Source organism: Salvelinus alpinus, chromosome 5, assembly GCF_045679555.1.
Source record: "Salvelinus alpinus chromosome 5, SLU_Salpinus.1, whole genome shotgun sequence".
NCBI classification, from domain to species: Eukaryota; Metazoa; Chordata; class Actinopteri; order Salmoniformes; family Salmonidae; genus Salvelinus; species Salvelinus alpinus.
This window is the reverse complement of record NC_092090.1, coordinates 22,253,619-22,386,118: the sequence shown is the minus strand read 5'-3', so window position 1 is coordinate 22,386,118 and position 132,500 is coordinate 22,253,619. Positions and strand designations below refer to the sequence as shown.

The 132,500-nt window shown below is 45.6% G+C and overlaps 4 protein-coding genes, 1 long non-coding RNA gene and 1 pseudogene across 10 annotated transcripts in view; 3 read left to right on the top strand and 3 right to left on the bottom strand.

The window, feature by feature from the left end:
- Positions 1 to 22,568: 22,568 nt before the first annotated feature.
- On the top strand, positions 22,569 to 67,673 carry tnfaip8l3 (tumor necrosis factor, alpha-induced protein 8-like 3). Of its 2 annotated transcripts, XM_071400991.1 has the most exons (3): positions 22,569 to 23,018; positions 55,904 to 56,014; positions 66,599 to 67,673. In XM_071400991.1, exon 3 carries the CDS (start codon positions 66,661 to 66,663, stop codon positions 67,159 to 67,161), a length of 501 nt encoding a protein of 166 aa, XP_071257092.1. In that variant the 5' UTR covers positions 22,569 to 23,018; positions 55,904 to 56,014; positions 66,599 to 66,660; the 3' UTR covers positions 67,162 to 67,673. The 2 variants fall into 2 exon arrangements, with proteins under 2 accessions (XP_071257092.1, XP_071257091.1); XM_071400990.1 differs by lacking the exon at positions 55,904 to 56,014.
- A 168-nt stretch (positions 67,674 to 67,841) lies between these two features.
- On the top strand, positions 67,842 to 69,619 carry LOC139575743 (uncharacterized). Its single transcript, XR_011674997.1, has 2 exons — positions 67,842 to 69,258; positions 69,300 to 69,619. It is a non-coding gene; the product is annotated as an uncharacterized lncRNA (long non-coding RNA).
- An 8,502-nt stretch (positions 69,620 to 78,121) lies between these two features.
- Positions 78,122 to 78,935, bottom strand: LOC139575269 (pyrin-like; annotated as a pseudogene).
- Positions 78,775 to 81,784, bottom strand: LOC139575741 (butyrophilin subfamily 1 member A1-like). Its single transcript, XM_071400989.1, has 6 exons — positions 81,538 to 81,784; positions 81,171 to 81,452; positions 80,600 to 80,722; positions 79,641 to 80,093; positions 79,076 to 79,171; positions 78,775 to 78,895 (listed from the first exon to the last, which is right to left on the bottom strand). Exons 2-4 carry the CDS (start codon positions 81,400 to 81,402, stop codon positions 80,053 to 80,055), a joined length of 396 nt encoding a protein of 131 aa, XP_071257090.1. The 5' UTR covers positions 81,403 to 81,452; positions 81,538 to 81,784; the 3' UTR covers positions 78,775 to 78,895; positions 79,076 to 79,171; positions 79,641 to 80,052.
- Positions 81,785 to 106,013: 24,229 nt separating this feature from the next.
- Positions 106,014 to 116,991, bottom strand: LOC139575740 (butyrophilin subfamily 2 member A1-like). 4 transcript variants are annotated; one of them, XM_071400985.1, is made up of 12 exons: positions 116,941 to 116,991; positions 114,930 to 114,997; positions 114,373 to 114,441; positions 113,649 to 114,011; positions 113,276 to 113,563; positions 112,826 to 112,936; positions 111,690 to 111,713; positions 111,530 to 111,562; positions 111,216 to 111,236; positions 110,262 to 110,288; positions 109,967 to 109,993; positions 106,014 to 106,955 (listed from the first exon to the last, which is right to left on the bottom strand). In XM_071400985.1, exons 3-12 carry the CDS (start codon positions 114,437 to 114,439, stop codon positions 106,414 to 106,416), a joined length of 1,503 nt encoding a protein of 500 aa, XP_071257086.1. In that variant the 5' UTR covers positions 114,440 to 114,441; positions 114,930 to 114,997; positions 116,941 to 116,991; the 3' UTR covers positions 106,014 to 106,413. The 4 variants fall into 4 exon arrangements, with proteins under 4 accessions (XP_071257086.1, XP_071257089.1, XP_071257087.1 ...); XM_071400988.1 differs by having other exon boundaries at positions 106,014 to 106,291; XM_071400987.1 differs by lacking the exon at positions 106,014 to 106,955 and adding an exon at positions 107,023 to 107,093.
- Positions 116,992 to 119,759: 2,768 nt separating this feature from the next.
- The window catches only part of LOC139575738 (secretogranin-3-like), a 38,105-nt gene continuing 25,364 nt past the window's right edge, over positions 119,760 to 132,500 (top strand). Inside the window, exons 1-5 of one of the 2 annotated variants that reach the window (XM_071400981.1) lie at positions 119,760 to 119,885; positions 119,978 to 120,360; positions 121,169 to 121,224; positions 121,452 to 121,494; positions 125,565 to 125,804. In XM_071400981.1, the coding sequence (XP_071257082.1) occupies positions 120,267 to 120,360; positions 121,169 to 121,224; positions 121,452 to 121,494; positions 125,565 to 125,804 (433 nt within the window). In that variant the 5' untranslated portion in view covers positions 119,760 to 119,885; positions 119,978 to 120,266. Of the gene's footprint in view, positions 120,361 to 121,168; positions 121,225 to 121,451; positions 121,495 to 125,564; positions 125,805 to 132,500 lie in introns of both variants that reach the window. The other variant, XM_071400982.1, reaches the window with a different exon arrangement.

Here is a 132,500-nt window from a genome sequence, read left to right as displayed (position 1 = left end):
TGACTGACCTCAACTAGCTGTGTTTCCCTGTTCCCACCAGAGACAGACTGACTGACCTCAACTAGCTGTGTTTCCCTGTTCCCTCCAGAGACAGACTGACTGACCTCAACTAGCTGTGTTTCCCTGTTCCCACCAGAGACAGACTGACTGACCTCAACTAGCTGTGTTTCCCTGTTCCCTCCAGAGACAGACTGACTGACCTCAACTAGCTGTGTTTCCCTGTTCCCACCAGAGACAGACTGACTGACCTCAACTAGCTGTTTCCCTGTTCCCTCCAGAGACAGACTGACTGACCTCAACTAGCTGTGTTTCCCTGTTCCCTCCAGAGACAGACTGACTGACCTCAACTAGCTGTGTTTCCCTGTTCCCACCAGAGACAGACTGACTGACCTCAACTAGCTGTGTTTCCCTGTTCCCTCCAGAGACAGACTGACTGACCTCAACTAGCTGTGTTTCCCTGTTCCAACCAGAGACAGACTGACTGACCTCAACTAGCTGTGTTTCCCTGTTCCAACCAGAGACAGACTGACTGACCTCAACTAGCTGTGTTTCCCTGTTCCCACCAGAGACAGACTGACTGACCTCAACTAGCTGTGTTTCCCTGTTCCCACCAGAGACAGACTGACTGACCTCAACTAGCTGTGTTTCCCTGTTCCAACCAGAGACAGACTGACTGACCTCAACTAGCTGTTTCCCTGTTCCCACCAGAGACAGACTGACTGACCTCAACTAGCTGTGTTTCCCTGTTCCCACCAGAGACAGACTGACTGACCTCAACTAGCTGTGTTTCCCTGTTCCCACCAGAGGCAGACTGACCTCAACTAGCTGTGTTTCCCTGTTCCCACCAGAGACAGACTGACTGACCTCAACTAGCTGTGTTTCCCTGTTCCCTCCAGAGACAGACTGACTGACCTCAACTAGCTGTGTTTCCCTGTTCCCACCAGAGACAGACAGACTGACCTCAACTAGTTGTTTCCCTGTTCCCACCAGAGACAGACTGACTGACCTCAACTAGCTGTGTTTCCCTGTTCCCACCAGAGACAGACTGACTGACCTCAACTAGCTGTTTCCCTGTTCCCACCAGAGGCAGACTGACCTCAACTAGCTGTTTCCCTGTTCCCACCAGAGACAGACTGACTGACCTCAACTAGCTGTGTTTCCCTGTTCCCTCCAGAGACAGACTGACTGACCTCAACTAGCTGTGTTTCCCTGTTCCCACCAGAGGCAGACTGACCTCAACTAGCTGTGTTTCACTGTTCCCACCATAGACAGACTGACTGACCTCAACTAGCTGTGTTTCCCTGTTCCCACCAGAGACAGACTGACTGACCTCAACTAGCTGTGTTTCCCTGTTCCCACCAGAGACAGACTGACTGACCTCAACTAGCTGTGTTTCCCTGTTCCAACCAGAGACAGACTGACTGACCTCAACTAGCTGTGTTTCCCTGTTCCCACCAGGGACAGACTGACTGACCTCAACTAGCTGTGTTTCCCTGTTCCCACCAGGGACAGACTGACTGACCTCAACTAGCTGTGTTTCCCTGTTCCCACCAGAGACAGACTGACTGACCTCAACTAGCTGTGTTTCTCTGTTCGCACCAGAGACAGACTGACTGACCTCAACTAGCTGTGTTTCCCTGTTCCCACCAGAGGGAGACTGACCTCAACTAGCTGTGTTTCTCTGTTCTCACCAGAGACAGACTGACTGACCTCAACTAGCTGTGTTTCCCTGTTCCCTCCAGAGACAGACAGACTGACCTCAACTAGTTGTTTCCCTGTTCCAACCAGAGACAGACTGACTGACCTCAACTAGCTTTGTTTCCCTGTTCCCTCCAGAGACAGACTGACTGACCTCAACTAGCTGTTTCCCTGTTCCCTCCAGAGACAGACTGACTGACCTCAACTAGCTGTGTTTCCCTTTTCCCTCCAGAGACAGACAGACTGACCTCAACTAGTTGTTTCCCTGTTCCAACCAGAGACAGACTGACTGACCTCAACTAGCTTTGTTTCCCTGTTCCCTCCAGAGACAGACTGACTGACCTCAACTAGCTGTGTTTCCCTGTTCCAACCAGAGACAGACTGACTGACCTTAACTAGCTGTTTCCCTGTTCCAACCAGAGGCAGACTGACTGACCTCAACTAGCTGTGTTTCCCTGTTCCCACCAGAGACAGACTGACTGACCTCAACTAGCTGTTTCCCTGTTCCCTCCAGAGACAGACTGACTGACCTCAACTAGCTGTGTTTCCCTTTTCCCACCAGAGACAGACTGACTGACCTCAACTAGCTGTGTTTCCCTGTTCCCTCCAGAGACAGACTGACTGACCTCAACTAGCTGTTTCCCTGTTCCAACCAGAGACAGACTGACTGACCTCAACTAGCTGTTTCCCTGTTCCCTCCAGAGACAGACTGACTGACCTCAACTAGCTGTTTCCCTGTTCCCTCCAGAGACAGACAGACTGACCTCAACTAGCTGTTTCCCTGTTCCCACCAGAGACAGACTGACTGACCTCAACTAGCTGTTTCCCTGTTCCAACCAGAGACAGACTGACTGACCTCAACTAGCTGTGTTTCCCTGTTCCCACCAGAGACAGACTGACTGACCTCAACTAGCTGTTTCCCTGTTCCCTCCAGAGACAGACTGACTGACCTCAACTAGCTGTGTTTCCCTGTTCCCACCAGAGACAGACTGACTGACCTCAACTAGCTGTTTCCCTGTTCCCTCCAGAGACAGACTGACTGACCTCAACTAGCTGTTTCCCTGTTCCCACCAGGGACAGACTGACTAACCTCAACTAGCTGTGTTTCCCTGTTCCCACCAGAGACAGACTGACTGACCTCAACTAGCTGTGTTTCCCTGTTCCCACCAGACACAGACAGACCTCAACTAGCTGTGTTTCCCTTTTCCCACCAGAGACAGACTGACTGACCTCAACTAGCTGTGTTTCCCTGTTCCCACCAGAGACAGACTGACTGACCTGAAATAGATGTGTTTCCCTGTTCCCACCAGAGACAGACAGACTGACCTCAACTAGCTGTGTTTCCCTGTTCCCACCAGAGACAGACTGACTGACCTCAACTAGCTGTGTTTCCCTGTTCCCACCAGAGACAGACAGACTGACCTCAACTAGCTGTGTTTCCCTGTTCCCTCCAGAGACAGACTGACTGACCTCAACTAGCTGTGTTTCCCTGTTCCCACCAGAGACAGACTGACTGACCTCAACTAGCTGTTTCCCTGTTCCCTCCAGAGACAGACTGACTGACCTCAACTAGCTGTTTCCCTGTTCCCACCAGAGACAGACTGACTGACCTCAACTAGCTGTTTCCCTGTTCCCACCAGAGACAGACTGACTGACCTCAACTAGCTGTGTTTCCCTGTTCCCTCCAGAGACAGACTGACTGACCTCAACTAGCTGTTTCCCTGTTCCCACCAGAGACAGACTGACTGACCTCAACTAGCTGTGTTTCCCTGTTCCCACCAGAGGCAGACTGACCTCAACTAGCTGTGTTTCCCTGTTCCAACCAGAGACAGACTGACTGACCTCAACTAGCTGTTTCCCTGTTCCAACCAGAGACAGACTGACTGACCTCAACTAGCTGTGTTTCCCTGTTCCCTCCAGAGACAGACTGACCTCAACTAGCTGTGTTTTCCCTGTTCCCACCAGGGACAGACTGACCTCAACTAGATGTGTTTCCCTGTTCCCACCAGAGACAGACTGACTGACCTCAACTAGCTGTGTTTCCCTGTTCCCACCAGAGACAGACAGACAGACCTCAACTAGCTGTGTTTCCCTGTTCCCACCAGGGACAGACTGACCTCAACTAGATGTGTTTCCCTGTTCCCACCAGAGACAGACTGACTGACCTCAACTAGCTGTTTCCCTGTTCCCACCAGAGACAGACTGACTGACCTCAACTAGCTGTTTCCCTGTTCCCTCCAGAGACAGACTGACTGACCTCAACTAGCTGTGTTTCCCTGTTCCCACCAGAGGCAGACTGACCTCAACTAGCTGTGTTTCCCTGTTCCCACCAGGGACAGACTGACTGACCTCAACTAGCTGTGTTTCCCTGTTCCCACCAGGGACAGACTGACTGACCTCAACTAGCTGTGTTTCCCTGTTCCCTCCAGAGACAGACTGACTGACCTCAACTAGCTGTGTTTCCCTGTTCCCACCAGGGACAGACTGACTGACCTCAACTAGCTGTTTCCCTGTTCCCTCCAGAGACAGACTGACTGACCTCAACTAGCTGTGTTTCCCTGTTCCCACCAGAGGCAGACTGACCTCAACTAGCTGTGTTTCCCTGTTCCCACCAGAGACAGACTGACTGACCTCAACTAGCTGTTTCCCTGTTCCCACCAGAGGCAGACTGACTGACCTCAACTAGCTGTGTTTCCCTGTTCCCACCAGAGACAGACTGACTGACCTTAACTAGCTGTTTCCCTGTTCCCACCAGAGGCAGACTGACTGACCTCAACTAGATGTGTTTCCCTGTTCCCACCAGAGACAGACTGACTGACCTCAACTAGCTGTGTTTCCCTGTTCCAACCAGAGACAGACTGACTGACCTCAACTAGCTGTGTTTCCCTGTTCCCACCAGAGACAGACAGACTGACCTCAACTAGCTGTGTTTCCCTGTTCCCTCCAGAGACAGACTGACTGACCTCAACTAGCTGTGTTTCCCTGTTCCCACCAGACACAGACAGACCTCAACTAGCTGTGTTTCCCTTTTCCCACCAGAGACAGACTGACTGACCTCAACTAGCTGTGTTTCCCTGTTCCCACCAGAGACAGATTGACTGACCTCAACTAGATGTGTTTCCCTGTTCCCACCAGAGACAGACAGACTGACCTCAACTAGCTGTGTTTCCCTGTTCCCACCAGGGACAGACTGACTGACCTCAACTAGCTGTGTTTCCCTGTTCCCTCCAGAGACAGACTGACTGACCTCAACTAGCTGTGTTTCCCTGTTCCCACCAGGGACAGACTGACTGACCTCAACTAGCTGTTTCCCTGTTCCCTCCAGAGACAGACTGACTGACCTCAACTAGCTGTGTTTCCCTGTTCCCACCAGAGGCAGACTGACCTCAACTAGCTGTGTTTCCCTGTTCCCTCCAGAGACAGACTGACTGACCTCAACTAGCTGTGTTTCCCTGTTCCCACCAGGGACAGACTGACTGACCTCAACTAGCTGTTTCCCTGTTCCCTCCAGAGACAGACTGACTGACCTCAACTAGCTGTGTTTCCCTGTTCCCACCAGAGGCAGACTGACCTCAACTAGCTGTGTTTCCCTGTTCCCACCAGAGACAGACTGACTGACCTCAACTAGCTGTTTCCCTGTTCCCACCAGAGGCAGACTGACTGACCTCAACTAGCTGTGTTTCCCTGTTCCCACCAGAGACAGACTGACTGACCTTAACTAGCTGTTTCCCTGTTCCCACCAGAGGCAGACTGACTGACCTCAACTAGATGTGTTTCCCTGTTCCCACCAGAGACAGACTGACTGACCTCAACTAGCTGTGTTTCCCTGTTCCAACCAGAGACAGACTGACTGACCTCAACTAGCTGTGTTTCCCTGTTCCCACCAGAGACAGACAGACTGACCTCAACTAGCTGTGTTTCCCTGTTCCCTCCAGAGACAGACTGACTGACCTCAACTAGCTGTGTTTCCCTGTTCCCACCAGACACAGACAGACCTCAACTAGCTGTGTTTCCCTTTTCCCACCAGAGACAGACTGACTGACCTCAACTAGCTGTGTTTCCCTGTTCCCACCAGAGACAGATTGACTGACCTCAACTAGATGTGTTTCCCTGTTCCCACCAGAGACAGACAGACTGACCTCAACTAGCTGTGTTTCCCTGTTCCCACCAGAGACAGACTGACTGACCTCAACTAGCTGTGTTTCCCTGTTCCCACCAGAGACAGACAGACTGACCTCAACTAGCTGTGTTTCCCTGTTCCCTCCAGAGACAGACTGACTGACCTCAACTAGCTGTGTTTCCCTGTTCCCACCAGAGACAGACTGACTGACCTCAACTAGCTGTTTCCCTGTTCCCTCCAGAGACAGACTGACTGACCTCAACTAGCTGTTTCCCTGTTCCCACCAGAGACAGACTGACTGACCTCAACTAGCTGTTTCCCTGTTCCCACCAGAGACAGACTGACTGACCTCAACTAGCTGTGTTTCCCTGTTCCCTCCAGAGACAGACTGACTGACCTCAACTAGCTGTTTCCCTGTTCCCACCAGAGACAGACTGACTGACCTCAACTAGCAGTGTTTCCCTGTTCCCACCAGAGACAGACTGACTGACCTCAACTAGCTGTGTTTCCCTGTTCCCTCCAGAGACAGACTGACTGACCTCAACTAGATGTGTTTCCCTGTTCCCACCAGAGACAGACTGACTGACCTCAACTAGCTGTGTTTCCCTGTTCCCACCAGAGGCAGACTGACCTCAACTAGCTGTGTTTCCCTGTTCCAACCAGAGACAGACTGACTGACCTCAACTAGCTGTGTTTCCCTGTTCCCACCAGAGACAGACAGACTGACCTCAACTAGCTGTGTTTCCCTGTTCCCTCCAGAGACAGACTGACTGACCTCAACTAGCTGTGTTTCCCTGTTCCCACCAGACACAGACAGACCTCAACTAGCTGTGTTTCCCTTTTCCCACCAGAGACAGACTGACTGACCTCAACTAGCTGTGTTTCCCTGTTCCCACCAGAGACAGATTGACTGACCTCAACTAGATGTGTTTCCCTGTTCCCACCAGAGACAGACAGACTGACCTCAACTAGCTGTGTTTCCCTGTTCCCACCAGAGACAGACTGACTGACCTCAACTAGCTGTGTTTCCCTGTTCCCACCAGAGACAGACAGACTGACCTCAACTAGCTGTGTTTCCCTGTTCCCTCCAGAGACAGACTGACTGACCTCAACTAGCTGTGTTTCCCTGTTCCCACCAGAGACAGACTGACTGACCTCAACTAGCTGTTTCCCTGTTCCCTCCAGAGACAGACTGACTGACCTCAACTAGCTGTTTCCCTGTTCCCACCAGAGACAGACTGACTGACCTCAACTAGCTGTTTCCCTGTTCCCACCAGAGACAGACTGACTGACCTCAACTAGCTGTGTTTCCCTGTTCCCTCCAGAGACAGACTGACTGACCTCAACTAGCTGTTTCCCTGTTCCCACCAGAGACAGACTGACTGACCTCAACTAGCAGTGTTTCCCTGTTCCCACCAGAGACAGACTGACTGACCTCAACTAGCTGTGTTTCCCTGTTCCCTCCAGAGACAGACTGACTGACCTCAACTAGATGTGTTTCCCTGTTCCCACCAGAGACAGACTGACTGACCTCAACTAGCTGTGTTTCCCTGTTCCCACCAGAGGCAGACTGACCTCAACTAGCTGTGTTTCCCTGTTCCAACCAGAGACAGACTGACTGACCTCAACTAGCTGTTTCCCTGTTCCAACCAGAGACAGACTGACTGACCTCAACTAGCTGTGTTTCCCTGTTCCCTCCAGAGACAGACTGACCTCAACTAGCTGTGTTTCCCTGTTCCCACCAGGGACAGACTGACCTCAACTAGATGTGTTTCCCTGTTCCCACCAGAGACAGACTGACTGACCTCAACTAGCTGTGTTTCCGTTTTCCCACCAGAGACAGACAGACAGACCTCAACTAGCTGTGTTTCCCTGTTCCCACCAGGGACAGACTGACCTCAACTAGATGTGTTTCCCTGTTCCCACCAAAGACAGACTGACTGACCTCAACTAGCTGTTTCCCTGTTCCCACCAGAGACAGACTGACTGACCTCAACTAGCTGTTTCCCTGTTCCCTCCAGAGACAGACTGACTGACCTCAACTAGCTGTGTTTCCCTGTTCCCACCAGAGGCAGACTGACCTCAACTAGCTGTGTTTCCCTGTTCCCACCAGGGACAGACTGACTGACCTCAACTAGCTGTGTTTCCCTGTTCCCACCAGGGACAGACTGACTGACCTCAACTAGCTGTGTTTCCCTGTTCCCTCCAGAGACAGACTGACTGACCTCAACTAGCTGTGTTTCCCTGTTCCCACCAGGGACAGACTGACTGACCTCAACTAGCTGTTTCCCTGTTCCCTCCAGAGACAGACTGACTGACCTCAACTAGCTGTGTTTCCCTGTTCCCACCAGAGGCAGACTGACCTCAACTAGCTGTGTTTCCCTGTTCCCACCAGAGACAGACTGACTGACCTCAACTAGCTGTTTCCCTGTTCCCACCAGAGGCAGACTGACTGACCTCAACTAGCTGTGTTTCCCTGTTCCCACCAGAGACAGACTGACTGACCTTAACTAGCTGTTTCCCTGTTCCCACCAGAGGCAGACTGACTGACCTCAACTATCTGTGTTTCCCTGTTCCCACCAGAGACAGACTGACTGACCTCAACTAGCTGTGTTTCCCTGTTCCCTCCAGAGACAGACTGACTGACCTCAACTAGCTGTGTTTCCCTGTTCCCACCAGAGACAGACTGACTGACCTCAACTAGCTGTGTTTCCGTTTTCCCACCAGAGACAGACAGACAGACCTCAACTAGCTGTGTTTCCCTGTTCCCACCAGGGACAGACTGACCTCAACTAGATGTGTTTCCCTGTTCCCACCAAAGACAGACTGACTGACCTCAACTAGCTGTTTCCCTGTTCCCACCAGAGACAGACTGACTGACCTCAACTAGCTGTTTCCCTGTTCCCTCCAGAGACAGACTGACTGACCTCAACTAGCTGTGTTTCCCTGCTCCCACCAGAGGCAGACTGACCTCAACTAGCTGTGTTTCCCTGTTCCCACCAGGGACAGACTGACTGACCTCAACTAGCTGTGTTTCCCTGTTCCCACCAGGGACAGACTGACTGACCTCAACTAGCTGTGTTTCCCTGTTCCCTCCAGAGACAGACTGACTGACCTCAACTAGCTGTGTTTCCCTGTTCCCACCAGGGACAGACTGACTGACCTCAACTAGCTGTTTCCCTGTTCCCTCCAGAGACAGACTGACTGACCTCAACTAGCTGTGTTTCCCTGTTCCCACCAGAGGCAGACTGACCTCAACTAGCTGTGTTTCCCTGTTCCCACCAGAGACAGACTGACTGACCTCAACTAGCTGTTTCCCTGTTCCCACCAGAGGCAGACTGACTGACCTCAACTAGCTGTGTTTCCCTGTTCCCACCAGAGACAGACTGACTGACCTTAACTAGCTGTTTCCCTGTTCCCACCAGAGGCAGACTGACTGACCTCAACTATCTGTGTTTCCCTGTTCCCACCAGAGACAGACTGACTGACCTCAACTAGCTGTGTTTCCCTGTTCCCACCAGAGACAGACAGACTGACCTCAACTAGCTGTTTCCCTGTTCCCACCAGAGACAGACTGACTGACCTCAACTAGCTGTTTCCCTGTTCCCACCAGAGGCAGACTGACTAACCTCAACTAGCTGTGTTTCCCTGTTCCCACCAGAGGCAGACTGACTGACCTCAACTAGCTGTTTCCCTGTTCCCACCAGAGGCAGACTGACTGACCTCAACTAGCTGTGTTTCCCTGTTCCCACCAGAGACAGACTGACTGACCTCAACTAGCTGTGTTTCCCTGTTCCCACCAGAGACAGACTGACCTCAACTAGCTTTGTTTCCTTGTTCCCACCAGAGACAGACTGACTGACCTCAACTAGCTGTGTTTCCCTGTTCCCACCAGGGACAGACTGACCTCAACTAGATGTGTTTCCCTGTTCCCTCCAGAGACAGACTGACTGACCTCAACTAGCTGTGTTTCCCTGTTCCCTCCAGAGACAGACTGACTGACCTCAACTAGCTGTGTTTCCCTGTTCCCACCAGAGACAGACTGACCTCAACTAGCTGTGTTTCCCTGTTCCCACCAGAGACAGACTGACTGACCTCAACTAGCTGTTTCCCTGTTCCCACCAGAGGCAGACTGACTGACCTCAACTAGCTGTGTTTCCCTGTTCCCACCAGAGACAGACAGACTGACCTCAACTAGCTGTTTCCCTGTTCCCACCAGAGACAGACTGACTGACCTCAACTAGCTGTTTCCCTGTTCCCACCAGAGGCAGACTGACTAACCTCAACTAGCTGTTTCCCTGTTCCAACCAGAGACAGACTGACTGACCTCAACTAGCTGTGTTTCCCTGTTCCCACCAGAGGCAGACTGACTGACCTCAACTAGCTGTGTTTCCCTGTTCCCACCAGAGACAGACTGACTGACCTCAACTAGCTGTGTTTCCCTGTTCCCACCAGAGACAGACTGACTGACCTCAACTAGCTGTGTTTCCCTGTTCCCTCCAGAGACAGACTGACTGACCTCAACTAGCTGTGTTTCCCTGTTCCCTCCAGAGACAGACTGACTGACCTCAACTAGCTGTGTTTCCCTGTTCCCACCAGAGACAGACTGACTGACCTCAACTAGCTGTGTTTCCCTGTTCCCACCAGAGGCAGACTGACTGACCTCAACTAGCTGTGTTTCCCTGTTCCCTCCAGAGACAGACTGACTGACCTCAACTAGATGTGTTTCCCTGTTCCCACCAAAGACAGACTGACTGACCTCAACTAGCTGTTTCCCTGTTCCCACCAGAGACAGACTGACTGACCTCAACTAGCTGTTTCCCTGTTCCCTCCAGAGACAGACTGACTGACCTCAACTAGCTGTGTTTCCCTGCTCCCACCAGAGGCAGACTGACCTCAACTAGCTGTGTTTCCCTGTTCCCACCAGGGACAGACTGACTGACCTCAACTAGCTGTGTTTCCCTGTTCCCACCAGGGACAGACTGACTGACCTCAACTAGCTGTGTTTCCCTGTTCCCTCCAGAGACAGACTGACTGACCTCAACTAGCTGTGTTTCCCTGTTCCCACCAGGGACAGACTGACTGACCTCAACTAGCTGTTTCCCTGTTCCCTCCAGAGACAGACTGACTGACCTCAACTAGCTGTGTTTCCCTGTTCCCACCAGAGGCAGACTGACCTCAACTAGCTGTGTTTCCCTGTTCCCACCAGAGACAGACTGACTGACCTCAACTAGCTGTTTCCCTGTTCCCACCAGAGGCAGACTGACTGACCTCAACTAGCTGTGTTTCCCTGTTCCCACCAGAGACAGACTGACTGACCTTAACTAGCTGTTTCCCTGTTCCCACCAGAGGCAGACTGACTGACCTCAACTATCTGTGTTTCCCTGTTCCCACCAGAGACAGACTGACTGACCTCAACTAGCTGTGTTTCCCTGTTCCCACCAGAGACAGACAGACTGACCTCAACTAGCTGTTTCCCTGTTCCCACCAGAGACAGACTGACTGACCTCAACTAGCTGTTTCCCTGTTCCCACCAGAGGCAGACTGACTAACCTCAACTAGCTGTGTTTCCCTGTTCCCACCAGAGGCAGACTGACTGACCTCAACTAGCTGTTTCCCTGTTCCCACCAGAGGCAGACTGACTGACCTCAACTAGCTGTGTTTCCCTGTTCCCACCAGAGACAGACTGACTGACCTCAACTAGCTGTGTTTCCCTGTTCCCACCAGAGACAGACTGACCTCAACTAGCTTTGTTTCCTTGTTCCCACCAGAGACAGACTGACTGACCTCAACTAGCTGTGTTTCCCTGTTCCCACCAGGGACAGACTGACCTCAACTAGATGTGTTTCCCTGTTCCCTCCAGAGACAGACTGACTGACCTCAACTAGCTGTGTTTCCCTGTTCCCTCCAGAGACAGACTGACTGACCTCAACTAGCTGTGTTTCCCTGTTCCCACCAGAGACAGACTGACCTCAACTAGCTGTGTTTCCCTGTTCCCACCAGAGACAGATTGACTGACCTCAACTAGCTGTTTCCCTGTTCCCACCAGAGGCAGACTGACTGACCTCAACTAGCTGTGTTTCCCTGTTCCCACCAGAGACAGACAGACTGACCTCAACTAGCTGTTTCCCTGTTCCCACCAGAGACAGACTGACTGACCTCAACTAGCTGTTTCCCTGTTCCCACCAGAGGCAGACTGACTAACCTCAACTAGCTGTTTCCCTGTTCCAACCAGAGACAGACTGACTGACCTCAACTAGCTGTGTTTCCCTGTTCCCACCAGAGGCAGACTGACTGACCTCAACTAGCTGTGTTTCCCTGTTCCCACCAGAGACAGACTGACTGACCTCAACTAGCTGTGTTTCCCTGTTCCCACCAGAGACAGACTGACTGACCTCAACTAGCTGTGTTTCCCTGTTCCCTCCAGAGACAGACTGACTGACCTCAACTAGCTGTGTTTCCCTGTTCCCACCAGAGACAGACTGACTGACCTCAACTAGCTGTGTTTCCCTGTTCCCACCAGAGGCAGACTGACTGACCTCAACTAGCTGTGTTTCCCTGTTCCCTCCAGAGACAGACTGACTGACCTCAACTAGATGTGTTTCCCTGTTCCCACCAGAGACAGACTGACTGACCTCAACTAGCTGTTTCCCTGTTCCCTCCAGAGACAGACTGACTGACCTCAACTAGCTGTGTTTCCCTGCTCCCACCAGAGGCAGACTGACCTCAACTAGCTGTGTTTCCCTGTTCCCACCAGGGACAGACTGACTGACCTCAACTAGCTGTGTTTCCCTGTTCCCACCAGGGACAGACTGACTGACCTCAACTAGCTGTGTTTCCCTGTTCCCTCCAGAGACAGACTGACTGACCTCAACTAGCTGTGTTTCCCTGTTCCCACCAGGGACAGACTGACTGACCTCAACTAGCTGTTTCCCTGTTCCCTCCAGAGACAGACTGACTGACCTCAACTAGCTGTGTTTCCCTGTTCCCACCAGAGGCAGACTGACCTCAACTAGCTGTGTTTCCCTGTTCCCACCAGAGACAGACTGACTGACCTCAACTAGCTGTTTCCCTGTTCCCACCAGAGGCAGACTGACTGACCTCAACTAGCTGTGTTTCCCTGTTCCCACCAGAGACAGACTGACTGACCTTAACTAGCTGTTTCCCTGTTCCCACCAGAGGCAGACTGACTGACCTCAACTATCTGTGTTTCCCTGTTCCCACCAGAGACAGACTGACTGACCTCAACTAGCTGTGTTTCCCTGTTCCCACCAGAGGCAGACTGACTAACCTCAACTAGCTGTGTTTCCCTGTTCCCACCAGAGGCAGACTGACTGACCTCAACTAGCTGTTTCCCTGTTCCCACCAGAGGCAGACTGACTGACCTCAACTAGCTGTGTTTCCCTGTTCCCACCAGAGACAGACTGACTGACCTCAACTAGCTGTGTTTCCCTGTTCCCACCAGAGACAGACTGACCTCAACTAGCTTTGTTTCCTTGTTCCCACCAGAGACAGACTGACTGACCTCAACTAGCTGTGTTTCCCTGTTCCCACCAGGGACAGACTGACCTCAACTAGATGTGTTTCCCTGTTCCCTCCAGAGACAGACTGACTGACCTCAACTAGCTGTGTTTCCCTGTTCCCTCCAGAGACAGACTGACTGACCTCAACTAGCTGTGTTTCCCTGTTCCCACCAGAGACAGACTGACCTCAACTAGCTGTGTTTCCCTGTTCCCACCAGAGACAGACTGACTGACCTCAACTAGCTGTTTCCCTGTTCCCACCAGAGGCAGACTGACTGACCTCAACTAGCTGTGTTTCCCTGTTCCCACCAGAGACAGACAGACTGACCTCAACTAGCTGTTTCCCTGTTCCCACCAGAGACAGACTGACTGACCTCAACTAGCTGTTTCCCTGTTCCCACCAGAGGCAGACTGACTAACCTCAACTAGCTGTTTCCCTGTTCCAACCAGAGACAGACTGACTGACCTCAACTAGCTGTGTTTCCCTGTTCCCACCAGAGGCAGACTGACTGACCTCAACTAGCTGTGTTTCCCTGTTCCCACCAGAGACAGACTGACTGACCTCAACTAGCTGTGTTTCCCTGTTCCCACCAGAGACAGACTGACTGACCTCAACTAGCTGTGTTTCCCTGTTCCCTCCAGAGACAGACTGACTGACCTCAACTAGCTGTGTTTCCCTGTTCCCACCAGAGACAGACTGACTGACCTCAACTAGCTGTGTTTCCCTGTTCCCACCAGAGGCAGACTGACTGACCTCAACTAGCTGTGTTTCCCTGTTCCCTCCAGAGACAGACTGACTGACCTCAACTAGATGTGTTTCCCTGTTCCCACCAGAGACAGACTGACTGACCTCAACTAGCTGTTTCCCTGTTCCCTCCAGAGACAGACTGACTGACCTCAACTAGCTGTGTTTCCCTGCTCCCACCAGAGGCAGACTGACCTCAACTAGCTGTGTTTCCCTGTTCCCACCAGGGACAGACTGACTGACCTCAACTAGCTGTGTTTCCCTGTTCCCACCAGGGACAGACTGACTGACCTCAACTAGCTGTGTTTCCCTGTTCCCTCCAGAGACAGACTGACTGACCTCAACTAGCTGTGTTTCCCTGTTCCCACCAGGGACAGACTGACTGACCTCAACTAGCTGTTTCCCTGTTCCCTCCAGAGACAGACTGACTGACCTCAACTAGCTGTGTTTCCCTGTTCCCACCAGAGGCAGACTGACCTCAACTAGCTGTGTTTCCCTGTTCCCACCAGAGACAGACTGACTGACCTCAACTAGCTGTTTCCCTGTTCCCACCAGAGGCAGACTGACTGACCTCAACTAGCTGTGTTTCCCTGTTCCCACCAGAGACAGACTGACTGACCTTAACTAGCTGTTTCCCTGTTCCCACCAGAGGCAGACTGACTGACCTCAACTATCTGTGTTTCCCTGTTCCCACCAGAGACAGACTGACTGACCTCAACTAGCTGTGTTTCCCTGTTCCCACCAGAGACAGACAGACTGACCTCAACTAGCTGTTTCCCTGTTCCCACCAGAGACAGACTGACTGACCTCAACTAGCTGTTTCCCTGTTCCCACCAGAGGCAGACTGACTAACCTCAACTAGCTGTGTTTCCCTGTTCCCACCAGAGGCAGACTGACTGACCTCAACTAGCTGTTTCCCTGTTCCCACCAGAGGCAGACTGACTGACCTCAACTAGCTGTGTTTCCCTGTTCCCACCAGAGACAGACTGACTGACCTCAACTAGCTGTGTTTCCCTGTTCCCACCAGAGACAGACTGACCTCAACTAGCTTTGTTTCCTTGTTCCCACCAGAGACAGACTGACTGACCTCAACTAGCTGTGTTTCCCTGTTCCCACCAGGGACAGACTGACCTCAACTAGATGTGTTTCCCTGTTCCCTCCAGAGACAGACTGACTGACCTCAACTAGCTGTGTTTCCCTGTTCCCTCCAGAGACAGACTGACTGACCTCAACTAGCTGTGTTTCCCTGTTCCCACCAGAGACAGACTGACCTCAACTAGCTGTGTTTCCCTGTTCCCACCAGAGACAGACTGACTGACCTCAACTAGCTGTTTCCCTGTTCCCACCAGAGGCAGACTGACTGACCTCAACTAGCTGTGTTTCCCTGTTCCCACCAGAGACAGACAGACTGACCTCAACTAGCTGTTTCCCTGTTCCCACCAGAGACAGACTGACTGACCTCAACTAGCTGTTTCCCTGTTCCCACCAGAGGCAGACTGACTAACCTCAACTAGCTGTTTCCCTGTTCCAACCAGAGACAGACTGACTGACCTCAACTAGCTGTGTTTCCCTGTTCCCACCAGAGGCAGACTGACTGACCTCAACTAGCTGTGTTTCCCTGTTCCCACCAGAGACAGACTGACTGACCTCAAATAGCTGTGTTTCCCTGTTCCCACCAGAGACAGACTGACTGACCTCAACTAGCTGTGTTTCCCTGTTCCCTCCAGAGACAGACTGACTGACCTCAACTAGCTGTGTTTCCCTGTTCCCTCCAGAGACAGACTGACTGACCTCAACTAGCTGTGTTTCCCTGTTCCCACCAGAGACAGACTGACTGACCTCAACTAGCTGTGTTTCCCTGTTCCCACCAGAGGCAGACTGACTGACCTCAACTAGCTGTGTTTCCCTGTTCCCTCCAGAGACAGACTGACTGACCTCAACTAGCTGTTTCCCTGTTCCCACCAGGGACAGACTGACTGACCTCAACTAGCTGTGTTTCCCTGTTCCCACCAGAGACAGACTGACTGACCTCAACTAGCTGTGTTTCCCTGTTCCCACCAGACACAGACAGACCTCAACTAGCTGTGTTTCCCTGTTCCCTCCAGAGACAGACTGACTGACCTTAACTAGCTGTGTTTCCCTGTTCCCTCCAGAGACAGACTGACTGACCTCAACTAGATGTGTTTCCCTGTTCCCACCAGAGACAGACTGACTGACCTCAACTAGCTGTGTTTCCCTGTTCCCACCAGAGGCAGACTGACCTCAACTAGCTGTGTTTCCCTGTTCCAACCAGAGACAGACTGACTGACCTCAACTAGCTGTTTCCCTGTTCCAACCAGAGACAGACTGACTGACCTCAACTAGCTGTGTTTCCCTGTTCCCTCCAGAGACAGACTGACCTCAACTAGCTGTGTTTCCCTGTTCCCACCAGGGACAGACTGACCTCAACTAGATGTGTTTCCCTGTTCCCACCAGAGACAGACTGACTGACCTCAACTAGCTGTGTTTCCCTGTTCCCACCAGAGACAGACAGACAGACCTCAACTAGCTGTGTTTCCCTGTTCCCACCAGGGACAGACTGACCTCAACTAGATGTGTTTCCCTGTTCCCACCAAAGACAGACTGACTGACCTCAACTAGCTGTTTCCCTGTTCCCACCAGAGACAGACTGACTGACCTCAACTAGCTGTTTCCCTGTTCCCTCCAGAGACAGACTGACTGACCTCAACTAGCTGTGTTTCCCTGTTCCCACCAGAGGCAGACTGACCTCAACTAGCTGTGTTTCCCTGTTCCCACCAGGGACAGACTGACTGACCTCAACTAGCTGTGTTTCCCTGTTCCCACCAGGGACAGACTGACTGACCTCAACTAGCTGTGTTTCCCTGTTCCCTCCAGAGACAGACTGACTGACCTCAACTAGCTGTGTTTCCCTGTTCCCACCAGGGACAGACTGACTGACCTCAACTAGCTGTTTCCCTGTTCCCTCCAGAGACAGACTGACTGACCTCAACTAGCTGTGTTTCCCTGTTCCCACCAGAGGCAGACTGACCTCAACTAGCTGTGTTTCCCTGTTCCCACCAGAGACAGACTGACTGACCTCAACTAGCTGTTTCCCTGTTCCCACCAGAGGCAGACTGACTGACCTCAACTAGCTGTGTTTCCCTGTTCCCACCAGAGACAGACTGACTGACCTCAACTAGCTGTTTCCCTGTTCCCACCAGAGGCAGACTGACTGACCTCAACTAGCTGTGTTTCCCTGTTCCCACCAGAGACAGACTGACTGACCTCAACTAGCTGTGTTTCCCTGTTCCCACCAGAGACAGACAGACTGACCTCAACTAGCTGTTTCCCTGTTCCCACCAGAGACAGACTGACTGACCTCAACTAGCTGTTTCCCTGTTCCCACCAGAGGCAGACTGACTAACCTCAACTAGCTGTGTTTGCCTGTTCCCACCAGAGGCAGACTGACTGACCTCAACTAGCTGTTTCCCTGTTCCCACCAGAGGCAGACTGACTGACCTCAACTAGCTGTGTTTCCCTGTTCCAACCAGAGACAGACTGACTGACCTCAACTAGCTGTGTTTCCCTGTTCCCACCAGAGACAGACTGACCTCAACTAGCTTTGTTTCCTTGTTCCCACCAGAGACAGACTGACTGACCTCAACTAGCTGTGTTTCCCTGTTCCCACCAGGGACAGACTGACCTCAACTAGATGTGTTTCCCTGTTCCCTCCAGAGACAGACTGACTGACCTCAACTAGCTGTGTTTCCCTGTTCCCTCCAGAGACAGACTGACTGACCTCAACTAGCTGTGTTTCCCTGTTCCCACCAGAGACAGACTGACCTCAACTAGCTTTGTTTCCTTGTTCCCACCAGAGACAGACTGACTGACCTCAACTAGCTGTTTCCCTGTTCCCACCAGAGGCAGACTGACTGACCTCAACTAGCTGTGTTTCCCTGTTCCCACCAGAGACAGACTGACTGACCTCAACTAGCTGTTTCCCTGTTCCCACCAGAGACAGACTGACTGACCTCAACTAGCTGTTTCCCTGTTCCCACCAGAGGCAGACTGACTAACCTCAACTAGCTGTTTCCCTGTTCCAACCAGAGACAGACTGACTGACCTCAACTAGCTGTGTTTCCCTGTTCCCACCAGAGGCAGACTGACTGACCTCAACTACCTGTGTTTCCCTGTTCCCACCAGAGACAGACTGACTGACCTCAACTAGCTGTTTCCCTGTTCCCACCAGAGACAGACTGACTGACCTCAACTAGCTGTGTTTCCCTGTTCCCACCAGAGACAGACTGACTGACCTCAACTAGCTGTGTTTCCCTGTTCCCTCCAGAGACAGACTGACTGACCTCAACTAGCTGTGTTTCCCTGTTCCCTCCAGAGACAGACTGACTGACCTCAACTAGCTGTGTTTCCCTGTTCCCACCAGAGACAGACTGACTGACCTCAACTAGCTGTGTTTCCCTGTTCCCCCCAGAGGCAGACTGACTGACCTCAACTAGCTGTGTTTCCCTGTTCCCTCCAGAGACAGACTGACTGACCTCAACTAGCTGTGTTTCCCTGTTCCCACCAGAGACAGACTGACTGACCTCAACTAGCTGTGTTTCCCTGTTCCCCCCAGAGGCAGACTGACTGACCTCAACTAGCTGTGTTTCCCTGTTCCCACCAGAGACAGACTGACTGACCTCAACTAGCAGTGTTTCCCTGTTCCCTCCAGAGACAGACTGACTGACCTCAACTAGCTGTGTTTCCCTGTTCCCACCAGAGACAGACTGACTGACCTCAACTAGCTGTGTTTCCCTGTTCCCACCAGAGACAGACTGACTGACCTCAACTAGCTGTGTGTTGTATGTCATCACTAAGTTGTCATCATAACTCTGCTGTGGACGCAATACACTGCCAAGATCCTATTTAATACAGTACTGCTGACACATTCATTTATGTATTGATGTGTATATTAATGTGTTTGATGCATAGTGATGTGTATATTAATGTGTAGTGTTGTGTATATTGATGTGTAGTGATGTGTATATTGATGTTTAGTGATGTGCATATTGATGTTTAGTCAGAGCTGCAGTTATTATACTGTAATATGCACTCATACATACACAGACATGCACACAGGCACGCACACAGATACACAGACAAGCATTTCGCTACACCCGCAGTATAACATCTGCTAAATACGTGTACGTGACCAATACATTTGATGTGATTATGGAGTGTGATGATGTGTTATAATAACACTGCCTGTGGGGAAAGAGGCCCATCTGCTGCTCAAGGGACCTGCTGAGGTAGCCTAAAAATACGACCATCTGTAGGCACACACACACACACACACACACACACACACACACACACACACACACACACACACACAGGCCTTCCATTTTCTTTGGGACTGATGTAAGGCTCTGGTTGAGTCAAATCAAATCAATTCAAATGTAATTTGTCAATGCACCGAATATAACAGGTGTAATGTGTAACAGGTTACTGTGAAATGCTAACTTACAAGCCCTTAACCAACAATGCTTTAAGAATTTTTTATAAAATAAAATAAACAAATATTAAACAGCAGCAATAAAATAACAATAGTGCACTATATAGGGAATAGGGTACCATTTAGGATGTAGTCTCAGTTTTGGCCACGAGAAGTGCTGAACACCATGATCATGTCACCAACCAGCCAACCAGCCAGCCAGCCAGCCAACCAGCCAACCAGCCAGCCAACCAACCAGCCAGCCAGCCAACCAGCCAACCAACCAGCCAACCAACCAGCCAGCCAGCCAGCCAACCAGCCAGCCAGCCAGCCAACCAGCCAACCAGCCAACCAACCAGCCAGCCAGCCAGCCAACCAGCCAGCCAGCCAGCCAGCCAGCCAGCCAGCCAGCCAACCAACTAGCCAACCAGCCAACCAACCAGCCAACCAGCCAACTAACCAGCCAACCAACCAGCCAGCCAGCCAGCCAACCAACAAACCAGCCAACCAGCCAGCCAACCAGCCAGCCAACCACCCACCCACCAGCCAACCCATCAACCAGCCAGCCAGCCAGCCAGCCAGACAATGAGCCAGCCAACCAACCAACAAACCAGCCAACCAGCCAGCCGGCCAATCAGCCAGCCAATCAGCCAGCCAACCACCCACCCACCAGCCAACCCATCAACCAGCCAGCCAGCCAGCCAGCCAGACAATGAGCCAGCCAACCAACCAACAAACCAGCCAACCAGCCAGCCGGCCAATCAGCCAGCCAATCAGCCAACCAACCAACTAACCAGCCAGCCAGCCAGCCAGCCAATCAGCCAGCCAACCAGCCAACCAGCCAGCCAGCCAGCCAGCCAGCCAACCAGCCAACCAGCCAATCAGCCAACCAGCCAGCCAGCCCCAACCAGCCAGCCAGCCAGCCAGCCAACCACCCACCCACCAGCCAACCCATCAACCAGCCAGCCAACCAACCAGCCAGCCAGCCAACCAGCCAGCCAGCCAACCAACCAGCCAGCCAGCCAGCCAGCCAGCCAACCAGCCAACCTGCCAACCAACCAACCAGCCAGCCAACCAGCCAGCCAGCCAGCCAGACACCAGCCAACCAGCCAGCCAGCCAGCCAACCAGCCAGCCAACCAGCCAGCCTCCAGCCAATCAACTAGCCAACCAGCCTACCAACCAGCCAACCAGCCAACCACCAGCCAGCCAACCAGCCAGCCAGCCAACCAGCCAGCCAGCCAACCAGCCAGCCAGCCAACCAGCCAGCCAACCAGCCAACCAACCAGCCAACAACCAGCCAGCCAGCCAGCCAACCAGCCAACCAGCCATCCAGCCAACCAGCCAGCCAGCCAACCAGCCAACCAACTAGCCAACCAGCCAACCAACCAGCCAGCCAGCCAACCAACAAACCAGCCAACCAACCAACAGACCAGCCAACCAGCCAGCCAGACAATCAGCCAGCCAACCAACCAACAAACCAGCCACCAGCCAGCCAGCCAATCAGCCAGCCAATCAGCCAACCAACCAACCAACTAACCAGCCAACAAGCCAATCAACCAATCAACCAGCCAGCCAATCAGCCAGCCAGCCAACCAGCCAACCAGGCAACCAGCCAATCAGCCAATCAGCCAGCCAGCCAATCAGCCAGCCAACCAGCCAGCCAGCCAACCAGCCAGCCAGCCAGCCAACCAGCCAACCAGGCAACAAGCAAATCAACCAGCCAACCAGCCAGCCAACCAGCCAGCCAGCCAGGCAGGGCAAAGGCCATAGAAAATTAGCATTTCTGTTGAGACTTAGTAGGGTGAAAATGCCCGAGACGCTGATCTTGGGTCAGTTTGGGTCATGCTCCTCACTAATGATTCAGGTTAGGATTAGGGAAGGGGAAGTTTCACCCTCGAGCCGAGCTAGAGACTTCTGGTCATGGTGAGTCAGAGTGGTACAGGGTTCTCTAATGACTGACTATGAGCCAATAACCAGGAGGAAGGGGGGAGGAGGAGGGAAGGGGAAGAAGGGCAGGGGGAGGGGGAGGGAACGGGGAGGAGGAGGGAAGGGGGAGAAAGAGGGAAGGGGAAGGGGGAGAAAGAGGGAAGGCAGGGGATTGAGCTGGTGGTGAAAAAACTAGCTACTGCTGCTACTGGCTTCAGTTTCTCCTCTCCCACAGTGAAACGCACACATAACGTAATGATCAGAGAGAGAGAGAGAGAGAGAGAGAGAGAGAGAGAGAGAGAGAGAGAGAGAGAGAGAGAGAGAGAGAGAGAGAGAGAGAGAGAGAGAGAGAGAGAGAGAGAGAGAGACCGCATGTAGAGAGAGGGGGTTAGCACTTGCAGAGAGGGAGAGAGTGAGCGCAGGAGGAGAGAAAGGGAGAGAGTGAGCACAGGAGGAGAGAAAGGGAGAGAGTGAGCACAGGAGGAGAGAAAGGGAGAGAGTGAGCGCAGGAGGAGAGAAAGGGAGAGAGTGAGCGCAGGAGGAGAGAAAGGGAGAGAGTGAGCGCAGGAGGAGAGAAAGGGAGAGAGAGCGCAGGAGGAGAGAAAGGGAGAGAGTGAGCGCAGGAGGAGAGAGAGTGGGAGAGAGAGAGGGAGAGAGTGAGCGCAGGAGGAGAGAAAGGGAGAGAGTGAGCGCAGGAGGAGAGAAAGGGAGAGAGTGAGCGCAGGAGGAGAGAAAGGGAGAGAGTGAGCGCAGGAGGAGAGAAAGGGAGAGAGTGAGCGCAGGAGGAGAGAAAGGGAGAGAGTGAACGCAGGAGGAGAGAAAGGGAGAGAGTGAGCGCAGGAGGAGAGAAAGGGAGTGTGACAGAAAATAAAGACAGATATTAAGAGCACTGAGTAAGAGTGACAGAGAGTGAAAGCCCAGAGAGAAAGAGAGGGAGGGAAGGAAAGAGAGGGAGAGATAGGGAGGGAGGGAGGGAGGGACTGACCAGAATGACGGAGGGAGGAGGGACAGGAGGAGGAAAGTAGAGGAGAGGAAGAGAGATATTGAAGTAGTCAGCACAGTTAGCGAGTGAGGGAGGGAGGGAGCCAGGGAGAAGAGAGAAAGAAAGAGTGAAAGAGGTACAGCTCAGCAAATCAGGGCTTTCAGCCAGTCACAGCTATTCTCTACTCAGCTGCTGTGTTCTAGCCAGAGAGGAGAGTTTCACAAAAAAACGAGAGAAAGAGAGAGGGGAAAAAGCTAACTCGCTGTGGAAGAGTGGGAGAGAGAGAGCAAGAGAGCAAGGGAGACAGAGAGAGAGAGAGAGGCAGAGAGAGAGAGAGAGAGAGAGAGAGAGAGAGAGAGAGAGAGAGAGAGAGAGAGAGAGAGAGAGAGAGAGAGAGAGAGAGAGAGAGAGAGAGAGAGAGAGAGAGAGAGAGAGAGAGAGAGAGAGAGAATAAGAGGTTCTCTGTCCAGAGTTTAGGAGGAGAAAATGGATTCCGACTCGGGGGAGCAGAGTGAGGGGGATCTCTCTCCAGGTAAGATTGCTTGCTAATGTGTGTGTGTGTGCGTGTGTGTGTTTGTGTGCTTGTGTATGTGGCTGCGTTTATATGTATCTATGTGTGTTTGTTTGTGTGTGTGTTTGTGTCTCTGTGTCTATTCAAACTTGTAGTAGGTAGAGGTTTCCACTAATGGTTAAAAGGTTAGGATTGGACTGTGATCTTTCCTGTGTTTATTTATCTCTGGTCTGTACATGCAGAGCTGCAGCCTGCCTTCCGCTCAGTGTGTGTCTGTAAGCCGGCTCAGTGTGTGAGCCGTGGCCATGATTAGCGGGCCAGGCAAGCTGAGACACGTGTGTGTGTGTGTGTGTGTGTGTGTGTGTGTGTGTGTGTGTGTGTGTGTGTGTGTGTGTGTGTGTGTGTGTGTGTGTGTGTGTGTGTGTGTGTGTGTGTGTGTGTGTGTGTGTGTGTGTGTGTGTGTGTGTGTGTGTGTGTGTGTGTGTGTGTGTGTGTGTGTGTGTGTGTACGTGTGTCTGTGTGCTTGTGTCTGTGTACGTGTGTGTGTGCGTCAGTGAGTGTGTGCGTACGTACATATGTGCCTGTGTGTACATGATTGTGTGTGTGTCAAGCTATTAGATGTTATAATAATCAACACATCTACTAGGGACCTCCTCTGTACTCTCCTCCCCTCAAGTCATCCTCAGAGGATACATCAATATTTAACAGACAGGTTCTGTTTGACTACATGGACAGAGTGTTGCTCTCTTCTTACGTTCCAATACAGAGATCAATATTTACACATGCATCCCAAATGGCACCCTATTCCCTATATAACACACTACTTTAGACCAGGGCCCTATTCCCTATATAGCACACTACTTTAGACCAGGGCCCTATTCCCTATATAACACACTACTTTAGACCAGGGCCCTATTCCCTATATAGCACACTACTTTTGACCAGAGCTCAATAGGCCTTGGTCAAAGTAGTGGACTAAAATGGGAATATGGTGCCATTTGGAACGCAGCCTTACAGATGTAGGATCTTAATTAAATCCATCTAAAGTTTGTCATTTCCACTTTAACATTTCAGATTTTATTTGCCCTAACAAAAAACCTACAAAGAAATTACAGTAATTATAATCCACATAATAATTCTTATTTCCTGTTACTGCAGGATTATTTTCCTGGTGTATCAAACTGGCTCAAATGAAGATCCTACAACTGTATTGTGTGTCTATGAACGTTTTATGGTTGTAAAGTCCAGGGGCAAGACTGTGGCAGTGAAAGGAGAAAGTTAGTGCTCCTGGTTGACGGGTTCTGGTTGTATGTTTTCATTATGGCTGTTTATAAAGTAGCTGTGATCCTACAGAGAATTCTACTCAGGCAATACAACTGTCTTCAAACACACACACACACACACACACACACACACACACACACACACACACACACACACACACACACACACACACACACACACACACACACACACACACACACACACACACACACACACACACACACACACACACACACACACAATCATTAATCCAGCCACGGACGTCCATTCATGTCTGAGGATATCGGGAGATGATGTGGAAACTGGCCACTAGGGGCAACAGTGAGTGTTTTGCTATGGTGGACGGGGATGGCGGATGGGCGTAAGCATCTGCCACTGATTCCATGAGTTCCAATCCAGCGATAGAAAGTCTTCTTTCAATGTATTTTTTTTAAGCCTATCCCAAACCGTAACACTAACCTTAACCATTCAGAGTTAATGCCTAACCTTGAGAAAATGTGGAGTTAATGTCTGAACTTAACCCTAACATTAAACATTCTGAGTTCATGCCTAAACTTAACCTTGAACACTTAGAAATTTGACGTTTGGAACAACTTCCAAATTTGATGTTTGAGAAACGTGGATGGACGTCTAATTGTGACATGAGATTGTGAGAACTGGTAGCATTATGTAACGATCGTCTAATGGAGGAGACCAATTCAAAACTGAACACTAAACAAAATAACAACGAGAGTGAACGAAAACAAAACAGTTCTGTTAGGTGAAGACACACAAAACAGAAAACAACTACCCACAAACACAGGTGGGAAAAGGCTACCTAAGTATGGTTCTCAATCAGAGACAACGATAGACAGCTGCCTCTGATTGAGAACCACACCCGGCCAAACACATAGAAATAGACAACATAGAACACAACATAGAATGCCCACCCCAACTCACGCCCTGACCAACCAAAATAGAGACATAAAAAGGATCTCTAAGGTCAGGGCGTGACACATTAATCATAGGAGTACTTTCAGAAGGCCTGTTTTCATAGTAATGCTGGCACATGCTGTAATATACAACATCAGGTGGTGTCCTCAGTATAGCTCCCTATGTCTGAAAGTCCCCTGTTCTTTACCATATCTCTAATGTCGTGGTTTGTCTTCAGGCACAGGACCCCTAACCTCTCTGAGACCTGTGTGAAGGGCCGTGTTTACGTTTGGTCTGGTTTTTAAAATTGTTTGGGGAGACAGAAGCTTACTGTGCTGGAGGCATTAGGATATCCTTAAAGCCTACAGCATTCTCACTCTCCTGCTCTCTCACTGACTCTCTCTCTCTCTCTCTCTTTAGTCACTCTTTCTCTCACTCTCCCCACATCTCACTGACTCTCTCTCTCCTCTCTCTCTTTAGTCACTCTTTCTCTCACTCTCCCCCCATCTCACTGACTCTCTCTCTCCTATTTCTCTTTAGTCACTCTTTCTCTCACTCTCCCCACATCTCACTGACTCTCTCTCTCCTATTTCTCTTTAGTCACTCTTTCCCTCACTCTCCCCCTCTCTCACTGACTCTCTCCTCTCTCCATTTAGTCACTCTTTCTCTCACTCTCCCCACATCTCACTGACTCTCTCTCTCCTCTCTTCCTTTAGTCACTCTTTCTCTCACTCTCCCCACATTTCACTGACTCTCTCTTTCTTTCTTTTGTGACTCTCTGCCACCCCTATCTCTCTAACTATCTTTCTCCTTTCTCCTGTCGCCTGTCTCTCTCTCTCTCTTTCTCTCTATCTCTCTCTCGCTGGCATTTTAATCTTGCTCAAAGCAGAGGCTAGTGTCTAAAGCTGTGATCTTTCATTCAAACGATTCTCTTTTTAGAGGGAATTATGCCTGAACAAAGTTACAATACAGGACTCCTCAAACAACCATAATACTGTCTGTTAATACAGTAGGTAGGAGATGGGAGGAGAGGGTAGGAGAGGGGAGAAGGGAGGAGAGGAGAGGGTAGGAGAGGGGAGAAGGGAGGAGAGGGGAGGAGAGGAGAGGGGAGAAGGGGAGGACATGTTTGGTTCTGGGTATGGTCATAGCTGTGGTATATTTCTCTTTCTATGGTCTATTGACTCCTATCTACTCCCCTGGGCCCTGTGAACTCACTGGACTACCCTGTCTCTCTCTCTCTCTCTCTCTCTCTCTCTCTCTCTCTCTCTCTCTCTCTCTCTCTCTCTCTCTCTCTCTCTCTCTCTCTCTCTCTCTCAATTCAATTCAATTCAATTCAAGGGGCTTTATTGGCATGGGAAACATGTGTTAACATTGCCAAAGCAAGTGAGGTAGGTAATATACAAAAGTCAAATAAACAATAAAAATGAACAGTAAACATTACACATACAGAAGTTTCAAAACAATAAAGACATTACAAATGTCATATTATATATATGCAGTGTTGTAACAATGTACAAATGGTTAAAGCACACAAGTTAAAATAAATAAACATAAATATGGGTTGTATTTACAGTGGTGTTTGTTCTTCACTGGTTGCCCTTTTCTTGTGGCAACAGGTCACAAATCTTGCTGCTGTGATGGCACACTGTGGAATTTCACCCAGTAGATATGGGAGTTTATCAAAATTGGATTTGTTTTCGAATTCTTTGTGGATCTGTGTAATCTGAGGGAAATATGTCTCTCTAATATGGTCATACATTGGGCAGGAGGTTAGGAAGTGCAGCTCAGTTTCCACCTCATTTTGTGGGCAGTGTGCACATAGCCTGTCTTCTCTTGAGAGCCATGTCTGCCTACGGCGGCCTTTCTCAATAGCAAGGCTATGCTCACTGAGTCTGTACATAGTCAAAGCTTTCCTTAAGTTTGGGTCAGTCACAGTGGTCAGGTATTCTGCCACTGTGTACTCTCTGTTTAGGGCCAAATAGCATTCTAGTTTGCTCTGTTTTTTTGTTAATTCTTTCCAATGTGTCAAGTAATTATCTTTTTGTTTTCTCATGATTTGGTTGGGTCTAATTGTGCTGTTGTCCTGGGGCTCTGTGGGGTGTGTTTGTGTTTGTGAACAGAGCCCTAGGACCAGCTTGCTTAGGGGACTCTTCTCCAGGTTCATCTCTCTGTAGGTGATGGCTTTGTTATGGAAGGTTTGGGAATCGCTTCCTTTTAGGTGGTTGTAGAATTTAACGGCTCTTTTCTGGATTTTGATAATTAGTGGGTATCGGCCTAATTCTGCTCTGCATGCATTATTTGGTGTTCTACGTTGTACACGGAGGATATTTTTGCAGAATTCTGCATGCAGAGTCTCAATTTGGTGTTTGTCCCATTTTGTGAAATCTTGGTTGGTGAGCGGACCCCAGACCTCACAACCATAAAGGGCAATGGGCTCTATGACTGATTCAAGTATTTTTAGCCAGATCCTAATTGGTATGTTGAAATTTATGTTCCTTTTGATGGCATAGAAGGCCCTTCTTGCCTTGTCTCTCAGATCGTTCACAGCTTTGTGGAAGTTACCTGTGGTGCTGATGTTTAGGCCGAGGTATGTATAGTTTTTTGTGTGCTCTAGGGCAACGGTGTCTAGATGGAATTTGTGGTCCTGGTGACTGGACCTTTTTTGGAACACCATTATTTTGGTCTTACTGAGATTTACTGTCAGGGCCCAGGTCTGACAGAATCTGTGCAGAAGATCTAGGTGCTGCTGTAGGCCCTCCTTGGTTGGTGACAGAAGCACCAGATCATCAGCAAACAGTAGACATTTGACTTCGGATTCTAGTAGGGTGAGACCGGGTGCTGCAGACTGTTCTAGTGCCCGCGCCAATTCGTTGATATATATGTTGAAGAGGGTGGGGCTTAAGCTGCATCCCTGTCTCACCCCACGACCCTGTGTGAAGAAATGTGTGTGTTTTTTGCCAATTTTAACCGCACACTTGTTGTTTGTGTACATGGATTTTATAATGTCGTATGTTTTACCCCCAACACCACTTTCCATCAATTTGTATAGCAGACCCTCATGCCAAATTGAGTCGAAGGCTTTTTTGAAATCAACAAAGCATGAGAAGACTTTGCCTTTGTTTTGGTTTGTTTGGTTGTCAATTAGGGTGTGTAGGGTGAATACATGGTCTGTTGTACGGTAATTTGGTAAAAAGCCAATTTGACATTAGCTCAGTACATTGTTTTCATTGAGGAAATGTACGAGTCTGCTGTTAATGATAATGCAGAGTATTTTCCCAAGGTTACTGTTGACGCATATTCCACGGTAGTTATTGGGGTCAAATTTGTCTCCACTTTTGTGGATTGGGGTGATCAGTCCTTGGTTCCAAATATTGGGGAAGATGCCAGAGCTAAGGACGATGTTAAAGAGTTTTAGTATAGCCAATTGGAATTTGTTGTCTGTATATTTGATCATTTCATTAAGGATACCATCAACACCACAGGCCTTTTTGGGTTTGAGGGTTTTTATTTTGTCCTGTAACTCATTCAAGGTAATTGGAGAATCCAATGGGTTCTGGTAGTCTTTAATAGTTGATTCTAGGATTTGTATTTGATCATGTATATGTTTTTGTTCTTTATTCTTTGTTATAGAGCCAAAAAGATTGGAGAAGTGGTTTACCCATACATCTCCATTTTGGATAGATAATTCTTCGTGTTGTTGTTTGTTTAGTGTTTTCCAATTTTCCCAGAATTGGTTAGAGTCTATGGAGTCTTCAATTACATTGAGCTGATTTCTGACGTGCTGTTCCTTCTTTTTCCGTAGTGTATTTCTGTATTGTTTTAGTGATTCGCCATAGTGAAGGCGTAGACTCAGGTTTTCCGGGTCTCTATGTTTTTGGTTGGACAGGTTCCTCAATTTATTTCTTAGATTTTTGCATTCTTTATCAAACCATTTGTCATTGTTGTTCATTTTCTTCGGTTTTCTATTTGAGATTTTTAGATTTGATAGGGAAGCTGAGAGGTCAAATATACTGTTAAGATTTTCTACTGCCAAGTTTACACCTTCACTATTGCAGTGGAACATTTTACCCAGGAAGTTGTCTAAAAGGGATTGAATTTGCTGTTGCCTAATTGTTTTTTGGTAGGTTTCCAAACTGCATTCCTTCCATCTATAGCATTTCTTAATGTTACTCAGTTCCTTTGGCTTTGATGCCTCATGATTGAGTATTGCTCTGTTCAAGTAGACTGTGATTTTGCTGTGGTCTGATAGGGGTGTCAGTGGGCTGACTGTGAACGCTCTGAGAGACTCTGGGTTGAGGTCAGTGATAAAGTAGTCTACAGTGCTACTGCCAAGAGATGAGCTATAGGTGAACCTACCATAGGAGTCCCCTCGAAGCCTACCATTGACTATGTACATACCCAGCGTGCGACAGAGCTGCAGGAGTTGTGACCCGTTTTTGTTGGTTATGTTGTCATAGTTGTGCCTAGGGGGGCATATGGGGGAGGGAATGCTGTCACCTGCAGGCAGGTGTTTGTCCCCCTGTGTGCTGAGGGTGTCAGGTTCTTGTCCAGTTCTGGCATTTAGGTCGCCACAGACTAATACATGTCCCTGGGCCTGGAAATGATTGATTTCCCCCTCCAGGATGGAGAAGCTGTCTTTATTAAAGTATGGGGATTCTAGTGGGGGGATATAGGTAGCACACAGGAGGACATTTTTCTCTGTTAAGATAATTTCCTTTTGAATTTCTAGCCAAATGTAAAATGTTCCTGTTTTGATTAATTTAATGGAGTGAGTTAGGTCTGCTCTATACCAAATTAGCATTCCCCCTGAGTCCCTTCCCTGTTTCACACCTGGTAGTTTGGTGGATGGGACTACCAGCTCTCTGTAACCTAGAGGGCAACCAGTGGGTCCGTCTCCGCTATACCATGTTTCTTGCAGGATGACAATGTCTGCATTACCGATTTCTTTGGTGAAGTCCGTGTTCCTGCTCTTTAGGCCAAAGGCAGATGACCTCAGGCCTTGGATATTCCAGGATGATATAGTGAAGGCTTTTTGTTCCATAAAGTGTCCAATGTTGTTGGCCGTGTGGTTTGGCCTCAGGCCAGTAAGTGTGAGCAGAGCCTGCTGAGCATCTGGTACATGCCGTTGGCTTGGGCGAGTGTAAGAGTGGGGGTTGGGCCTGTTTGCCCGCTCACTACCTGGGCGTATGTGTGACTTCCATGTTGATGCTCTCTTTGCGGGGGTGGGGTGCATGGGGTGGGCAGGAGTGGCATAGGTCTGATCTGAGGGGGCCTAAATGGGGTGTGGGCATGGTTGATGTGGGGGGGTGTTGATTGGTTGGGGTGGGGGTGTGGATGTGTCTGGGGGTGCTGTGGTCTGGATGTAAGTCCTCTTGGCGTGGGTCCTCTATGTGTAGGTCCACGGGGGGGTCCTGCAGGTCTTGGAGGGTGTCTCGCTGGTCTGGGTGGGGTGTCTATTGATCTGTTGCTCCTGTGTGAAGTGTTGGGGCTGCGTTTGAGAGCGATGTCCTTTAGAGTCCGGACAAAGGTGGGCACTGCTGCCTTATAGAGGTGGACCTGGTCATAGAGGCTGTTCAAGTCCAGGGTGGAGTGGTGGGCCAGGAAAACATTTGGTTTTGAGGCACAGTCACGGGAAATGCTTGCGTTTACCCGCTGTATTGTAGCAGGGTGGAAGTCTTTTCGTGGTAGCAGGGTGGAGATAACCACTTGTGCATTGGGGAAAGTAGAAGAAGCTTTTTCAATCACTCCCTTCAGTGCTGTGGCCACCCTTTCCTGCTTTGCTCTCAGGTCGTTTGTGCCTGTGTGTATTATTATGTGGCTAGGTGAGCCTAGTTTGTCCTCAGACAGAAGGTCTAGGGCGCGCTGGGTGTTTGGACACCAGAGTTTAGACACACTGTGTTTGGGAAAAAGTTTTTTTTCTTCTATATATTTCCCATTTGAGTCCATAAGGAGAACAATCTGTGTCTTGTGTTTGTTCTCAGTGGGTGTGGGGGGGTTGTCAGGAGGGCTATCAGGGTGGCTGACAGGGGGGGTGCTCAGGGGGGGTGAGAGCTGCTGGGCTTGGGTTTTTTCTTTTGTCTGTTCTGCTGTGATGTTGACTCTATGGTCAGGGTCTGGTGTGGACTGTTCTGCTGTGGTGTCGAGACTTTTGTCCGGTGCTGAGGTGGGCTGTTCTGCTGGCGTCTCTGTGGGGATGGCCACCTCCCTAGTGGGTTGTTCTCTGTCACATGCCATCCCCCTCAACCTCTCCTCCAGCAGTCTGATCCTCTCCTCCATCCCCCTCTCCCTCTCCTCCAGCAGTCTGATCCTCTCCTCTAGTGCTTTGTTCTGCTCCTGCTTCTGCTCTTTCTCCTGTTGAAGTTGTCTCACCACTGTCCAGAGTGCAGATATGTCTCTCTCCACCTCCAGCTCTCCTGGTCTGGTTAAGGGGTTGTTGTGCTGGACTGTTGTCTGGGTCTGTGCTGACTGGAGTGTAATCACCTGCTGTTCCAGCTCCACCTGCCTTACCTCCAGCTGGGTGAATTTATCCTTCATTTCAATGAGGGAGAAGTGCTCTGTACTGGGAGGTTGACTGTCTGCTGAGGGTTGCTCGTCTGTGGGGTTATATGATGAAGAGGTCTGGTCTGACCCGCTTGGGGTGGGGGTATCTTTATCAAGGGAGAGCTTCTCCTGCTGGGCTAATTCTTTGATTAGGTGAAAGTCCAGCTGAAACTGTTTGGGGTTGCCCTGTACCAATACTGTTCCAGACTTATATAGATTTATGTTAGCTGACTCAGAGTCCTCGTTGTCAAGTATCCTGAGTTTCCACCCCTCGTTAACCCCCCCTCTCTTAACAGAGGGGTAGTGTGCTAATATAGCACTGTGCCATGCCAGGGGATGGTTTGTGTGGAAGATAAGGTTGCTGATGTTCCCATTTTTGTAATAGTCAGCAAAAAGTGTCTCTTGATTTTCCATAAGGAGCTTCATTTTGTGCTCTTTTCTTGCCTTATCATTCTTTACACTCACAGGGTACTGTATTTTAATTACCTCTGAACAGCAGGAGGGAGCTTCTAAGGCCTCTCCATTTGGTTGGGGTAGACTATTCGACTCTCCTGCCATTGTTGGGCTAATGGTCTTTGACACCTCTCACTTGACACGTCAGTGCTAGTTGAAGCTGTATCAAGTCAGTTACAGTTGAATACAGTTGAAGCTGTATCTCTCTCAGTTCCACAAAAAATCCAAGTTTAACTAACTCTAAATCTATCTTTTTTAAAGAAAATGCTGAAAAATGCAGGAGCTCATCTGATCATCTGATCATGACCTCTCTCTCTCTCTCTCTCCTTGTTAGCTAGCTAGCTTCTTTCAGGAGAGTCCCTAGCAACTGCCTAGCAACAGGTAAACAACTTAGCTAGCTAAGAAAATTGTATAATTTTACTTTTTTCGAAAGCCTTTCTTCTTTGTTTGCTGCTTGTTTGGTCTCCTAATCAGTCTTGCAGTTTTCTTTTGCTTTTTTTCGATATACTTTCCTCTAAAAACCATGTAAAATTCAATCTTTTTAGGAGCTCATCTTTTCAGCTGTTGCTGCTTAATTTGGAACTCCGGAACTCTCTCTCTCTCTCTCTCAATTCAATTCAATTCAATTCAAGGGGCTTTATTGGCATGGGAAACATGTGTTAACATTGCCAAAGCAAGTGAGGTAGGTAATATACAAAAGTCAAATAAACAATAAAAATGAACAGTAAACATTACACATACAGAAGTTTCAAAACAATAAAGACATTACAAATGTCATATTATATATATGCAGTGTTGTAACAATGTACAAATGGTTAAAGCACACAAGTTAAAATAAATAAACATAAATATGGGTTGTATTTACAGTGGTGTTTGTTCTTCACTGGTTGCCCTTTTCTTGTGGCAACAGGTCACAAATCTTGCTGCTGTGATGGCACACTGTGGAATTTCACCCAGTAGATATGGGAGTTTATCAAAATTGGATTTGTTTTCGAATTCTTTGTGGATCTGTGTAATCTGAGGGAAATATGTCTCTCTAATATGGTCATACATTGGGCAGGAGGTTAGGAAGTGCAGCTCAGTTTCCACCTCATTTTGTGGGCAGTGTGCACATAGCCTGTCTTCTCTTGAGAGCCATGTCTGCCTACGGCGGCCTTTCTCAATAGCAAGGCTATGCTCACTGAGTCTGTACATAGTCAAAGCTTTCCTTAAGTTTGGGTCAGTCACAGTGGTCAGGTATTCTGCCACTGTGTACTCTCTGTTTAGGGCCAAATAGCATTCTAGTTTGCTCTGTTTTTTTGTTAATTCTTTCCAATGTGTCAAGTAATTATCTTTTTGTTTTCTCATGATTTGGTTGGGTCTAATTGTGCTGTTGTCCTGGGGCTCTGTGGGGTGTGTTTGTGTTTGTGAACAGAGCCCTAGGACCAGCTTGCTTAGGGGACTCTTCTCCAGGTTCATCTCTCTGTAGGTGATGGCTTTGTTATGGAAGGTTTGGGAATCGCTTCCTTTTAGGTGGTTGTAGAATTTAACGGCTCTTTTCTGGATTTTGATAATTAGTGGGTATCGGCCTAATTCTGCTCTGCATGCATTATTTGGTGTTCTACGTTGTACACGGAGGATATTTTTGCAGAATTCTGCATGCAGAGTCTCAATTTGGTGTTTGTCCCATTTTGTGAAATCTTGGTTGGTGAGCGGACCCCAGACCTCACAACCATAAAGGGCAATGGGCTCTATGACTGATTCAAGTATTTTTAGCCAGATCCTAATTGGTATGTTGAAATTTATGTTCCTTTTGATGGCATAGAAGGCCCTTCTTGCCTTGTCTCTCAGATCGTTCACAGCTTTGTGGAAGTTACCTGTGGTGCTGATGTTTAGGCCGAGGTATGTATAGTTTTTTGTGTGCTCTAGGGCAACGGTGTCTAGATGGAATTTGTGGTCCTGGTGACTGGACCTTTTTTGGAACACCATTATTTTGGTCTTACTGAGATTTACTGTCAGGGCCCAGGTCTGACAGAATCTGTGCAGAAGATCTAGGTGCTGCTGTAGGCCCTCCTTGGTTGGTGACAGAAGCACCAGATCATCAGCAAACAGTAGACATTTGACTTCGGATTCTAGTAGGGTGAGACCGGGTGCTGCAGACTGTTCTAGTGCCCGCGCCAATTCGTTGATATATATGTTGAAGAGGGTGGGGCTTAAGCTGCATCCCTGTCTCACCCCACGACCCTGTGTGAAGAAATGTGTGTGTTTTTTGCCAATTTTAACCGCACACTTGTTGTTTGTGTACATGGATTTTATAATGTCGTATGTTTTACCCCCAACACCACTTTCCATCAATTTGTATAGCAGACCCTCATGCCAAATTGAGTCGAAGGCTTTTTTGAAATCAACAAAGCATGAGAAGACTTTGCCTTTGTTTTGGTTTGTTTGGTTGTCAATTAGGGTGTGTAGGGTGAATACATGGTCTGTTGTACGGTAATTTGGTAAAAAGCCAATTTGACATTTGCTCAGTACATTGTTTTCATTGAGGAAATGTACGAGTCTGCTGTTAATGATAATGCAGAGTATTTTCCCAAGGTTACTGTTGACGCATATTCCACGGTAGTTATTGGGGTCAAATTTGTCTCCACTTTTGTGGATTGGGGTGATCAGTCCTTGGTTCCAAATATTGGGGAAGATGCCAGAGCTAAGGACGATGTTAAAGAGTTTTAGTATAGCCAATTGGAATTTGTTGTCTGTATATTTGATCATTTCATTAAGGATACCATCAACACCACAGGCCTTTTTGGGTTTGAGGGTTTTTATTTTGTCCTGTAACTCATTCAAGGTAATTGGAGAATCCAATGGGTTCTGGTAGTTCTCTCTCTCTCTCTCTCTCTCTCTCTCTCTCTCTCTCTCTCTCTCTCTCTCTCTCTCTCTCTCTCTCTCTCCTCTCTCTCTCTCTCTCTCTCTCTCTCTCTCTCTCTCTCTCACACACACATACCTTTCCCATGGCACACATCCATTTACTGCCCTTTACACACGTTATCCCTCTTGCAGCCCAAACACTCTTCTCCCTTCCCACAAACACACCCTTACACCCTTAAACACACATGCACATACATTAACAAAATCCAGAAGCTGGAAGCTGGAAAATCTTTCAAACTCAGGAAAAGAGAGAGAGAGAGGAAAAGAGAGAGAGATGGAGGGAGGCCCTGACTGGAAAAGACGACTCAGGAGAAGAGAGAGAGATGGAGGGAGGCCCTGACTGGAAAAGACGACTCAGGAAAAGAAAGAGAGATGGAGGGAGGCCCTGACTGGAAAAGACGACTCAGGAAAAGAGAGAGAGAGAGGAAAAGAGAGAGAGATGGAGGGAGGCCCTGACTGGAAAAGACGACTCATGAGAAGAGAGAGAGATGGAGGGAGGCCCTGACTGGAAAAGACGACTCAGGAAAAGAAAGAGAGATGGAGGGAGGCCCTGACTGGAAAAGACGACTCAGGAAAAGAGAGAGAAATGGAGGGAGGCCCTGACTGGAAAAGACGACTCAGGAGAAGAGAGAGAGATGGAGGGAGGCCCTGACTGGAAAATACGACTCAGGAGAAGAAAGAGAGATGGAGGGAGGCCCTGACTGGAAAAGACGACTCAGGAAAAGAAAGAGAGATGGAGGGAGGCCCTGACTGGAAAAGACGACTCAGGAAAAGAAAGAGAGATGGAGGGAGGCCCTGACTGGAAAAGACGACTCAGGAAAAGAAAGCGAGATGGAGGGAGGCCCTGACTGGAAAAGACGACTCAGGAGGAGAGAGAGAGATGGAGGGAGGCCCTGACTGGAAAAGACGACTCAGGATAAGAGAGAGAGATGGAGGGAGGCCCTGACTGGAAAAGACGACTCAGGAAAAGAAAGTGAGATGGAGGGAGGCCCTGACTGGAAAAGACGACTCAGGAAAAGAGAGAGAGATGGAGGGAGGCCCTGACTGGAAAAGACGACTCAGGAAAAGAAAGCGAGATGGAGGGAGGCCCTGACTGGAAAAGACGACTCAGGAAAAGAAAGAGAGATGGAGGGAGGCCCTGACTGGAAAAGACGACTCAGGAAAAGAGAGAGAGAGAGGAAAAGAGAGAGAGATGGAGGGAGGCCCTGACTGGAAAAGACGACTCAGGAGAAGAGAGAGAGATGGAGGGAGGCCCTGACTGGAAAAGACGACTCAGGAAAAGAAAGAGAGATGGAGGGAGGCCCTGACTGGAAAAGACGACTCAGGAAAAGAGAGAGAAATGGAGGGAGGCCCTGACTGGAAAAGACGACTCAGGAGAAGAGAGAGAGATGGAGGGAGGCCCTGACTGGAAAAGACGACTCAGGAGAAGAAAGAGAGATGGAGGGAGGCCCTGACTGGAAAAGACGACTCAGGAAAAGAAAGAGAGATGGAGGGAGGCCCTGACTGGAAAAGACGACTCAGGAAAAGAAAGAGAGATGGAGGGAGGCCCTGACTGGAAAAGACGACTCAGGAAAAGAGAGAGAGATGGAGGGAGGCACTGACTGGAAAAGACGACTCAGGAAAAGAAAGCGAGATGGAGGGAGGCCCTGACTGGAAAAGACGACTCAGGAGAAGAGAGAGAGATGGAGGGAGGCCCTGACTGGAAAAGACGACTCAGGATAAGCGAGAGAGATGGAGGGAGGCCCTGACTGGAAAAGACGACTCAGGAAAAAGTGATTTTTCCTCTAGTTGCAGTAAAAGAAGAGTTTAGGTCGTAAACACCAGCGCACCTCGCAGCAGGGCCTGAAGTGTGTGTCTCTGTCTATGCATTCCATGGTCTGAGTCAGTTAGAATCGCCCATCTTATTCAGTTTAAAGAGGCAGACCCTTTACTGAAACATGGAATTAGTCTTCACTTATAGGTCACAGGAAACACACACACACACACTGATCTTGCTTTTCACACCCGGATGACATCATTGGCTGTGGACGTTGCGGAGCCGGGCTGTCCGATGGAACCGCAGTAATCTCTTTGTGAGTGTGTGTGTCTGTGTGTGTCTGTGTGTGTTTGTGTGTGTGTGCGTGTGTCTGTGTGTGTTTGTGTGTGTGTGTGTGCGTGTGTGTGCGTGTGTTTGTGTGTGTGCGTGTGTGTGCGTGTGGCTGTGTGTGTCTGTGCGTGTCTGTGTGTGTTTGTGTGTGTGTGTGCGTGTGGCTGTGTGTGTCGCTGTGCATTTGAGTGTGTGTGAGTGTGTGTGTGTGTGTGTGTGTGTGTGTGTGTGTGTGTGTGTGTGTGTGTGTGTGTGTGTGTGTGTGTGTGTGTGTGTGTGTGTGTGTGTGTGTGTGTGTGTGTGTGTGTGTGTGTGTGTGTGTGTGTGTGTGTGTGTGTGTGTGTGTGTGTGTGTGTGTGTGTGTGAACCACAGTCATTTCCTCCAGGCCTAGTGTAGTTGGTTAGTCAGTGGTATGGCAGCCAGACTGACTATAGCAGCAGTCCCAAACCAATACTGGAGTAGGACTGATGCCTGATGGGACTGATGCCTGTTAGTAAAGCCTAACTGATCCACTGGTGCTCTGGTCAAATTCCTTTAGTCAAAGTGCTCTGGTCAAAGTGCTCTGGACAAAGTGCTCTAATCAAAGTGCTCTAGTCAAAGTGCTCTAATCAAAGTGCTCTAGTCAAAGTGCTCTAGTCAAAGTGCTCTAATCAAAGTGCTCTAGACAAAGTGCTCTAGACAAAGTGCTCTAGTCAAAGTGCTCTAGTCAAAGTGCTCTAATCAAAGTGCTCTAGACAAAGTGCTCTAGACAAAGTGCTCTGGTCAAAGTGCTCTAATCAAAGTGCTCTAGACAAAGTGCTCTAGACAAAGTGCTCTGGTCAAAGTGCTCTAGTCAAAGTGCTCTGGACAAAGTGCTCTAGTCAAAGTGCTCTGGTCAAAGTGCTCTAGTCAAAGTGCTCTGGTCAAATTGCTCTAGTCAAAGTGATCTAGTCAAAGTGATCTAGGCAAAGTGCTCTGGTCAAAGTGCTCTAGTCAAAGTGCTCTAGTCGAAGTGCTCTGGACAAAGTGCTCTAGTCAAAGTGCTCTAGTCAAAGTGCTCTTGTCAAAGTGCTCTAGTCAAAGTGCTCTTGTCAAAGTGCTCTGGACAAAGTGCTCTAATCAAAGTGCTCTAGTCAAAGTGCTCTTGTCAAAGTGCTCTGGTCAAAGTGCTCTAGTCAAAGTGCTCTTGTCAAAGTGCTCTTGTCAAAGTGCTCTGGTCAAAGTGCTCTAGTCAAAGTGCTCTGGACAAAGTGCTCTAGTCAAAGTGCTCTGGACAAAGTGCTCTGGTCAAAGTGCTCTGGTCAAAGTGCTCTGGTCAAAGTGCTCTGGTCAAAGTGCTCTGGTCAAAGTGCTCTGGTCAAAGTGCTCTAGTCAAAGTGCTCTAGTCAAAGTGCTCTGGTCAAAGTGCTCTAGTCAAAGTGCTCTAGTCAAAGTGCTCTGGTCAAAGTGCTCTGGTCAAAGTGCTCTGGTCAAAGTGCTCTGGTCAAAGTACTCAGGTCAGAGTGCTCTGGTCAAAGTGCTCTGGTCAAAGTGCTCTGGTCAAAGTGCTCTGGTCAAAGTGCTCTGGTCAAAGTGCTCTAGTCAAAAGTAGTACACTATGAAGGGAATATAGTGCCATTTGGAGGCAAAACCGTGATCACTACAGTATATGACTAAATCATCACTCACACAGTATGACTATACAACTATATTACTGACTAGTGTTTTGTAATTAGCCTTTAAATCATGAACCCTTATTGGAGCAGTGGTTAGCATGTCTGCCTATTTGGGCTGGGAAACCCGGGATGGAGACCCGCAAAGGGCGTTGCACTGTCACTGTTTGTTAAAATCACTACAGTAATGTATACCATTGGATCTGGAACTCTCCTGTCTCCTCTCTCAGATCCACCATGTGGTTAACATACACATCAGAGGAACTCAACAGACCCTGACAGACCCAAGGCTCTGTGTGTGTGTGTGTGTGTGTGTGTGTGTGTGTGTGCGTGCGTGCGTGCGTGCGTGCGTGCGTGCGTGCGTGCGTGCGTGTGTCCTTCATAGAGCTCATGGTCAGGGATGGTGCCAGTCTCTCCTGAGGCTTTGACCAGCTGTGCATCTACAACACACTCTGATGGAATTAAAGACACACACACCCATGGAAAGACAGCGAGATAGAGAGAGAGAAACATAGAGAGTGAGATAGATAGAGAGAAACATAGAGAGTGAGATAGAGAGAGAGAGAAAGAGAGAGAGAAACAGAGAGACAAAGAGAGAGAGAAACATAGAGAGTGAGATATAAAGAGAGAGAGAAACATAGAGAGTGAGATATAGAGAGAGAAACATAGAGAGCGAGATAGAGAGAGAGAAAGAGAGAAAGAAACATAGAGAACGAGATTGAGAGAGAGAAACATAGAGAGTGAGATAGAGAGAGAAAGAGAGAGTGAGATAGAAAGAGAAAGAGAGAGAGAAGCATAGAGAGTGAGATAGTGAGAGAGAAACATAGAGAGTGAGATAGAGAGAGAGAGAAACATAGAGAGCGAGATAGAGAGAGACAAAGAGAGAAAGAAACATAGAGAACGAGATAGAGAGAAAGAGAGAGAGAAACATAGAGAGTGAGATAGAGAGAGAGAAACATAGAGAGTGAGATAGAGAGAGAGAAACATAGAGAGTGAGAGAGAAAGAGAAAGAAAGAGAGAGAGAAACATAGAGAGTGAGATAGAGAGAGAGAAACATAGAGAGTGAGATAGAGAGAGAGAAACATAGAGAGTGAGATAGAAAGAGAGACACACACATATAATAGTAGATCCAGCTCTTTCACATTTTCACAGGCCTCCCAAAAAAGTAATCAAATGCACATTGACACTAACAAATGTTTTAGTTTCACAAAAAGCCACTGAACTCACTGGGCCTTTTAGACCAGGATGTGTCTGAGACAGTGTGAATTACTGGCTTTAGATTCACTCAGCTCCTCTCTTTTACCTCAGCTCTCTGAATGAACTAGTAAACAAACAAATGGGCCAAGGTTATGGGGAAGAGTTGGCAGAGAGAGAGAGAGAGAGAGAGAGAGAGAGAGATAGAGAGAGAGAGAGAGCGAGAGTGAGAGAGAGAGAGAGACCCAACCAAGTCATGAGAAAACAAAAAAAATATTTACTTGACTCATTGGAAAGAATTAACCAAAAAACGGAGCTAACTGGAATGCTTTCTGGCCCTAAACAGAGAGCACAGTGGCAGAATACCTGACTTTGACTACGTACAGACTCATTGACCATAGCCTTTCTATTGGGAGAGGCCACCATACGCAGACCTGGCTCTCTTTGTGCCCACAAAGTGAGGTAGAAACTGAGCTGCACTTCATAACCTCCTGCCAAATGTATGACCATATCAGAGACACATATTTCCCGCAGATTAAACAAACCCACAAAGAATTCAAAAGCAAATCAAATGTTGATAAACTCCCATATCTACAGGGTGAAATACCACAGTGTGCCATCACAGCAGCAATATTTGTGACCTGTTGCTATACGAGAAGGGCAACCAGTGGAGTACAAACACCATTGTAAATACAACTTATATTTATCTGTTTATTTGTTTTCCTTTCGTACTTTAACTTTATGCACATTGTTACAACACTGTACATAGCCAATAATATTACATTTGAAATGTCTCTATTCTTTTGAAACTTTTGTGAGTGTAATGTTTACTTTATTTATGATTGTTTACTCCATTACGGTGTACTGTCTATTTCACTTGCAATGTAAACACATGTTCCCCATTCCAATAAAGCCCTTTGAATTTAATTGAATTGAGCGAGAGAGAGAGAGTGAGGAAGCGAGAGAGAGAGAGAGAGAGTGAGGAAGCGAGAGAGAGAGAGAGAGTGAGGAAGCGAGAGAGAGAGAGAGAGTGAGGAAGCGAGAGCGAGAGAGAGAGAGAGAGAGAGAGAGAGAGAGAGAGAGAGAGAGAGAGAGAGAGAGAGAGAGAGAGAGAGAGAGAAAGCGAGAGAGAGAGAGAGAGTGAGGAAGCGAGAGAGAGAGAGAGAGAGAGAGTGAGGAAGCGAGAGAGAGAGAGAGTTGGCCGTGGTGGTGTTTTGGTCATTGAAGCCACTCCATGCTGAGTCTTGGCTGAGGGGAAGACTAGAGAAGACTGCGACCGGAAAACCTCTTTCTTTCATTCTCTCACTCTCCCTCTTTCACTCTCTCACTATCTCCTTTCGCCCTCCTTCCCCCATTTCTCTTTCTCGTCTTCTATGAATCTGAAGGAGAGAAGAGCTCACCTGCTGGGGCACCTAGAATGCAGAGAGATGAGAAGAAGTTGAGAAAAAGTAGAGAGAAAGAAAGAAAGAAAGAAAGAAAGAGAAGAGGGGAAGAGAGAAAAGGGAAAGAGAGAAATAGAGAATAGAGAGAAAAAAAGAGAAAGAAAGAGAATTACAGACAGCCTGACCTCAATGACCCCATATAGATTGAAGACAGACCAGACTGCAGGACAGAATACTCAATGCTAAAGAGAGCTAGTTCATTCCTCTCTGCATCAAATCAAATCAAATTTTATTAGTCACATACACATGGTTAGCAGATGTTAATGCGAGTGTAGCGAAATGCTTGTGCTTCTAGTTCCGACAATGCAGTAATAACCAACAAGTAATCTAACCTAACAATTCCACAACTACTACCTTACACACACACACAAGTGTAAAGGGATAAAGAATATGTACATAAAGATATATGAATGAGTGGTGGTACAGAACGGCATGGCAGATGCAGTAGATGGTATAGAGTACGGTATATACATATGAGATGAGTACTGTAGGGTATGTAAACATAAAGTGGCATAGTTTAAAGTGGCTAGTGGTACATGTATTACATAAAGATGGCAAGATGCAGTAGATGATATAGAGTACAGTATATACATATGAGATGGGTAATGTAGGGTATGTAAACATTATATTAAGTGGCATTGTTTAAAGTGGCTAGTGGTACATTTTTACATAATTTCCATCAATTCCCATTTTTAAAGTGGCTGGAGTTGAGTCAGTATGTTGGCAGCGGCCGCTAAATGTTAGTGGTGGCTGTTTAACAGTCTGATGGCCTTGAGATAGAAGCTGTTTTTCAGTCTCTCGGTCCCTGCTTTGATGCACCTGTACTGACCTCGCCTTCTGGATGATAGCGGGGTGAACAGGCAGTGGCTTGGGTGGTTGTTGTCCTTGATGATCTTTATGGCCTTCCTGTGACATCGGGTGGTGTAGGTGTCCTGGAGGGCAGGTAGTTTGCCCCTGGTGATGCGTTCTGCAGACCTCACTACCCTCTGGAGAGCCTTACGGTTGTGGGCGGAGCAGTTGCCGTACCAGGCGGTGATACAGCCCGACAGGATGCTCTCGATTGTGCATCTGTAGAAGTTTGTGAGTGCTTTATGTGACAAGCCGAATTTCTTCAGCCTCCTGAGGTTGAAGAGGCGCTGCTGCGCCTTCTTCACAACGCTGTCTGTGTGGGTGGACCAATTCAGTTTGTCCGTGATGTGTACACCGAGGAACTTAAAACTTTCCACCTTCTCCACTACTGACCCGTCGATGTGGATAGGGGGGTGCTCCCTCTGCTGTTTCCTGAAGTCCACAATCATCTCCTTTGTTTTGTTGACGTTGAGTGTGAGGTTATTTTCCTGACACCACACTCCGAGGGCCCTCACCTCCTCCCTGTAGGCCGTCTCGTCGTTGTTGGTAATCAAGCCTACCACTGTAGTGTCATCCGCAAACTTGATGATTGAGTTGGAGGCGTGCATGGCCACGCAGTCGTGGGTGAACAGGGAGTACAGGAGAGGGCTCAGAACGCACCCTTGTGGGGCCCCAGTATTGAGGATCAGCGGGGTGGAGATGTTGTTACCTACCCTCACCACCTGGGGGCGGCCCGTCAGGAAGTCCAGGACCCAGTTGCACAGGGCGGGGTCGAGACCCAGGGTCTCGAGCTTGATGACGAGTTTGGAGGGTACTATGGTGTTAAATGCTGAGCTGTAATCGATGAACAGCATTCTCACATGGGTATTCCTCTTGTCCAGATGGGTTAGGGCAGTGTGCAGTGTGGTTGCGATTGCGTCGTCTGTGGACCTATTGGGTCGGTAAGCAAATTGGAGTGGGTCTAGGGTGTCCGGTAGGGTGGAGGTGATATGGTCCTTGACTAGTCTCTCAAAGCACTTCATGATGACGGAAGTGAGTGCTACGGGGCGGTAGTCGTTTAGCTCAGTTACCTTAGCTTTCTTGGGAACAGGAACAATGGTGGCCCTCTTGAAGCATGTGGGAACAGCAGACTGGGATAAGGATTGATTGAATATGTCCGTAAACACACCAGCCAGCTGGTCTGCGCATGCTCTGAGGACGCGGCTGGGAATGCCGTCTGGGCCTGCAGCCTTGCGAGGGTTAACACGTTTAAATGTTTTACTCACCTCGGCTGCAGTGAAGGAGAGCCCGCAGGTTTTGGTAGGGGGCCGTGTCAGTGGCACTGTATTGTCCTCAAAGCGGGCAAAAAAGTTGTTTAGCCTGTCTGGGAGCAAGACATCCTGGTCCGCGACGGGGCTGGTTTTCTTTTTGTAATCCGTGATTGACTGTAGACCCTGCCACATACCTCTTGTGTCTGAGCTGTTGAATTGCGACTCGATTTTGTCTCTGTACTGGGACTTAGCCTGTTTGATTGCCTTGCGGAGAGAATAGCTACACTGTTTGTATTCGGTCATGCTTCCGGTCACCTTGCCCTGGTTAAAAGCAGTGGTTCGCGCTTTCAGTTTCACGCGAATGCTGCCGTCAATCCACGGTTTCTGGTTTGGGAATGTTTTAATCGTTGCTGTGGGTACGACATCGTCAATGCACTTCCTAATGAACTCGCTCACCGAATCAGCATATTCGTCAATATTGTTGTTGGACGCGATGCGGAACATATTCCAATCCGCGTGATCGAAGCAGTCTTGAAGCGTGGATTCAGATTGGTCGGACCAGCGTTGAACAGACCTGAGCGCGGGAGCTTGTTGTTTGAGTTTCTGTTTGTAGGCTGGAATCAACAAAATGGAGTCGTGGTCAGCTTTTCCGAAAGGGGGGCGGGGGAGGGCCTTATATGCGTCGCGGAAATTAGTATAACAATGATCTAGGGTTTTTCCAGCCCTGGTAGCACAATCGATATGCTGATAGAATTTAGGGAGTTTTGTTTTTAGATTAGCCTTGTTAAAATCCCCAGCTACGATGAATGCAGCCTCAGGGTGTGTGGTTTCCAGTTTACAAAGAGTCAGATAAAGTTCGTTCAGGGCCATCGATGTGTCTGCTTGGGGGGGAATATATACGGCTGTGATTATGATTGAAGAGAATTCCCTTGGTAGATAATGCGGTCGACATTTGATTGTGAGGAGTTCTAGATCAGGTGAACAGAATGACTTGAGTTCCTGTGTGTTGTTATGATGATCACACCACTTCTCGTTAATCATAAGGCATACCCCCCCGCCCCTCTTCTTACCGGAAAGATGTTTGTTTCTGTCGGCGCGATGCATGAAGAAACCAGCTGGCTGCACCGACTCCGTTAGCGTCCCTTGAGTTAGCCATGTTTCCGTGAAGCAGAGCACGTTGCAATCCCTGATGTCTCTCTGGAATGCTACCCGTGCTCGGATTTCATCAACCTTATTGTCAAGAGACTGGACATTGGCGAGTAGTATGCTAGGGAGTGGAGCGCGATGTGCCCGTCTCCGAAGCCTGACCACGAGACCGCCTCGTTTGCCCCTTTTTCGGCGTCGCACAGGGTCGCCGGCTGGGATCAGATCCATTGTATTGGGTGGAAGGCAAAACACTGGATCCGTTTCGGGAAAGTCATATTCCTGGTAGGAACGATGATGAGTTGACGTTAATCGTATATTCAGTAGTTCCTCCCGACTGTATGTAATGAAACCTAAGATTACCTGGGGTACCGATGTAAGAAATAACACATAAAAAAACAAAATACTGCATATTTTCCAAGGAACGCGAAGCGAGGCGGCCATCTCTTTTCGGCATACCTCTCTCCCTCCTTTCACTCTCTCCTTTCCTTTCCCTGTCCATTTTTATCACCCTTTCTTTTCCCATCACTGTCTCCATTCCTCTTTTTTTCACTCTCTCTTTCTCCCTTTCCATTAGTTTATCTTTCATCTGCCTTTCCATCTCTCTCTCTCTCTTTCTCCCTTTCCATTAGTTTATCTTTCATCTGCCTTTCCATCTCTCTCTCTCTCTTTCTCCCTTTCCATTAGTTTATCTTTCATCTGCCTTTCCATCTCTCTCTCTCTCTTTTTCACTCTCTCTTTTAATTGATTAAATTCAAATGGGCTTTATTGGCATGGGAAATATTTGTTTATATTGCCGAAGCAAGTGAAAAAGACAAGAAACAAAAACCTCTCTTTCCCTTTATAGTTATCGAGAAGGGACAGTTTTTCAGATGGAAAAACTGTTCTCTGTGTGTGTTTCAGGCCAGAGAGGAGAGGAGAGGAGAGGAGAGGAGAGGAGAGGAGAGGAGAGGAGAGGAGAGGAGAGGAGAGGAGAGGAGAGGAGAGGAGAGGACTAACGTTTTAAACCCCTCTTTTTTATTAGGATCCGTCACAATTTATCATTACACACACAAACGTATGTGCATGCACGCACGCACGCACGCACACACACACACACACACACACACACACACACACACACACACACACACACACACACACACACACACACACACACACACACACACACACACACACACACACACACACACACACACACACACACACACACACACACACACACACACACACACACGCACACTAGTCCTACAAAAGCCTTTGAGTCTCTCGCCCTCCCTCTCTTCTTCTCTCTAGAGAGGACGGAGAAGGTGAGGTTAGACAAGAAAAGACAGAGAGGGTGCATGTTCCATCCAGAGGTCACAGTTCTCTCCCTGTTTCTCTCCCTTTCTCTCTGACTCTGACTCTCTTTTTATCTCTCTGTGTCGGAGTAAGTGAATGATCTTAGAGGTGAGGACCAAGGGAAGCTATGACATGCTATTAGTCTCTCTCTCTCTCTCTTTCTATCTCTCTCTCTACTCTCCCTCTCTCTCTCTTTCTCTGTCTCTCTCTTTCTCTCTCTCTCTCTCTCTCTACTCTCCCTCTCTCTACCCTCCCTCTCTCTCCCTCTCCCCCCACTCTCTCTCTCCTTCGCTCTCTCTCACACTCCCTCTATCCCCCTCTCTCTCCCTCTCTCTCTTTCTCTCTCTCTCTCTCTCTCTTTCTCCTCTCTCTCCATTTCTTTGTGACTCAAACTGTGATAGGCTTTCAGGCCTATGGCTCATCAGTCAGTCAAAAGGGATATGATCATCCCTCCCTATCTCAGCTCCTCAGGGAGCTGACCACACAAACACACAGTTCTTCAGTTGCAATGACAAGCCACCATCTCAGACTGATTACTGATGGAGTCCCAGAGGGAGAAAGAGAGAGAGAGAGAGATAGAGAGAGATGTTAAACAGTTTGCTATACTTAAACTCTTTCACGTCATCCTTAGCTCTGGCATCTTCCACAATATTTGGAACCAAGGACTGATCACCACAATCCACAAAAGTGGAGACACATTTGACCCCAATAACTACCGTGGGATATGCGTCAAAAGCAACCTTGGGAAAATCCTCTGCATTATCATTAACAGCAGACTCATACATTTCCTCAATGAAAACAATGTACTGAGCAAATGTCAAATTGGCTTTCTACCAAATAACCATACAACAGACCACGTATTCACCCTGCACACCCTAATTGACAAACAAACAAACCAAAACAAAGGCAAAGTCTTCTCATGCTTTGTTGATTTAAAAAGAAAAAGCTCTTCGACTCAATTTGGCATGAGGGTCTGATTTACAAATTGATGGAATGTGGTGTTGGGGGAAAAACATATGACATTATAAAATCCATGTACACAAACAACAAGTGTGCGGTTAAAATTGGCAAAAAACACACACATTTCTTTCCACAGGGTCGTGGGGTGAGACAGGGATGCAGCTTAAGCCCCACTCTCTTCAACATATATATCAACGAATTGGCGAGGGCACTAGAACAGTCAGCAGCACCCGGCCTCAACCTACTAGAATCTGAAGTCAAATGTCTACTGTTTGCTGATGATCTGGTGCTTCTGTCCCCCCAATTAGGATCTGTCAAAAAAAATACTTCTGTTATAGAACACGTTGTCTATTTTGGGGTGTGAGGTCTGGGGTCCGCTCACCAACCAACAACTCACAAAATGGGACAAACACCAAATTGAGACTCTGCATACAGAATTCTGTAAAAATATCCTTGGTGTACAATGTAAAACATCAAATAATGCATGCAGAGCAGAATTAGACCGATACCTGCTAATGATCAAAATCCAGAAAAGAGCCATTACATTCTACAACTCCCTGAAAGGAAGCTATTACCAAACCTTCCATAACAAAGTCATCACCAACAGAAAGATGAACCTGGAGAAGAGTCACCTAAGCAAGCTGGTCCTGGGTCTCTGTTCACAAACACAAACAGACCCCAGAGAGCCACAGGACAGCAACACAATTAGACCCAACCAAGTCATGAGAAAGCAAAAAGATAATTCCTGACACATTGGAAAGTATAAACAAAAGAACAGAGCAAACTACAATGCTATTTGACCCTAAACAGAGAGTACACAGTGGCAGAACACCTGACCACTGTGACTGACCCAAACTTAAGGAAAGCTTTGACTATGTACAGACTGAGTGAGCATATCCTTGCTATTGAGAGAGGCTACCATAAGCAGACCTGGTTTTCAAGAAAAGACAGGCTATGTGCCCACTGCCCACAAAATGAAGTGGAACCTGAGGAGCACTTCCTAACCTCCTGCCAAATGTATGACCATGCATGTTAGAGACACATATTTCCCTCAGATTACACAGAACCACAAAGAATTTGAAAACAAACCCAATTTTGATAATTTTCCATATCTATTAGGTGAAATACCACAGTGTGCCATCACAGTAGCAATATTTGTGACCTGTTGCTACAAGAAAAAGGGCAACCAGTGAAGAACAAACACCATTGTAAATACAACCCATATTTACTATGTTTATTTATTTTCCCTTTTGTACTTGAACCATTTGCACATAATATGACATTTGACATTTCTTTATTCTTTTGAAACTTTTGTGTAATGAGTGTAATGATTACTGTTAATTTGTTTTATTCTTTATTTCACTTAAGTTTATTATGTATTTCACCTGCTTTGGCAACATAAACATATGTTTCCCATGCCAATAAAGCCCTTCAATTGAAATTGAAATTGAATTGAATTGATAGAAAGAAAGAGAGAGAGAAAGTGGTTGTTCCTAAATGCTTGAATCTCTCCTGGGTTCTCAGTCTGAGCTCAGTCTCAGCCATGACGCAATACATCTCTGCTACCACCTCCTTACCCTAACCCAGCCCCAATCCTCAGCCCTATACAGTCAGTTCAAACCCAGCCCCAATCCTCAGCCCTATACAGCTAGCTCAAACCCAGCCCCAACCCTCAGCCCTATACAGCCAGCTCAAACCCAGCCCCAGCCCCAACCCTCAGCCCTATACAGCCAGTTCAAACCCAGCCCCAACCCTCAGCCCTATACAGCCAGTTCAAACCCAGCCCCTACCCTCAGCCCTATACAGTCAGCTCAAACCCAGCCCCAACCCTCTGCCCTATACAGTCAGCTCAAACCCAGCCACAACCCTCAGCCCTACACAGTCAGCTCAAACCCAGCCACAACACTCAGCCCTATACAGTCAGTTCAAACCCAGCCCCAACCCTCAGCCCTATACAGTCAGCTCAAACATAGCCCCAAACCTCAGCCCTATACAGTCAGCTCAAACCCAGCCCCAACCCTCAGCCCTATACAGTCAGCTCAAACCCAGCCCCAACCCTCAGCCCTACACAGTCAGCTCAAACCCAGCCCCAACCCTCAGCCCTATACAGTCAGCTCAACCCCAGCCCCAACCCTCAGCCCTATACAGCCAGTTCAAACCCAGCCCCGACCCTCAGCCCTATACAGCCAGTTCAAACCCAGCCCCAACCCTCAGCCCTATACAGTCAGCTCAAACCCAGCCCCAACCCTCAGCCCTATACAGTCAGCTCAAACCCAGCCCCAACCCTCAGCCCTATACAGTTAGCTCAAACCCAGCCACAACCCCTAATGCTAGAATACACACTGTTAGCACATATGGATTTGTCTTTAGGAATCTTTGGTGTTACTCTATTATTGTAACCCTAGATGAAATCGCTGTGTTTGGTTATGCAAAAATACCTGGTACAGGTTCAGTGATGATGCTATCAGTATATGTAAATCTCCTACAAAGGAAGCTGGTTATTTTTATATTGTATCTCTAACATCTGAACAGTGCATGAGCACTATAGTGAATGTGTTACTTCAGGTAGCTCACCCAGCATGCACCTGTGAAATGTGCTGGTGGTGCTACAGTACGGCCTTGTTAGGAGAACACTTCTGTCAACGTCATGTGATCTATCAAACTCCAGCTGACTGTTCTGCCTCCAGTACTATGTCTACCACGAGTCCACCAGTCAGACAGTCAACAGCTTGTAACAACTCCTGTAAAGTGTATATTTTATTTGCTCTTAAAAACTGGACATCCCATGACAGTACTCTGTGCCAACAAAACTGGACGTACCGTAGCCTTTAGTTAATGAAAGTGTATCTTCACGAGACATAAACGCATTGAAATAAGTTAATTTTATAACTTTTTCAAAGACATTCTCAAAGCAGCCCTCAGGGGTTTAGTCATTTCAATGAAGGTGCATGAAAATGTAATTCATTAACTTACTAACTTTCTCCATATTCCTCTCTATATTTCTTTATAGGTATGAGAGAGAGAGAGAGAGAGAGAGAGAGAGAGAGAGAGAGAGAGAGAGAGAGAGAGAGAGAGAGAGAGAGAGAGAGAGAGAGAGAGAGAGAGACATAGAGAAAGAGAGCGAGAGAGAGAGAGAGAGACATAGAGAAAGAGAGAGACAGAGAGAGAGAGAGAGGGAGTGGGGGAGAGACAGAGAGCGAGGGAGAGAGAGAGAGAGAGAGAGAGAGATGGAGAGAGAGAGCAAGAGAGAGGGAGAGAGAGAGAGAGAAAGAGAGAGAGCGAGAGAGACATAGAGAAAGAGAGAGACAGAGAGCGAGAGCGAGAGAGAGAGACGAGAGCGAGAGAGAGAGAGAGGGAGTGGGGGAGAGAGAGAGAGGGAGAGAGAGAGAGAGAGAGAAAGAGGTTACTGATGAAAACTGATGTGAAGTGACAAAGACGTCCTTTATACCCACTCTCCGGCACATGTTAGTGCAGCTGGGCAGTGTGTGTGCGTTCGCACACGCCTGTGTGTGTGTGTGTGTATGTGTGTGTGTGTGTGTGTGTGTGTGTGTGTGTGTGTGTGTGTGTGTGTGTGTGTGTGTGTGTGTGTGTGTGTGTGTGTGTGTGTGTGTGTGTGTGTGTGTGTGTGTGTGTGTGTGTGTGTGTGTGTGTGTGTGTGTGTGTGTGTGTCTGGCCACAATAACCCAGTGATAGGTGAAGACGATCTTGATATGCCACTGATTAACATGGTTCTGTTGCAGTGAACAACCCCTAACTTCCTACAGGTGGTAGTTTACCTGTGTTGTATTAGTGGTGTGTGCAGTGAACACACATAATGTTTGGATAAAACACCATTGACAAGCTGTCAGCAGAGTATATCTAGGTAAATATGAGTCTCGGACTTGGGTGTATACATACACACACAGGGGCATGCACAGATGGCCACACACACACACACACACACACACACACACACACACACACACACACACACACACACACACACACACACACACACACACACACACACACACACACACACACACACACACACACACACACACACACACACACACACACACACACAGAGTGAGCATCAACATAGAGAGAGAATAGAAGGCTGTGGCAGCATGACAGTGAGAAGGTCACCCAGCATCTCTCTCTCTCTGGGTATCAGCACGGTCTCCTCACTGTGTGTGTGTGTGTGTGTGTGTGTGTGTGTGTGTGTGTGTGTGTGTGTGTGTGTGTGTGTGTGTGTGTGTGTGTGTGTGTGTGTGTGTGTGTGTGTGTGTGTGTGTGTGTGTGTGTGTGTGTGTGTGTGTGTGTGTGTGTGTGTGTGAACAGCATCAGTGCTCTGTTGACTCCAGATACCTGATACGTCCGTCCGATGGTGAGTGCGTAAGCAGAAACCAGGGTCTATGAATGTCCTACTGCAAAACATCATCATAAACACACACACACACACACACACACACACACACACACACACACACACACACACACACACACACACACACACACACACACACACACACACACACACACACACACACACACACACACACACACACACACACACACACACACACACACACACACACACACACACACACACACACAGGACAATGACATCCCAGTTTGCCAGTATACTGTGGAAAGCTTTGACTAAACCCAGATCTTTCATGTCTACTAACACAGAGGAGTGGAACGGGCTAGGGGTGGCCTACACACACACATACACCATAGTCTGCTAAATGACTTATGCTTAGCTGGCTCCCTCCACAACAAAGAGGTATGGGCTAGGGGCTGTTTTGGGGCGAAGCTGTGTTATTTGTATTTATTATAGATCCCCATTAGTTCCTGCCAAGGCAGCAGCTACTCTTCCTGGGGTCCATTAGTTCCTGCCAAGGCAGCAGCTACTCTTCCTGGGGTCCATTAGTTCCTGCCAAGGTAGCAGCTACTCTTCCTGGGGTCCATTAGTTCCTGCCAAGGCAGCAGCTACTCTTCCTGGGGTCCATTAGTTCCTGCCAAGGCAGCAGCTACTCTTCCTGGGGTCCATTAGTTCCTGCCAAGGCAGCAGCTACTCTTCTTGGAGTCCAGAAACATTAAGGCAGTTATATACAATTTCAAATATTTCATGACATTACATTTTATAACACTTTTTACAACACATTACGTGTGTGCCCTCAGGCCACTACTCTACTACCACATATCCACAACACAAAATCCATGTGTACGTGTGTGTATAGTGCATATGTCATCATGTGTGTGTGTGCATGTGTCTGTGCCTGTGTGTGTCTCTTCACAGTCCCTGCTGTTCCATAAGGAGTATTTTTTATCAGTTTTTTTTAGCTGATTCTACTGCTTGCATCAGTTACCTGATGTGGAATAGAGTTCCATGTAGTCATGGCTCTATGTAGTACTGTGCGCCTCCCATAGTCTGTTCTGGACTTGGGGACTGTGAAGAAACTTCTGGTGGCATGTCTTGTGGGGTATGCATTGGTGTCCGAGCTGTGTGTTCTCAGTCGTGCTAGTAGTTTAAACAGACAGCTCGGTACATTCAGCATGTCAATATTTCTTACAAAAACAAGTAGTGATGAAGTCAATCTCTCCTCCACTTTGTGCCAGGAGAGATTGACATACATATGATCAATGTTAGCTCTTCGCGTACATTTAAGGGCCAGCCGTGCTGCCCTGTTCTGATCCAATTGTGATTTTCCTAAGTCCCTCTTTGTGGCACCTGACCACACGACTGAACAGTAGTCCAGGTGTGACAACACTAGGGCCTGTAGGACCTACCTTGTTGATAGTGTTGTTAAGAATGCAGAGCAGCGCTTTATTACGGACAGACTTCTCCCCATCTTAGCTACGACTGCATCAATATGTTTTGACCATGACAGTTTACAATCCAGGGTTACTCCAATCAGTTCAGTCACATTCAGTACAACATTTGGTTGAGGTTTATAATTTAATGAATGATTTGTCCAAAATACAATGCTTCTAGTTTTTGAAATATTTAGGACTAACTTATTTCTTGCCACCAATTCTGAAACTGACTGCAGCTCTTTGTTAAGTGTTGCAGTAATTTCACTCGCTGTAGTAGCTGACGTGTAAAGTGTTGAGTCATCTGCATACAGAGACACACTGGCTTTACTCAAATTGAAAAAAGTAAGGGGCCTAGACAGCTGCCCTGGGAAATTCCTGATTCTACCTGGATTATGTTGGAGAGGCTTCCATTAAAGAACACCCTCTGTGTTCTGTTACTTTCTATACAATATAGCAGGGGGTGTAAAGCCATAACACATGTTTTTCCAGCAGTAGACTGTGATCAATAATATCAAAAGCTACATTGAAGTCTAACAAAGAAACTCACACCATATTTGTATCATACATTTCTCTCAGCCAATCATCAGTAATTTGTGTAAGTGCTGTGCATGTTGAATGTCCTTTGTTATAACTGTGCTGAAAGTCTGTTGTCAATTTGTTTAATGTCAAATAGCATTGTATCTGGTCAAACAGCATTTTTTCCTAAAGGGACCTTGATAAGTATGATCATGTTTCTGTTACTATTAATGGTGCATGACAGAAACCTAGAACACACAGACTCACACAGAGAGAGTGCAGTCGTGTGTGTAATTAGTCCACCCAGCCTGGGGGCTGTATTCAGTATCAGTCTAGTTTGTCTTAGCTGCTGTTTCTAATAACTCCATCCTCTGATGACTTGGGAACCTTCCCAAAACAAACCGTACGTCCCATTCCACCGCCACATTCCTGAGCCGGAGCTCAGCATTCCGGGCCTGGCAGGGTTCCGGGGATGTGTGTTCTGATGTAACGCAGCAGAAGGTGTTGACTCAGCGTTCTGAAACCAGCAGTTGGAACAAAGACATATTATCTCTGCTAGCCAGCTAACATAGCTATAGACAGGCTATCTAGTCTCTGGCTAGACCTGCTAACATAGCTATAGACAGGCTATCTAGTCCCTGCTAGCCAGCTAACATAGCTATAAACAGGCTATATAGTCTCTGGCCAAACCTGCTAACACAGCTAACACCTCCTCAATGCTGGTTGACAGTTCATGTACTAAACTTTGACCTAGAAAATGTTGTTGTCACATATAACATATAAGATTAAAACCTAATTTAGTTGGATGGATATATTTAGCTTGATCTAATTTCAGGCCAAACTCTAGTGAATTATGGCATATGTTGACGTATATGAAATTGTGAAATTATGGCATGGGGTGTCATTTTATTTTAATTGCAATTTCCTAATGGCCACTAGGGGCAATGCAATCACTTATTAACATCTAGTATGCTCGTGAGGAGCTAGGGTGTTGGGGATGTTGTTGGGTTTGGGGTTGGGGATGTTGTTAGGGTTGAGGATGTTGTTGGGGTTGGGGTTGGGGTTGGAGATGTTGTTGGGTTTGGGGTTGGGGATGTTGTTAGGGTTGAGGATGTTGTTGGGGTTGGGGTTGGGGTTGGAGATGTTGTTGGGGTTGAGGATGTTATTGGGGATGAGATTGGGGTTGGGGTTGAGGTTGGGGATGTTGTTGGGGTTGGGGTTGGAGATGTTGTTGGGGTTGGGGTTGGGGTTGGAGATGTTGTTGGGGTTGAGGATGTTATTGGGGTTGAGGATGTTATTGGGGTTGAGGATGTTGTTGGGGATGAGATTGGGGTTGGGGTTGAGGTTGGGGATGTTGTTGGGGTTGGGGTTGAGGATGTTGTTTGGGATGGGGATGTTGTTGGGGTTGGGGTTGAGGATGTTGTTTGGGATGGGGATGTTGTTGGGGTTGGGGATGTTGTTGGGGTTGGGGTTGTAGACATTGTTGGGGTTGGGGATGTTGTTGGGGTTGGAGATGTTGTTGGGGTTGGGGATGTTGTTGGGGTTGGGGTCATGGCTGTTGTTGGGGTTGGGGCTGTTGTTGGGGTTGGGGATGTTGTTGGGGTTGGGGTTGGAGATATTGTGGGGTTGGGGATGTTGTTGGGGTTGAAGATGTTGTTGGGGATGAGATTGGGGTTGGGGTTGAGGTTGGGGATGTTGTTGGGGTTGGGGTTGGGGATGTTGTTGGGGTTGGGGTTGGGGATGTTGTTGGGGTAGGGGATGTTGTTGTTGTTGGGGATGAGATTGGGGTTGGGGTTGAGGTTGGGGATGTTGTTGTGGTTGGGAATGTTGTTGTGGTTGAGGATATTGTTGGGGTTGGGGATGTTGTTGGGGTTGAGGTTGGGGTTGAGGACAGGCTTAAACCATGAGCTACAGTACTGCTACGAGGATAGTGTATTCAAGCCCTGTGCTAAACACTTGTTTTGTAATTTTGGTTAACCCTATCTTAACCCTTAACCCTTTACCTTAACCAATCGTATTTAATACCTAAACTTAACTGTCAAGGTTAGTTTTGGTTTTACTTTAGCGCATTTTGATTGACAGCTATCGTGTGTCTGTGTGTATGTGTGTGAGCGCACTCTTGTCCTAAAATCTCAGTACTTCAGACAGCTGCACAATAGATTGAGAAAGAATGAACAAAAAGTGAAAGAGAGGAGGAGAAAGAGGGAAGGGAAAAGAGGAGAGAACGTGGGAAGAGAGAAAGGCCCACTGAGAGGATTCACCATGTAGACTGGAAAATAAAAAAGCCCTACTCACTGAAATAGTCTTCAGATGTTTGCACCATGTACCAAGACATACGTGATGGTAAAAGCTACACTTTGAATGTGAAATTTAACTTGTAATGGCAACTGTATAGCTGCTGTAACTACACACATCTTTCAAAACAAGCAGAGTGTAGGTAGTAATCAGTGTGTGGTATGTCCAACACAACTTTCCTCTTGGGGACAATAAGAGTGGATTGTATTGTATACTGTATACTGTCTGTGTCTGTGTGCCAAGGCTACAGTGTTACTTCAGGTCAGGAGAGGCTTCTCTCTCTCTCTCTCTGCTTTCCAGAGAACCATCATACCAACAGACGTGGAGATGAGAGGTTTGCGGATGTTGGATAAATGTGAAATATCGACCTGGGCTTGTAAGATCAAGTTACTTATGAGAAGCACAAGAGAGGTGAGGACTCTGTGCCACCATGCCTGCATTAGCTACAGGTCTGAGAGGACACACACAAACACACACACACCAATTCCTTATTACACTCTCTTCACTCATGTGTACTCATGTGTATCTCCCACTTCTTACCATCCTTTTTCTCTCTCTCCCTCTCTCGCACTCTCCCTCTCTCTCCCCTTTCAATTCAATTCAATTCAAGGGGCTTTATTGGTATTTGAAACATATGTTTACATTGCCAAAGCAAGTGAAATAGATAATAACCAAAGTGAAATAAACAATAAAATGAACAGTAAACATTACAATCACAAAAGTTCCAAAAGAACAAAGTGATTTAAAATGTCATATGTCTATATACAGTGTTGTAATGATGTGCAAACAATTAAAATACAAAAGGGTAAATAAATAAACATAAATATGGGTTGTATTTACAATGGTGTTTATTTTTTTATTTCACCTTTATTTAATCAGGTAGGCTAGTTGAGAACAAGTTCTCATTTGCAACTGCGACCTGGCCAAGATAAAGCAAAGCAGTTTGTCACACACACAACAACACAGAGTTACACATGGAATAAACAAACATACAAAAAAAAATCTATATACAGCATGTGCAAATGAGGTAGGATAAGAGAGGTAAGGTAATAAATAGGCCATGGTGTTGAAGTAACTACAATATAGCAATTAAACACTGGAATGGTAGGATGTACGGAAGATGAATGTGCAAGTAGAGATACTGGGGTGCAAAGGAGCAAGATAAATAAATAAATACAGTATGGGGATGAGGTAGATTGGATGGGCTATTTACAGATGGGCTATGTACAGTTGCAGTGATCTGTGAGCTGCTCTGACAGCTGGTGCTTAAAGCTAGTGATGGAGGTAAGAGTCTCCAGCTTCAGAGATTGTTACAGTTTGTTCCAGTCATTGGCAGCAGAGAACTGGAAGGAGAGGCGGCCAAAGGAGGAATTGGCTTTGGGGGTGACCAGTGAGATATACCTGCTGGAGCGCGTGCTACGGGTGGGTGCTGCTATGGTGACCAGTGAGCTGAGATAAGGCGGGGCTTTACCTAGCAGAGACTTGTAGATGACCTGGAGCCAGTGGGTTTGGCGACGAGTGTGAAGCGATGGCCAGCCAACGAGAGTGTACAGGTCGCAGTGGTGGGTAATATATTGGGCTTTGGTGACAAAACGGATGGCACTGTGATAAACTGCATCCAATTTGTTGAGTAGAGTGTTAGAGGCTATTCTATAGATGACATCGCCGAAGTCGAGGATCGGTAGGATGGTCAGTTTTACGAGTGTATGTTTGGCTGCATGAGTGAAGGATGCTTTGTTGTGAAATAGGAAGCCGATTCTAGATTACATTTTGGATTGGAGATGCTTAAAGTGAGTCTGGAAGGAGAGTTTACAGTCTAGCCAGACACCTAGGTATTTGTAGTTGTCCACATATTCTAAGTCAGAACCGTCCAGAGTAGTGATGCTGGACGAGCGGGCAGGTGCGGGCAGTGATTGGTTGAAGATCATGCACTTAGTTTTACTTGCATTTAAGAGCAGTTGGAGGCCACGGAAGGAGAGTTGTATGGCATTGAAGCTCGTCTGAGGGTTAGTTACTCAGTGTCCAAAGAAGGGCCAGAAGTATACAGAATGGTGTCGTCTGCGTAGAGGTGGTTCAGAGAATCACCAGCAGCGAGAGCGACATCATTGGTGTATACAGAGAAGAGAGTCGGCCCGAGAATTGAACCCTGTGGCACCCCATAGAGACTGCAAGAGGTCCGGACAACAGGCCCTCCGATTTGACACACTGAACTCTATCAGAGAAGTGGTTGGTGAACCAGGTGAGGCAATCATTTGAGAAACCAAGGCTGTTGAGTCTGCCAATAAGAATGTAGTGATTGATAGAGTCGAAAGCCTTGGCCAGGTCGATGAATACGGCTGCACAGTAACGTCTCTTATCGATGACGGTTATGATATCATTTAGGACCTTGAGCATGGCTGAGGTGCACCCACCCCGAGGTGCACCCAAGCTCTGAAATCAGATTGCATAGCGGAGAAGGTACGGTGGGATTCGAAGTGGTCGGTAATCTGTTTGTTGACTTGGCTTTCGAAGACCTTATAAAGGCAGGGTAGGATAGATATAGGTCTGTAGCAATTCAGGTCTAGAGTGTCTCCCCCTTTGAAGAGGGGGATGACCACGGCAGCTTTCCAATCTTTGGGAATACGAAAGAGAGTATTAGTAATAGTAATAGGGGTTGCAACAATTCCAGCATATCATTTTAAATAGAGAGGGTCCAGATTGTCTAGCCCGGCTGATTTGTAAGGGTCCAGGTTTTGCAGTTCTTTAAGAACATCGGCTATCTAGATTTGGGTGAAGGAGAAATGGTGGGGGCTTGGGCGAGTTGCTGTTGGGAGTGCAGGGCTGTTGACCGGGGTAGGGTTAGCCAGGTGGAAAGCATGGCCAGTCGTAGAAAAATGCTTATTGAAATTCTCAGTTATAGTGGATTTATCGGTGGTGACAGTGTTTCCTAGCCTCAGTGCAGTGGGCAGCTGGGAGGAGGTGCTCTTATTCTCCATGGACTTTACAGTGCCCCAGAACTTTTTTGAGTTAGCCTTAGCTTTTCTTAACTGCCTGTGTATATTTGTTCCTGACTTCCCTGAAAAGTTGCATATCACGGGGGCTATTCGATGCTAATGCAGAACGCCACAGGATGTTTTTTGTGCTGGTCAAGGGCAGTCAGGTCTGGAGAGAACCAAGGGCTATATCTGTTCCTGGTTCTACATTTTTTGAAAGGGGCATGCTTATTTAAGATGGTGAGGAAGGCCTGCTCGCTGAAGTGTTTTAGGGAGCGTTTGATAGTGATGAGGGGTGGTCGCTTGACTGCAGACCCGTTACAGATGCAGGCAATGAGGCAGGGATCGCTGAGATCTTGGTTAATAACAGCAGAGGTGTATTTGGAGGGCAAGTTGGTTAGGATGATATCTATGAGGGTGCCCGTGTTTACGAATTTGGGGTTGTACCTGGTGGGTTCATTGATAGTTTGTAAGAGATTGAGGGCATCAAGCTTAGATTGTAGCATGGCTGGGGTGTTAAGCATGTCCCAGTTTAGGTCACCTAGCAGCACTTGCTGATAGATGGGGGGCAATCAGTTCACATATGGTGTCCAGGGAACAGCTGGGGGCAGAAGGTGGTCTATAGCAAGCGGCAATGGTGAGAGACTTGTTTCTGGAAAGGTGCATTTTGAAAAGTAGAAGCTCAAATTGTTTGGGTACAGACCTGGATAGTAAGACAGAACTCTGCAGGCTATCTCTGCAGTAGATTGCAACACCGCCCCCTTTGGCAGTTCTATCTTGTCGGAAAATGTTGTAGTTAGGGATGGACATTTCTGGGTTTTTGGTGGTCTTCCTGAGCTAGGATTCAGACACGGCTAGGACATCCGGGTTGGCAGAGTGTGCTAGGGCAGTGATTAAAACAAACTTAGGGAGGAGGCTTCTAATGTTAACATGCATGAAACCAAGGCTTTTACGGTTACAGAAGTCAGCAAATTATAGCGCCTGGGGAATGGGAGTGGCGCTAGGCACTGCAGGGCCTGGATTAACCTCCACATCAGCAGAGGAACAGAGGAGGAGTAGGATAAGGGTACGGCTAAAGGCTAAAATGACTGGTCGTCTAGTACGTTCAGAACAAAGAGAATTTCAAAACAGGGGCAGATTTCTGGGCACGGTAGAATAGATTCAAGGCATAATGTACAGACAAAGGAATGGTAGGATATGGATACAGTGAGGGTAAACCTGTGCCTAGAGTGACGATGAAAGAGATATTGTCCCTAGAAATATAATTTAAACCCGGTGAGGTCACTGCATGTGTGGTAGGTGGAACTAATGTGTTAAATAAGGCATATTGAGCAGGGCTAGAGGCTCTACAGTGAAATAAGGCAATAAATACTAACCAAAACAGCAATGGACAAGGCATATTGACGTTAGCGAGAGGCATGCGTAGGCGAGTGATCATAGAAGTCCAGTGAGTGGCTTCAGGCAGCTTGCGGGCCGGGGCTAGCAAGCTAACAGAAGGGCCTTGGAGGGACGTTGCGACGGAAGAAAGTCTGTTGTGGCCCTCTCTGGCTATTACATCGGCAGATGGATCAGCAGGGCTCCGTGTGGTAAACCAGGCCAATTGGCAGAATAGGTATAGTGGCCAAAGAATTTGTCCGGTGGGCCTCTTAAGCTAACAGTCCGATGTGCTCTGGACAGCTAGCAGGCCCCGGCTAGCATGCTACCGGATGGGATTTCAGGGGACGAAGCGACGGCGGAGCCAGTTGAGAAAAACCCCATCGGGCGAATCACGTCGATGGTCCAGTCATGATGAGTCGGCGGGGGTCCAAGCCAGTTGGCAAAAATAGATATTATAGCCCAAGTAGTGGCTGATGGACCTCTTTGGCTAGCCGGGAGATGGGCCTAGCAAGGCTAGCTTCAGGCTAATTGGTTATTGCTTCGGGACAGTGACGTTAGCCAGGAGTGGCCACTCGAATAGCAGCTAGCTAGCTGCGGTGATCCAGGTGAAGAAAATAAATAAATAAATAAAAGGTTCAGAGCTTGCGGTAGGAATCCGGAGATATGGAGAAAAAGAAATCACAATTGCTCTGGATTGAGTCGCGCTGTGCAGACTGGCGAGAGTTGTCCGTGCTAGAGGTGGCTGATGACCGCTAGCTGACTACTAGCTAGTAGCTAGTTAGCTGGCTAGCATCTGTTGTGGTCCCGGTTCAGGCGACGGTTCAGATGACGGATCAGCAGGGCTCCGTATGGTGGGTATAGTGGCCAAAGAATTTGTCCGATGGGCCTGTTAAGCTAACAGTCCGATGTACTTTAGACAGCTAGCGGGCCATGGCTAACTAGTAGCCAGTTAGCTGGAAGCCAGTTATCTGGCTAGCTTTTGATGAGTTGATGAGTTCTTAAGTATAAAAATAGCAGATCCGTACCGCATTGGGTGAGGCGGGTTGCAGGAGAGTATATTCAGTTCGTAGATAGAAAGTGATATTAAAATATTAAATATATATACGGGATTTTTTTTTTGTAAAAACAATGTTTACAAGTGACAGGAAGGGACAAGACAAAAACACACGTCCGACTGCTACGGCATCTTGGAAGAAAAAAATGATTCACCGGTTGCCCTTTTCTTGTGGCAACAGGTCACAAATCTTGCTGCTGTGATTGCACAGTGTGGTATTTCACCCAATAGATATGGGAGTTTATCAAAATGTAATTTGTTTTCGAATTCTTTGTGGGTCTGTGTAATCTGAGGGAAATATGTGTCTCTAAAATGGTCATACATTTGGCAGGAATTCTTGGTTGGTGAGCAGACCCCAGACCTCCCAACCATAAAGGGCAATGGGTTCTATAACTGATTTAAGTATTTTTAACCAGATCCTAATTGGTATGTCAAATTTTATATTCCTTTTGATGGCATAGAAGGCCCTTCTTGCCTTGTCTCTCAGATCGTTCACAGCTTTGTGGAAGTTACCTGTGGTGATGTTTAGGCCAAGGTAGGTATAGTTTGTTGTGTGCTCTAGGGCAACATTGTCTAGATGGAATTTGTATTTGTGGTCCTGGCAACTGGACCTTTTTTGGAACACCATTATTTTGGTCTTACTGAGATTTACTGTCAGGGCCCAGGTCTGGCAGAATCTGTGTAAAAGATCTAGGTTCTGCTCTAGGCCCTCCTTGGTTGGTGACAGAAACACCAGATCATCAGCAAATAGTAGACATTTGACTTCAGATTCTAGTAGGGTGAGGCCGGGTGCTGCAGAGTGTTCTACTGCCCTCGCCAATTCGTTGATATATATGTTGAAGAAGGTGGGGCTTAAGCTGCATCCCTGTCTCACCCCACGGTCCTGTGGGAAGAAATGTGTGTGTTTTTTGCCTATTTTAACCGCACACTTGTTGTTTGTGTACATGGATTTTATAATGTCATATGTTTTTCCCCCAACACCACTTTCCATCAATTTGTATAGCAGACCCTCATGTCAAAATGAGTCGAAGGCTTTTTTGAAATCAACAAAGCATGAGAAGACTTTGCCTTTGTTTTGGTTTGTTTGTTTGTCAATTAGGGTGTGCAGGGTGAATACGTAGTCTGTCGTACAGTAATTTGGTAAGAAGACAATTTGACATTTGCTCAGTACATTGTTTTCACTAAGGAAATGTACGAGTCTGTTGTTAATGATAATGCAGAGGATTTTCCCAAGGTTGCTGTTGACGCATATCCCACGGTAGTTATTGGGGTCAAATTTGTCTCCACTAAGGATGATGTTAAAGAGTTTTAGTATAATCATTTGGAATTTGTTGTCTGTATATTTGATCATTTCATTAAGGATACCATCAACACCACATGCCTTTTTGGGTTGGAGGGTTTTTATTTTGTCCTGTAGCTCATTCAAGGTAATTGGAGAATCCAGTGGGTTCTGGTAGTCTTTAATAGTTGATTCTAAGATTTGTATTTGATCATGTATATGTTTTTGCTGTTTGTTCTTTGTTATAGAGCCAAAAAGATTGGCAAAGTGGTTTACCCATACATCTCCATTTTGGATAGATAACTCTTCGTTTTGTTGTTTGTTTAGTGTGTTCCAATTTTCCCAGAAGTGGTTAGAGTCTATGGATTCTTCAATTACATTGAGCTGATATCTGACGTGCTGTTCCTTCTTTTTCCATAGTGTATTTCTGTATTGTTTTAGTGATTCACCATAGTGAAGGTGTAGACTCTGCTCTCTCTGTCTCTCTACATCTCTCTCTGTCTCTCTACGTCTCTCTGTCTTTCTACGTCTCTCTCTGTCTCTCTCTGCCTCTCTCTCTCCATGTCTCTGTCTCTCTCTGTCTCTCTGTCTCTGTCTGTCTCTATCTGTCTCTGTCTCTGTCTTTCTCTCTCTCTCTGTCTCTCTCTGTCTCTCTCTCCCCCTCCCCCAGACTGAATTCCTACTCAGGGAAACTAGAAAGAAGCATAGAAGAAAAAAAGCCTCTTTAATCATAATGGTTGATATGTGGTGTGTAATTTGGTGCTGGGTGGGATGAAAATAAAACCCATTCACAGCCGTACTCTGCCTACGCCTCCCACCCCTCACATGTGTGTGTGTTTGTGTTTGTGTTTGTGTGTGTGTTTGTGTGTGTGTGTTTGTGTGTTTGAATGCGTGTGTGTGTGTGTGTGTGTATCGGTGCATGCGTGCGAGTGTGCGCATGTGTGTGTGTGTGTTTGTTTGTGTGTGTTTGTGTGTGTGTGTTTGTTTGTGTATGTTTGTGTGTGTGTGTTTGTATACATGTGTGTGGGTGTGTGTGTGTGTCTGTGTGTGTGTGTGTGTATCTGTGCGTGCGTGCGAGTGTGCGTGGGTGTGTGGCTCAGATGCACTCAGACTCAAACACATGCAATATGTTAGCTTGCTGGCATTTCTCTGAAGAGATGTCTGTTTCTAGTTTTCCTCTCCATTACAAGCCAGCTATAGCTTCTGTTCTTCATACATGTGACACACATGTGATTTGCTTTTGGTCATTTATGTACTTGTTTATTTATGTATTTATTCATGTATTTATGTATTCATTTATTTATTCTTTCATTCATTCATTTCTATCTATCTATATATCAGTGGTGGAAAAAGTACCCAATTGTCATACTTGAGTAAAAGTATAAATACCTTAATAGAAATTTACTCAAGTAAAAGTGAAAGTCACCCAGTAAAATACTACTTAAGAAAAAGTCTAAATGTATTTGGTTTTAAATTTACTTAGGTATCAAAAGTAAATGGAATTGCTCAAATATATTTAAGTATCAAAAGTAAAGGTACAAACCATTTCAAATTCCTTATATTAAGCAAAGCAGACGGTACCATTTTCTTGTTTTTAAAATGTATGGATAGCCAGGGGCACAATCCAACACTCAGACATTATTTACAAAAGATGCCTTTGTTTTTAGTGAGGCCGCCAGACCTTAGGGAGTAGGGATGACCACGTGTTCTCTTGATAAGTGTGTGAATTTCACAATTTTCCTGTCTTGCTAAGCATTCAAAATATAACGAGTAATTTGGGTTGTCAGGGAAAATGTATGGAGTAAAAAGTACAATCTTTTCTTTAGGAATGTAGTGAAGTAAAAGTAAAAGTTCTCAAAAATATAAATACTAAAGTAAAGTACAGATACCCCAAAAAACGACTTAAGTAGTACTTTCAAGTATTTTTACTTAATAAGTACTTTACACCACTGATATTTATTATTGTTCATTCTTTCGTTCATTCGTTTGTTTATTCATTAATTCATTTGTTCAGTCATAGGGACAGGAGTTGTCCATGTGAACTGGCCAGGAGAAACTCCTGACCCAACTCTAAGGCCCTCACCATCCCCCTCAGTCTACCAGTCAGTCATTATCCACCTCGGTCTACCAGTCAGTCATTATCCCCCTCAGTCTACCAGTCCCTCATTATCCCCTCAGTCTACCAGTCAGTCATTATCCCCATCAGTCAACCAGTCCCTCATTATCCCCCTCAGTCTACCAGTCAGTCACTATCCCCCTCAGTTTACCAGTCAGTCATTATCCCCCTCAGTCTACCAGTCAGTCATTATCCCCTTCAGTCTACCAGTCAGTCATTATCCCTCTTAGTCTACCAGTCAGTCATTACCCCCCTCAGTCTACCAGTCAGTCACTATCCCCCTCAGTCTACCAGTCAGTCACTATCCCCGTCAGTTTACCAGTCAGTCATTATCCCCCTCAGTCTACCAGTCAGTCATTATCCCCTTCAGTCTACCAGTCAGTCATTATCCCTATCAGTCTACCAGTCCCTCATTATCCCCCTCAGTCTACCAGTCAGTCATTATCCCCTTCAGTTTACCAGTCAGTCATTATCCCCCTCAGTCTACCAGTCAGTCATTATCCCCTTCAGTCTACCAGTCAGTCATTATCCCCCTCAGTCTACCAGTCAGCCACTATCCCCCTCAGTCTACCAGTCAGTCATTATCCCCCTCAGTTTACAGTCAGTCATTATCCACCTCGGTCTACCAGTCAGTCATTATCCCCCTCAGTCTACCAGTCAGTCACTACCCCCCTCAGTCTACCAGTCAGTCATTATCCCCCTCAGTCTACCAGTCAGTCACTATCCCCCTCAGTTTACCAGTCAGTCATTATCCCCCTCAGTCTACCAGTCAGTCATTATCCCCTTCAGTCTACCAGTCAGTCATTATCCCTCTTAGTCTACCACTCAGTCATTACCCCCCTCAGTCTACCAGTCAGTCACTATCCCCCTCAGTCTACCAGTCAGTCACTATCCCCGTCAGTTTACCAGTCAGTCATTATCCCCATCAGTCTACCAGTCCCTCATTATCCCCCTCAGTCTACCAGTCAGTCACTATCCCCCTCAGTTTACCAGTCAGTCATTATCCCCCTCAGTCTACCAGTCAGTCATTATCCCCTTCAGTCTACCAGTCAGTCATTATCCCCCTCAGTCTACCAGTCAGTCACTATCCCCCTCAGTTTACCAGTCAGTCATTATCCCCCTCAGTCTACCAGTCAGTCATTATCCCCCTCAGTCTACCAGTCAGTCATTATCCCCCTCAGTCTACCAGTCAGTCACTTTCCCCTCCGTCTAACAGTCAGTCATTATCCCCCTCAGGCTACCAGTCAGTCACTTTCCCCTCCGTCTAACAGTCAGTCATTATCCTTCTCAGTCTACCAGTCAGTCATTATCCCCCTCAGTCTACCAGTCAGCCATTATCCCCTTCAGGCTACCAGTCAGTCACTTTCCCCTCCGTCTAATAGTCAGTCAGACCACTGTAGTTTTACTGTAGTATGAAGGAGTGGAATGATTATGTAAAATAAGTGTTGTTTGACAAGAGAGAAAGTAGCCAGAGAAGTTGTTTTTTTTACGTTAGAGAAGAGGCATGACGCAAAGCTATCCAGACTGTCGTACTGTGTGTGTGTGTGAGCATGTGTGTGTGTCAGCCATTTCACTGCAAGTTTCAGACGGTTTGATTTTCCAGATAATTTACTGTACTGACTTCATTTAACCTTTACTGATCCAGGAACTGATCCAGGAACTGATCCAGGAACTGATCCAGGAACTGATCCTCTTTAGACTTCCCCTTTAATGCTACTGATATAATTGCTGCTGGTCTGACAAGCACAGTATAACTGTAGACCTATGTGACAAAGTGTTATGAGTTTGACTCCTGTACTCTGAGTTTATAGTATGTGTTCACTGTAAGAAGTGCATGCCTACAGTATGACTTTAAAAGGAGGGTTAGTATAAAGCATATCTTCTCTGTGTGTTTGGTCCTGATTCGTCCTTCTCTTTGACAAGAGCTTTAAACAGAGAGACAGAGAGGAATGTGTGTTTGACTGGGTGGGCTGTGGAGCTATAAACACTAACTCTCTCTCTCCTTCATCTACACCTCTCTCTATCTCTCCCCCTATCTCCCTCTCCCCCCTCTCTCCTCCTCCGTCCTCCTACCTCCCCTTTAACCATCCCCCCTCTCCTCACCTCTCTCCCCCCTAACCCCTCCCCTCTCTCCCCCACCATCCTCTCCTCCCCATCTCTCTCTCTCCCCTCCTTCTCCACCCTCACCCCCCTCCAGGCCAGGAGTGTTTCAACTCTCGCTCCCTGGCCCTCCAGGCACAGAAGAAGATCCTATCCAAGATGGCGACCATGGCGGTGGCCAACCTCCTGACGGACGACGTCAGCAGTGAGATCCTGGACGAGCTGTACAAGGCCAGCCGGGAGTTCACCAAGAGTAAGAAGGAGGCCCACAAGATTGTCAAAGACGTCATCAAGATCGCCCTGAAGATCGGCATCCTGTACCGCAACCACCAGTTCAGCCCGGACGAACTGGACACGGTCGAACGCTTCAAGAAGAAGATGAACCAGGCGGCCATGACGGCGGTCAGTTTCTACGAGGTGGACTACACGTTCGACCACCGCATTCTGTCAGAGTTGCTGCTGGAATGCCGGGATCTTCTGCATGCGCTGGTGGAGCAGCACCTGACCCTGCGGTCGCACACTCGCATCGACCACGTGTTCAACCACTTTGCCCACGGGGAGTTCCTGGCCGAGCTGTACGGAGACGGAGAGGAGTACAGACTGTACCTGAGGAAGATCTGCAACGGGATCAACAAACTGCTGGACGAGGGAACGCTTTAACCTCTGACCCCTGATCTCTCACCTCTCAACTTTGACCTGACATTTGACCCTGCTCCTCCCTTCCTATTACTCAATCTCCATGGTTGCGGCTCAATAATCCCCCCATTCCCATGAAGTGTGCACTTGTTCACTTCCCTTCATGGATTTGAAAGGAAATGATTGGTATATGGAACCTCCTTGTAGCCCATACCTACACTAATCCAATATTTTTACATTAGTTGGAGTAGCAAATGAGTGCACACTTCAGGAAGAAGGAGATATTATTGGGACACACTCCTCCTCTTCCTCCGGTCTCTCTACGGATCTGCTTTCCCTCCTCTTCTCATTCCTTCTCTTTTTTTAAATCCGCTCCTGATCTGTTCTGTTCTACCTTTAACCTTATTTTTCCTCCTGTTCTCCCACTTCCTCCTCTCTTTTCTCTCCTCCTGTTCTCCCACTTCCTCCTCTCTTTTCTCTCCTCCTGTTCTCCAACTTCCTCCTCTCTCCTCCTGTTCTCCCACTTCCTCCTCCCACATCTCCAACTTCCTCTCTTTTCTCTCCTGCCCTGATCTCTCTTTTATTCTACTGAGCTTCCTGGACTCCTTGTTTCTCTCCTTATTCTCCTGCTCCTCTTCTTTCCTCTCCTTGTTTCTCTCCTTATTCTCCTGCTCCTCTTCTTTACTCTCCTTGTTTCTCTACTTATTCTCCAGCTCCTCTACTTTCCTCTCCTTGTTTCTCTCCTTATTCTCCTGCTCCTCTTCTTTCCTCTCCTTGTTTCTCTCCTTATTCTCCTGGCTCCTCTACTTTCCTCTCCTTGTTTCTCTCCTTATTCTCCTGGCTCCTCTACTTTCCTCTCCTTGTTTCTCTCCTTATTCTCCTGCTCCTCTCCTTATTCTTCTGCTCCTCTTCTTTCCTCTCCTTGTTTCACTCATTATTTCTATGGAGTTTCCATGACGTTGATGAACTGTATGTATAATTCTAAGATATTTAACTGGTGTCACAACTCTGTTCTGTGAGGTGTTTTCTCTACATCCTTCTCCCTCTCCCTCTCCCTCTCCCTCTCCCTCACCATCCCCAAAGTTGGTAAGAGTGTGGCGCTAGCAAATCCAAGGTAATTGGTTCACTTCCCACAAGGATCATTCACACATATTAAAGACATATTCACTCACGGACATTGTTCGGTTAGTGGCTTTGCATAAAAGCATCTGCTAAGTGACATATTATATCCTAATAATGTCTAGGAAGTCACTACAGGAGAGTGTGAAAGGGGGGTGGATCACCAGCTTAGCGTCTGATAGGCTATGACTGCGACTGGTCGTTCACATAGCAACGTAGCCCACATAAAACAACAAGACCCATGAGAGACCTGTGAATCAGAAGAGTTTTTTCCCTCTTTGGCATTCAAGAAATCCAAAATCTGTGTTGATTACGTGATGGCAACATTATACGTACTTTATTCCGTAGTGTTCGTACTTATAGCTTTACTGTTCTGAATCAAGGCCAAAAAGAATGATGATGTTTTGTAAATACACTGTTTGTTCTCTCTCCTTTTCTCATCATTACTGTGTGTGGGCATCATGATGTCTTATATCAGGACCTGGAGTTTTTCCTGACCACGTGACCTGCATTACCAGGAAAAGCTCCTGACCGTATAGTTCTGTATACTGTATACATCATTAACCAATCACAGCCAACCATCACCATTTCCTGCCTAATACTAAGGCTGGGATTAAATCCTCCACGCACTATAACAATCTTTTAAAGAAGGAGGCCCACAAGATGTTAACCATGAATACGATCTCTGGGAATGTCGGGCGAAGGCCTTTAAAAGCGGCATCGTTGGTTGTATAGTGAGTGACCTGCGGTGTAGCACGCCACGGATTGAGGCCTAAATGAATCTTGCAGCTCTGACTGTTAAGGCCTTGATGATAACTCCCTATGGTGTTCTCTGCATTTTCCCTATAGAGCAGTGTTTTGTGTGTGTGTGTATGTGTGTGTGTCTGTACACATTTTACTATACTTGTGAGTACAAGAATAGTAAACCAACTAAAATTCAGGGAAGTTAGGAAATTTTGCCGGTCCTCACTTGCAAAAATGCCTTTAAGGTTTAGGGATTAGGTTAATTAAGGGTTAGTGTTAAAATTAGGGTTAGGGGTTAGGTTAAGGGTTAGTGTTAAAATTGGGGTTAGGGGTTAGGTTAAGGGTTACGGTTAAGGTTAGGAGTTAGGGTTAAAGTTAGGGTTAAGGTTAGGGTAAGGATTAGGGTTAAAGTTAGGGTTAAGGTTAGGGTAAGGATTAGGGTTAGGTTTAGGGTTAAGGAAAATAGGATAATGAATTATTTGTTGGTCCCCAAAAAGTCCTCACAAGTATAGTAAGACGTAAAGTATGTGTGTGTGTGCCCATCATGTGTCTGTGTCTGTAACCTCTCTGCCAGGGTGTAACACGTTTATCTTTTATTAAAGATTCCTTATAAATCAGTGCTTGAAGTTTGATGCTTTGTTCAGTTACATTTTATGACCTGTTACGTACCTCTCATCCTGCTCCCCTCCACCCATCCTCTCCTTTCCCATCTTTTCCCATCCTTTAATCCCCCTTCTCCCCTCCCCCTCCTCCCCTCTCATCTCCTCTCTTCACTCCTCTTTTCCCTCCTATCTCTCCTTCCCTCCCCTCCACTTCCCTCGTCCTCCTCCCCTCCTCCAAGTCTCCAGCTGATTCAGGCATCCTACATTACATGAATGATTTGAGAGGCTTGAACTGTGAGAGACAATGAGACTGAGGAGACAGAGGTAAGAATAGGACCTCATGACTATTAGACTGTGGAGACAGAGGTAAGAATAGGACCTCAGGACATGGCCTGGTCACACATGCACATCCACGCACACACATATGCACACTTGCACACTCTCACACACGCACACAGATACGCACACACACACACACACACACACACAGATATGCATAAACACACACACTTCTAGATGTGCACTCACACACACACACACACATCTAAACAAACACACACACAGCCCCCATGTGGTGTGGGTTATAAATACCAAGTAATGAAGCATGGATGAAACACATCCAGTCTTTCCAGACTGGCCTCTGTCTCAGTGACTTCATGAGGAGCCCATGCTCAGATCGTCCCAAATGGCACCCTATTCCCTATGTACAGAAATACACTATCTTTGACAAGAGCACAATATCAGAGGAGACCTGTGACCTCTAGTGGCAGGAAAGTGGAACAGCATTACTGGCTCTACAGATACTTGGTCTTTGTTCCAAATTGCACCCTATTTTCTATATAGAGTACTACAGTACTTTGGACCAGGGCTCATAGTGCACTGTGTAGGGAATAGGGTGCCATTTGTATTATCTATATTGCTGTTTAGCTACTGGGTTTAAGTGTTCTGTGGATCTCTGTGTTCAGGGAAAAATAAAATAACATATTTCACCTTGTTGCTGATACTTATTCAAGCCTTTCTACAGAGCATATAGTTTGGGGCCTATAGGTAGCATGGTGTTTGTAACACCAGGGTAGTGGGTTTGATTACTGGGTCCACCCATATGTAAAATGACTGTAAGTGGCTTTAGATAAAAGCATCTGCTAAATGGCATCTATTATTATATTAGGACATCAGAATCTTACCGCACCCCCCCCCCCCCCAACCCCACACACACACACACACACACACACACACCCAATGATGAAGCTGATTCAAGTTAATAAGTTCTCTTTAATATGATTTATGTATCATCAAGTGCTTTGAGAGGCTGGTTATGACACACATCAACTCCATTATCCCAGACACCCTAGACCCACTCCAATTTGCATACCGCCCCAACAGATCCATAGACGACGCAATCTAAATTGCGCTCCACACTGCCCTCACCCACCTAAATAAGAGGAATACCTATGTGAGAATGTTGTTCATTGACTACAGCTCAGCATTCAACACCAATTCACCAGCTCATTTATCAAATCAATTCTCTGTAATTATTATTACGTGATTAACTAATCAGGTAGATGTAATTAACTAGGAAGTCGGGGCACCAAGGAAAATATTCAGATTACAAAGTTATAATTTTCCTAACATAACTTTCAGATATTTTAATATCTGATCAATTAGTCTTCTAATTAATGAATAATTTTTTACCTCACGTTAGTCTCATTCCAAACGTCGTAAATTGTTGGTTATCTGCAAGAACCCAGTCTTCACTATGAGTCATCCATACATCAATTGTCTCAATCATTTATTTATTTATTAACTAAATAATCACAGAAATGCATCAAGGAAATGACAGCAGAGTTTCCCTAGTGAGATAAACCGGTATCGCGGCTTGGTGGTCAAAAGGGAAGTGGGGGTCGACTGAGATAAGACACTACAAAGTTGATAATTATAACAATTGAAATACTAATCCTTTGCACATGAACGCTCACTCATTCGGGAATAATTGCAATAAATATATATATTTACGCTCAGTGTGTCGTCGTGATCTCTAAAAGCAATAAAATGAATCACTTACCTTTGATAATCTTTGGATGTTTGCACTCACGAGACTCCCAGTTACACAATAAATGTTATTTTTGTTCGATAAATATTACTTTTATAACAAAAAAACGCCATTTGGGTTGCACGTTATGTTGAGAAAACCACAGCCTCGTTCCGGTGCTGAAAGGCAGAAGAAAATTCCCAAACGTATCAGATACAAAAATATTACTAAAAATATTTATAATCATGCAATCACAAGTGAAATATACCAAAACACAGCTTAGCTTGTTGTTAATCCACCTATCGTGTCAGATTTTGAAAATATGCTTTGCAACGAAAGCAATCTAAGCTTTTGTGAGTGTATCAATCAATGCTAGAACAGTTAGCCTTATATTAGCTTGGTCACAAAAGTCAGAAAAGCAATAAAATGAATCGCTTACCTTTGATAATCTTTGGATGTTTGCATTCACGAGACTCCCAGTTACACAACAAATGTTCTTTTTGTTCGATAAATATTACTTTTATAACAAAAAAACGCCATTTGGGTTGCGCGCTATGTTGAGAAAACTACAGCCTCGTTCCGTTCGACAAAAATTCCAAAAAGTATCCGTAATGGTCGTAGAAACATGTCAAATGTTTTTTATAATCAATCCTCAGGTTGTTTTTAACAAACATAATCGATAATATTTCAACCGGACCGTAACCTATTCAATAAGAGAGAAAAGGAAAATGGAGAGCTCCCCTCTGGCGCGCAGGCACTATTCAGAGGACACCTGACTACTTTTGAAAAATCTCGTTCATTTTTCAAAATAAAAGCCTGAATCTATGTCTAAAGCCTGGTGACAGCCTGAGGAAGCCATTGGAAAAGGAATCTGGTTGATACCCCTTTAAAATGGAAGAAAGACTGGCCAGGAAACACAGATTAAAAAAAAGAAATCACTTCTGGGTTATATTTTCTCAGGTTTTCGCCTGCAGAATCAGTTTTGTTATACTCACAGACAATATTTTGACAGTTTTGGAAACTTTGGAGTGTTTTCTATCCTAATCTGTAAATTATATGCATATTCTACGATCTGGACCTGAGAAATAGTCAGTTTACCTTGGGAACGTTATTTAAAAAATAAAAATAAATCTGACCCCTAGCGTCAAGAAGTTAAGAATAACTCAAGAAGTTAAGAAGGGAATTGGAGTTTCCTTCATTTAACAGTTTAAAATCACATTACATAATTTCACAAATAGTTTCATCTTTACTCATTCATTTTATAGAACAATTAGATGCAACCCTCATAACTGAGACTCATGTATAAACAGGGTTATGGTAATATGGCTGTATTGTCTTTCATGAGTTTCACAAACATTAAACTAAATGGACCGGTCGTAGCTGGATTCTTCCCCGACCGTGTACACCTTCTCCAAAACATGTACATTGTTCAGTCCTCAAGTTCTACGCTGGAGAAGAGGTTCCCTTGTTCTCTCTATGAAAACTCACTCTCTCTCTATACTGTCTGGCCATGAGGAAGAATCTCCTCCAGGAATTTACGACCTGAGATAACAGCAGTCTGGGTGTAGGAGAGAGAGAGAGAAAGAAAAAGCCAGGGTATGGAGTTAGTTTACAGGGCCCAGGAGTCAATGGACTATTATATATACCATATCTGTATCCAGCAACAGAGCAGAGGAAGAATTTAGTGACTTGTCAGGCTAATGAGAACCAGGGCCTTTTGAATGTTATATTGTGTTTGTGCATCTCTGAGTGATGTTTTTTTCGGTTCCTGGGGTCATTTCATGTTTTAATGTGTATCTGAGTTATTGGCGTTCAAGCAGTCAGAAATGTGTCCCGTATGACGTATAATGTTGCACAGTCGCTCTCACCCCAGCTAGCAATGAGGAATCGGCCTAGAAGCGGCCCTCTTCCTGGCGGTCGGAACTGATTGAATCGGCCCGGAATCAGGTGTCGGACCCGGCCCGGAATCAGGTGTCGGACCCGGCCCGGAATCAGGTGTCGGACCCGGCCCGGAATCAGGTGTCGGACTCGGCCCGGAATCAGGTGTCGAACCCGGCCCGGAATCAAAACAACATTTTGTGTCAGAGGAAACATCATACACCTGCGTGTCAGCGTGCATGCACCTAGCCCGCCACAGGAGTCGCTACAGCGCGATGGGACAAGGACATCCCGGCCGGCCAAACCCTCCCCTAACTCGGAGGACGCTGGGCCTCATGGGTCTCCCGGTTGCGGCCGGGACGGGTCTCGAACCAGCATCTGTAGAAGAGCAGTGCGCGAGCGTTGCAAAATAAATGTACATATACATGTTATTCAATCATTGCACCTGCACTGCGCGCGAGAGCTAACGAGCGTCTGCATTTTTTAATTTTTTTTATTTTTTTTATTCACCTTTATTTAACCAGGTAGGCTAGTTGAGAACAAGTTTTCATTTACAACTGCGACCTGGCCAAGATAAAGCATAGCAGTGTGAACAGACAACAACACAGAGTTACACATGGAGTAAACAATAAACAAGTCAATAACACAGTAGGAAAAAAGCTTCCCACAATAAGTTGGGTCAATTTTGGCCCATTCCTCCTGACAGAGCTGGTGTAACGGAGTCAGGTTTGTAGGCCTCCTTGCTCATACACGCTTTTTCAGTTCTGCCCACACATTTTCTATAGGATTGAGGTCAGGGCTTTGTGATGGCCCCTCCAATACCTTGACTTTGTGGTCCTTAAGCCATTTTGCCACACATTTGGAAGAATGCTTAGGGTCATTGTCCATTTGGAAGACCCAATTGCAACCAAGCTTTAACTTCCTGACTGATGTCTTGAGATGTTGCTTCAACATATCCACATAATTTTCCTTCTCATGATGCCATCTATTTTGTGAAGTGCACCAGTCCCCCCTGCAGCAAAGCACCCCCACAACATGATGCTGCCATCCCTGTGCTTCACAGTTGGGATGGTGTTCTTCGGCTTGCAAACCTCCCCTTTATCCTCCAAACATAACGATGGTCATTATGGCCAAACAGTTCTATTTTTGTTTCATCTGACCAGAGGACATTTCTCCAAAAATTATGATCTTTGTCCTCATGTGCAGTTGCAAACCGTAGTCTGGCTTTTTTATGGCGGTTTTGGAGCAGTGGCTTCTTCCTTGCTGAGCGGCCTTTCGGGTTATGTCGATATAGGACTCGTTTTACTGTGGATATAGATACTTTTGTACCTGTTTCCTCCAGCATCTTCACAAGGTCTTTTGCTGTTGTTCTGGGATTGATTTGCAATTTTCGCACCAAAGTATGTTCATCTCTAGGAGACAGAACGCGTCTCCTTCCTAAGCGGTATGGCGGCTGCGTGGTGTTTATACTTGCGTACTATTGTTTGTACAGATAAACGTGGTACCTTCAGGCGTTTGGAAATTGCTCTCAAGGATGAACCAGACTTGTGGAAGTCTACAATTTATTTTCTGAGGTCTTGGCTGATTTCTTGTGATTTTCCCATGATGTCAGGCAAAGAGCCACTGAGTTTGAAGGTAGGCCTTGAAATACATCCACAGGTACACCTCCAATTAGCCTATCAGAAGCTTCAGAAGCTTCTAAAGCCATGACATCATTTTCTGGAATTTTCCAAGCTGTTTAAAGGCACAGTCAACTTAGTGTCTGTAAACTTCTGACCCACTGGAATTGTGATACAGTGAATTAAGTGAAATAATCTGTAAACAATTGGAGAAATTACTTGTGTCATGCACAAAGTAGATATCCTAACCGACTTGCCAAAACTATAGTTTGTTAACAAGAAAGTTGTGGAGTGGTTGAAAAACTAGTTTTAATGACTCCAACCTAAGTGTATATAAACTTCCGACTTCAACTGTATATCCCAGGACAAATTAGCTATCAACAGCAAGCTAGTGTAATAAATATCATTTATTATAACACAAGCATATTTGCTAATACATTGTTATAACTAACTTCTTTCCAAACAGGGTTTCTCACAAACTCATAGCAGATACGGAGACCCACACACACCCAGAGACAGATGGCTGACACAGGCCTTTTCATAAAGACTGATAAGAAAAGTGGTGCCTGGTACTGCATATCACGAGAAACTGAGACACACACATACCCAAGGACAGAGGGCTGACGTAAACCTTTCATAAACACAGATAAGACAGGAACATCTTCGCACACACAAAAACTCCTCTTCAGTCTGAACATTTTACAGAGACACACAGAAATGTCAAAATAGGAACATCTACGCACACACCTAATCTCCTGTTTTAGCTGAACATTTCTGAAGACAAAGAACTCTACTCAGAGCCAATGGGACAGTGATACTGGCCTGAAGGAGACCTCGCCCAACTCATCAGAACCAACCAGAGGACCAGAACTTCCAGACTCAACCTACTTTCTGTACTGTATAAAATGTATATGCACTCTGTTATCTGGGCTTCTTTCGGATAGTTCCATTTGAGCTTGATGAAAAGGGTCCGTGCACGCTATTTCAGATATCTTTACCTCTGAATAAATTGCATTTAATTAAACCTCATCCACCCTGTCCAGAGTCTCTACTTCGTCTCAGTTCTCCAGTAAACATGTTTTATCAACACTAGCTAAATAGGACAAATTAGCTAGCATCTGCACACTAGCTAGCTAAATTGCCATAAATGTTTAATGCTTTTCGAACCTGTTCCAAAATGAATATAATTGGTTCAGAGTTTGTTTTGATATTTCAACCTGCGTGTCATTTTCGCATTTGGTGTGGGGGACAAAATCAATTTGCGCACGTGCACGACCGGTTTGGGTACGGTGTCATTATGAAAGTTGGTTGCCAATCGCCATATAAAGTCCAAAGAAGAAAAAGCCTGGAAGGAGAGATGACTAGAAACGATTCGGTTTACCGGTTTATGTGTGGATTAATTGTCAGAGTAGAGGACCATGTGGATTTCAGGTAAAATAACAACTAAATGTTAATATTCCAGGACAAATTAGCGATATATAATTTTGCGATATTCCTACCTCGAGAAATGTTTAATTTAACAGAGGGTCTAGCACATTTCTCCTATTTATCTGCCTCTTCAGTCCAGGTTGCATTGCTTGGCGCCGTTGCCTGAGATACTAGAGAAATTATATAGGAATCCAATTTGGGCAATGAATGGTATTACACCCCACCCAGCAGACTGTCGACCAATCGTGTTGACGTTATCCATGCTGCCTCACGCAGTTGCTAAACGCATTCCTTTCTCTAAGTCAGGTTATGAGTCAAGAAACGTGCATATTTTCCACGCAATTAAGTAATGTCACGATTCCAACGCTATACACTATTACAGATATCAAGTTAATTATCTCACATTTTGGAAAAGATTTTTAATGTTGACCAAATTCATGCTCATATTGTGTTTTTGAGCTAGCACCCAATTCACTCCCATTCACTCCTTGAAGGAGAGCTCTCCTTATCCCAGAATGCACAGCTTGGCACGTTGACGTACATAGTCAACATACATGAGCGACATACACAATGTGATTCCAATGGAATTTCCCATCTCCTCAGAAGTATCTCTGCCGTTGACTCAACTCTGTGAGGCACATCGATCTGCAGGTTGAACATGCTGAGATTGTAAACTCCTAAATTGATAGCTGTAAAATCGCCTAAACAAATTGCACTAACTAGCTACTTCACATGCTGACATTGTCTTTGGTATTATTGTGTGTAGCTACGTTTGCTAGCTAGGCAGCCAGCCCATAGAGAGAGCATTGCATTGTGGATTTTGTAGTCAACTCGAGCTGCAACAGACACGTTTTTCACGTTGCTACCAACCATATTATAAAGCAAAATTAACATTTGTTCGCCAAAAATATTGTTCTCTTATTTAACACTGTAATTTATAAGAATGGGTGGATTTTTCCTTTAAGTAGACCATAAAATGCATTTTAAATGGTAAATGGCCTGAGTGAACTATCTTCATTTACTGTATATTTGGTCATGGCAGATAAGATGTTGTGTTGTAGAGGGGAAAGCACATCATGTGTTGGGAAAAACCTATTCCTTATAGCTATTCATTCAATACTGTCTACAGAGCCTATGGGGTAAGGGCCAGGACATCAGATGAGCATTGACAAGGATGCTGATGAACTGACACTCAGTATCTTACCACACATTAGACACAGTCTATAAATAAACACACACACGCACACACACGCAGGCACGAACGGACACATACAGACACACACTAGCCCTCCCAGACCCACTCCCCGGGACTGTGACCAGAGTTGATTGATCTGTCATTGATTGATTATGATGTTGTCTCTTCCTGATTTAACTCCAGCCTGAATAAGTAATTTATGTTACGTGACCTGAGTGAGGAAATATCTGATAGGCCCCCTGAGAAAGACCAACACATGTCACAGCCAATCAGGAGCAGCCTTTTTGAGTAGTTAATTACTCTACCTCACCAACGACAGCCAATAATTCAGAATGATTTGATTCAGGGGATTTTACGGTTGACAACGTCATTTATAGTGACAAGTTTGATTTAGATTTTATTTCAAGTTTGAATGAAGTTCAAATAGGTTTAATATTACCAGACTGATGTTCAGAATATGTCAATACATTAGGCTTACATACTGTATAATAGGGCTTTATGTAGACAACATGGAAACCATAGGATGACATGCTCGCACACACACCTATCCACACCCACACACAAGTTTGGTAGTCTGACATGCACACACACAAATGTTAACAGTATTTCAATGTTTGATATGAAAGTCAGTGATATCTACAGGAGTGATGACCGGTGGGGCTGAGTTTTTACCTCCGTCAATAAGACGGGCCAAAATATGGATAGAGTTTCTCAGTGAAGGTGCAGCCTGTGAAAGAGTATATATGAGACCTGGCCTCTACATTATAGAAGGAGACCAGACCCTCCTCATGATCCACAAACACCCCCACCTTCTGGGGCTTCTCTCTCAGGGAGAGGGGGACAGAGGAGACAGAGGGAGCCTTGTACTCTCCATTTCTAATCCACAGTGTCCTGTATCCATTCTCAGGGCTCATTGTAATCTTCCCCTTCCTGTTGATGGACTCTCTGGCCACTCCTATAGTCCACCTTGTCTTCACCTGAACCTCATAGTAGAATCTCCCTGAGGAGAAACCCTCCTGTCCCAGGACACTGACACAAGTATCAAACCTCTCTGGGTTGTCATGGAGATGCTGCCATACGTCTCCACATCTAACTTGTTTCCCGTCTTCAGACAGGATGAGTTGGAGATGTGCTGTATCAGAGTCTAGAGTCACATCCACCGTGGAGAGAAACATACACTTCATTATAATTATTTTGAAAAACAAACTTTACTGCAGGTTTTGCTGCAGAGTACATTACTGTAGACATATGTAGCCTATAGGTTGTTATTGATAACAACATACAGTATATTGCAGATGTGAATGCGTGGTATTTCAAGTAATACCAGTATGTGAAGATAATAGTATCCATGTAAAGGTCTAGGTGGATGGACTGGAGAGTCTTCCACACTGACCTAAATGTCTTCTGATGCTTTCAAGTTCTACAATACAGAGAAAGAGTTTGTCAGATTTGGGGGATACCAGAAACTATGGTAATATAATGTTACACTAGAGTATACTGTACACTATACAAATCTCCATCTCTAAACTTTATCGATAAAGTGAGAGATTTTTTAATGCAAGTTCAGAACCAAACACATATGGTAAGTGACAATGTGTAAAAATAATCACTCTTCCATAATACAGTATACCTGCAAACAACAGTATGAACCCTGTTCCTGGAGAGATAATGTAATGTAGGTTTTCACTCCAACCCTAGTGAGACTGATTTTAATAATTTGCTTCTTGATAAGTTGAATCAGGTTTGTTACAATTAAGGTTGGATCAAAAACCTACAGGAAAGTAGCTCTGCAGGATCAGGGTTGGAGAACCCTGGCTTAGAATGTACTTGTATGTATTGTATATTGACCATAAGGGTCTAGTAATGCATTGTGTATAGCTTCTACTTACCCAGCTGATCAGTGAGTATCTCTGCAGACAAACAGATGAATTAAAGTCAATTAAAGCATTCTTAACGGTGAACAATTCATTCAATTAATTGTGTGGCAGGGGGATGGGGCACAGTAAAAACAATGTGATAAAAAGCATTCATGTCAAATAGGTAAGGATTTTAAATCCATGAAACTAGCTGTTGTACGCTATTCATTTCTGTTACATATTCATGTGTTGGGAATTGTTTGTCTCCAATTATTGTTTGGGATCCCAATAAGAAATGACACTGAGGCATAGGACTGTTGGACACGACTTACTCAGCTTTAAAGTGTTGACATGTTGAACTTGCTTTGTGGACATCTTACATCCATGCAGGAGAAAAGTATGAAAATGTAAACTTTTACACATTGATGCATAGGACTGTTAGACACTACTTACTCAACTCAAGACTGTGTTCATTTTTAACTTGCTCTGGACACATCAAAAGAGAGACAGAGAGAACATACTTATTGAACACAGAACCTCAGTGTTTTCTCTGATGAAGTTCCATTTCTGGAGGAGAAAACTGCATGTTTGACAGTAAGACACTACTTAACTATCTCTTGACTGTGTTCAGCTTTGGATGCATCTATAGACATGGAAATAGATAACAGTTTGAGGAAAGGTCCACTAAATGACCTACTCAAGATGTTTTCTGACAAAGTCTTTTACATGAAGGAAGAAGTTACACTGATGTGCTTCAGGTAAACCAGGCACTGAGATTTAAATAAACCTTATATTAAAACATCTAGTATTTTTGTGGAGAAAATACTAGAACAACCCTGGTGCAATAAGTGCCGTGCTCAAGATTTTCACCTTGTCGGCTAGAGGATTCGAATTGGCAACCTTTTGGTTGTAGTACCCAACTCCTTGTGTATGTCACTCAGTAAACTGCACTTTAAAACATTTACATTCAGTCAAAAAAAGTGTTATATTACCATAGTCATTGTGCAAACCATTCCAGTGCCAAATAGTGAAAGCTAATATGGCCACAATGCCCATAGAGACAATCAGTGCAGAGGCTATTCTCCATGTCTCTTCATGAACAAGGATCAGCTCACCTGCAAATAAATTCAGGTTAGTGCCATGCTAACCACTGCTACCAAATAATATTAAAGGGACATTTCACTCATAAATTAAATTTATGTCAGATGTTTAAAGACCTCAAATGTAAACTAATGTCAAAATGAAACCACGTCCCATGACATCAGTTGTGTAGCTCCAGCAATATGCCTCAATGATAAATGACTGGAAAAGATGAGCACCATCTCATTTCCTGGTTTAATGTTGTGTTTATCTTTTCCATTCATGTCAGGTGGAGGCATACAGCTGGATCTACAAAACCAACGTGGTTTCATCTTGACATTAGAATACTTTAGAGTTCTAAAAATGTAGACAAACTTGTATCCAACTGTCCTATTTATGTTTGTTAAGCAGCCTTTGTAATACAACAGCATATAAAACATGAAGTGTTCCATCTCAGCTAATCAATACTATGATGTTACTCACTAGGGATGTGAAACTCTGTCTCCATCACCTCATGGATCTGGCTCTGTCTGATTCTACAGGTAAAGCGGTTGATGTCAGTCTCCTTTATGATGGTCTTTAGTTTAACTATGTAGAATCCCTCATAGTCCCTGTCTGTCTCTGACGGTCCAGCAGACAGAGTGACCCCTTCACTGTCCAGCCACTCCAACTCAGGCTCAGGGAACCAGCCTTTAGATACACACAGCAGAGCCATCCCTCCTTCTTTCTGCCCCTCAATGGAAACCTCTGGCTTGGATCCTATAGCTACAGACACAAAGGGAGACTGGAGATTAAGTACTGCTGAGATTGGGAGGAACATCATATGGGTTGTTGTATTTAAGAAATGTACCTCTGACGTAGACTTGAATGGTGGCATCATCATAATGTGTCTTAGACTCAACAAGACATTTATAACGTCCATCATCAGTGCCCTGTACCCTGGTCAGTTTCAAAGCGGTGTTTCCCTTCTTCAGTTCCTCTTTAAACAGCGATGTCCTTCCCCTGTAGGAGTGGATCTGATCATGGTATTTGTCTCTGCCGTCTTGGTAGAGATGGACGCGATGTTTGACTGAGGGTCTGGGAGGTTGATTCTGAACCAGTCAACTCTCATGTCCTCAGCACTGATGTTGGATTTGATATAACAGGGCAGAATGATGTCATCACCAGCCACAGCAACAATGGCACGAGTCGGACCAAGAACCTCAAACTTCTCTGGAAAGAAAAACAACAATTTAATATCAAAAGCGACCATGCACATCATCAACGGTTGGTCCCTTTCATACTTTAACAGACCACACTAAAGATCAACACCAAACCTGGCCCAAATACTTAAGGTTTGCTTGATTTAGCTTGTTTGCCAATGGAATAGCCTAGTACCGAAAGTGCAAACCGTACCCATCGTTCATGCAAATCCTCACATCATTCACACACACACACAAAGAACATCTTTGGAGGAGAAGCAGGAGATTGACACACAGACAGTCTGTCCAAGTCCACATCATTTCTGAAAGAGAGGATAACATACTGTATATAAATCATAAAGATTCTGAGCTCTAGACCCACAATGTGATTCACAGTAGGCGATGTTATGGATCATATGATATGGATTTATTATGTAATCACCTGAGACCTTTCTTAAATATGTAAAACTTGGTCCTTTTATTTAATAATATAAAGCATTTCTCCCATTATCTCCATAATCCCTGATAGCTGTACTGAGGGATATGACAGACAGACTGAGGGATATGACACACACACACACACACACACACACACACACACACACACACACACACACACACACACACACACACACACACACACACACACACATATACATCACATCACACACACATCCATCCATCCATCCATCCATCGATCGATCCATCCATCCATCCATCCATCCATCCATCCATCGATCCATCCATCGATCGATCCGATCGATCGATCGATCGATCGATCGATCGATCCATCTATCTATCTATCTATCTATCTATCTATCGATCCATCCGATCCATCCATCCATCCATCCATCCATCCATCCATCCATCCATCCATCCATCCATCCATCCATCCATCCATCCATCCATCCATCCATCCATCCATCCATCCATCCATCCATCCATCCATCCATCCATCCATCCATCCATCCATCCATCCATCCATCCATCCATCCATCCATCCATCCATCCATCCATCCATCCATCCATCCATCCATCCATCCATCCATCCATCCATCCATCCATCCATCCATCCATCCATCCATCCATCCATCCATCCATCCATCCATCCATCCATCCATCCATCCATCCATCCATCCATCCATCCATCCATCCATCCATCCATCCATCCATCCATCCATCCATCCATCCATCCATCCATCCATCCATCCATCCATCCATCCATCCATCCATCCATCCATCCATCCATCCATCCATCCATCCATCCATCCATCCATCCATCCATCCATCCATCCATCCATCCATCCATCCATCCATCCATCCATCCATCCATCCATCCATCCATCCATCCATCCATCCATCCATCCATCCATCCATCCATCCATCCATCCATCCATCCATCCATCCATCCATCCATCCATCCATCCATCCATCCATCCATCCATCCATCCATCCATCCATCCATCCATCCATCCATCCATCCATCCATCCATCCATCCATCCATCCATCCATCCATCCATCCATCCATCCATCCATCCATCCATCCATCCATCCATCCATCCATCCATCCATCCATCCATCCATCCATCCATCCATCCATCCATCCATCCATCCATCCATCCATCCATCCATCCATCCATCCATCCATCCATCCATCCATCCATCCATCCATCCATCCATCCATCCATCCATCCATCCATCCATCCATCCATCCATCCATCCATCCATCCATCCATCCATCCATCCATCCATCCATCCATCCATCCATCCATCCATCCATCCATCCATCCATCCATCCATCCATCCATCCATCCATCCATCCATCCATCCATCCATCCATCCATCCATCCATCCATCCATCCATCCATCCATCCATCCATCCATCCATCCATCCATCCATCCATCCATCCATCCATCCATCCATCCATCCATCCATCCATCCATCCATCCATCCATCCATCCATCCATCCATCCATCCATCCATCCATCCATCCATCCATCCATCCATCCATCCATCCATCCATCCATCCATCCATCCATCCATCCATCCATCCATCCATCCATCCATCCATCCATCCATCCATCCATCCATCCATCCATCCATCCATCCATCCATCCATCCATCCATCCATCCATCCATCCATCCATCCATCCATCCATCCATCCATCCATCCATCCATCCATCCATCCATCCATCCATCCATCCATCCATCCATCCATCCATCCATCCATCCATCCATCCATCCATCCATCCATCCATCCATCCATCCATCCATCCATCCATCCATCCATCCATCCATCCATCCATCCATCCATCCATCCATCCATCCATCCATCCATCCATCCATCCATCCATCCATCCATCCATCCATCCATCCATCCATCCATCCATCCATCCATCCATCCATCCATCCATCCATCCATCCATCCATCCATCCATCCATCCATCCATCCATCCATCCATCCATCCATCCATCCATCCATCCATCCATCCATCCATCCATCCATCCATCCATCCATCCATCCATCCATCCATCCATCCATCCATCCATCCATCCATCCATCCATCCATCCATCCATCCATCCATCCATCCATCCATCCATCCATCCATCCATCCATCCATCCATCCATCCATCCATCCATCCATCCATCCATCCATCCATCCATCCATCCATCCATCCATCCATCCATCCATCCATCCATCCATCCATCCATCCATCCATCCATCCATCCATCCATCCATCCATCCATCCATCCATCCATCCATCCATCCATCCATCCATCCATCCATCCATCCATCCATCCATCCATCCATCCATCCATCCATCCATCCATCCATCCATCCATCCATCCATCCATCCATCCATCCATCCATCCATCCATCCATCCATCCATCCATCCATCCATCCATCCATCCATCCATCCATCCATCCATCCATCCATCCATCCATCCATCCATCCATCCATCCATCCATCCATCCATCCATCCATCCATCCATCCATCCATCCATCCATCCATCCATCCATCCATCCATCCATCCATCCATCCATCCATCCATCCATCCATCCATCCATCCATCCATCCATCCATCCATCCATCCATCCATCCATCCATCCATCCATCCATCCATCCATCCATCCATCCATCCATCCATCCATCCATCCATCCATCCATCCATCCATCCATCCATCCATCCATCCATCCATCCATCCATCCATCCATCCATCCATCCATCCATCCATCCATCCATCCATCCATCCATCCATCCATCCATCCATCCATCCATCCATCCATCCATCCATCCATCCATCCATCCATCCATCCATCCATCCATCCATCCATCCATCCATCCATCCATCCATCCATCCATCCATCCATCCATCCATCCATCCATCCATCCATCCATCCATCCATCCATCCATCCATCCATCCATCCATCCATCCATCCATCCATCCATCCATCCATCCATCCATCCATCCATCCATCCATCCATCCATCCATCCATCCATCCATCCATCCATCCATCCATCCATCCATCCATCCATCCATCCATCCATCCATCCATCCATCCATCCATCCATCCATCCATCCATCCATCCATCCATCCATCCATCCATCCATCCATCCATCCATCCATCCATCCATCCATCCATCCATCCATCCATCCATCCATCCATCCATCCATCCATCCATCCATCCATCCATCCATCCATCCATCCATCCATCCATCCGATCTCATCCATCCGACTGACTGATCCGACTCCATTAGCGTAGTGTTAGCTAGCTACATAGTTGTCTTTGCTGTCTTTGTATCCAAGATAATTGTGTAGTTTTTGAGAAATTGTCGAGGTTACCTAGCCAGCTACACGTTCAAACAAAGTCAACAACGCAGCCACTGCTAGCCAGCCTACTTCACCGCCAGCAGTACTATATCATTTTAGTCAATAAGATTTTAGTCAATAAGATTTTATTTTATTTTTGCAACGTAAGTTTAACTTCCTGAACATTCGAGACGTGTAGTCCACTTGTCATTCTAATCTCCTTTGCATTAGCGTAGCCTCTTCTGTAGCCTGTCAACTATGTGTCTGTCTATCCCTCTTCTCTCCTCTCTGCACAGACCATACAAACGCTTCACACCACGTGGCCGCCGCCATTCTAACCTGGTGGTTCCAGCGCGCACGACCCACGTGGAGTTCCAGGTCTCCGGCAGCCTCTGGAACTGCCGATCTGCGGCCAACAAGGCAGAGTTCATCTCAGCCTATGCGTCCCTCCAGTCCCTCGACTTCTTGGCACTGACGGAAACATGGATTACCACTGACAACACTGCTACTCCTACTGCTCTCGCCTCGTCTGCCCACGTGTTCTCGCACACCCCGAGAGCTTCTGGTCAGCGGGGCGGTGGCACTGGGATCCTCATCTCTCCCAAGTGGACATTCTCTCTTTCTCCCCTGACCCATCTGTCTATCGCCTCCTTTGAATTCCATGCTGTCACAGTTACCAGCCCTTTCAAGCTTAACATCCTTATCATTTATCGCCCTCCAGGTTCCCTTGGAGAGTTCATCAATGAGCTTGACGCCCTGATAAGTTCCTTTCCTGAGGATGGCTCACCTCTCACAGTTCTGGGTGACTTTAACCTCCCCACGTCTACCTTTGACTCATTCCTCTCTGCCTCCTTCTTTCCACTCCTCTCCTCTTTTGACCTCACCCTCTCACCTTCCCCCCCTACTCACAAGGCAGGCAATACGCTTGACCTCATCTTTACTAGATGCTGTTCTTCCACTAATCTCACTGCAACTCGCCTCCAAGTCTCCGACCACTACCTTGTATCCTTTTCCCTCTCGCTCTCATCTAACACTTCCCACACTGCCCCTACTCGGATGGTATCGCGCCGTCCCAACCTTCGCTCTCTCTCCCCCGCTACTCTCTCCTCTTCCATCCTATCATCTCTTCCCTCTGCTCAAACCTTCTCCAACCTATCTCCTGATTCTGCCTCCTCAACCCTCCTCTCCTCCCTTTCTGCATCCTTTGACTCTCTATGTCCCCTATCCTCCAGGCCGGCTCGGTCCTCCCCTCCTGCTCCGTGGCTCGACGACTCACTGCGAGCTCACAGAACAGGGCTCCGGGCAGCCGAGCGGAAATGGAGGAAAACTCGCCTCCCTGAGGACCTGGCATCCTTTCACTCCCTCCTCTCTACTTTCTCCTCTTCTGTCTCTGCTGCTAAAGCCACTTTCTACCACTCTAAATTCCAAGCATCTGCCTCTAACCCTAGGAAGCTCTTTGCCACCTTCTCCTCCCTCCTGAATCCTCCTCCCCCTCCTCCCCCCTCCTCCCTCTCTGCGGATGACTTCGTCAACCATTTTGAAAAGAAGGTCGACGACATCCGATCCTCGTTTGCTAAGTCAAACGACACCGCTGGTTCTGCTCACACTGCCCTACCCTGTGCTTTGACCTCTTTCTCCCCTCTCTCTCCAGATGAAATCTCGCGTCTTGTGACGGCCGGCCGCCCAACAACCTGCCCGCTTGACCCTATCCTCTCCTCTCTTCTCCAGACCATTTCCGGAGACCTTCTCCCTTACCTCACCTCGCTCATCAACTCATCCTTGACCGCTGGCTACGTCCCTTCCGTCTTCAAGAGAGCGAGAGTTGCACCCCTTCTGAAAAAACCTACACTCGATCCCTCCGATGTCAACAACTACAGACCAGTATCCCTTCTTTCTTTTCTCTCCAAAACTCTTGAACGTGCCGTCCTTGGCCAGCTCTCCTGCTATCTCTCTCAGAATGACCTTCTTGATCCAAATCAGTCAGGTTTCAAGACTAGTCATTCAACTGAGACTGCTCTTCTCTGTGTCACGGAGGCGCTCCGCACTGCTAAAGCTAACTCTCTCTCCTCTGCTCTCATCCTTCTAGACCTATCGGCTGCCTTTGATACTGTGAACCATCAGATCCTCCTCTCCACCCTCTCCGAGTTGGGCATCTCCGGCGCGGCCCACGCTTGGATTGCGTCCTACCTGACAGGTCGCTCCTACCAGGTGGCGTGGCGAGAATCTGTCTGCGCACCACGTGCTCTCACCACTGGTGTCCCCCAGGGCTCTGTTCTAGGCCCTCTCCTATTCTCGCTATACACCAAGTCACTTGGCTCTGTCATATCCTCACATGGCCTCTCCTATCATTGCTATGCAGACGACACACAATTAATCTTCTCCTTTCCCCCCTCTGATAACCAGGTGGCGAATCGCATCTCTGCATGTCTGGCAGACATATCAGTGTGGATGACGGATCACCACCTCAAGCTGAACCTCGGCAAGACGGAGCTGCTCTTCCTCCCGGGGAAGGACTGCCCGTTCCATGATCTCGCCATCACGGTTGACAACTCCATTGTGTCCTCCTCCCAGAGCGCTAAGAACCTTGGCGTGATCCTGGACAACACCCTGTCGTTCTCAACTCACATCAAGGCGGTGACCCGTTCCTGTAGGTTCATGCTCTACAACATTCGCAGAGTACGACCCTGCCTCACACAGGAAGCGGCGCAGGTCCTAATCCAGGCACTTGTCATCTCCCGTCTGGATTACTGCAACTCGCTGTTGGCTGGGCTCCCTGCCTGTGCCATTAAACCCCTACAACTCATCCAGAACGCCGCAGCCCGTCTGGTGTTCAACCTTCCCAAGTTCTCTCAGGTCACCCCGCTCCTCCGCTCTCTCCACTGGCTTCCAGTTGAAGCTCGCATCCGCTACAAGACCATGGTGCTTGCATACGGAGCTGTGAGGGGAACGGCACCTCCGTATCTTCAGGCTCTGATCAGGCCCTACACCCAAACAAGGGCACTGCGTTCATCCACCTCTGGCCTGCTCGCCTCCCTACCTCTGAGGAAGTACAGTTCCCGCTCAGCCCAGTCAAAACTGTTCGCTGCTCTGGCACCCCAATGGTGGAACAAACTCCCTCACGACGCCAGGTCAGCGGAGTCAATCACCACCTTCCGGAGACACCTGAAACCCCACCTCTTTAAGGAATACCTAGGATAGGATAAAGTAATCCTCCTAACCCCCCCCCTCCCCCTTAAAAGAGTTAGATGCACTATTGTAAAGTGGTTGTTCCACTGGATATCATAAGGTGAATGCACCAATTTGTAAGTCGCTCTGGATAAGAGCGTCTGCTAAATGACTTAAATGTAATGTAAATGTCTACAGTCAATCACGGATTACAAAAAGAAAACCAGCCCCGTCGCGGACCAGGATGTCTTGCTCCCAGACAGACTAAATAACTTCTTTGCTCGCTTTGAGGACAATACAGTGCCACTGACACGGCCCGCTACCAAAACCTGCGGCCGAGGTGAGTAAAACATTTAAACGTGTTAACCCTCGCAAGGCTGCAGGCCCAGACGGCATCCCCAGCCGCGTCCTCAGAGCATGCGCAGACCAGCTGGCTGGTGTGTTTACGGACATATTCAATCAATCCTTATCTCAGTCTGCTGTTCCCACATGCTTCAAGAGGGCCACCATTTTTCCTGTTCCCAAGAAAGCTAAGGTAACTGAGCTAAACGACTACCGCCCCGTAGCACTCACTTCCGTCATCATGAACTGCTTTGAGAGACTAGTCAAGGACCATATCACCTCCACCCTACCTGACACCCTAGACCCACTCCAATTTGCTTACCGCCCCAATAGGTCCACAGACGACGCAATCGCAACCACACTGAACACTGCCCTAACCCATCTGGACAAGAGGAATACCTATGTGAGAATGCTGTTCATCGATTACAGCTCAGCATTTAACACCATAGTACCCTCCAAACTCGTCACCAAACTCGAGACCTTGGGTCTCGACCGCGCCCTGTGCAACTGGGTACTGGACTTCCTGACGGGCCGCCCCCAGGTGGTGAGGTTAGGTAACAACAACTCCACCCCGCTGATGCTCAACACTGGGGCCCCACAAGGGTGCGTTCTGAGCCCTCTCCTGTACTCCCTGTTCACCCACGACTGCGTGGCCATGCACACCTCCAACTCAATCATCAAGTTTGCGGACGACACTACAGTGGTAGGCTTGATTACCAACAGCAACGAGACGGTCTACAGGGAGGAGGTGAGGGCCCTCGGAGTGTGGTGTCAGGAAAATAACCTCACACTCAACGTCAACAAAACAAAGGAGATGATTGTGGACTTCAGGAAACAGCAGAGGGAGCACCCCCCTATCCACATCGACGGGACAGTAGTGGAGAGGGTAGTACGTTTTAAGTTCCTCGGCGTACACATCACGGACAAACTGAATTGGTCCACCCACACAGACAGCGTTGTGAAGAAGGCGCAGCAGCGCCTCTTCAACCTCAGGAGGCTGAAGAAATTCGGCTTGTCACCAAAAGCACTCACAAACTTCTACAGATGCACAATCGAGAGCATCCTGTCGGGCTGTATCACCGCCTGGTACAGCAACTGCTCCGCCCACAACCGTAAGGCTCTCCAGAGGGTAGTGAGGTCTGCACAACGCATCACTAGGGGCAAACTACCTGCCCTCCAGGACACCTACACCACCCGATGTCACAGGAAGGCCATTAAGATCATCAAGGACAACAACCACCCGAGCCACTGCCTGTTCACCCCGCTATCATCCAGAAGGTGAGGTCAGTACAGGTGCATCAAAGCAGGGACCGAGAGACTGAAAAACAGCTTCTATCTCAAGGCCATCAGACTGTTAAACAGCCACCACTAACATCGAGTGGCTGCTGCCAACATACTGACTCAACTCCAGCTCACTTTAATAATGGAAATTGATAAAAAATGTATCACTAGCCACTTTAAACAATGCCACTTAATATAATGTATATGTATATACTGTACTCTATATCATCTACTGCATCTTGCCATCTTTATGTAATACATGTATCACTAGCCACTTTAAACTATGCACTTTTATGTTTACATACCCTACATTACTCATCTCATATGTATATACTGTACTCGATACCATCTACTGCATCTTGCCTATGCCGTATTGTACCATCACTCATTCATATATCTTTATGTACATATTCTTTATCCCTTTACACTTGTGTGTATAAGGTAGTAGTTGTGGAATTGTTAGGTTAGATTACTCGTTGGTTATTACTGCATTGTCGGAACTAGAAGCACAAGCATTTCGCTACACTCGCATTAACATCTGCTAACCATGTGTATGTGACAAATTAAATTTTATTTTATTTGATTGTAGAGGGTGCAACAGGTCAGCACCTCAGGAGTAGGTCAGGGTTCCATAGCCGCAGGCAGAACAGTTGAAACTGGAGCAGCAGCATGACCAGGTGGACTGGGGACAGCAAGGAGTAATCAGGCCGGGTAGTCCTGAGGCATGGTCGTAGGGATCAGGTCCTCCGAGAGAGACAAAGAAAGAAAGAAAGAAAGAAAGAAAGAAAGAAAGAAAGAAAGAAAGAAAGAAAGAAAGAAAGAAAGAAAGAAAGAAAGAAAGAAAGAGAAAGAGACAGAATTAGAGAGAGCATACTTAAATTCACACAGGACACCAGATAAGATAGGAGAAATATTCCAGAAATAACAGACTGACCCTAGCCCCCCGACACAAACTATTGCTGCATAAATACTGGAAGCTGAGCAAGGAGGGGTCGGGAGACACTGTGGCCCCGTCCGACAATACCCCCAGATAGGGCCAAACAGGCAGGATATAACCCCACCCACTTTGCCAAAGCACAGCCCCCACACCACTAAAGGGATATCTCCAACCACTAACCTACCATCCTGAGACAAGGCCGAGTATAGCCCACAAAGATCTCCCCCACGGCACAACCCAAGGGGGGGCGCCAACCCGGACAGGAAAATCACGTAAGTGACTAAACCCACTCAAGTGACACACCCCTCCTAGGGATGGCATGGAAGAGCACCAGTAAGACAGTGACTCAGCCCCTGTAATAGGGTTTGAGGCAGAGAATCCCAGTGGAGAGAAGGGGACCGGCCAGGCAGAGACAGCAAGGGCGGTTCGTTGCTCCAGAGCTTTTCCGTTCACCTTCACACTCCTGGGCCAGACTACACTCAATCATATGACCTACTGAAGAGATGAGTCTTCAGTAAAGACTTAAAGGTTGGGACCAAGTCTGCGTCTCTCACATGGGTAGGCAGACATTTCCAGAAAAATTGAGCTCTATAGGAGAAAGCCCTGCCTCCAGCTGTTTGCTTAGAAATTCTAGGGACATCATGTCAATGATTCTCTCGTTAACACAGGCGTGAGTGTTGACGAGGACAAGGCTGGAGATCACTCTGTCATGCTGATTGAGTTTGAATAACCCTGTCTTCAGCTGTTTGCTTAGAAATTCTAGGGACAGTAAGGAGGCCTGCGTCTTGTGACCGTAGCGTACGTGTAGGTATGTACGGCAGGAACAAATTGGAGAGATATGTAGGAGCAAGCCCATGTAATACTTTGTAGGTTAGCAGTAAAACCTTGAAATCAGCTCTAGCCTTAACAGGAAGCCAGTGTAGAGGGGCTAGCACTGGAGTAATGTGATAAAAAAAATTGGTTCTAGTCAAGATTCTAGCAGCCGTGTTTAGCACTAACTGAAGTTTATTTATTGTTTTATCCGGGTAGCCGGAAAGTAGAGCATTGCAGTAGTCTAACCTAGAAGTGACAAAAGCATGGATACATTTTTCTGCATAATTTCTGGACAGAAAGATCTTGATTTTTGCAATGTTACGTAGATGGAAAAAAGCTGTCCTTGAAACAGTCTTGATATGTTCGTCAAAAGAGAGATCAGGGTCCAGAGTAACGCCGAGGTCCTTCACAGTTTTATTTGAGGCGACTGTACAACCATCAAGATTCATTGTCAGATCCGCAGATCTCTTTGTTCCTTGGGACCTAGAACTAGCACCTCTGTTTAGTCCGAGTTTAAAAGTAGAACATTTGCCGCCATCCACTTCCTTATGTCTGAAACACAAGCTTCCAGGGTAGGCAATTTTGGGGCTTCACCCTGTTTCATGTACAGCTGTGTATCGTCTGCATAGCAGTGAAATGTATCATTATGTTTCCGAATGACATCACCAAGAGGTAAAATATATAGTGAAAACAATAGTGGTTCCTAAAACGGAGCCTTGAGGATCACCGAAATTTACAGTTGATTTGTCAGAGGACAAACCATCCACAGTGACAGATAATATCATAATTAAAATTCCTCAAACATATAAGTATTTCACACCATTTTAAAGATACACTTCTTGTTAATCCCACCACAGTGTCCAATTTCAAATAGGCTTTACAGCGAAAGCACCACAAACGATTATGTTAGCTGAGTGCCTATTCACAGAAAAACACAGCCATTTTTCCAGCCGAAGAGAGTAATAGCAGTAATAGAGATAAAAAAGCAGTAATAGAGATAAATTAATCACTAACCTTTGATGATCTTCATCAGATGGCACTCATAGGACTTCATGTTACACAATACATGTATGTTTTGTTTGATAAAGTTCATATTTATATAAAAAAATCTCTGTATACATTGGCGCGTTATGTTCAGTTGTTCCAAAAACATCCAGTGATTTTGCAGAGAGCCACATCAATTTACAGAAATACTCATCATAAATGTTGATGAAAATACAAGTATTATACATGGAACTTTAGATAAACTTCTCCTTAATGCAACCGCTGTGTCAGATTTCAAAAAAACTTTACCGAAAAAGCAAACCATGCAATAATCTGAGTACAGCGCTCAGAGCCCAAAACAACATCCGCCATGTTGGAGTCAACAGAAGTCAGAAATAGCATTATAAATATTCACTTACATTTGATGATCTTCATCAGAATGCACTCACAGGAATCCCAGTTCCACAATAAATGTTTGTTTTGTTCGATAATGTACATAATTTATGTCCAAATAGCTCCTTTTGTTAGTACGTTCAGTTCATAAATCAAAATTAATGATGCGCGTTCACTAGGAGCAGACGAAAAGTCAAAAAGTTCCATTACAGTCCGTAGAAACATGTCAAACAAAGTATAGAATCAATCTTTCGGATGTTGTTAACATAAATATTCAATAATGTTCCAACCGGAGAATTCCTTTGTCTGTAGAAATGCAATGGAACAGAGCTCGCTCTCACGTGAACGAGCGTCATGAGCTCATGGCATTCTGCCAGAGACCTTACTCATTCCCCTCTCATTCGCCCCCACTTCACAGTAGAAGCATCAAACAAGGTTCTAAAGACTGTTGACATCTAGTGGAATCCTTAGGAAGTGCAACATGACCAATATCCCACTATCTTCAATAGAGAATGAGTTGAAAAATAACCAACCTGATTTCCCACTTCCTGGTTGGATTTTTTCTCAGGTTTTTGCCTGCCATATGAGTTCTGTTATACTCACAGACATCATTCAAACAGTTTTAGAAACTTCAGAGTGTTTTATATCCAAATATATTAACTATATGCATATATTAGCAACTGGGACTGAGTAGCAGGCAGTTTACTCTGGGCACTTCTGGGCACCTTATTCATCCATGCTACTCAATACTGCCTGCAGCCATAAGAAGTTAAAAAACTTGAGTGTCTCCCTTGATCCTAGGTCCTGGTAGAGTTGTGCAGACTCAGGACAACTGAGCTTTGGAGGAATACTCAGATTTAAAGAGGAGTCCGTAATTTGCTTTCTAATGATCATGATCTTTTCCTCAAAGAAGTTCATGAATTTATCACTGCTGAAGTGAATGCCATCCTCTCTTGGGGAATGCTGCTTTTTAGTCAGCTTTGCGACAGTATCAAAAATAATTTTGGGATTGTTCTTATTTTGCTCAATTAAGTTGGAAAATTAGGATGATCGAGCAGCAGTGAGGGCTCTTCGATACTGCACGGTACTGTCTTTCCAAGCTAGTCGGAATACTTCCAGTTTGGTGTAGCGCCATTCAGAGCTCGGGTATTTTCTGTATACCAGGGGGCTAGTTTCTTGTGACAAATGTTTTTTGTTTTTAGGGGTGGGACTGCATCTAGGGTATTGCGCAAGGTTAAATTGAGTTCCTCAGTTAGGTGGTTAACTGATTTTTGTACTCTGACGTCCTTGGGTAGGCGGAGGTAGTCTTGAAGGGCATCTAGGAATCTTTGGGTTGTCCGAGAATTTATAACACGGCTTTTGATGATCCTTGGTTGATGTCTGAGCAGATTATTTGTTGCGATTGCAAACGTAATAAAATGGTGGTCCAATAGTCCAGGATTATGAGGAAAAACATTAAGATCAACAACATTTATTCCACGGGACAAAACTAGGTCCAGAGTATGACTGTGGCAGTGAGTATGTCCAGAGACATGTTGGACAAAACCCACTGAGTCGATGATGGCTCCGAAAGCCTTTTGGAGTGGGTCTGTGGACTTTTCCATGTGAATATTAAAGTCACCAACATTTTTTATATTATCTGCCATGACTACAAGGTCCTATAGGAATTCAGGGAACTTAGTGAGGAACGCTGTATACGGCCCAGGAGGCCTGATATGGTCACTAGTGTAACCAGGAGGTGAGGCCTCATTTAACACAGTAAATTCATCAGGCTTAAGCCATGTTTCAGTCAGGCCAATCACATCAAGATTATGATCAGTGATTAGTTCATTGACTGTAACTGCCTTGGAAGTGAGGGATCTAACATTAAGTAGCCCTATTTTGAGATATCACAATCTCTTTCAATAATGGCAGGAATGGAGGTCTTTATTCCAGTTCCAGAGATTGCTAAGGTGAACACCGCCATGTTCAGTTTTTCCAAACCTAGATCGAGGCACAGACACGGTCTCGATGGGGATAGCTGAGCTGACTACACTGACTGTGCTAGTGGCAGGCTCCACTAAGCTGGCAGGCTGGTTAACAGGCTTAACAAACTCATTGTGGAGCTAGGGTAGTTAGAGCCCTGTCTATGTTCATAGATAAAATGAGAGCACCCCTCCAGCTAGGATGGAGTCTGTCCCTCCTCAACAGGCCAGGCTTGGTCCTGTTTGTGGGTGAGTCCCAGAAAGATGGCCAATTATCTACAAATTCTATCTTTTGGGAGGGGCAGAAAACAGTTTTCAACCGGCGATTGAGTTGTGAGACTCTGCTGTCTCACTCCCCCTAACTGGGAGGAGGCAGAGACATTTACTCGATGCCGAGACATCTTTCTATCTGATTTACATGCTGAAGCTATGTTGCACTTGGTGAACTCTGACTATTTCATCCTAACATCGTTGGTGCCGACGTGGATAACAATATCCCTATACTCTCTAGACTTCCAAGTTTTAGCTTTAGCCAGCACCATCTTGAGATTAGCCTTAACGTCGGTAGCCCTGCACCCTGGTAAACAGTGTATGATCGCTGGATGATTCGTTTTAAGTCTAATACTGCGGATAATGGAGTCGCCAATGACTAGGGGAATGTCAATGGAAGTCAATGAACTAGGTAGGCCACATCCAGCTGCTATCGCATTGTTGTCTATGGGAGAGCCGCCCCCTTAAGTAGACCCAATACTGACAACTTTTTTTCATTGGTAAACGATAGGAGTCAACTGTCTTTATTTATCCACCATCTTTGGCCATGGCAGTGTGCCTGTTGTGCTGTAGAGATGAAAGCACCTGATCATGTTGGGAAATACAAACTAATTATTTTATTCTATTTCAGCTTGTATTAATAAGAAATAATGTGGTACTACTGACTAGTATATCATGGTACCTACATATTTGACAACTGCCTGATACGGTAACTAAACAGTGCTCTACATTGTGGTGCTATGCTCGCTGGTCAAATGCAGTACACTGTATTATGAGGTGTAGTACATTATCATTTGAGAATAACCAACAAAGTTCCACCATACCAGTCTTAGAGCAGTGCTGTATACTGTATCACCCTTTTAACACTACTGGGCCAAACCAAACTGTACTGTTGGCTCTGATATTTACCTTCACCTGGTCCTGTCCATCATGGTTCGGCGGTCGACGTCACCGGTCTTCTAGCCATCACCGATCCACCTTTCATTATCCATTTGTTTTGTCTTGTCTTCCCACACACCTGGTTCCATTTTCCATTCATTACATGTTGTGTATTTAACCCTGTGTTTACCCCCATGTCCTTGTCTGGAATTGTTTATTGTAAGTGCTTGTGCACGTTATGTCTGGTGGGCGTCGGGTTTTGTACCCATTTACTGATTGTTCTGTTTTCCGGTGGGTTTTTATTATTAAACTGCACCGTTGGAAACACAGTTTTTGCTCTCCTGCGTCTGACTTCTCTGCCGCCAGTACGCACCCCTTACAGAATTCCGGACCAAACTTATGGAGTCATCAGGAGCAGGTACCCCGAGTATAGGGGTGGAGGAGCGCGTCCGGGGGCACGCAGAAATGCTCCACCATCTTGGCACCACCATGGACCGCGTTGTCCAGACAATGGACAGCTGGGAGAGACAGGGAGTTCTCCCAGTGCCTCGACCAGCACAGCCGGGGTCTCCACTACGCTCCCCTCTTCCTCCTGGTCCCAGTGGGATTCATCTCTCCCTTCCCCAGGAATATGATGGGACGGCTGCGAACTGCCAGGGGTTCCTCTTGCAGCTGGACTTATACCTGGCAACCGTCCACCCGGCTCCTTCGGACCTTGAGAGGGTGTCCGCCCTCATCTCGTGCCTCACCGGGAAAGCCCTGGAGTGGACCAACGCTGTGTGGAGAGAGGGAGATGTGGCGTTGGACCAGTTTGAGGAGTTCACCCGCCATGTCCGGGCAGTCTTCGACCACCCGCCAGAGGATAGAGCGGCGGGTGAACGCCTCTTCCATCTGAGGCAGGGGACGAAGAGCGCGCAGGAGTTCGCCCTGGAGTTTCGAACCCTGGCTGCCGGCGCGGGATGGAATGACAGGGCCCTGATCGACTATTATCGCTGCAGTCTGCGGGAGGACGTCCGTCGGGAGTTGGCCTGCAGAGACACCACCCTCACGTTCGACCAGCTGGTGGACCTGTCAATCCGGCTGGATAACCTGCTGGCTACCTGCGGACGTTCAGATCGGGTCTGGTGGTTCCATCCCCTCGCACCCCCTCTCCGATACCCATGGAGCTGGGAGGGGCGGTGCGCAGGGAGACCAGCTCGTGCACCATCTGTGACCGCAGAGATCACACTGCCGGTCGGTGCCGGGTTGGTTCCTCTGGGTATCGAGGCAGCAGGCAGGGCGCTTTGGCGTCACCCCAGGTGAGCAGGGCACCATTCTCACCCAGAGCCCCATGTCGCACATATGTTTGTGTATGTCACTTTTCCTGAGTTTCCCCCGCATTCCCAGCATAAGGCGCTCGTCGTTTCAGGTGCGGCTGGGAATTAGATAGATCGTTTGCCCATAGTTTAGGGATCCCCATTGATCCCGTGGCTGTGCCCTTCCCCGTTCACGCCTTAGATAGTCAACCATTAGGGTCAGGGTTGATAAGGGAGGCCACCGCTCCTCTGGGCATGGTGACGCAGGGGGGTCACAAGGAGAGAATTAGTCTCTTTCTTATTGACTCTCCTGCATTTCCCGTGGTGCTAGGCCTACCCTGGTTAGCTTGTCATGACCCCACTGTTTCTTGGCCACAGAGGGCTCTCACGGGGTGGTCGCGAGAGTGCTCGAGAAGGTGTTTAGTGGTTTCCGTTGGTGCTACTACGGTGGAAAGTCCAGACCAGGTCTCCACCATGCGCATTCCCCCTGAATATGCAGGTTTGGCTCTCGCCTTCTCCAAAGAGAAGGCGACTCAATTACCACCCCATCGACGGGGCGATTGTGCGATAAATCTCCTGGTAGACGCTGCACTTCCCAGGAGTCACGTGTATCCCCTCTCACAGGCGGAGACGGAGGCTATGGAAACATATGTCTCCGAATCCCTGCGTCAGGTGTACATTCGGTCCTTCACTTCACTCGCCTCCTCAAGTTTTTTTTTTGTGAAGGAGGAAGGTCTGCGCTCGTGTATTGACTATCGGGGTCTGAACCAGATCACTGTGAGGTTAGTTACCCGCTACCGCTCATATCCACAGCGATTGAGTCAATGCACGGGGCACGCTTCTTCACCAAACTAGACCTCAGGAGCGCTTACAACCTGGTGCGTATCATTCTGATATACTCCGCTACACGCGCCGAGCATGTGTCCCTGGTGCGCAGGGTGCTTGGTCGCCTGTTGGAGCATGACCTGTACGTCAAGGCTGAGAAGTGCCTGTTCTTCCAGCAGTCCGTCTCCTTCCTAGGGTACCGCATTTCTACCTCAGGGGTGGAGATGGAGAGTGACCGCATTTCAGCCGTGCGTAATTGGCCGACTCCCACCACGGTAAAGGAGGTGCAGCGGTTCTTAGGATTTGCCAACTACTACCGGAGATTTATCCGGGGTTTTGGTCAGGTAGCAGCTCCTATTACTTCACTGCTGAAGGGGGCCCCGGTGCGTTTGCAGTGGTCAGCTGAGGCGGACAGGGATTTTGTTCACCTGAGGGCTCTGTTTACCTCGGCCCTGTGCTGGCCCATCCGGATCCCTCTTTGGCGTTCATAGTGGAGGTGGACGCGTCCGAGGCTGGGATCGGAGCTGTGCTCTCTCAGTGCTCGGGTACGCCACCGAAGCTCCGCCCCTGTGCTTTCTTTCTCGAAGAAGCTCAGCCCGGCGGAGCAAAAGTATGATGTGGGGGACCGGGAGCTGTTGGCTCTTGTCAATGCTCTGAAGGCGTGGAGACATTGGCTTGAGGGAGCTAAACACCCTTTCCTCATCTGGACTGACCACCGCAATCTGGAGTACATCCGGGCAGCGAGGAGATTGAACCCTCGCCAGGCAAGGTGGGCCATGTTTTTCAACCGTTTTGTGTTTACCCTTTCCTACAGGCCAGGCTCCCAGAATGTGAAGGCAGACGATTGTTCTGTTTTCCGGTGTTTTTAAAAAACATCAACTGCGCCTTTGGAAACACAGTTTTTGCTCTCCTGCGTCTGACTTCTCTGCCAACAGAACGCACCCCTTACATGTTCAGTCAGTAGTGTAAAAGGGTATATGAGCTATATTCTAAATGTGTGTCTCTGGGTCTATGTGTTGGCTGTGGTTAGTGGTGATGTGAGACTGCTGAGACAGGCAGGAAACAGAAACAGGAAACAACATAGTCCTCCTGGAAAGGGTGGCACACATCCCATTACACACTGCAAAGAGGAGAGGAGAAAACACACCCACTCTGTCCCAGCCTCCAAAACAAGAGAATAGGCATATCTACAGTATGTTATCCAAAAGGTGATAACTTCAGTAGGATGGATAAAAGTATTTCTGTTCAAGGTGAAAGCAGATTACTTTTCGTATTTTGAGTGGGCTTGGTTTTAAAACTTCTCTAGGGTAGGGGGCAGCATTCTGAAATTTGGATGAAATGCATGCCCAAATTAAACGGCCTGTTTCTTGGGCCCAGAAGATATGATATGCATATAACTGGTAGATTTGGATCGAAAACACTCTAAAGTTTCCAAAACTGTTAAAATAGTGTCTGTGAGTTTAACATAACTGATTTGGCCTGAGAAGCAAACTTCGAATAGACACGTGATGAGGTTAATTAGTCTACAATAGCGACTACGCTAAACTTGCCACAGCTTTGAAATTAGAATTCAGTGGCTCTGCGAATCGCAAACACGATAGCTCACTGGCTAACACTGTCAAACAAGCTTGGAATGAACACCCACAAGCTTACTATCAAAGGCTTTGCTCAGCTTACTTTGGCCTACTCACTGAAACAGGAATGGAAGAGCTGTTTCCATTCAAACAAATGTTTCTGTTGAACATGTATCCCACCTTCATTACCTACTTGGGCCCTATAGCCCATGTTGGCTTGCCTATCTTACAACTCAGAGAGCTTGCAAGCACAGCTTTTTAGGTTTCAAAAGCTCACAATACTAAGAGCCCTGACCACTCGGTTTTGAAGTTTGACCGGGAGCACTCACTCCAGTTAGAGGGAGTCTTATCAGGTATTGGAGCGTTGAATGATGACGCACAACAATGGCTTCTACCACGAAACTACAAATCCAATAACCACTGCGGTCGAAATAACTGTGAAGTATGTCGCCATCGAAACAACTACCGCTACAATCGACCTGTTCGCTACGTTCCTGCACCCAACCCACACAAAGTGTCAGAGCACAAGGATAACAAAGGGTTAAAGGACGATCAAAATGTAGACCAATGTTCTCTAGAAGTTCCACTATGTGAAGAACGAAAGCGAGAAAAATTTGAGAAAAGGGTAAAAGATAAGTCACAAAGACTAGATGGGGATTTGCCAGACACCAGGTCCACAGGAATTAACACCCTTAGCAAGGACGTTAAAAATCGTATTTCTCCCGCTCTCCCTCGAGAACCTATCCAGGGCCCACTTGATCAAGAAACAAGCCCACAAGCTTTATCTATAGACTCTGATGCAAAGGTTGCGAAGAAAAAGGTCCAACTCTTCGTTAACCTCTCTTGGGCACGTGAGACGGTAGCGTCCCACCTCTTCAACAGCCAGTGAAACTGCTGGGTGCCAAATTCAAATACAGAAATACTCATTATAAAAATTCAGAAAACAAAACATATTTTACATAGGTTTATAGATTAACTTCTTGTGAATCCAACCACCGTGTCAGATTTTTAAAAATGCTTTACGGCGAAAGCATACCTTATGATTATGAGAACATAGCCCACTAGACAAATCATTACAAACAGTAGCCAGCCAGATAGAACAGTTACACAATTTAGAAATAGAGATAAAATTAATCCCTTTGATGATCTTCATATGGTTGCACTCAGCAGACATTCATTTACTCAATAAATGTTCATTTTGCTCGATAAAGTCTCTTTATACCCAAAAACCTCAGTTTTGTTTGCGCGTTTTCTTCAGTAATGCACAGGCTCAAACGCAGTCAAAACAGGAAGACAAAAAAATCCAAATTGTATCCGGAAAGTTCATAGAAACATGTCAAACGATGTTTATATTCAAACCTCAGGTTGTTTTTAGCCTAAATAATCAATAATATTTCAACCGGACAATAACGTCGTCAATATAAAATGTAAACAAGAAACGCACTATCTCGGTCTCATGCATGAAAAAGCTCCGTGAAACTTTAGCGTCCACTCATTCAGACTGCTCTTACTTCCTCATTTTTCAGAATACAGGACTGAAACACTTTTTAAAGACTGGTGACATCTAGTGGAAGGCATAGAAACTGCTATTTGAGTCAATGGACACTGTAATGGCATTGAATAGAAAACTACAAAACCAACAACAACAAAAATACCTCCTGAATGGATTTTTCTCAGGTTTTCGCCTGCCAAATCAGTTCTGTTATACTCACTTATCAGACACTATTTTAACAGTTTTGGAAACTTTAGAGTGTTTTCTATCCAAATCTACCAGTTATATGCATATCATATCTTCTGGGCCCGAGAAACAGGCAATTTAATTTGGGCATGCATTTCATCCAAAATTCCGAATGCTGCCCCCTACCCTAGAGAAGTTAAGCAGCGGTCTCTGTTCAGTTCGGCATTTGCTCGAGAGGGAGATGCCTGTGTGCTTCAGGGTTTACCGGATCTTTTTTCAGCAGTTTTCTTGAAGATCACTCTTGCGACACACACGATGCAGCGCTGTCGTTCAGGCAGAAGATGATGCGCTGTCAGCCACTCACTTGTCATTCCCACTCGCCATCACTCACCGTTGTCATCAAATGGACTCATGCTAGCCTCAAGTTCTGACTGAGCTCAAGTGTCATGAAACGCATATACAGCGATTAGTTTCTCTCTCTTTCATACAAACTTATAACGACGAGTGCCCACAATGTGTTTTGTGTGAGGAAGTGCTTAGTAATGAGACTCGCATAACAAACAAATTAACAAAACGACACGTCCTGACCAAACATCCACAGCATGATGGTAAACCCAGGGAGTTCTTTCAGAACACGGCAGAATGCTTCAGGAAACAGTGCTTCGACCGTGGAAAAGTAAGTCAGCTAGCAAGGCATTTTTGTCATTGTATAACAGGTGATGATAAGCAGTAATAAGGGAGTACTAACTAACACTCATAGTAGTAGATGTGAGTTTCTCTTTCAAACAATTCCCTGGCCTTGTACACAGCTAATAGCTAACATTCGCCAAAGCTAGCTAGCTACTGATAGTGCAACCCTAAGTAACAGTACAGATGAAGATGAAAATGATCAGGCTTACTGTACATTTTACTGTAGAAATTATTGTTGAAAACTAGTCTAGGTTGGAACTGTTGCTGTTAAAATACAATAGTAATTGTTATTCTTAATCAAAAAGCCTGTGTGTGTTCTGTTATTCATCTGTGTGATGTGATCAATCCGTTTATTCCAGTTCAGAATGAAGATTATTTATTGTATTTTAACAGCAACAGTTCCAACCTAGACAGGTATGTAAGAGTGTTTTTAATGGGGGAAAATAAACATTAATACATATTTATATGGATATTTAATTTCATTGTTATTTGTTTTTGTCTAAATTGCATTTGTTTTAGGCATAAGGGCAATGAAATGTACTTGTCACGACTTCCGCCGAAATCGGGTCCTCTCCTTGTTCGGGCGGCGCTCGGCGGTCGGCGTCGCCGGTCTTCTAGCCATCATCGATCCACTTTTCATTTTCCATGTGTTTTGTCTTGTTTTTTCTCACACCTCGTTTCAATTCCCTCAATCACTTGTTGTGTTTTTAACCCTCTGTTCCCCCCATGTCTTTGTGTGGGATTGTTTATTGTAAGTGCTTGTGCACGTGTTGATTGGTACGCAACGGGTTTTTGTACCCATATCTTGTTATTTTTATGCCGTTGGTTTTGCGATTAAACTGCTCCGGCTATTACCAAGTTCTGCTCTCCTGCGTCTGACTTCCCTGCCACCGGTTACGCACCCCTTACAGTACTGATATTTATGTATAGCTGCATATTTTTTTAATCTTGGGTCCCAGGAGAACACAGAATTTCTCATTTGGGTCCAAAGGCTGAAAAAGTTTAAGAACCCCTGGCTTAGAGTACTGATTTTGGACATGTGAGTGTTGCACTTGCTCCTTTCGGTCTCAAACATATTCAGTATGGAGCGATTCAGTGATGAGATTTCCTCCGCTTGCTTAGAAATCAATATTTCCATCTTCATCACCTGAGTTCTCTCATCATTCATTTGGTCAGCAACTTCAATGAGTTCTGCTGATTTGTCATCCAACTTAGTCATTGTGTTCATTAACTGATCGTATTTGGTCTGCAGAATTTGGAGTAGAACATTGTTACTTTGAGTAATGCATATAGGCTGAATCAAAATAAAAGTGTCATTCTATTTCCGATTCCTCACAGGGGGCACCAATTATGTTGTGTCTGACTATGATTAAATTATGACATGCTATTTTATCAAATCGATTACCTAACGTTTAATTGATTACGTGATTGAATTAAACCATGCAACAATTAAACCATTAATAACCTGGGGCACCACGGAAGCATTAATTTATATAGAGCAGTTATCTCCCGAATCCAATCTCTTAACCTCTCTAGGGTACGTGAGACGGTAGCGTCCCACCTCTTCAACAGCCAGTGAAACTGCAGGGCGCCAAATTCAAAACAACAGAAATCCCATAATTAAAATTCCTCAAACGTACATGTATTTTACACCATTTTAAAGATACACTTGTAAATCCAGCCACTGTGTCCGATTTCAAAAAGGCTTTACGACGAAAGCAAACCAAACGATTATGTTAGGTGAGTGCCTATTCACAGAATAACACAGTCATTTTTCCAGCCAATGAGAGGATTCACAAAAAGCAGAAGTATAGATAAAATGAATCACTAATCTTTGATGATCTTCATCAGATGACACTCATAGGACTTCATGTTACACAATACATGTATGTTTTGTTCGGTAAAGTTCATATTTATATCCAAAAATCTGAGTTTACATTGGCGCGTTACGTTCAGAAGTTCCAAAACATCCTTTGATTTTGCAGAGAGCCACATCAATTTACAGGAATACTCATAATAAACATTGCTAAAAGATACAACTGTTATGCATGGAATTTTTGATGCACTGCAACCGCTGTGTCAGATTTCAAAAAAGCTTTACGGAAAAAGCAAACCATGCAATAATCTGAGTCGGCGCTCAGAGCCCTATCAAGACACAAATATATCCGCCATATTGTGCAGTCAACAGAAGTCAGAAATAACATTATAAACATTCACTTACCTTTGATGATCTTCATCAGAATGCCCTCCCAGGAATCCCAGTTCCACAATAAATGTTTGTTTTGTTCGACAATGTCATGTTCCTGACCTGAGTTGGGTGGGTTTGTCTATGTGTGATTTTCTATGTTGGGATTTTGTGTTCGGCCTGGTATGATTCTCAATCAGAGGCAGCTGTCAATCGTTGTCCCTGATTGAGAATCATACTTAGGCAGCCTGGGTTTCACGTGTGTTTTGTGGGTGTTTGTCTACCGTGTTAGTGTTTTCACCACACGGTACTTTCGGTTTTCTGCACTTCGTTTGAGGGACAAAGGGATTGGGTCTCTATCGGACCTTGAGAAGCTATGCTACCGTAAATACAGAATCTTATGCATTCTAATAATCGCCCATTCGGAAAAGGAAAATGCAACACATATATTTACTCTGAGCTGCGCTTCGATAGATGGGTCGAAGATGGAAGACTGGTTTGCCCAGCAGAGATCACCATTGTCCTTTGAAGAATATTTCTGGTCGTAGTGTTGTAGAGCGGGTATGTTAAAGTACCCTGTCATTCTTAGGAGATTGTCTGTCCTTTCCTAGGCCACAATACGTTTACAGCTGCAGCTGATAACTCGACGTCTAGGATGTATCACTTCTTTAGGAAATAATTGTTCAATGTTCATACTAAGTTGCCATAATCAGTTTATGCTGTATTCTGGCTGGTCTAGTCGAAATACACCATTTCAGCGAGGTGATCATCACCTCCATGTTGAAATTCGCCCTTTTAAACATTAGGACAGCAGTCCTAACATTTCTGGAACTAAATTTTAATTTTGCTAGGTTGTAGTTGAAATTAGCCCTTTTTAAACGTACGAACACCAGTCCTCACGTCATCGGGAACTAAGGTTAACTTCCGTCAACAGACTTTTGTACTGGGGGAGAGAAGGGCGTGTTTCATAGTTCTCAACCAATGTCTGTTCATTTGGGCATGGCCACTGAATGAGCATAGTTTACTCATGAAAACAATTCTCTCATTTAGAAGTTAAAATTACATTTAATCTTTTCACAAATAGTTTCATATTTAATTCCATGTGAATCTGATAACTAGAATGTGTAGACTTTCCAAGATACAATTTATGTCATCCTATCATCAGATATAATGTCCCAGACAACAACTGATCTGACATCATATTCTTTAAGGACCAACGGACACTTTCAACTGGTTGAGAAAGGGAACTATTGTTCCATTCCCTAGCCTTTTGATATTACCATACTTTCTCTGTGGTAACACAGGGCTTTCCAGGAGTCCATTCTGTAGAGTGAAGAGAAAAGGAGGACAGGTATTTATGGGGGGGTCATAAACCTCACCCAACAGGACAACGTCATGACAGTAATACACACACAACCAGTATTTCAATGATTGATATAAAACAGTTAGTCAGTGACATCTACAGGAGTGATGACCAGTGGGTCTGAGTTATCAATAATACCAGAATAAAAGAATGGATAGAGTTTCTCAGTGAAGGTGTAGCCAGTGAAAGAGTATATATGAGACCTGGCCTCTACATTGTAGAATGAGACCTGACCCTTCTCATAATCCACAAACACCCCCACCTTCTGGGGCTTCTCTCTCAGGGAGAGGATGACAGAGGGGCCAGTGAAAGCCTTGTACTCTCCCTTCCTCAGCCAAACAGTCCAGCATCCATTCTCAGGTTTCAGGAAAAAATTCTTCTTCCTGTTGATGGACTCTCTGGCCACTCCTAAAGTCCACCCAGTCTTCTCCTCCACCTGCACCTGCACCTCGTAGTAGAATCTTCCGGAGGAGAAACTCTCCTTTCCCAGGACATAGTGAACAGTATCAAACCTCTCTGGGTTATCAGAGAGATTCTGTTTTATGTTTCCACGTCTCACTTGTTTCCTGTCTTCAGACAGGATGAGTCTGGGATGTGCTGTATCAGGATCTAGAGTCACATCCACTGTGGAGAGAAACATACACCTTATTAGAATAAACTAAATAAACATAACAATATGGGGGACTGCATTTTACTGCTCAGTACATTACTCTGGGACACATGAATAGTGATGTGCTGTATCAGGGTCTAGAGTCACATCCACTGTGAAGTAAAAAAATCGTCTATAAAAATAAAAACATCAATATGTGGGAGGACATTTTACTGCAGGACTTACTGCACAGTACATTACTGTAGACATATATGGTTATTGACAACAACATACAGTATACTGTACATATGAATGTGTGGTCATGTTATTTCAAGTAATACCAGTATGTGAAGATATTAATATTCATGTGAAACTCTAGTAGGGCTGGGCCATATGGTCAAAATATCATATCACAGTACTTGAAATAAATTGACGGTATGACAGTATGATGCTTTTGAATAATAAAAGTTCTGAATTTGCATTATGAGTGGTGCGTGGCAAAACATACATTCTAAGTGATTGCAATGGGTCTTTCTCTATTCTGATTGTTTTATACTGTTCAACTCAACCAAAAATATTTTTCAGCATTTTCATCAATTTCTGTATTTCATGCACTCATTTGAGATCATTTTCACAATGCCACGTAGGGCTGCGCGATATGGGAAAACAATCTAGGCTTTATTTTTAAACTAATGTTGCAATTTTGATTTGACTTGCGATTTAGAGCAAAATACTTGGGTGAACTGTTGGAATCAAGGAAATAGAATGATTATTCCAATTCAATAGTTTGAATATAATAGTGGCCACTTTAAATACAGTGTTTGACATGACAACAAATGAAAATGCCAGGGAGGAGTTATTGTGACACGGTAGGAACCAAAGTGTTGACTAATGTTTCCTAGGGGACTCTACAATCTTTGGATACATTGCATGTTTTCTCTTAGCTACTTCATGTAGCATACATATTCTTGCTTTGCGTATTCCTATTTGATTTAGAAGAAACTGTTGTGCAAAAAACATGCAGATATCTATTACCGATCAAAAGTTGTGACACATCTACTCATTCAAGGGTTTTTCTTTATTTTTTTACTATTTTATACATTGTAGAATAATACTGAAGACATCAAAACTATGAAATAACAATTATGGAATCATGGAGTAACCAAAATATGTTTTTAAAAATAAAATGTATTTTAGATTCTTCAAAGTAGCCACCCTTTGGCTTGATGACAGCTTTTTTTGCACACTCTCTCAACCAGCTTCATGAGGAATGCTTTTCCAACAGTCTTGAAGGAGTTCCCATAAATGCTGAACACTTGTTGGCTGCTTTTCCTTCACTCTGCGGTCCTACTCATCCCAAACCATCTCAATTGGGTTGAGGTCAGATGATTGTGGAGGCCAGGTCATCTGATGCAGCACTCCATCACTCTCCTTCTTGGTCAAATAGCCCTTACACAGCCTGGAGGTGTGTTTTGGGTCATTGTCCTGTTGAAAAACAAATGATAGTCCCACAAAGCGCAAACCAGATGGGATGGAGTATCGCTGCAGAATGCTGTGGTAGCTGTGCTGGTTAAGTGTGCCTTGAATTCTAAATAAATCACTGACAGTGTCACCAGCAAAGCATCCCCACACCATCACACCTCATCCTCCATGCTTCACGGTGGGAACCACACATGATCATCTGTTCACCTACTCTGCGTCTCACAAAGACACCGACACATTCAACCATGAAGGCCAGATTCACGGAGTCTCCTCTGAACAGTTGATGTTGAGATGTGTCTGTTACTTGAACTCTGTGAAGCATTTATTTGGGCTGCAATTTCTGAGGCTGGTAACTCTAATGTACTTATCCTCTGCAGCAGAGGTAACTCTGGGTCTTCCTTTCCTGTGGCGGTCCTCATGAGAGCCAGTTTCATCATAGCGCTTGATGGTTTTCGCGACTGCACTTAAAGAAACTTTAAAAGTTCTTGAAATTTTCCAGATTAACTGACCTGCATGTCTTATTAAAGTAATGATGGACTGTCGTTTCTCTTTGCTTATTTGAGCTGTTCTTGTCATAATATGGACTTGGTCTTTTACCAAATATGACTATCTTCTGTATACCACCCCTACCTTGCCACAACACAACTGATTGGCTCAAATGCATTAAGGAAAGAAATTCCACAAATGTACCTTTAACAAGGGACATCTGTTAATTGAAATGCATTCCAGGTGACTACCTCATGAATCTGGTTGACAGAATACCAAGAGTGTGCAAAGTTTTCATCAAGGCAAAGGGTGGCTACTTGAAGAATCTCCAATATAGAATACATGTTGATTTGTTTAACACTTTTTTGGTTACTACATGATTCCATGTGTTTTTCATAGTTTTGATGTCTTCACTATTATTCTACAATGTAGAAAATAGTACAAATAAAGAAAAACCCTGGAATGAGTTTTGACTTGTACTGTAGTTCTACACCATTACTGGGATTATCAGTCTGTATACAGTAGCTAGTTACGTTTGCTCTGACTCGGTACATTTATTAGCTAGCTAACGATTAGCATTAGCAGCTAACAAAATTAAGCCCAATTTGCTTAGAAAATAGAAACTATCTGTTTGCAGATGTAAGAAACACAAAAGTATAGTGTAATTATAGAACGCTAGTGGATTTATAGTGGATTTATATTAAGAAGCAAAGTGAAAACAGCATCGTTGTCATCAACATTGTTGCCCATACTGCATTGATGCGGAGACTGACTGCAGTTGTTTCTTGGTGAAAGAAACGACAAATGCGCTCCATGAGTGACAGGGGGCGGGGCTAGGTCTGTGTGGAATGCGGCATGGAGAGAGAGAGTGGAGAGAGATGACTCAAGTAGCGAAGTAAACTATAAAAATGGACGTAACACACGGCGTATCACATTTAACAAACCAAACAGTCAAATACCGTTATAGAAAGTAAAGTTAAAAAAACAAACCTTTTCGTGCATCAATATCGTAAAATACGGTATGCCGCACAGCCCTAAACTCTAGGTGGGTGGACTGGAGAGTACAACAAACACTGACCTGCATGTTTTCTGATGGTTTCAAGTTCTACAATATAAAGAGAGAGAATGTCAGATTTGGGGTTCCCAGAAACTATGGTAATATAATATTACAGTTGAGTATACTGTGTGGTGCCCTTGGAACACTATGACAAATCTCCTTCTCTTAATCTCTAAACTTTATTGATAAGGTTTAGAACCAGAAACAAAGTGACATAGTGTAAAAATACATCCCTCTACCATAATATAGTATACCTTAAGCAACAAAAATATGATATGAAATATATTTTAAATACAATTCAGTATCATTAATTTACCTGGACAGCCCTTCATGTTTACTAAATCTGTGGGTAAATTAAACATAAAACAAATTATAATTCTAGCTAATTAAAGTGAGAACATTTTGAAATAAATTACTAAAACAAACAATATAACAATATAATAACATTTCCATCGCAGTGAGTAAAAAATTATTCCAATACAGGGATGTTTTACCACATAATTATAACTCATCTGTGTGCTATTTGCACAATGCAAATTGTAAGCCCTTGGAAATGGGCTCTCCAACCCTGTTCCTGGAGACCACCCTGTAGGTTTTAACTCCAACCCTGTTCCTGGAGACCACCCTGTAGGTTTTAACTCCAACCTTGTTCCTGGAGACCACTCTGTAGGTTTTAACTCCAACCCTGTTCCTGGAGACCACCCTGTAGGTGTTAACTCCAACCCTGTTCCTGGAGACCACCCTGTAGGTTTTAACTCCAACCCTGTTCCTGGAGACCACCCTGTAGGTTTTAATTCCAACCCTGTTCCTGGAGACCACCCTGTAGGTTTGAACTCCAACCCTGTTCCTGGAGACCACCCTGTAGGTTTTAACTCCAACCCTGTTCCTGGAGACCACCCTGTAGGTTTTAACTCCAACCCTGTTCCTGGAGACCACCCTGTAGGTTTGAACTCCAACCCTGTTCCTGGAGACCACCATGTATGTTTTAACTCCAACCCTCTTCCTGGAGACCACCCTGTAGGTTTTAACTCCAACCCTCTTCCTGGAGACCACCCTGTAGGTTTTAACTCCAACCCTAATCTAGTGCACCTGATTCTAACAATTTGCTTCTTAATAAGTTGAATCAGGTTTGTTACAATTAAGGTTGGATTAAAAACCTACAGGATGGTAGCTCGGCAGGATCAGGGTTGGAGAACCCTGGCTTAGAATATACATGTATGTATTATATATTGACCATAAGGGTCTAGTAATGCATCGAGCTCCTACTTACCCAGCTGATCAGCAAGTATCTCTGCAGACAAACAGATGAATTATAGTCAAAGTAAAGCATTCTTAACGGTGAATAATTAATTCAACTATTTGTGTGGCAGGGGGATGGGGACAGTAAAAACAATGTGATGAAAGCGTTCATGTCAAATATGTAGGGATTTTAAATCCATGAAACAAGCTGCTGTACTGCTATCCATTTCTGTTACATATTCGTGTGTTGGGAATTGTTTGTCTCCAATTGTTGTTTGCTATAACAATCAAATTGGGAGTAAAAAAATGACACATTGATGCAAAGGACTGTTGGACACAACTTACTCAGCTTACGAGAGTTGTGATCTAGATTTTTCTCTGCAGACATAAGAGAACTGTTAGAGTGAACATCCTTAATGAACACATCTCACATCCATGAAGAAGACAATTATTAAAATATGAACATATGACACATTGATGCACAGGACTGTTGGACACAACTTACTCAGCTTAGTGATGAGATCTTTCTCTGCAGACATGAAAAGAGAACAGTTAGAGTGAACATCCTTAATGAACACATCTCACATCCATGAAGAAGACAATTATTAAAATATGAACATATGCACAGGACCAGGAGTGTCAAACTCATTCCATGGAGGGCCTGGTATCTGCTGGTTTTTGGTTGTTCCTTTCAATTAACACCTAGACAACCAGGTGAGGGGAGTTTCATCAATCAAGTACAAAAAAGGAGTGAAAACCTGCAGACACTCGGTCCTCCATGGAATGAGTTTGACACATGTGCATAGGACTGTTCAACACTACTTAATCAACTCAAGTCTGAGTTAATCTTTAACTGGCTCTGCAGGAATAAAATAAAAAACAGAAAACAGAGAACATCCTTAATGAACACAGAACCTCAGTATTTTCTCTGACAAAGTTACATTTCTGGAGGAGAAAACTGCATGTTTGACAGTAAGACACTACTTAACTATCTCTTGACTGTGTTTAGCTTAGGATGCATTACAGACATGGAAATAGATAACAGTTAGAGGAAAGGTCCACAAAATAACCTACTCAATATGTTTTCTGACAGCCAATTACACTGATTCAGGTAAACCAGGCACTGTGATTTAAATAAATCCTTATATTAAATCTAGTATTTTTGTGGAGAAATAGAAATGTTTGCCCTATTCATAGAAATGTGCATGTTTTAATACAAAACCTTAAAAACACCTGTCCAGTATCTGACCAATGTCTGCTTTTTACTTCTAAAGGTCAAACAGGGGGTGCTTATATTTGTCCTGTTTCACTGTATATACAAGTGTTTAACTTCTATGAGTGTGAGGTGTGAAGTGGAACTGTGTTTATTTGCATATCTCAACTCCCCATGAGAGTGTGGTCACTGCCAGGGACCAGCCATTATTGACGGCGACCCTGGAGTAATGAGGGTTACGTGCCTTGCTCAAGGGTAGATCAATTGATCTTTTTCACCTTGTCGGCTCGGGGAATTGAACTAGCAAGCATTCGGTTCTAGTTCCCAACTCCTTGTGTATGTCACTGTAAACTGCACTGTAAAACATTTACATTCAGTAAAATAAAACCCTTTAATAACTTTTCTATGACTGTAGTCATTGTACGAACTTTTCCACCACCAGATGCTGAAAGCTGATATGGCCACAAGGACAATGACCAGAGAGACAATCACTGCAAGGGCCACTTTCCATGGGTCTGTGTGAACAAGGATCAGCTCACCTGCAAGACACAAATCAACTGAGATCAGAGACATGCAACCTAATAATAATAATAATGGGACATTTCACTCAAAGAAAGCTTTGTCCGAAGTTTACAGACCTCAAATGTAAACTTATGTTAATGAAACCACGTCCCATGACATCAGTTGTGTAGATCCAGCAATATGCCTCAATGACAAATGACTGGAAAAGATGAGCACCATCTAATTTCCTGGTTTAATGTTGTGTTTATCTTTTCCATTCATTTGAGGTGGAGGCATACAGCTGGATCTACAAAACCAACGTGGTTTCATCTTGACATATACTTTAGAGTTCTAAACAATACTATGATGTTACTCACTAGGGATGTGAAACTCTGTCTCCATCTTAATCACATCATAGATCTGGCTCTGTCTGACTCTACAGGTAAAGCGGTTGATGTCAGTCTCCTTTACGATGGTCTTTAGTTTGACTATGTAGAATCCCTCATAGTCCCTGTCTGTCTCTGACGGTCCAGCAGACAGAGTGACCCCTTTACTGTCCAGCCACTCCAACTCAGGCTCAGGGAACCAGCCTTTAGATACACACAGCAGAGTCATCCCTCCTTCTTTCTGCCCCTCAATGGAAACCTCTGGCTTGGATCCTATAGCTACAGACACAAAGGGAGACTGGAGATGAAGTACTACTGAGATTGGGAGGAACATCATATGGGTTGTTGTATTTAAGAAATGTACCTCTGACGTAGACTTGAATGGTGGCATCATCATAATGTGTCTTTGACTGAACAAGACATTTATAACGTCCATCATCAGTGCCCTGTACCCTGGTCAGTTTCAAAGCGGTGTTTCCCTTCTTCAGTTCCTCTTTAAACAGCGATGTCCTTCCCCTGTAGGAGAGGATCTGATCATGGTATTTGTCTCCGCCGTCTTGGTAGAGATGGACGCGAATGTTTGACTGAGGTTCTGGGAGGTCGACTCTGAACCAGTCAACTCTCATGTCCTCAGCACTGATGTTGGATTTGATATAACAGGGCAGAATAATGTCATCACCAGCCACAGCAACAATGGCACGAGTCGGACCAAGAACCTCAAACTTCTCTGGAAAGAAAAACAACCATTTAATATCAAAAGCGACCATGCACATCATCAACGGTTGGTCCCTTTCAAACTTTAACAGACCACATTAAAGATCAACACCAAACCTGGCCCAAATACTTAAGGTTTGCTTGATTTAGCTTGGTTGCCAATGGAATAGCCTAGTACCGAAAGTGCAAACCGTAGCCATTGTTCATGCAAATCCTCACATTGTTCACACACACACACACACACACACACACACACACACACATACACACACACACACACACACACACACACACACACACACACACACACACACACACACACACACACACACACACACACACACACACACAAAGAACATGTGAGGTCACTCTACCAGAGCCTGCTCTTTGGAGCAGAAGCAGGATATTGACACACAGACAGTCTGTCCAAGTCCACATCATTTCTGAAAGAGAGGATAACATACTGTATATAAATCATAAAGATCCTGAGCTCTAGACCGCAATGTGATTCAAAGTAGGCGATGTTATGGATCATATGGTATGATATGGATTTATTATACTTCCCGAGACCACCTGAGACCTAAGACAGAAGACAACTTAAGACAGACATTCAAAAATATGTAAAACTTGGTCCTTTTATTTAATAATATAAAACATTTCTCCCATTATCTCCATAATCCCTGACAGCTGCACTGAGGGATATGATAGACAGACACACTATTTTATAACCTGAGACCAAAGACTACTCAAGACAGACTTTCTTAAATATGCTAAACTTTTTATCAAGGCCTGTCTGGTTCTCACACACAGCTACTGCCAACCATCAACATCGACTTGAATATTAATTGCTGGGATTTATTAGAGTAAAGCATTTCTGCCATTAACTCTATTTTCCCTGACAGCTTTAAACACATATACAAATAATACTTACGATTAGATACACGCAGATCACAATTGAGAAGAGTTTGGCTTAAAGCACGCTCGCCTGTGGTGGAAAGACTGGAGAGAAAATAAATCTGGTGTGTCTACTGCAAGGCAGGGAAGTAGCTTCAACATAACTTGATATACTTGTTATTCTTGTAGATGAGATGGAATCTACACTTTAATCAGCTTGAGTTGACTTATGAGGAAGTAGGTGACAGGTGGCATAGTTTCTGGAAACAAAACTCTGACAAACTGACTACACTAAGATGTCACACATAGAGATCACAGGAGGCTGGTAAGGGGAGGACAGCTCATAATAATGGCTGCAGTGGAGTAAAGGGAATGGTATCAACAACATGGAAACCAGGTCTTTGATGTGTTTGAGACCATTCTATTAATTCCAGCCATTAATATGACTATGTCCTCCCAAATGAACGTGCTACCAGCCACCTGTGACAGAGATGCAAGCGATCGCTGAGGGATCATCCACTTCCCTCAACCTGTTGTTTGTTCACTTTCACTGGATTTTTTTTCTTTCTCCTTTCAGTTTTTAACTCTGTCCTCTTTATATTACCATCCATATGTCACATATTGATTGTGGCATCCACTGTGGTGGGTTGTTGACATGGACTACAAGAGGACCATGGCCTTATTGCACTTACATCAAGTTGACACTAGAGGGCAGTAGACACAGACTGATCACAGTGACATGTCATTGCAGAGATGGAAGAGGAAGTGGCACATCCCACTCCCTAATTTATTTTTTCAATGGAGGTCAATGAACTAAGAAGACCACACCCTTCTGCTATCCCATTGGTCCCTACGGGAGAGCCGCCCCCTTAAGTAGACCAGAAATGACAACTTTTTTTCATTGGTAAATGACAGTAGTCAACTATCTTCATTTATCCACCATCTTTGGCCATGTCAGACAGCCTGTGGTGCTTTAGAGGTTAAAGCACGTGATCATGTAGGGAAATACGAACTAGTTATATTATCCTATTTCAGCTCGTATTAATAAGAAATAATGTGGTACTACTGACTATTATATCATGGTACCTACATAAACTCAGCAAAAAAAGAAACGTCCCTTTTTCAGGACCTTGTCTATCAAAGATAATTCCTAAAAATCCAAATAACTTCACAGATCTTCATTGTAAAGTGTATAAACACTGTTTCCCATGGTTGTTCAATGAACCATAAACAATTAATGAACCTGTGGAACGGTCGTTAAGACACTAACAGCTTACAGACGGTAGGCAATTAAGGTCACAGTTATGAAAACTTAGGACACTAAAGAGGCCTTTCTACTACCTCTGAAAAACACCAAAAGAAAGATGCCCAGGGTCCCTGCTCATCTGCGTGAATGTGCCTTAGGCATGCTGCAAGGAGGCATGTCTGTGGAACTTGTTCAGTTTATGTCTCAGTTGTTGAATCTTGTTATGTTCATACAAATATTTACACATGTTAAGTTTGCTGAAAATAAAATCAGTTGACAGTGAGAGGACATTTCTTTATTTAGCAACTGCCTGATACTGTAACCAAACAGTGCTCTACATCATGGTGCTATGTGACCTGGTCAAAGCAGTGCACTATATTATGAGGTGTAGTAGGGTATAGTTTGAGATGAACCCTCACAGTTCCACCATACCAGTCTCAGAGCAGTGCACTTTACAGTATGTGTATGTGTTGACCATGGGGGTGATCTGAGGCTATGTCCCTAATGGCATCTTATTCCCTACCCTATATGTTCTACTACTTTTGATAAGGGCCCATAGGGATCTGTGTAGTAAACTGTATAGGGAATAGGGTGCCATTTGGGACACAAACTGACTGCTGCGACAGACAAGTAAAAGGAACAGGAAACATATTGTATTAAGTATGTAAAACATGATCCCAATACATATAAGGTACTACGTATAAAGTATTACATGTACTGTGGCACCCCAGAGAAACATCTGAAACATTTATCTCTATAACCCCATAATCATAATACATACATTACTTATCATAATACTTACAATTAGATGCTCGCAGATCACCATGAGAAAGATTTGATGGTTTCAATATCGTCAGGAAACAGGAAGGAAGTTGTGCACCTACCGCAAGGCAGGGCTATGGTGAACCACCATGTGTTAGTAGACAGCATGGTTCAGTGAGAATAGAACATTTTGCGGTAGAACTACCAGTATGTGAAACTTCTCAACATTGAGTATGCTTTAAAATGCCAGGATGTCATGCTCATTTAGTTTTCTTCTACGTACAGTTGTATGATTTATTTTGTTTACCTTTATTTAACCAGGCAAGTCAATAAAGAACAAATTCTTATTTACAATGACCGCCTACCCCGGCCAAACCTGGACGATGCTGGGCAAATGGTGCACCGCCTTATGGGACTCCCAATCACGGCCAGATGTGATACAGCCTGGATTCGAACCAGGGACTGCACTGAGATGCAGTGCGCCACTCAGGAGCCCACAGCACACATACAGCATGCAGACTTTCACTGAGTGACTTATGCTCCGTACCTCATCCATACTGAATGTCCCATAATGACAGTGTCAGTTCCATACTATGTGGACTGCTGGCTTGGACTACAGGAGAACCAGGGCCTTCTGACACTGACATAAAGCACACTAGAGGACAGTAGATACACACTGATCACAGGGACATGGTAGCTAAGCTTTGATACGTATGGTGCTGTAGAGAGGAAGAGCATTATCATGTTGGGAACCAGTCCTCTTCTACCATCTCTTCTCATCTACCTCCTGCTCCTCATCTACCTCCTGCTCCTCATCTACCTCCTGCTCCTCATCTACCTCCTGCTCCTCATCTACCTCCTGCTGGACTTCCTGACGGGCCGCCCCCAGGTGGTGAGGGTAGGTAGCAACACATCTGCCACGCTGATCCTCAACACTGGAGCCCCCCAGGGGTGCGTGCTCAGTCCCCTCCTGTACTCCCTGTTCACCCACGACTGCATGGCCAGGCACGACTCCAACGCCATCATTAAGTTTTCAGACGACACAACAGTGGTAGCCCTGATCACCGACAACGACAAGACAGCCTATAGGGAGGAGGTCAGAGACTAGGACAAAAAGGCTTCTCAACAGTTTTTACCCCCAAGCCATAAGACTCCTGAACAGGTAATCAAATGGCTAACCGAACTATTTGCATTGTGTGCCCCCCCCAACCACTATTTTACGCTGCTGCTACTATCTGTTTATCATATATGCATAGTCACTTTAACTATACATTCATGTACATACTACCTCAATTGGCCCGACCAACCAGTGCTCCCGCACATTGGCTAACCGGGCTATCTGCATTGTGTTCCGCCACCCACCACCCGCCAACCCCTCTTTTACGCTACTGCTACTCTCTGTTTATCATATATGCATAGTCGCTTTAACCATATCTACATGTACATACTACCTCAATCAGCCCGACTAACCGGTGCCTGTATGTAGCCTCGCTACTGTTATAGCCTCACAACTGTATATAGCCTTGCTACTGTTATTTTTCACTGTCTTTTTATAGTTGTTTTTATTTCCTTACTTACTTATTTCCTTACTTAGAGCCTGTAAGTAAGCATTTCACTGTAAAGTCTACACCTGTTGTATTCGGCGCATGTGACAAATAAACTTTGATTTGATTTGCTCCTCATCTAACTCCTGCTCCTCATCTGCCTCCTGCTCCTCATCTAACCCCTGCTCCTCATCTGCCTCCTGCTCCTCATCTAACCCCTGCTCCTCATCTGCCTCCTGCTCCTCATCTACCTCCTGCTCCTCATCTAACCCCTGCTCCTCATCTACCTCCTGCTCCTCATCTAACCCCTGCTCCTCATCTGCCTCCTGCTCCTCATCTACCTCCTGCTCCTCATCTAACCCCTGCTCCTCATCTACCTCCTGCTCCTCATCTAACCCCTGCTCCTCATCTGCCTCCTGCTCCTCATCTACCTCCTGCTCCTCATCTAACCCCTGCTCCTCATCTGCCTCCTGCTCCTCATCTACCTCCTGCTCCTCATCTGCCTCCTGCTCCTCATCTGCCCCCTGCTCCTCATCTACCTCCTGCTCCTTATCTGCCTCCTGCTCCTCATCTACCTCCTGCTCCTCATCTGCCTCTTGCTCCTCATCTGCCTCTTGCTCCTCATCTGCCTCCTGCTCCTCATCTACCTCCTGCTCCTCAGGGGTCAGGTGTAATCAATAGGAGAGCAGTGAAAGTGGAGAGACAGAGAAAGATGAAAGAGAGATATATTATGTATTTCACTTGCTATAGCAATGTAAACATACGTTTCCCATGCCAAAAAAGCCCTTAAATTGAAATTGAAAGAGAAGAGACAGTGAAAGGGCAGAGCAGGGGAGAGAGAATGAGATAAGGGCCACTGCACTGAGGGATATGACAGACAGACAGACAGACAGACAGACAGACAGACAGACAGACAGACAGACAGACAGACAGACAGACAGACAGACAGACAGACAGACAGACAGACAGACAGATAGACACAGAACAATGCCCTGAGCATGTAGCAATTGTCTTTTACTAAGTGTGTGTGTGCTGTTCCTCAATGGACAACTGATAACACGCTGCTCAGCATGTTCACTCTACTCAAAGCTTTAGTCCCATTAAGACAGCTCTGTCCAATCAGCAGACAGCATGTATATTCATCTGAAGCATAAAGCTCATAAAGCAGGAGATTAACTGGGGCTGAGGAACATGGAAAACATCTGAAACACAACACTGCTCTGGGCACAACCATGTTGACTTGTTGTGTATGTATGGATGTATCTAATTCCAATGGGGTAAAATGGGACCGCCCACAGTAGAGATCGACTATAAAAAGCTAAGGCGCCCAGAACAGGACGCACAATCAGGGGCGGATACTCGTTTTGTTCTCCTCCCTCACGGTTTGGTCCGACCGAGAGAGATCGTGTTGTTTCGGGTAGCTACTATCGGCATACGGCAGGTGAGTTTACTACAGCTCACACGGAGGTTATAGACTACGAGCCTGGCAGTTTATCTATCTCGTGTTAATTATACCGAGTGTCCTGGTTTCAGCACCGCAGGTCGTTAACAGCTCCAACAGCACCAGAGGAGAGCGGAGATTTGAAGAGCCCCTCCCCTCCCAAGGAACAGCCAGAGCGGGTAGAGTCCAAGCGCAGCCCTGTTGTCAGTTTCAGCACCACCAGCAGGGAAGAGCAGAGCTGTCCAAACATCCAGCAGTTTGTGACCGCTATCGTCGGTCGGATCATCCACACAACACAACACCCCCAAGACAGCTATAACCGGAAGTAATCCAGCGGAAAATAGCCTACAGCCACCGATTGAGTGGATATTTTATTTCAGAATGGCGTCCAAAGGAATGGGAGTTCTCCTTCTGCTCGGGATTTTTGCTGTGACTGTCTCCCAGATTTCTGCTTTCCCCACACCTGCCGAGGATGGTGAGTACATGGCCTGCTGGTAGCCTACATCTGTTGTGACTGGTTTCAGTGTGGATATTTTTTAATTCGCTAGGCCTATAGCCCACTTTTAAAGTACATTTTAACTAGGCCAGGCTATATTTAAACCATTTTCACATTTAAAAAATATATTTAAACATTATATATAAAACAAGATAATTCAAGTAAAAATAGAGTAGGAAATAACAAATAAACAAAGAGTTTGTGACGTTGGTGGTTGCATGCGATGTAAGGCCGATTGCGTTCTATTTCCAACGCAGTTTATCTTTTGTTTGTTAAACCGATTATGACGCTGCTGTGTCCGGTCGGGTCGAGAGTTGGGACTCACTGTAGCCCTAGACTGTACCCTCTTTCACATCAATAAACCACATTAACCAAAATTAAACAAAGTACATGAAAACACTTGGCCCACATGACCAAGCAGGCATATCTTAAAAATACCCTGATGATGTTGGACCCCTCAAATTCAAGTCAGTGTCTTTCTCTGTCGTTCATAGGAGAAAGTTTCTTCTAACAATGATTTAAGATAGTTTTTTAAGGCTGTGATTTGAAGCAGTCAGGTTAGCTGGTCCTACATTTGTTTCTACCTAAATTACACGTTTTAGATGTCTCAGATGATGTGATAGTGAATGGTGGTGGTGGTGATGATGATGATGATGAAGACGACAAGGATGATGATAACAATGATGATGCGGATGATGATGTTGATGATGATGAAGACAATGCTGCTGATGATAATAATAAAGATGATTAGTAGTATTATTATTATGTGGTTTTATTTTCCCTGCAGATAAAGCTGTAGTTTACAACAGACGACTGACTGAGGAGAGACCAATCCAGGAGCAGGTAAACTATCTCTTTCTTTCTCTCTTTCTCCTTCTCTCTCTCTCTAAACTATCCGCCGTGCTATCTCCAGACTAATATCATGTCAAATAGACTTTGTGGAGGGGAGAGTTCTCAAACTTCAACAACGTCATATCAAACCAGACTGGAGCAACAGTAAACAAGCAAAGCTATTATGGGGAAGATGATTAAAACAGAAATGTTTACACTGTTTGTGTTATTTTCCACAGATTGCAGAGGCAGATGATGTGAAAGCAGCAGTGGAGTCTGCAGGTAAGTGGATACTTCACAGGCAATCAATCAATATTGTTATTACATACATTTGAATATGTATGTGAATAGTGTGTAAGAATTATTTTTGTTGTCTCTTGGATGTCTCCACAATATATAACTGTTTCATCTTGTTTTTTCAATGCAGTATGGTCTTGTGTTGTTCTTGTCTTTACCTGTTCTGTACTGTGTAGGGTGTCCACCCACACTACCAAGAGTTGGTGAAAACGCACTTAGCTGATCAAATGTAACTTCCTTATGTAAAAAAATACATTTCACCAAGACAAATATGATTATTCATGTTTGAATCGTTCGGTGGGGTCTTTCTCTAACACAGTGGTTCCCAAACTGTGGGGCGGGTAGTATTTAACGTGTTGTGGTCGTCGTCTTGAAACTTATTTCCATCGGTCACAAAAGGCTGAATTAGCATGACCCGAGCTGAATTCAATGTAAAAGGCTGAATTAGCATGACCCGAGCTGAATTCAATGTAAAAGGCTGAATTAGCATGACCCGAGCTGAATTCAATGTAAAAGGCTGAATTAGCATGACCCGAGCTGAATTCAATGTAAAAGGCTGAATTAGCATGACACGAGCTGAATTCAATGTAAAAGGCTGAATTAGCATGACACGAGCTGAATTCAATGTAAAAGGCTGAATTAGCATGACACGAGCTGAATTCAGTGTAAAAGGCTGAATTAGCATGACCCGAGCTGAATTAAATGTAAAAGGCTGAATTAGCATGACCCGAGCTGAATTCAATGTAAAAGGCTGAATTAGCATGACCCGAGCTGAATTCAATGTAAAAGGCTGAATTAGCATGACCCGAGCTGAATTCAATGTAAAAGTCTGAATTAGCATGACACGAGCTGAATTCAATGTAAAAGGCTGAATTAGCATGACCCGAGCTGAATTCAATGTAAAAGGCTGAATTAGCATGACACGAGCTGAATTCAGTGTAAAAGGCTGAATTAGCATGACCCGAGCTGAATTTAATGTAAAAGGCTGAATTAGCATGACCCGAGCTGAATTCAGTGTAAAAGGCTGAATTAGCATGACCCGAGCTGAATTTAATGTAAAAGGCTGAATTAGCATGACACGAGCTGAATTCAATGTAAAAGGCTGAATTAGCATGACACGAGCTGAATTCAATGTAAAAGGCTGAATTAGCATGACACGAGCTGAATTTAATGTAAAAGGCTGAATTAGCATGACACGAGCTGAATTCAATGTAAAAGGCTGAATTAGCATGACACGAGCTGAATTCAATGTAAAAGGCTGAATTAGCATGACACGAGCTGAATTCAATGTAAAAGGCTGAATTAGCATGACACGAGCTGAATTCAATGTAAAAGGCTGAATTAGCATGACACGAGCTGAATTTAATGTAAAAGGCTGAATTAGCATGACACGAGCTGAATTCAATGTAAAAGGCTGAATTAGCATGACACGAGCTGAATTCAATGTAAAAGGCTGAATTAGCATGACACGAGCTGAATTTAATGTAAAAGGCTGAATTAGCATGACACGAGCTGAATTCAATGTAAAAGGCTGAATTAGCATGACCCGAGCTGAATTCAATGTAAAAGGCTGAATTAGCATGACACGAGCTGAATTCAATGTAAAAGGCTGAATTAGCATGACACGAGCTGAATTCAATGTAAAAGGCTGAATTAGCATGACACGAGCTGAATTCAATGTAAAAGGCTGAATTAGCATGACACGAGCTGAATTCAATGTAAAAGGCTGAATTAGCATGACACGAGCTGAATTCAATGTAAAAGGCTGAATTAGCATGACACGAGCTGAATTCAGTGTAAAAGGCTGAATTAGCATGACCCAGGCTGAATTCAGTGTAAAAGGCTGAATTAGCATGACACGAGCTGAATTCAATGTAAAAGGCTGAATTAGCATGACACGAGCTGAATTCAATGTAAAAGGCTGAATTAGCATGACACGAGCTGAATTCAATGTAAAAGGCTGAATTAGCATGACACGAGCTGAATTCAGTGTAAAAGGCTTTGGGGGGAAAAAGCTTGGTATACGCTCAGTGCTTCATTGACATTTCACAGAGATATGCTTGTTTTTGTGAGAAATCTTCAAAAAAGAACAATAATTTTGATTTAATATGAAAAGCGTATACTAAAGTATGAAAATACTATGTCATGTCGTTATCCATCTTAGCTCTATATTATTTTATGTCCTGTGGATTGGAGAAGAAAGATGACTAGTTCAACAGTAAAGTGAGATGTCAGGTCGCCTGTAGCCTTATTCATGCACAGAATCCAGCCTAGCTGACACGATGCCATTTTCCTGGCCTCTCTCTCTCTGGCCTCTCTCTCTCTGGCCTCTATTGTTTCAGTCACCCTCATTTTAGTCGTCCTCCAAGGGTAAAAACTCCAATAACCTTTGAACGGGTTATTATAGAGACATGAAGTTTGGACCATTGGTTTTCTTAGACAATTATCTACACAGTTAACATATAAAAAATTGTGTTTTTGATTGGACACCCTTTACATGTATTGTGTGTTTTGTGTGGACCCCAGGAAGAGTAGCTGTTTCATGTTTTGTGTGGACCCCAGGAAGAGTAGCTGTTTCATGTTTTGTGTGGACCCCAGGAAGAGTAGCTGTTTCATGTTTGTGTGGACCCCAGGAAGAGTAGCTGTTTCATGTTTTGTGTGGACCCCAGGAAGAGTAGCTGTTTCATGTTTTGTGTGGACCCCAGGAAGAGTAGCTGTTTCATGTTTGTGTGGACCCCAGGAAGAGTAGCTGTTTCATGTTTTGTGTGGACCCCAGGAAGAGTAGCTGTTTCATGTTTTGTGTGGACCCCAGGAAGAGTAGCTGTTTCATGTTTTGTGTGGACCCCAGGAAGAGTAGCTGTTTCATGTTTTGTGTGGACCCCAGGAAGAGTAGCTGTTTCTTGTTTTGTGTGGACCCCAGGAAGAGTAGCTGTTTCATGTTTTGTGTGGACCCCAGGAAGAGTAGCTGTTTCATGTGCAACAGCTAATAGGGATCATAATAAAATCCACGGTTCCAAGACCACCCACTGCAGCCCATGGCTCTGGCCCCGTATTCATAAAGCACCTTAGAGTGGGAGTGCTGCTCTAGGATCAGGTCCTCTCTGTCCATTCATTATAACCTAAAAGGCTAAACTGATCCTAGATCAGCACTCCTATTCCCAGATGTTTTATGAATATGGACCCTGAATTTCACTAGTCCTTCTGGTCTCCCATCTAGGGATTGACCAGGCCCAACCCTGCTTAGCTGCAGTGGAAAACCAGCCAGGCCCAACCCTGCTTAGCTGCAGAGGAAAACCAGCCAGGCCCAACCCTGCTTAGCTGCAGTGGAAAACCAGCCAGGCCCAACCCTGCTTAGCTGCAGAGGAAAAACAGCCAGGCCCAACCCTGCTTAGCTGCAGAGGAAAGCCAGCCAGGCCCAACCCTGCTTAGCTGCAGAGGAAAACCAGCCAGGCCCAACCCTGTTTAGCTGCAGTGGAAAACCAGCCAGGCCCAACCCTGCTTAGCTGCAGTGGAAAATCAGCCAGGCCCAACCCTGTTTAGCTGCAGAGGAAAACCAGCCAGGCCCAACCCTGCTTAGCTGCAGTGGAAAGCCAGCCAGGCCCAACCCTGCTTAGCTGCAGAGGAAAACCAGCCAGGCCCAACCCTGTTTAGCTGCAGTGGAAAGCCAGCCAGGCCCAACCCTGCTTAGCTACAGAGGAAAACCAGCCAGGCCCAACTCTGTTTAGCTGCAGTGGAAAGCCAGCCAGGCCCAACCCTGTTTAGCTGCAGTGGAAAGCCAGCCAGGCCCAACCCTGTTTAGCCGCAGAGGAAAGACAGCAGAGAAATACAAGGTGGTTTGGTGGCTGGCTTCTCTATTTAAAGATACACTATGGAAGTTTAGTTGATGAAAACACACATATCCTCAGTTTTAGGCTAACAATTTATGGGTGAAGGTAGGTGTGCCCTTTCTGGATATTATTTCTCTCCATAGAGTGGACTCATTTTTGGCTCAAGAGGAGCAACCCTTGAGGCAGAAGCTTCGTATAGTCTCTTAAATATTTCCCTCTCCCCCTCAGACACCAAACCTGCTGTGGAGCCTAAAGAGGTGAAGGAGGCGGAACCAGAGCAAGAGAACGATGACTTCACCCTGCTCAAGTCCCTGGCCGAAGGTCAAAGGTCAAAAGAGACCAATGAGACGCCGGTCAGAGAGAGCCTGGAGGAGGTGCCTTACTTCCCAGACGAATCAGATTCCACCAAGAACCGCCGGCTAGCCGAAGACTATGACTCAACAAAGATGGAAAACGGCAAGTACCAAGGTATCTAGTTTAGTCTGTTTATACTACAGCAAATACCAAGGTATCTAAACTCAGCAAAAAAAGAAATGTCCTCTCACTGTCAACTGCATTTATTTTCATCAAATTTAACATGTGTAAATATTTGTATGAACATAACAAGATTCAACAACTTAGACATAAACTGAACAAGTTCCACAGACATGTGACTAACAGAAATTTAATAATGTGTCCCTGAACAAAGGGGGGTTCAAAATCAAACGTAACAGTCAGTATCTGGTGTGGCCACCAGCTGCATTAAGTACTGCAGTGCATCTCCTCCTCATGGACTGCACCAGATTTGCCAGTTCTTGCTGTGAGATTTTACCCCACTCTTCCACCAAGGCACCTGAAAGTTCCCGGACATTTCTGGGGGGAATGGCCCTAGCCCTAACCCTCCGATCCAACAGGTCCCAGACGTGCTCAATGGGATTGAGATCCGGGCTTTTCACTGGCCATGGCAGAACACTGACATTCCTGTCTTGCAGGAAATCACGCACAGAACGAGCAGTATGACTGGTGGCATTGTCATGCTGGAGGGTCATGTCTGGATGAGCCTGCAGGAAGGGTACCACATGAGGGAGGAGGATGTCTTCCCTGTAACGCACAGCGTTGAGATTGCCTGCAATGACAACAAGCTCAGTCCGATGATGCTGTGACACACCGCCCCAGACCATAACGGACCCTCCACCTCCAAATCGATCCCGCTCCAGAGTACAGGCCTCGGTGTAATGCTCATTCCTTCGACGATAAACGCGAATCCGACCATCACCCCTGGTGAGACAAAACCGCCAGTGAAGAGCATTTTTTGCCAGTTCTGTCTGGTCCAGCGACGGTGGGTGTGTGCCCATAGGCAACGTTGTTGCTGGTGATGTCTGGTGGGGATCTGCCTTACAACAGGCCTATATGCCCTCAGTCCAGCCTCTCTCAGCCTATTGCAGTCTGCGCACTGATGGAGGGATTGTGCATTCCTGGTTTAACACGAGCAGTTGTTGTTGCTATCCTGTACCTATCCCGCAGGTGTGATGTTCGGATGTACCGATGCTGTGTAGGTGTTGTTACACGTGGTCTGCCACTGCGAGGACAATCAGCTGTCCGTCCTGTCTCCCTGTAGCGCTATCTTGGGCGTCTCACAGTACGGACATTGCAATTTATTGCCCTGGCCACATCTGCAGTCCTCATGCCTCCTTGCAGCATGCCTAAGGCACGTTCACGCGATGAACAGGGACCCTGGGCATCTTTCTTTTGATGTTTTTCAGAGTCAGTAGAAAGGCCTCTTTAGTGTCCTAAGTTTTCATAACTGTGACCTTAATTGCCTACCGTCTGTAAGCTGTTAGTGTCTTAACGACCGTTCCACAGGTGCATGTTCATTAATTGTTTAAGGTTCAATGAACAAGCATGGGAAACAGTGTTTAAACCCTTTACAAGGAAGATCTGTGAAGTTATTGGGATTTTTAGGAATTATCTTTGAAAGATAGGATCCTGAAAAAGGGACGTTTCTTTTTTTGCTGAGTTTAGTTTAGTCTGGTTATACTACAGCAAGTACCAAGGTATCTAGTTTAGTCTGTTTATACTACAGCAAGTAGCAAGATATCTAGTTTAGTCTGGTTATACTACAGCAAGTACCAAGGTATCTAGTTTAGTCTGATTATACTACAGCAAGTACCAAGGTATCTAGTTTAGTCTGATTATACTACAGCAAGTACCAAGGTATCTAGTTTAGTCTGGTTATACTACAGCAAATACCAAGGTATCTAGTTTAGTCTGGTTATACTACAGCAAGTACCAAGGTATCTAGTTTAGTCTGATAATACTACAGCAAGTACCAAGGTATCTAGTTTAGTCTGGTTATACTACAGCAAATACCAAGGTATCTAGTTTAGTCTGGTTATACTACAGCAAGTACCAAGGTATCTAGTCTAGTCTGTTTATACTACAGCAAGTACCAATGTATCTAGTTTAGTCTGGTTATACTACAGCAAGTACCAAGGTATCTAGTTTAGTCTGGTTATACTACAGCAAGTAGCAAGATATCTAGTTTAGTCTGGTTATACTACAGCAAGTACCAAGGTATCTAGTTTAGTCTGATTATACTACAGCAAGTACCAAGGTATCTAGTTTAGTCTGATTATACTACAGCAAGTACCAAGGTATCTAGTTTAGTCTGGTTATACTACAGCAAATACCAAGGTATCTAGTTTAGTCTGGTTATACTACAGCAAGTACCAAGGTATCTAGTTTAGTCTGGTTATACTACAGCAAATACCAAGGTATCTAGTTTAGTCTGGTTATACTACAGCAAGTACCAAGGTATCTAGTTTAGTCTGGTTATACTACAGCAAGTACCAAGGTATCTAGTTTAGTCTGGTTATACTACAGCAAATACCAAGGTATCTAGTTTAGTCTGGTTATACTACAGCAAGTACCAAGGTATCTAGTTTAGTCTGGTTATACTACAGCAAGTACCAAGGTATCTAGTTTAGTCTGATTATACTACAGCAAGTACCAAGGTATCTAGTTTAGTCTGATTATACTACAGCAAATACCAAGGTATCTAGTTTAGTCTGGTTATTTGTTATGGATGTACTACAGCAAATACCAAGGTATCTAGTTTAGTCTGATTATACTACAGCAAGTAGCAAGATATCTAGTTTAGTCTGGTTATACTACAGCAAGTACCAAGGTATCTAGTTTAGTCTGATTATACTACAGCAAGTACCAAGGTATCTAGTTTAGTCTGATTATACTACAGCAAGTACCAAGGTATCTAGTTTAGTCTGGTTATACTACAGCAAATACCAAGGTATCTAGTTTAGTCTGGTTTTACTACAGCAAGTACCAAGGTATCTAGTTTAGTCTGATAATACTACAGCAAGTACCAAGGTATCTAGTTTAGTCTGGTTATACTACAGCAAATACCAAGGTATCTAGTTTAGTCTGGTTATACTACAGCAAGTACCAAGGTATCTAGTCTAGTCTGTTTATACTACAGCAAGTACCAATGTATCTAGTTTAGTCTGGTTATACTACAGCAAGTACCAAGGTATCTAGTTTAGTCTGGTTATACTACAGCAAGTAGCAAGATATCTAGTTTAGTCTGGTTATACTACAGCAAGTACCAAGGTATCTAGTTTAGTCTGATTATACTACAGCAAGTACCAAGGTATCTAGTTTAGTCTGATTATACTACAGCAAGTACCAAGGTATCTAGTTTAGTCTGGTTATACTACAGCAAATACCAAGGTATCTAGTTTAGTCTGGTTATACTACAGCAAGTACCAAGGTATCTAGTTTAGTCTGGTTATACTACAGCAAATACCAAGGTATCTAGTTTAGTCTGGTTATACTACAGCAAGTACCAAGGTATCTAGTTTAGTCTGGTTATACTACAGCAAGTACCAAGGTATCTAGTTTAGTCTGGTTATACTACAGCAAATACCAAGGTATCTAGTTTAGTCTGGTTATACTACAGCAAGTACCAAGGTATCTAGTTTAGTCTGGTTATACTACAGCAAGTACCAAGGTATCTAGTTTAGTCTGATTATACTACAGCAAGTACCAAGGTATCTAGTTTAGTCTGATTATACTACAGCAAATACCAAGGTATCTAGTTTAGTCTGGTTATTTGTTATGGATGTACTACAGCAAATACCAAGGTATCTAGTTTAGTCTGATTATACTACAGCAAATACCAAGGTATCTAGTTTAGTCTGGTTATACTACAGCAAGTACCAAGGTATCTAGTTTAGTCTGATTATACTACTGCAAATACCAAGGTATCTAGTTTAGTCTGGTTATACTACAGCAAGTACCAAGGTATCTAGTTTAGTCTGATTATACTACAGCAAATACCAAGGTATCTAGTTTAGTCTGGTTATACTACAGCAAGTACCAAGGTATCTAGTTTAGTCTGATTATACTACTGCAAATATCAAGGTATCTAGTTTAGTCTGGTTATACTACAGCAAGTACCAAGGTATCTAGTTTAGTCTGGTTATACTACAGCAAATACCAAGGTATCTAGTTTAGTCTGGTTATACTACAGCAAGTACCAAGGTATCTAGTTTAGTCTGGTTATACTACAACAAGTACCAAGGTATCTAGTTTAGTCTGATTATACTACAGCAAGTACCAAGGTATCTAGTTTAGTGTGGTTATTTGTTATGAATGTACTACAGCAAGTAAGACTATCATTAGCGCCACAAGGTTATGCTTTTAAGTTGACTATTAGACCATATTGGGGACCTATTAGGGGTCTTTGACTCTGTCTTCTGTCCCTAACCAGACAGAATGTTACAATAATGGCCTCCTGGACAGACTAACCAGACAGAATGTTATAATAATGGCTTCTTGGACAGACTAACCAGACAGAATGTTACAATAATGGCCTCCTGGACAGACTAACCAGACAGAATGTTACAATAATGGCCTCCTGGACAGACTAACCAGACAGAATGTTACAATAATGGCCTCCTGGACAGACTAACCAGACAGAATGTTACAATAATGGCCTCTTGAACAGACTAACCAGACAGAATGTTACAATAATGGCCTCTTGGACAGTCTAACCAGACATAATGTTACAATAATGGCCTCTTGAACAGACTAACTAGACATAATGTTACAATAATGGCCTCTTGAACAGACTAACCAGACATAATGTTACAATAATGGCCTCTTGAACAGACTAACCAGACAGAATGTTACAATAATGGACTCCTGGACAGACTAACCAGACAGAATGTTACAATAATGGCCTCCTGGACAGACTAACCAGACAGAATGTTACAATAATGGCCTCTTGGACAGACTAACCAGACAGAATGTTACAATAATGGCCTCTTGGACAGACTAACCAGACAGAACGTTACAATAATGGACTCTTGGACAGACTAACCAGACAGAATATTACAATAATGGCCTCTTGGACAGACTAACCAGACAGAATGTTACAATAATGGCCTCTTGGACAGACTAACCAGACAGAATGTTACAATAATGGCCTCTTGGACAGACTCTTGGACAGACTGTCTCTACTGTATATAACTATGGTTGACCTATAGACCAAATCAGAATGTTTATAAACAAAGCTGTTCTGGTAATTCCAGGTAGACAAAGAGTCCCTGTCTTTGTTCCTGTCCTGTCTGGGCCTTTTGGCTCTGAGCCTGTGTGTCTGATAGGGGTCTTCCCTGTGTCTGATCCCTCTATAGGGAGGTCAGGTCTGAGGCCCTGCGCTGCTGTGAGAGAGAGAGAGGGAGGGAGGGAGAGAGAGAGAGAGAGAGAGAGAGAGAGAGAGAGAGAGAGAGAGAGAGAGAGAGAGAGAGAGAGAGAGGGAGAGAGAGAGAGAGAGAGAGAGAGAGAGAGAGAGAGAGAGAGAGAGAGAGAGAGAGAGAGAGAGAGAGAGAGAGAGAGGGGGAGAGAGAGGGGGAGAGAGAGAGGGGGAGAGAGAGAGGGAGGATTATCTCTCCTCAGGCGGTCGGCTGAGACAGTGGAAGTGCTAAGGCTAATCTACAAGCCTTAAATCCTCTTCCTCCATCGCTACAGGATACTATAGACACTTAGTACATCACAAATGGCACCCTATCCTCTATATAGTGGACTACTAGTTCACCACTAGGGCACTATAAAGGGAATAGGGTGCTATTTGGAACACAGGCCCTGTCTCTCACAGACCCAGTCTCTCACAGACCCAGGATTTCATCTCAACCTAGTTCCGGGGAAACAGGTAACTGCTGTATTAGACTTGGGATCAAATGTCAGGTACCATAAAGAAGAGAAGGGTCTTGTTCAAATACATCTTGAATCCTTCCTTCTTCCCTTCCTTGACCTAATCACTGATCTAACATGGCTGGACAAGTGAAAGCAAAGGCCCCAGTACATGGTTTCTATAAGGAAGGATTAATGTGAAGTATTCAATCAGGAGGCTCCTCTTGATCCTCTCAGAGGAACTGATGGGCTGTGTCCCAAATGGCAACCTATTTACTATGTAGTGCACTACTTTTGACCAGAGCCCTATGAGCCCTAGTCAAGAGTAGTGCACTATAAAGTGAATAGAGACATTATGGTCTGACGCCAAGTCTCTCTCCTCTCAGGATCTGGGTCAAGGTTATATTCTTAGTGTATGAGAAACATCCCCATATGGTCGGAGGGAGTTATTCAGGAGAATAATTGCTTTGTGTGACACGACACATTCAATCTAACATCGCTTATATATCTTTCATTCTTTCAATATTTATGTGTGTCTGTGTGCGTGCTTGTATGTGTGTTTGCATGACTGCCGATGTACTGTACTGTACTTTACTGTACTCAACTCTACTGTACTGTACTCTACTGCACTGTACTGTACTCTACTCTACTGCACTGTACTGTACTCTATTGTACTGTACTCTACTGCACTGTACTTTACTTTACTCAACTCTACTGTACTGTACTCTACTGCACTGTACTGTACTCTACTGTACTGTACTGCACTCTACTGCACTGTACTGTACTCTATTGTACTGTACTCTACTGCACTGTACTTTACTGTACTCTAGTGTACTGTACTGTACCGTATTGTACTGTAACTGATGCAAGCAGAAGAATCAGATTTAAAAGCAGGTAAAAATACACCTTGTGGAACGGCGGGGACTGTCAAGTAACACAGACATGGGCACAGACACATGCATACACACACATGAT

Excerpts from the sequence above, each read along its gene's own strand:
- tnfaip8l3 (XM_071400990.1), top strand. The coding sequence starts at position 22,973 with ATGGATTCCGACTCGGGGGAGCAGAGTGAGGGGGATCTCTCTCCAG. Across the intron at positions 23,019-66,598 it reads TGAGGGGGATCTCTCTCCAG|GCCAGGAGTGTTTCAACTCT; the intron begins GTAAGATTGCTT and ends ACCCCCCTCCAG.
- LOC139575740 (XM_071400985.1), bottom strand. The coding sequence starts at position 114,439 with ATGATGTGGACTTGGACAGACTGTCTGTGTGTCAATATCCTGCTTCTG. Across the intron at positions 113,564-113,648 it reads CATTCAAGTCTACGTCAGAG|CTATAGGATCCAAGCCAGAG; the intron begins GTACATTTCTTA and ends TTGTGTCTGTAG. Across the intron at positions 111,237-111,529 it reads TCACAACTCTCGTAAGCTGA|AGATACTTGCTGATCAGCTG; the intron begins GTAAGTTGTGTC and ends GTTTGTCTGCAG.
- LOC139575741 (XM_071400989.1), bottom strand. The coding sequence starts at position 81,402 with ATGGCTCTGCTGTGTGTATCTAAAGGCTGGTTCCCTGAGCCTGAGTTG. Across the intron at positions 80,723-81,170 it reads GACAGAGTTTCACATCCCTA|GTGAGCTGATCCTTGTTCAT; the intron begins GTGAGTAACATC and ends ATTTATTTGCAG. Across the intron at positions 80,094-80,599 it reads TGGTTTGCACAATGACTATG|AGCAAGTTAAAAATGAACAC; the intron begins GTAATATAACAC and ends TGATGTGTCCAG.